Consider the following 144,179-nt stretch of genomic DNA (forward strand, 5'->3'; position numbering starts at 1 on the left):
ATTAAATAGAAAAATAATAAAGACAAAAATTCCATTAGAAAAATAAAACAACTAATAAAATATTGTATTGTTGAATGTTGTCACCAAAAATTAAGAAATATGATCAATTATACTATTTATGTTAACATACCGTGTGTGCGTGTGTATATATATATATATATATATATATATATATATATATATATATATATATATATATATATGTTTTTATTATAATAATAGGTTATTTAAATTGAAAATATGTGAAAAAGTTATAATTCCTGAAAATAGAAATAATAGAAAAAATAAAATAAAAATAAAAGTAACTAATAGAAATGGAAGTTACTAAACAACCCATAATAAGGCCTCAACAATTGTCTTACAAATAAATAAATTTAAATAATAATAATAAAATAACAAAAAATGAATTCCTAATGTTAAACTATCGGTAAGTGCCATAAAGTTTTGGTCAAAGACAAACTAATACTCAGTAAAAGGAAAAATTGAATGTGTTATGTTATACCATGCCTGCAAAACTTATACCATGCGTGTTATACCCATGCATGCAAATAAAACATTATATATTTGATTTGTTGCCATTCATCTATGACCATTTTTGAATAGTCCATTTTCTTAATCATGAGAAATGAGTCAGTTACCACTACTTCTCATGGAAATGGTCATTAATGAATGCCTGAATGACTCACTTAAGGCACTTGAATCTCAAAAAATAATATGTAATTATTTTTTATAGGTTTTAAATTAATTATAATTATAATTTAAAAATATTAAATAAAATAATTAATAAACCTTTTAATGAATCTTTCAACTTTGATAAAATAAAAATGTACAAAATTCTTATTAAAAGAAAGAAAATGCAATGCACAATAAAAAACAAGAACAATTGTTACATTTATTTAAATGAGATAGTAAAAATGTTTGGAGTAAACCTTTTATTAGTAAAACCAAATAAATTAATATCATTAGTTTCAAAATAGTATTTTAAAAATCTTTATGAATCCATAATGCCATGTACACCATTTCAAATGTTCTTATCGAGGATGAAATCTTTTTTCTAGAAGATATAGAGTTTGGGGTTAAGTGGCTCCCAATTGGAAAAGCTAAGGATATGGAAAGCCATCAAGTTGAAATTATAAAATAGTAGGGTCTACCCTCATCTCTCACATACACAAGCTCTTCAATTTGACAGTGACGTAATGCTTCCCTAAGCCTTGGATGATAGCCTCATTGTACCTATCTTTAAAAGTGGGGATAAAAACATTCCCTCTAATTATAGGACCACTATTCCATATGAAATTATTTTGGAAAAGAGGATTAGCCTATGGTTGGAAAGTCATGATAAAAGAGGTAAATGTCAATTTGGGTTTAGGAAATATCATTCAATTGTGGACCACCTCGTTACTCTAAGGATCATTACAAAGAAGTGTCTGATAGCAAAATCAACCTCCTTTGTTGCTTTGTGGACTTCAAAAAAGCTTTTGACATTGTTCCCAAGACAAACCTTTGGAAGAGGTTGGAAGAGATGGAGGTTCTTCTTGAGTTGAAGGTCGTTGTGACAAGGTTGTATGAGAATGCTATTGCCAATTTAGGACCATTAAGGGTTGGTTGGAATATATTAATTGCAATATTCGAGTCAAGAAAGGGTGTTGTTTGTTCCCTGCCCTTTTTGGCATGTACATTGATAATTTAGAATAATGTTTGGAATAAGTGGGTTGTGTTGACCCCACCCCCATTGGTATAATCATCATTCTTCTTCTTAATGCTCGCTATATTGTACTTTTGGCAAGGAATCTTTACAATTTCAAAAAGAAACTAAGAATCTTCCAATATTTTTGTTCCAAGATGGGTATGAATGTTAATACCAAAAAAACAAAATTCATGATAAATAACTCTAAAAAGATCACATGTGCTACTTTTTTATATGACAACAACAACTTGGAGGTAGTTCCTTCATACAAATATCTTGGAATGAATATCTATCATGAGAAAAGGGCAATGGAGGATGAAAAACTTAATATGGACTTGAAAATAATTATAAGTTAGGAGATCTTTAGACGTGATAAATAAATAAACTCCTCTTTAAGACTTTTTTCACCCTTGTTATTTTATATTGATGAGAGGGTTGGAGATGTGGAATCTTCTCAAAGTTATGGAGGAAGATAAAACAAATCCAAAAGTAGTTTATAACCTATAATATTAAGATTAAAGAAACTACACCCCATTCTATCCTCTGCATCAAAACCGTTTTCATTTTCACCATTTAAAATATGACTATAATTATGTATGTCATGTATAAGAAGACGGTAAACAACATGGAAGATAAGATGTAAACCGTGTTCAACTCAAGTGGGGATGGCATAAAGATGCACAAGAAAGAGGAAACTAAGATATTATAAGAAGATGATCAATCCAAATCTAGAGAGTCAAAATATCTCTCTATCTTGACTAGTATAAAGAAGAAGATAAGCATCAAGATGCCCAAGAAAGAGGAAACTAAGATATTATAAGGAGATGATCAATCCAAATCTAGAGAGTCAAAGTATCTCTCTATCTTGACTAGTATACAGAAGAAAATAAGCATCGCCAATAAAAGAATAAATTCTTACAAGCTCCATAGTGAAATTGTGTTGGTTAATTCCCAATGTCAAGAGAATTGAAGATGAAAAATACTTTCTTTTAAATTGTCTAACTGATACCTAAATTAGGTCTAAATTTCAAAATATTAATCATACTATCAATCTAATTCTTTAACTCAACAAAATTATAAAAATCTTAACGCATTTCTCTCAATACTATTTAACTAGTACAACCACATTACAAATATTAATGTGGTTGATATAGTTGAAGACTTCATTTGTATTTACCATTGATAAATATATAACAAAAAAAACTATTGTAACAAAAATAGTAATGATTTTATTACAACTTTTCAATACTTATATAACTGAAGGCTTTCTCTTTATGTTGGTACTCTTCTCATTGAGTTATTTTAGATAGGGTTAATACGTTGATGGTATTTTTTTATTTAGATGGCCTTAATATATTGATGGCAGTTTTTTAGTTAGGTGGATTAATATGTTGATAGTATTTTTTTAAATGGTAATATTATTTATTTTTGTTCATTGTTAGTTGGTTGAATGTGAATATATGAGTCATATTAATTTATTTAGGGCAACAAATGAAATGAAATAATATTTTAACAGAAAGTAAAAATGATTTATGTTAGTTTATTTAGGGCAACAAATGAAATGAAATAATATTTTAACTGACAGTAAAAATAATTTATAAGACTAATAATTAAGTGGAACTATATATATCTGACTAGCCAAAAATCTAACCATAAACATATATAGGCACCTCATTTAATGCCCATTATAAATTGCAGAGTCTAACTAGGCCAAGGAATTGCCTAGAAAATTATGGAAATTCCAGTTTTATTTGGGCGATAGGTGCTAAAAGGGCTTATTAAAATAGTTTCTATTAATAAAAAATCTGTTGTTATTGTTTTTTTTCTTTTTGTGCTTTTCCTAAATCAGTTTATCGAGCGCTGCCGCGCTAGATGCTAAAAGGGCTTATTAAAAGAGTTTCCATTTATAGAAAATCTTAAAATCTGTTGTTTTCATCCTTTTCGCGCTTTTCCCTGAAATACCTCCGGGTTTCCGTACACACAAAAGCAGAAAGAAAAAAGTGGATATCAAATTCTAGTGATTTCAAATTTTGTGAAGAAATGGTTGTTCGAATGGAATGCCCACTTCCTCTGCAACGTCAGAAAAGCAAAAAGCATAACCGTTTGAAAAGAAGAGCATATAAGACATTCTCAGAGCCAACATACTCTGAATTTCATCTTCTTCTCTGCTCTGCTCCGCGTCTTCTGGTTTCTTGTTTTTCGGTTGATATGTGTTTGTTCCATTGCATGGCCATGCATTTTATTTTTTACAGTCCATTTTATTTATTGTTTTTTAAGTTTTGTTGGGATTGCCATGGTTGCTTTTGGATTAGTTTTTTTACCTTTTTCATAATTTTACAGTGTGCTAGCGATGTTTGCCCGATTTCACTTTGTTGCGGGAGGCAGAGCAGAGATAGATAGGTGAAAATGAAGCCAGTGATTTTTGGATTTCTATGAGTCTACCCATTGAAGTGGATGGGCAGGTATTCCTTTGTTTAATCAGTAGTACATATTTAGATTATTTTGGAAGTGGCTTCTTAGCTAATGGCTACGCATAGAGGCTCAATAATTGTTTTATGGTTCATTTGCTTTTATTATCTATCTTCGGCAATTCTTGCTCAATGATTCCTATTTTGTCACTGATATTTAAATCGATGTATTTCATTCTGTGCTAGGTGGTGTTTATTTTCGCAAACTTTCCAAGGCAGGGTTTATATGGTCTGCAGTGAAATTGGGGAAATGAGATGACAAGCCTGAATATGAAAAAATAAATACGCACATTCTTCGGTTGACCCTGGATGTAATTCTGGGATTCTCAAAGTCCTTGCATTTGCAAATTCTGTCATATTCTCTTCTCTGTTTGTCTACATTCTCTCAATCTATGTAGGTACACATTTTGATTATGTCACTCCAATTTAGGTAAATTCTGCTAACCATGCTCTTAATTTACTTATTGAGAGTTTTATATCAAAATTTAACTTTAATATCGGGATGATTATGTAGCTGTGAGCTGTATTAACATTACATTTTATTTGTTCCTTACATCAGGTATGATGTTCATATTTTGCCTCCGTTTTGTCTTTTGCCTAGGTGAGTTTTATTTGTTGCAGGATGTACCACAGAAGATAGATTTGGATTTCTAAGAATCTAACCACTCGAGGGGAGGAGTAGGTATGCTTTAGCCTGCATATAGCCTTAAGAATTATTTCATGGTCCTATTCACAGGAGAGGTTCAACACTCTTTATTTATTGATTTATTTATTTTTAAATTTCAAAACGAAATTGCGTGCAAGGAAATCTCAAGGGTGTAAATCTCATTTGCTTAAGGGTTTTAGTGTTGTCCATGATTTCCAATGTGCTCTGCTCTGCAACAGGTAAAGAGGGTTTGCTAGTGGGAGGAAGATGAGAGCAGAGGTGTCGGTTCTTTAGTTTTCTTTTTAAGATAAGACCCTGAGGTATGGATTATCTATCAATTATCTCTAATTAAAATGGCCGCATTTACATATAATTAGAAAAGTGTTTGCACTTTGCAAGTTTGCAGTATTTTGTGTGAGGTTGGCTTACAAGTACATAGGTTTAGGTTGGATTATCTATATAATTATCTCTTCTCTGTTTATTTCTATCTGTCAATCTATATAAATAGAGAGGTTTAGACTAAAAAAGGATACAAATATATGGAGATGCAAAAGACATTGTTATTTTATTGTTATTTGGGTAAAAGACGACATAAATTTCAATCTTCCTACATTAACTAATTAGATGAAACCTAAGTCACTTGACACGGGGATTCGGGACACATAGGATTCGAGATTCGTGGTGTCGGATTTGGACACGCTGACCCCCGAAACAGGACACGTTAGGACACGTTATATATTATTTTATTATATATATATATATATATATATATATTTAAAAAATATACATATATATTAAAAATTAGATATTATCATATTTCTTACAAAAATTTTAATTAATGATACAAATTTATTGATTTCAAACATAGATCTTCATCTATAGCTATTAGCATGCATAGTACATACAAAATTCAAATAAAGGTCAGTGGTACTGGTCACATAAATGATGAATCTATTAAAAATTTAAATCATGATTCATAATTCATAACTGAAAGACAACTTACAACTACAAGATAGTAAGATAAACACACTGACAACTGTAGTTTTCTCATTAAGTCATCAAATCAAAATGTGTTACATAGGTAGTGTTGGTGCAATGCCAATGGAAAATAGAAATAGAAAATATAAAACAACTATAGGTATACAAGCCTCAAGGCATCAATCAGCATCAGAATCAGCATCACTGTCCCCATCATCCTAGTCCCCACTGCTCTCCTCTACATCCTCCTACTCCACTGTATCCATAGTCGCCTCTGCATCCGCTGGTATGGAGGTTGACCCCTCTAAGTCATCAAATCTAACAGGCTCTAGCACTAGATCATTGAGATCCATGTTGGCCAATGCCAACTCAATAGTGGTGTCCAGACCCATATCATCAGGAACAGTTTTACTTGGGAGCGGGAGCGACATATTCAGAAGCTCTTGGTTTGGTGCTCTTGATTAAATACAAGTTCCATACCCTAATACATGACAAAATTCAATGGAAACATTGCAATCCCCCAATCCTAAAATCCTAAAAAGCTGATAAGTCTGCTGGATTTTGAATGAAATCTAAAATTCTACTTTCTCCATATGAAATCCAATGAGGCTGGAACCACTCTCAAACACCCTGAGTCATTTCATGGTAATGTTAAAAATTTAAGTAAAAGGATGAAAATGACGATTAAGGAGAATGTCACTTTTACTTTAAGAATTTAACATTACCATGAATAGCATATCAATACTAGGGCCTAAACTTGTTCATGAAGCTGCCAAAATGCTTTACTCCTTGCTCCAACAACACAAATCACTTGCCAACAACACAAATCACTTGCCAAATGACAATTTTAATGAGCAAACACGCCCTTTTCATTCCCGCGCTGAGCTTAGCGAGTCCTGGAAACCGGACACGTGTCCTAAAATCGCGACACGCTTTTGAAAATCGTGACACGCCCTCGGACACGAATCTGGACCGAATCGTGTCGGATTCGCCGGATTCAGGATTCGCAAGGGTTTAGGACGAATCCAGTGACTTAGGATGAAACACATCAAAACTTTAGTAATTATTTTTTAACATATCCAATTTCACCATATTATGGGGAACAAAACTAGACTGCTAACCTATTATCCAAACAAGGCATCTCATTTCACCATATTATCGAGCACAAAACTGGACTGAGAACCTAACCTATTATCCAAACAAGGCATCTCACAAAAATTTGATAAGTTATCTTTCATAGCTTTTGAACAAGGAGCAATAGTTAATGCTAGCAGCATTAACTACTTTTAGAAGACAATTTATGCATCGTGTAGAAGATTAAGATTTTGTATTTTGATACATAATGTAAAGATTTTTTTGTAAGATGAACTATAAAGCGAACTGTAAGTGGACACAATTTCTATAAAGTGAACTGTAATGTGACCAGAAGTTTCAAAAGTAGACAAGTCCTGGGATAATATAAATAAAAATGACCAGCATAGTTAAAATCGACCACAAGAATATGTACGATCTTTTTATGTTAATATAAAAAAGCTTAAAAAAAATAAATCTATATAAGTACACATTTTGATTATGTCGTTGCGGTTTAGGAAAATTGCTAACCATGCTCTTAATTTACTCATTGAGAGTTTTATATTAAAATTTAACTTTCATATTTTGATGATTATGTATCTGTGAGCTGGAATAACATTACATTTTATTTATTCCTGATGTTAATATTAATTTTTTTCATTTCTTACCTCAGTGTGTCTTTGCCCAGACGATTTTAATTTGTTGCAGGATGTACATCAGAAGATATTTGGATTTCTACGAAACTAACCACTAGAGGGGAGGAGTAGGTATGCTTTAGTGGTAGATAATAACCTGCATATAGCCTTAAAGAATTATTTCATGGTCCTATTATTTATTTTTAAATTTCAAAACGAAATTGCGTGCAAGGAAATCTCAAGGCTGTAAATCTCATTTGGTTAAGGATTTTGGTGTTGTCCATGATTTCCAATGTGCTCTGCTCTGCAACAGGTAAATAGGTTTGCCTTTGGGAGGAAGATGAGAGCAGAGGCGTCGGTTCTCTTTTTAAGGTAAAAGCCCGAGGTATGGATTATCTATCATTTACATATATTTAGAAAAGTGCAAATGATATAGTTAGAAAAGTGTTTGCACATTTGGTAATACTGTGTAAAGTTAAAGTTGGTCTGTTCTGCCCGCTGTCTGATTGAACCATCCCCTAAATTTTTGTAAAACAAATATCAGTTTGTCATTTCGGCTTGTAGATTTTCATTGAAATACACAACTTGTATCTAGACTGATCCCGTGGGTGTATTGAGGTGCTTGTTTCAGTATTCATATTAAATGCACCAGATACTTGCGTGGTATGAAAGTGGTGGAGCCCTCATACAATAGATTGAAGGTTTCTCTGGAAACTATGTTGATTGGGTATTGAATACCATCATAATCATTGTTAGGATGTCTTTCGAATTATGACGCGGTGATCACGGAAGATGATTATGACGGTGATGGGGATTATTTTGGTGGTATGTTTTTAGGGATGATACGCTGATAAAAAATTTAACAATGAAGTTTAGTGGATTATTAGTCAAAAGTATTTAGCTGGTATGGATTTATTTTAGGGTTTTAAGTTTACACATCGATAATATGTGAATAAAAAATTTAACAATAAAGTTTAATGGATTATTAGTAAAAAGTATGGGTTGAGGTGAGTTAATAATTAAAGTTTATTAGGTATTGAGAGTGTAAATAAATTATCACAAATTTTATAGTAAAATTGAGTATTGATCAATTCCCGAAATATCATATAATAAAAAACAGTCATAGGATAAAAGAATATATAATCTTTATAACATCAAAAGAATTAAAAATAATAATAATAATAATTAATTATTTACTTAAATTAAATCTAAATTTCAAAATATTTATCATATTATTAATCTAATTTTTTAACTCAACAAAATGATAAAAATCTTAACACATTTCACAAAATTTAAATATTTTTTAAACATATAAACAAAATTTAAAAAATAAGAAATCTATTATCTTTTAAAATCCTTATATATATAATTTTAGTGAACATGATCATCATTACTTTATTATTATTTACAAAACATTTATGAAAATATTATTCTTAATTAAAAATAATCAACATTACTTTATTATTATTTCTAAAATATTATTCTTAATTAAAATGTTGATTAACCTTTTAATTAATATATACTCTATTATTATTCTGAATTAAAATGTTGATCAACCTATATTTGCATGTTTATATACTTACGAAAACGATATCCTAACCCAAATAGCATTTTAATTACATGTAATATATTTCTTCCTTCCCACGTACTTAGGTAACACAGAAACTTGAAGCACCAGATGGGATTAAATAAATAATTCGTAGCCTATGAAAATAAGGTTTTACGTCCTTTTCCTAAAATACCTCCGGGTTTTCCGTACAGAGACGAAAGCAGACAGAATCGAAAGCGGATATCAAATTCCGGTGTAACCAGAAATTAAATTCCGGTGATTTCAAATTTTGTGGAGAAATGATTGTTCGAATGGAACGCGCAGGCCTTCTGCAACGTCGGCCTAACCGTTTGTCAGAGCAACATACGCTGAATTTCATCTTTTTCTCTGCTCTACGCCCCGATTTCTGGTTTCTTGTGTTTTTGGGTTGATATGTGTTTTCTCCATCGGATGGCTATGCATCTTATCTTTTACTGTACATTTTCTTTATTGATTATTTTAGTTTTTTTGGATTATAATGGTTGCTTTTGGAATTCTTTTTCATAATTTTACAGTGTGCTTGTAATGTTTGTTTGATTTTATTTTGTTGCGGGATACAGAGTAGAAATGGATAAGTAAAGATGAAACCAGTGATGTTGGATTTTTATTAGGCTACCCATTGAAGTGTATTGGCAAGTATGCTTTTGTTCTTTTGTTTTACTTTTTAATGAGTTATTCAAATGATTTTACTAATAAATATGTCCAAAATTGGAAGTGGCCTGTTAAATAATTGGCATGCATAGGGCCACAGTAATTGTTTGGTAATTCTTGCTCAATGATTCTTAAATCTATCTATCTATTTCAATCTGTGCTAGGTGGTGTTTTCTGGCTCAAGCTTTCCAAGGTAGGGTTGATATGGTCTGCAGTACAATGGGGGGATGAGATGACAAACCTGAAAATGAAAAATAATTAGGTACATTTTTCGATTGGCCTTGGAATCATCAGATAAAGCACTTTCTGTTTTTTCAGGGAAAAAACACAAATTTATATTATATAAGTGAGTTACATCATCCGTGAGACTGTTTTACTAGACTATTTTATTCTGGATATAGAAATTACAAACTCGTTTTTTTTATCCATGTTTCTTTTTTTAAGTATGTATATCCAACAAAATACCTAGAGCACATTCTGTTATAGTCTCCATATATACAAATTATGTCATTCTGGGATTCTCATAGTCTTTGCATTTACAAATTTTGTCATATTCTCTTCTTGTGTCTATCTGTCAATCTATGTAGCAGGTACACATTCTGATTATGTCACTACGGTTCAGGTAAATGGCTAAACATGCTCTTAATTTAATTTTATATCAAAATTTAACTCTAATATTTTGATGATCATGTAGCTGTGAGATGTAATAACATTACTTTTTGTTTATTCCTTACATCAGGGTTAATATTCATTTTTTCATTAGTTTGCTTCAGCGTTGTCTTTGCTTAGACGATTCTAATTTCTCGCAGAATGTACAACAGAAGATAGATTTGGTGATCCGAATTGGATCCACAAAACACTGTCAAGAACCTTGACTGTATCGAGTTGAACAAATCCTTAAAAATTCCAAAATAGCGATCAAAAACGCCTTGAACCAGTGGAAATGGCCGCCAACGTGGAACGACGAGGACCTCGGTCACAGTGCGCTAACCGAGGCCCATGGAGACTACGCGGGAGGTCAAAAACAGCCCCTGGGAGCCTCGGATCGGGAAAAGGAGGCGATTTTGATGCGTGATTAGCGCATCGCTAGGTAAACAGGGCCAAAGTGGAAGGGTCTTAAGCACTCGGTCATGTTGGGAGCCGGAGAACCGCAGGCGGAGAAACAAAAGCGCTAAAGGACAAAGGCGGGACCCGCGCTCTGGAAAACTAGCGGTATTGATCGGGGCGCCCTTGAACGGTAAGAGGTTTTGGAGGAGAGTGGAGCGATCCCACTCAGCGATCGATGCATGGCAGCAGAGGTGAGAGAAAAACCGCCATGATCGCGCGCTATCGGTCGAGCAAGTCAACCGCACTCGATGTGCGTATGACGTTGGATCTGGAGGAGCCCAGATCGGACGGCTGAGATTGCGCCCGATGGAGGAAGCGGAATCGATAGGGGATTAACCCACGATCTAAAGGGATTTGGAGTCCGTTTGACAGCCATGGTGGAGAAAAAACGCATACACAGCGTAACGGAAGAAACGAACCGACGAAGCATGCTGACACTAGTTAGATGGAGACACATGGCCACTTCTCGAGCGTTCATGCTGACGCCGAACAGGGAACTCCAAGCGCAGCTGCAGAAGGTGAGTTGACGCAGGCGGGAGAGGAACTGAACAGTCACAGTGATCGAATGGCTAAAGCCATGAACAGAGACAAACGAAAGAAGGCGGAATGTTAGGATATTCCGACACATAGGAAATAGTTAAGTTCAACTTGGTCTAGTATAGAGTTAGGTATAGAGTTAGGTAAAGTGTGTTTCTTTACCGTTGTACATTTTGTAACTTACAATCCGACGGTCACAATATGTAGTGATCCGACGGTTCACTCTCTCCTCGGTATTACCGACACTTGATCCGTGGCTTGACACCCGATTGGTCCATGAAATCTATTTAAAGCGCATGGAGGGTCATTGTTCGGGTAATCCGTGCATAAGAGAATCTTATGTAAATTTTCATTCTTTGATTAATAAATTTCCTGTAGTAGCCACGTTGGCGCAGGCCGTGGACTGTTTCCCTCTTTGAGGGTTTTAACCACGTCAAAAATACTGGTGTATTGATCTGTGATCTGGTTGTGAGCGGTGCCCTTTTGGTGTTCTTTCTGAGGAAATTACCCTGTAAATTCCTACATGGTATCAGAGCTATTTGAGGGTCGCGTCCGTTGGTGATCCAAATCTGAAGCCGGTAGAACTGCATGCGGCTGTCGTTTCCTATATCTGCTGTTTCTGACTGCTTTCGGGCCGAGAGGACTGCTCTGTTGCGTTCGGAGCATCTGTTCCAGTTAGGAACCCATTTCGTTTCACGCGAAAAGGTTTCCGGTAGCCCTAGCTGCGTCATTTTTCAGATCGGGAGGTATACAGTGTTTTTGCAGTTTACTGTTATTTTCTCTCTGCTTATTTAGGTTTCGGTTTATTTAGCCTTTTTTTTTAACGAGATCTATACCTTTCATTTCTGCGTATACTCTTTGCCCTGCGACTCTGTGCGATCTGGGCAAATCAGAAACAGAAAGGAAAGATTTTTCTCATGCGTATGCTCTTTTCCCTGCACCTTAGTGTGATCTCGGAAAATCAGAAACATTGAGAAAAATATTTAGTTTTTCGGCTAAAGCTAACTTTGAGCCGCAAGGTTCATTTTTTTAAAAATATCTAGTTTTTTGGCTAAAGCTAACTTCGAGCCGCAAGGTTCGTTTTTCTTTGCATATTCGTGTTGGGTTTGTGTTTTGTGTTTTGTAGGGAAAAAGAGCTTTCTCAAGGCAAGCACGCAAACCAAGGCCCCCCCCTCTCTCTCTCTCTCTCTCAAATTTTTTGTATAGATCAATTGGTTCAAAGCTATTTTAAGAGAGTAGAGGTCTTGGGTTCAAGTCTCCATTTTGTGGGGGCGGATTTTTTCATTTCCGCACATTCGCGCACTTTTCCGGCAACTTCAACAATTTTTTTTTCAAAAGCCATAACTTCTTCATCCGGAAGCCTTTTTTAGAGCCGTTTTTTTTTAAACAGCCTAATTTTTCGAGATCTATCCATTGGAACACTTTCAGAATCTTCAGCTTCAGTTTTTAAAAAAAAATGGAAAGTCCATGCCAAGTCATTCTTGACAGCACTAACTACTTCCAATGGATAGCCTACATGGAAGATTTACTTAGAAGTAAAGGTCTCTACAGAATAGCCACAGACCAAGAGAAGAAACCAAAAGATGAAGACAAGGCTGCAAAATGGGAAAATAGACAAGATCAAGCACGTGGTTTGATAGGGATGTCTATTTCTCCTGATCTTAGATTCCATATTGCAGAACTTGAAACTCCTCATGAAGCATTGGAAAAACTCACTAAAGTTTTTGGGATTAAAAATGAAATTAGAGCCCATCAACTTGAAAATGAGTTGCTTACATTGGATCCTAATAATTTTTCTTGCATTGAAGATTTCTTGTCCAAATTCAAGACCCTTAGATATCTTTTGGAAGGTGTTAAGGTTAAGAAAGAAGATAGTAACCTTATTTATTCCATCCTTACTAAGTTGGGACCAGCCTACTCTGTATTTGTTTCCACCTTCCATTCTACAAGGGAAGCTTTCATTTGTCAAGGAAAAGACTACAAGGCCCCTTCCTTTGACTCTTTTTGTGATTCTTTAATAAGAGAACAAGAAAAACTCTTACACCTTGGTCTTCTTAATCTTGGAAACTCTTCCACGAAAGCGTTAGCCGCCCAGCAGCAACCAAATTCAAAGAATCCTAAGAAGTCATATCCTCAAAAGAATGGTCCTAAACCAACTCAGCCTCAAAATGAAAGATCATTTCAGCAAAATGATAAGACCAATAAAAACAAATGGAAGAAGACTGATAGACATTGTAACTTTTGTAATCGAGATGGCACTTAGAATCTAAATGCTTTAAGAAGATGGAAGCCTTGGAAGCCGCAATGAAGAAAAATAACATCCATGTGGAACATACTTCAACTTCATCTTCAGGAATGGCACTTTCTGCATGTCGTTGTCAATCATCTCAGTCTGGTTATGCATTAAATGTATCTTCTTCTTCTCATTCTCATGAGTGGCTCATTGATTCTGGAGCCTCTTATCACATGGCCAAAAACCAAGCCATGTTTTCTTCTTTAAATGATTGTAACACCAAAAATATATATGTTGGTGATGATAGATCTCTTAATGTTGTAGGGACTGGAACTGTTCATCTAGACAATGGTCAGTTTAATGATGTATTATGTGTTCCAACCTTATCCTGCAACCTTCTATCTGTATATCAGATAACTCATTCAGGTGAAGGTAAAATTGTTGAATTTTCACCTCATGATGTTGTAATCAAGGATCTAAAAGATCCTAAACAGATTCTAGCTACTGGTCTTGCTGATGATTCCACAAGGTTGTATAAGTTTCACAACTTTGGGTCATCAAATCTTCCCTCAGTATTTGTTGCTCATAATGATGAAGTGAGCAAACTTTGGCATGAGCGATTTGGTCACTTAAACTATCGCTCCCTTCAGCATCTATGTAAAGAAAATATGGTGACAGGTCTTCCTATGGTATCTTGCAGAGATGGTGTTTGTTCCGGATGTGTACTCGGAAAACATCATCGGGACAGTTTTGAAAAACGTGCCTCTTGGCACGCCTCAGCCCCTTTACAGCTTGTGCACAGTGATTTATGTGGTCCACTTCCTGTTGCTTCATTCTCTGGCTGCAAGTATTTCTTAACTTTCATTGATGATTTCTCCAGACGCACTTGGGTATACTTCTTAAAACTCAAGAGCGAAGTATTTAACACTTTTTTGGCCTTCAAAGCCTTTGTTGAAAAACAATCTGGACATCAAATTCTTAAGCTAAGAACTGATAATGGTGGAGAATATGTTAAAAACACATTCATCAACTTTTGCACCGAAAATGGAATTCAAATGCAACATACTGTTCCATACACTCCACAACAAAATGGTGTAGCTGAAAGAAAAAATCGCACCTTAAAGGAAATGGCTAATTGTATGCTGCAATCTAAAGGACTCAGTCTTAGTTTTTGGGCCGAAGCAATTAATTGTGCAAATTATATAATCAATCGCACTCCTACTAAGGTTCTAGAGAATATCACTCCAGAAGAAGCTTGGAGTTCCATTAAACCAGATGTAAGTCACTTTCGTGTTTTTGGAAGTGAAGCATGGGCCCATATTCCAGATGAAAAGCATAAAGCTTTAGAACCTAAGAGTGAGAAATGTACTTTTGTTGGATATTCTGAAGATGTAAAAGGTTATAGACTTATTCCATTTAAGTCCAAAAATGTTATCATTAGAAGAGATGTAAAATTTGATGAAAATAAATCGGCCTGCGAGCCTAGTCCGGCGGATGTGCCACCTCTTCCTATCTCTTCTACTTTTGAAAACATTTCTTCTTCAGATGATGAAAGTGAGGATGATAATCCTCCCCCACCTTCTCAGGATCCTCAACTTCCAAGATGGGTCCGTGCTACTCGGGATGCAGCAGGTGATCTTGCCGGTGATCCTACAGATCAGCGACGTACACGTTCTCAGTTTGAAAGAGCCTCTTCTTTACTGGCTCAAGCTCCAGTAAATCATGATCCTGACACTTTTGCAGAAGCTTCAGGCCATCCACATTGGGAAGCAGCTATGAATGAAGAATATCATTCATTATTGGCAAATGATACATGGGATCTTGTTCCTCTACCAAAGGGACGCAAACTTGTTAGATGTAAATGGGTTTACAGAACCAAGTATGGACCAGATGGGAAAGTTGATAAACATAAAGCTCGTCTTGTTGCTAAGGGCTTTTCACAGGTTGAAGGCATTGACTACACTGAAACCTTCTCCCCTGTTGCCAAAATGAACTCTATCCGCCTTGTTCTTTCCCTTGCTGCCTCTTTAAAATGGGAAGTCCATCAGATGGATGTTAAATCTGCCTTCTTGCATGGGGACTTGCAGGAAGAAATCTATATGGAACAACCCATTGGCTTCATACAAACAGACTCCAGCCTTGTTTGTCGACTTAAGAAATCCCTTTATGGTCTCAAGCAAGCTCCTCGGGCTTGGTATGCCAAAATGGATAGCTTTCTTTTAGAATCTGGCTTTTCTAGGTGTTATTCTGACAATACTGTCTACACCAAGAAAGTGGGCAACTCTCTTATCATCCTTGTTCTTTATGTTGATGATCTTATTCTTACTGGTAGTGATCCCAACCTTATAAACCATGTGAAGTCCAGCCTTAAAAAGAAATTTGAAATGACAGACTTAGGACACTTACACTATTTTCTCGGTCTTCAAGTCTTGCAATCCAAGGAGGGTATTTTCCTTTCCCAGTCCAAGTATGCTTGTGATATTCTTCGTCATTTTCACATGGAAGACTGTAAGCCAGCCCCTTCTCCCTTTCAGTCTGGAGTCAAACTTTCAGTCTCTTGTACTTCTCCTGAAGTTGATGCTACCTTATACCGTCAACTTGTAGGAAAACTCTTGTATTTAACCCATACTCGTCCTGACCTTTCCTTTGCTGTTGGCCTTGTTGCTCGTTTTATGCAAAACCCCCGTGAAAGTCATTGGAAAGCAGCTAAAAGAATACTTCGTTATGTTCGAGGTACAGTACAGTTTGGGATTCATTACAGTGCCAAAGCAGCTCCTCTATTAGTTGGTTTCACTGATTCTGATTGGGCTGGTGACCCTGATGATCGGAAGTCTACTGCCGGTTATGTCTTCACTCTTGGTTCAGGACCTATTACATGGGCTTGTAAGAAACAGGCTGCCATTTCTCTTTCGTCAGCAGAAGCAGAGTATCGTGGTGCCGTGGAAGCTAGTAAGGAAGCCTTGTGGCTTCGTCAGATCCTATCAGAGTTTGGCTTTGAGCAGCAGCATCCAACCACACTTTGGTGTGATAATCAAAGTGCCATTCAGCTATGCAAAGATCCAGTCCAGCATCAGCGCAACAAACACATTGAAATACACATGCACTTCATCAGAAAGCTCATTCATGACCATGTTCTTGAAGTGCAATATTGTTCAACAGATGATCAGGTTGCAGACATCTTCACAAAGGCTCTCACAGAGGCGAAGTTCACTAAACTTCGATATATGCTTGGAGTTCAGGAAGTTGTCACTAAGGGGGGATAGGCTCTAGTGCCTCCTTCCTTCTCCTATTGTGTCATATTTGTAAATCCTTCAATCCTATCCCAAGTTGTTCTTAAGGGGGGATGTTAGGATATTCCGACACATAGGAAATAGTTAAGTTCAACTTGGTCTAGTATAGAGTTAGGTATAGAGTTAGGTAAAGTGTGTTTCTTTATCGCTATACATTTTGTAATTTACAATCTGACGGTCACGATATGTAGTGATCCGACGGTTCACTCTCTCCTCGGTATTACCGACACTTGATCCGTGGCTTGACACCCGATTGGTCCATGAGTTCTATTTAAAGCGCATGGAGGGTCATTGTTCGGGTAATCCGTGCATGAGAGAAGCTTATGTAAATTTTCATTCTTTGATTAATAAATTGCTTGTAGTAGCCACGTTGGCGCAGGCCGTGGACTGTTTCCCTCTTTGAGGGTTTTAACCACGTCAAAAATACTGGTGTATTGATCTGTGATCTGGTTGTGAGCGGTGTCTTTTTGGTGTTCTTTCTGAGGAACTTACCCTGTAAATTCCTACACGGAAGAGGATTGAGAGAGTCCGAACGACCAAGAGAGACAGTGAATAGTGAACCCTGAGAGGAGGACTGAACACAGAGAACAGTAAAGCCAAGTAGAGGAGATAGAGGGCCGAGCTGACCACAGGCAGCATCGAGCACCAGAGAGCTTGAAGATTCAAGCCTTCCCATAGAGGAATCTGTCTGGATTGAGCATCACAGTTGGCTCTTTCCACTGTAGACCGAGGGTCACAGAGTTGGTAGGAGGAACAAGAGTCTTTGTACTCCGAGTGGCTTTGGGAATCCAAGAACCACCCTGCCAAGCAAAATCTGTTGTCAGGAGAACTCATATTGAGTCCCTGTATTGTAATATCTCTGTTGTAAGACACAATAAAACAAGGCCACCACTGAAAGCTGGACCAGAGACGTAGCCCTGGAGAATAGGGTGAACTCCTTATTAAAAATTCTTGTGTCTTTGTGTTGCTTACTGTATTTCTCTACTGTCTTTCCACTTATTTTCTGTGTATTGGCAATCTGATTGATCCGTTTTTTCAATAACACAGAACACACACACCAGCACATGAGTCTGTAATACCTTTTGTTTAATAAATCTTTAACTGAGGTCACTCATAGGGTGATTATCAGATCAAGTGGTATCATAGGTCTAGGTTGTAAGGTTAGATAAGCTTGTGTTGGTTTAGCTGTGAATGCTCACTAGATCAAAGCTCAAATTAGGAGGAGAGTTGGTGGAAATTAATCCTGAAATTGGGAGAGTCTATTCTCGGAAGATAATGTCAGAAGAAGGTTCTATAGGGCCAGACCCTTAATTCATAGAAAGTTTCCTAGCTATAAATTCTATGGTAGAAGAAATGTATAGGGACTTTAGAAAGCATAAGGATGAAGATTCATCAGGCTCTAAACAAGATAAAAAAGAAGATGAGTCTCATTCCTATGACCACTCCAAAGGAAAGGGGAAAGAGGAAAGCTTTCTCACACTTCCTAATAGCCTTGTGCATAATAAGAAAACATCTTTGATTAAGTTAGATGTTAAATTTGATTTGCCTATATATGATGGAGAGCTAAATGCTGAAAAGTTGGACAACTGGAGTAGACAAATTGATGTGTATTGCAGGGTACAAAACATAGACTCAGACAAGAGTAAGATTTGGCTAGCAAGCTTATGCCTAGGAGGCACTGCCTTGGTTTGGTGGGAAGGCAGAACCTAAGCTGATATGAAAAGACATGGAAAGACCATCTCTGTCTGGAGTGAATTTGTTGCTGCAATCAAAAAACAGTTCTATCCATTGGCCTACATGCAACAAGCCATGATGAGTTGGCAAACTCTTCGGTAGTTGAAAGGGCAAAGTGTACAAGGGTATGCTCAAGAGTTCAGAAAGAGAGCATTGATGTCAGATATCTCATTAGATTCACCAGAGACTCTTTTGAAGTACATTGGTGGTCTACACAGCTACATGAGGCAGACCATCCTCATGTTTAATCCTATTAGTATAGATGAAGTATCTGTACAAGCTACTCATTTAGAAGCTAGAGGAAAGAATGGAAATCCAGAAGTTGGGGAACCATCCCAACCCACTGTAAGCAAAAGCAAGGAGAAAAGAAAGCAGAAGTGGAAAGCAAGGAAGGCTAACACTGCACAAAAAGGCAAAGCTTCATGCACTCACTGTAAAAAGGAGGGGCATGATGATGAGCACTATTGGATTCTGCATCCAGAGCTGAGACCTAAGAAGTTCGAGGGCAAGAAGAAGAAGACTTCTGTAGCTATTCAAAAAGATTTGGGGTTAGACTCGGGAGATGAAACAATCATTGCAGCCACAGGTATAAAAGGTAAGAATTTTGAAGCATCTACTAGTAATTATGCTCAATCTGTTATTGATGAAGAACATGAGAGAAAAAGGCATGAGCTTTTCCATATTCGGATTATTTCCAAAAATCAAAAGATTGATACTTTGTTTGATAGTGGCTCACAAGTAAATCTGATTTCTGAAGCAATTGTAAAGAAATTGGGATTAGCAACTACACCTCATAAGAAGCCATACCCATTAGGATGGTTGAATGATAAAACACAACTACAAGTGACTAGACAGTGCAAACTCAAGTTTCCTTTTGGGTCAGCATTTGTAGATGAGGTTGAGTTAGATGTAATTCCTTTAGATATATGTGGAATTGTTTTAGGAAGTCCCTACTTGTATGATAGAAAAGCTATTTTCTATAGAGCTGAGAACAAGTATCTACTTGTTAAAGATGGAATCGAATACTTTGTAAGGGTTCATAAGCTCAAGAATAATTATACTCTCATCAACTCAGGACAGATGAAAAGAATGATAAATTCATGCAAACAGTTCTGTTGTAAAGGAAAAGAAATCTGATAAAACCAATGTATTTGAGGGTTGTAATGCTGATCAGCAAGCTGATATAGAAAAGATTGTTTCAGAGTATGATGTCTTATTTCAAGAACCTAAAGGTCTGCCACCCAAAAAGGGAATAGTACATGATATTATTTTGCAACAAGATGTTCCTTTGCCTAACATTGGGATGTACAGGTTGTCTGCTTTAGAGAATGCTGAAATCAAGAAGCAGGTGTAGGAGTTGCTCGAGAAAGGGTTCATCAGGCCTAGCACATCGCCATGTGGGTCACCAATCGTTTTGGTGAGAAATAAAGATGGCTCGTGGAGAATGTGCATTGACTACCGAGCACTGAATAAGATAACAATCAAAAATCATTATCCCCTTCCTCGCATAGATGATCTTTTAGATCAATTGAAGGAAGTTGTTTATTTCACCAAGCTGGATTTGCACAGTGGATACCATCAGGTCAGAGTTGCAGAGCAATATGCATGGAAGACTGCTTTCAAAACAAAGCAGGGATTGTATGAATGGCTGGTTATGCTTTTTGGCTTAACTAATGCTCCTGCTACTTTCATGAGATTAATGAATGATGTACTCAGACCTTTTCTTGATGATTTTGTTATTGTGTATCTGGATGACATTCTGATTTTTAGTAAAACGTGGGAATAACATTTAAAGCATGTTAAGCAGATATTAGATGTTTTGAGAAGAGAAAAAATTTATGTTAAACTCTCCAAATGTGAATTTGGCAAAACCTCTCTAAATTATTTGGGTCATATAGTAGGGGGAGGTGAATTGAAAATAGATCCCTCTAAAGTGGCGGTTATTGTAAACTGGCCTAAACCCCAGTCCGCTATAGAAGTGAGAAGCTTCTTAGGAGAAGCACAATATTGGAGGAATTTCATTTCAAATTTCTCCTCAATTGCAGCTCCCTTACATGCTTTAACAGGATTGAACAAGGTGTTTCAGTGGGGAGGCAAACAACAGAAAGCCTTCGACAACTTGAAAGAAAAGATTAGTACAACACCTGTATTAGCACTGCCAGATCTACAAAGACCATTTGAGATCCAAACTGATGCCAGTGACTATGCCATGGGAGCAGTGTTGACACAACAAAGTAAAACCATATGTTATCATTCTGAGACTTTTAATCCTGCAGTAGTTAACTATCCGACCTATGATAAAGAATTGTATGCATTAGTTCAGAGTGTGAAAAAGTGGAAACATTACTTAATGGGCAAAGAGACAATAATACATACTGATCATCAGCCACTTCAATATCTACACTCCCAAACTAAGTTGCAACAATCAAGACATTGCAGATGGATGGATTTTCTACAACAGTTTCATTTAGTTATCAGATATAAAAAGGGCATACATAACAAGGTTGCAGATATGTTATCTAGACCTATTATAAATGCATCTACCATACTTAAGCATAATTATGTGTTGCATGAAAGCTACATAGAATAGTATGCTCAGGACATGGACTTTCAAGATGTATATGCAACTTTGAGTCAAGGAAAAAGAGTAGAAGAATTGGACTATTATGTGAAGAACCGAATCTTATATCATTGTGGGAAACTCTACATTCCACAAACTGAGAGAGTAAAGATAATTATGGAAGCACACACTTCTCTGATATCAGGTCACTTTGGGGTAAGTAAAACAGTTACACAGCTGCAAAGGTTCTGCTATTGGCCGAAGATGAATGAGACAGTTTCTAAATATGTGAAGGGATGTGCTATGTGTGCTAAAAGCAAGCCCAGTAACATAAAACTAGGCTTATACACTCCATTACCAGTTCCTTCTCACCCTTGGGAAAGCATTTCCATGGATTTTGTTGGAGGACTGCCTAAATCTAGGAAAGGTCATGATTATCTATATGTTGTTGTGGATAGGTTCAACAAAATGTGTATTTTGATACCCTGTAGTAAACAGATTACAGCTGAACAAACTGCAAAATTATTCTTTGAACATGTATGGGTTCATTTTGGATTACCCACTTCTATTGTATCTGATCAAGACAACCGATTTGTGGGGAAGTTTTGGTCAAGTATGTGGGAACTAATGGACACCAAGTTAAAGAAAAGCACGGTTTTTCATCCACAAACAGATGGCCAGACAAAAGTAGTTAACAGGATGGTGATCCAGTTACTGAGAGGATATTGCAGCAAACACCCTAAGCTTTGGGATGAACACTTGTGTTATGTGCAGCATGCTTACAATAGAGCCAAACACTCTTCTACACAAAGATCTCCTTTTGAGACTTGTTTTGGTTTCATACCAAGGTCTCCTTTGGATTTTGTCTTCGGTAAGGATACCATGGTTGATAGACACAGTGATGTGGACAAGGCAACTAGGTTCATTGAACAGATCCAGGAGATCCACCAGGCAGTACAGGAACAGCTGGAAAAGAGCCAGGCCAAGTACAAGGCTAGGCATGACAAGCATTGGATGGAGCATAGTTTTCAAGTTGGAGACCAAGTCTGGCTGTATATCAGCAAGGAAAGGATGCAAGGTGAAGGTAAAAAGCTAAAACCTATTAGGTATGGACCCTTCAGGATACTTGAGAAAATTGGTGAAAATGCCTTCCGCCTTGAGCTACCAGCTTACATGCACATCTACTCAGTCCTAAATGCAGACTTTTGAGGTTGTTTGAACCTTCAATGATTGAGGACCCTGAAGAGCAGAGTTAATTGCCTTTTGTTGACGACCTGCTACCTGAATATCTTAATGAGTTGTAGGAAGACACTGTGTTGGACAGGAAGGTAAGGACGATGCGCAGTGGACAAGTGGAATACCTCAGGATTGGACTTAAGGGTTCGAAGCTGAGCAGTGCAAAGTGGATTGAGATTGGACAAGTGAGACAATAGTTTCCTCACTTAGTCGATGCTTGAAGAAAACCAACTTTTGGTGGTCCAAAAGCTTTTTCAGTAGGGAGGCCGTGATCCGAATCGGATCCACAAAACACTGTCAATAACCTTTACTATATCGAGTTGAACAAATCCTTAAAAATTCCAAGACAACGATCAAAAACGCCTTGAACCAGTGGCAATGGCCGCCAACGTGGAACGACGAGGACCTCGGTCAAAGTGCGCTAACCGAGGCCCATCGAGACTGCGCGGGAGGTCAAAAACAGCCCCTGGGAGCCCCGGATCGGGAAAAGGAGGCAATTTTGATGCGCGATTAGCGCTAATTGCGCATCGCTAAGCAAATAGGGCCAAAGTGGAAGGGCCTTAAGCACTCGGTCACGTTGGGAGCCGGAGAACCGTGGGCGGAGAAACAAAAGCACTAAAGGACAAAGGTGGGACCTGCGCTCTAGAAAACCGACGGTATTGATCAAGGCGCCCTTGAACGGTAAGAGGTTTTGGAGGAGAGCGGAGCGATCCCACTCAGCGATTGATGCATGGCAGCGGAGGTGAGAGAAAAACCGTTGTGATCGCACGCTATCGATCGAGCAAGTCAACTGCGCTCGATGTGCGTATGACGTTGGATCTGGAGGAGCCCAGATCGGACGGCTGAGATTGCGCCCGATGGAGGAAGTGGAATCGATAGGGGATTTGGAGTCCGTTTGACTGCCACGGTGGAGAAAGAACGCATACACGACGTAACAGAAGAAACGAACCGATGAAGCATGCTAGCACCAGTTAGGTGGAGACACATGGCCACTTCCCGAGCGTTCATGTTGATGCCGAAAAGGGAACTCCAAGCGCAGCTGTAGAAGGTGAGTCGACGCAGGCGGGAGAGGAACCGAACAGGCACAGGGATCGAATGGCTAAAGCCATGAACAAAGATAGTCGAAAGAAGGGGGAAGAGGATTGAGAGAGTCCGAATGACCAAGAGAGACAGTGAACACTGAACCCTGAGAGGAGGACTGAACACAAAGAACAGTAAAGCCAAACAGAGGAGACAGAGGGCCGAGCTGACCACAGGCAGCATCGAGCACCAGAAAGCTTGAAGATTCAAACCTTCCCATAGAGGAATATATCTGGATGGAGCATCACAGTTGGCTCTTTCCATTGTAGACCGAGGGTCACAGAGCTGGTAGGAGGAACAAGAGTCTGTGTACTCCAAGTGGCTTGGGGAATCAAAGAACCACCCTGCCAAGCAAAATCTGCTGTCAGGAGAACTCATATTGAGTCCCTGTATTGTAATATCTATGCTGTAAGACACAATAAAACAACGCCACCACTGAAAGCTGGACCGGAGACGTAGCCTTGGAGAATAGGGTGAAATCCTTATTAAAAATTCTTGTGTCTTTGTGTTGCTTGTTGTATTTCTCTGCTGTCTTTCCACTTATTTTCCGTGTATTGGCAATCTGATCGATCCTTTGTTTCAATTATACACACACCAGCACATGAGTCTGTAATACCTTTTGTTTAATAAATCTTTAACTGAGGTCACTCATAGGGTGATTATCAGATCATCTGGATTTCTAAGAAGCTAACCACTAGAGTGGAGGAGTAGAAATGCTTTAGCCTGGTAGATAATAGCCTGCATATAGCCTTAACAACTATTTCATGGTCCTATTCACAGGAGAGGTTCAACCTTCTTTCTTTATTGATTTATTTATATTTAAATTTCAAAATGAAATTGCATGCAAGGAAATCACAAGGGTGTAAATTTCATTTGCCTTTAATTCTTTTGATGGTTGCTTGCTTATTGGTTTTGGCCTGGTCCATGATTTGCAACGTGCTCTACTTTGCAACAGGTAAAGAGGGTTTGGGAAGAAGATGAGACCATACGCGTCATTTCTTTAGTTTTCTTTTTGAGGTAAGAGCCCGAGGTATGGGTTATCTATCATTTATCACAATTAGAATGGCCACATTTACATATAATTAGAAAATGCCAGCCAAGAGAAACTCAAAGAGGACAACTAATGAGGAATACGAATTTCTCTTTTCCCTTTTTGCGTACGTTCAGTAAATGGTGGTTCGTACCAAATTTTGCGTGAAAGGTACACATTCTGTCATCCTCTGTGTAGGTAGGAACAATCTAGTAGGTACACATTCTTTCATACTCTGTGTAGGTAGGTACGATCCTCTTTTGAGGTAAACTGTTCATGTACTTAGTACAAACTTGATACTAAAAGCTTGTCCATAAAATCTGTTCTGTCAAAACTAGAATCAGAATTGTCTCCTACTAATGTTTTCTTTTATATTTCATTGATGGTAAAAAACTAGATGATTCGAGTAATTAAGCCATTATAACTCAAATAAATAGATGAATCTAGGATTAGAGTAACCCATAAGTCGTTTGGGGTTTGGCCTTTTTTTCCCATGTAACTCGAATTCGAGATTCTGAGAGTTTAAATAGATGAATCTAGGATTAGTGTAACCCATAAGTCGTTTGGGGTTTGCCCTTTTTTTCCCATGTAACTCGAATTCGAGATTCTGAGAGTTTTTTTTGCTGTTCTAATACATTATTTAGCTGATCTAAATAAAAAGGCCATAGAAGATGAGAGGAGACATTTTGTGTTGGGCATTGGATAATCTAGCCTTCCCGTGTGTTTCTTCACATGTGTTTAAACATTTCTCGAGGATCTGATGCGTCAGTTTACTAACACTTGCTAGTTTCGGTGTAACGACAATCATGATTCAAAAAAATGGTATCAGAGTCAAAGGTCTTGAGTTCAAATCATACCTGGCTTGTGTTGGGGGAAATTGTCAGGCATTGAATAATCCGGTGCTCCCTGTGTGTTTCGTGACATGTGCTTAACAACCTCTCCGTTAACTCTGGTAATACGTCCATTTACTAACACTTACAAGTTTTAATGTAACCGCAATAGTAATTCCAACACGCAATCGTAATTCTAACACATTGCAATCAATTGTTCTTTGTTATATTTTTGTTATATATACCTATGGATCACTTAATAACTCTATGATATTATGCATCGAGATCATGGACTGCACTTCCTTTAGGAGGATCCAAACTGAAGGACCAAAATGCGGGCAAGCTAGGCGTCGTGTAAAGTTAATGTCAGTCTGCTTTGTCCGCCTGCCCCCTGCCTAATTGAACCATCCCCTAAATTTTTGTAAAATAATAATATCAGTTTGCCATTTTTTCTCGTGGATTTTGATTGAAATAGATAACTTGTCTGTGGATTGATCCCGTGGGTTTATTAAATTCCTTGTTTCCATTTCATATTATATGCACCAGATTTTTGTGTAGTATGATAGAGTCCTCATAGGGTGGCTTGTCGGTTTTATTTCGAAACATGTTGGTTGGGTATTAGATATTATTTTTAAAATTGAGATTAAGAATGGTGATTTTAATAACGAAGAAAGAGGAAGATGTTGGGGTTTAATTTTGGTGATACATTTAAGTTGAGAATCAAAATTAGGTATGGATGATAGGTGGCTGGAAAATTTAGTAATAATGTTTAGCGTAAAAGATATGAGGTGGGATTTTACAATTAAGTCAAGGTTATTAAACAATGAAAGTGTGAATAAAGATATGGGTAAACAAATTATTGAGTTTTTGATACGATAATATAAAAGAAAAAACCTACGGGCGAAGATACTAGTAAAATATTTGACAAAGTGTTATAATTATGTATAAGTACTTTGTTTTAATTGTTATTTTAATATGATTTAAATTTAATGTTGTAGTATGTTATTGCACTTGGCATATTTTTTAAAAAGTGAATTATTCTTGTTTAATTGTTGTTTTTTTATTTCTTTTTTATCACTCTTTTTAGTTAGGCCGATAGGCCTTCCTATGCATCAACAATCTTCAACACTTTTAACCTGCTTTGTTGGATCAGGTGAGACACTTTCAATGGTTGATTTGAAGTATGATTGCTTTTTCCAAATATCGTTCGGTTGCCTTACTGCTTTTTCCCATTCTTTTATGTCACTATTGAAGATATTTTTACTGCTTTTTCTCTGTCCGTTGTTGTTGCTATTCTTATTTCGTGGCTTTTGGCCAGCACTGTTCTTCTTCCCTGGATTTACTTGTAATGTTTATTGTAGTTACACATCCAACGATAACAAGAACATGTGAGTTGTAATGGATGCCCTTACAATACATTTAAAGAACGCTAAAAGTTAGCCGTAATTTTTAGATCGACATAAAAATACTTTTCAAGCAGCCAATAGTTCACAGAAGGTTCACACAAGGGCTCTAGTAGATTTCATCAAATGGCATCTCCGCCTGCCATGACCGCCCTCAGTCCTGATAAGATAAACATGAATTCCAATATGCAGAATGCCTGGACTGTACCATCTTATATCAGTGTTAAGAAGATGAAGATGAGAAGAAATCCCCAAAAAAGCAGCAGCATTGTGAGAGCTCAATTGGTATAGTTTCAAGCAAAGAGAAGGATGGATGTTCGGTTCAGACAAGGAGCTAGGAAAGGAGAAGATTATATAAAAGAAACAGAGAGGATAGTGAAGATTACATTTCCAGATTCTTCGAGGGTTAACTATTTGGGTGACAATCTCTGGCGAGCTCATTTGAGGCCTATCACATTCTTCACCTGTTAAGTTATGGTATGTTCTATGCTTATAACAGTTTACTTCTTTTTCTTATTATATTCCACCGATTAGAAATCACATGTACATAAATTAAAGTGCAGATAGAACATTAAATGATCGACAGAAAACAAGCCAAGACAAGAGACACAAGATGTGGCGGCTAGCCAGGGACAAACCCCACAATGTGTGGGGAAACCCTTTGATCAAATATTTTTTTATCTTCAATAATTCAGCAAAGAGAAATAGTACAATAAATCTGATTCATATCAGCAGTAGCAAACCCTAGATCAGTAGCATCAGCATTAGCGGCTTCATTATCAAACTAGGGCAGACCATATCTCACAAACCGACCATCGGATTGACTTCATTCCACCACCAAACGTTTCGGCTTCCAGAGGAGGTTCAGATGAACCTACAAAGCAGTTCCAAAGAGGAGATCTTCTAGGCTACGCAAGTCAATCTTTAATTCTGCAGTTGCAGCTTCAGTTTCAGCAGTTTCCGGCTTCAAACTAGGGCAGTCGATATCTTGCAAACCGTTCGTCGGATTGACTTCATTCCACCACCAAAATTTGCGGCTTTCAGAGGAGGTTCAGATGAACCTACAACGCAGTTCCAAAGAGGAGATCTTCTAGGCCACGCAAGTCAATATTTACTTCTGCAGTTGCAGCTTCAATTCAACAGCTTCCAGCTTCACATGTGTGAGAGAGAGAGAGACCCATTTCAGCGCAGTAGAGAAGAGACTCATATCTGCGCAGTAGAGAGAGAGAGAGAGATGTGATGAGATGAGTGAGTCCAAATGAGGAAAAGTCCTCTTATATTTATACACAACATTGGTGGGTGAATAGATGCGACTGTTGGGCTTCTGAGCCTACATGAGTTGTAGGTCGGCTTGATAATAATTCCATAATCAAAATAAATTCATATCTCCATGAATACTTATCGGAATCGGATGATATTTATATCAATCCTACACCTCTCGACGAGAGGAATCTAATAAAAATATTATCAGCCATGAATAAGATGACCCACATGAAGTTTTGCCTTGGTTTCCAATTTTAACACTCCCTCTCAACCATGGAGAACTTCATCTGCAATCTGTCTATCGGTCGTTACTATTCATCCATCAAATGCACTGCCCTGTACAGCCTAACCCTTGCCCTGCTCTGCTCTATTCTGCCTATTTTGCTTTGCCTTGATCTACCCTGCACTGATCTGTACTGTTTTGCTCTGTCCTGCTTTGCTCTTGCATTGTTCTGTTCTACTCTGTTTTTTTCCGAATTATGAAGAAGAATAAATGATCGAGGATGTATCATACTGACTCAAAGTCAGTCTCAGAGTATGTACCACTGGTCCCAGACCAGTCTCAACCAACTCAAAGTCAGCGTCATAGTGAGTACAACTCCAATGGTCCCAGACCAATATCATCCTCCACTGACTCAAAGTCAGTCTCAGAGTATGTACCACTGATCCCATACCAGTCTCAACTGACCCGAAGTCAGCGTCATAGTATGGTACAACTCCTACCACTAGTCCCTGACTAGTATCATTGATCCCAGATCAATGGAGGTCATCCTAGCGTAGGGAGTACGATAGTTACAACGATGCGTCCATCGATACTACTATGGTCCCTAACTTCATTTCCCTGCTCATTGATCAGATGAGAGGTGCTTCCCATGAGTCTCAGACTGCATGGGTAGGATGCCTCGACAGGAGAACTAATCAATCATGTCCTCACAAGAGAACACATCAATCCTGCTACAATTGCCATGGAGAACACATCAATCCAGGCCTCACAGGAGAACACATCAATCCTGCTACAATTGCCATGGAGAACACATCAATCCAGGCCTCACAGGAGAACACATCAATCCTGCTACAATTGCCATGGAGAACACATCAATCCAGGCCTCACAGGAGAACACATCAATCCTGCTACACAGGAGAGCGAATCATCCTGTTCCACAAGAGAGCGAATCATTTTGTCCCACAAGAGAGCGAATCATCTTGTTCCAGTGTGCACCACCAGGGGAGGGTGAGTCACCCTTGGTCATATGTTGCTCCAGTAGGAACCGCAAGCCCTCAAAGCTCCCAGAGCTCAATGTATGCAACATGCAGGACCCTTGTACAAAGGTTTCTTGCTGACTCCAAGTCATTTGGGAAAATCATAGATTAGATCTTTCCTCAGGGCTTTGACAAGGTGTATCAACATGTACATCATCGTAATGTGATGGAGCTTCCTTGCTCATCGACTTACCATATCCTAGATGATGTCTATCTGCTGGAGCAATTGACGAATACGAGATTCCTCAATAATCGAATCCCACCTCTGGTTGTTACAAAGAATCACAGTGGTATCCAATGTAAATCCAAACAGCTCACTGAAGAGCTTTCGCAACCAGACTACCTCACATGAGGTTATGCTAACAACAATATATCTCGCTTCGGTGGTGCTCAAAGCCACCGACTTCTGCTTCCTGCTCATCCAGGATATCGAAGCATATCCCAAGGTGAAATAGTGCCCGGAAGTGCTCTTACGATCCACCACACTTCCTGCCCAATCAACATCAGTATATCCAAGTAGTCTCACATCTCTGGCAGTGTATCTTAATCCATGAGAGATTGTGTCCTGAAGACATCTCAGAAGATTCTTGGCATCAATCCAGTGAGGCTCAACCAAATATGAGCTCACAATGCTAACTGCAAAACATATGTTCGGATGGAGGTTCACCAAGAACATCAATGCGAATGAGTTTTTGAAACTCAGATGCATTTCCCAAGTCTGGTCCGACATCACTACCATATAACTTCTAAAAGTTAAGATCCTCAAGGTAGTCATAGGCTTGCAGTCCATCATACCGAATCTTTCCAATATATTTACCACATATTTTCCTTGAGATAAGAAAATTTCCCTTTGCTTCTGCCACACTTCAAGTCCTTGGTCCTTCATTTCAAATTCAGAAGCCATCTCCCTCTTACATTTGTGAATGAGAGGGTTTGCACCTGTTAGAAAGAGGTCGTTCACATACAACACCAATATGAGAGGCTTGTCATCTTCAACCTTAAAGTAAAGGTTAGGATTAGCTTCACTCCTAATGAATCCCACCTTCATCAAGTAGCTATCGATCCTTTCATACCATGCTCGGGGTGCTTGCTTCAGCCCATAGAGAGCCTTCTTCAACCTGCATACATGATATTTTCAATCATAAATCTCAAATCCTTCAGGTTGCTCCACATAGACCTCTTCTTTGATAGAACCATGCAAGAATGCGATCTTAACATCCATCTGATGTAGGTTCCATCCTTGTGAAGCCACAAGGGCTATGATCAAGCGGATGGTCGTATATCAGGCAATAGGTGCAAATATCATAGTCTATACCTCCCTTCTGGGATAAACCACGAGCAACAAAATGAACCTTATACTTTTCCATACTTCCATTTGTTGCATGCTTTATCTTGTAAAGCCATTTTGAAGTAACAATTGTCTTGTCCAGGGTCTGGGAACTACTTCCCAGACATCATTCTCCATAATAGACTCATATTCTATGGTCATAGCATCCTTCCATAGTTAATGCTTGATGACATCTAAGAATTATGAGGGTTCATTTTGTATGATCGTGCTCAAGATGGTCAGGTATCCCTGATACCTGTTAAGTTTCTTACTTTGATGGAAGGTTCCTCAGGGTGCAGCATATCCTTCAGCATCATCAAGTATCCCCCTAAGCCATGAAGGCCTCTTCCTAGAAGAGGAAGGCTCATGTGGATGTGGATCAATCGGATCCATGGGTTCTTCTACATCAGGCATTGATTCATCATCCTTTTCTTTCGGTTCCCTGGTGTCGGCTTCTTGAGAGCTCCTCAAAATCGGAAGATTGATCACCTTGCTGAGAGCCATATCTTCGTCAAAGGTGACATCATGACTAATCACGACTTCGCTTTGACCGGTGGTGAACATTTCTTCAGGAGTTTAGGAACCCAATGCTTGATGAGGGCATCGATTTTGTACATATAGGGCGGTGATTGTAGTTTCAGCCCATAGAAACTTTGGAAGTCTTTGATCATGTAGCATGGCTCGGACAGCTTCCATAATCGTATGGTTCTTCCTTCCTGCCACCCCATTTTTCTCAGGAGTATGTGGTGTAGTAGTCTCCCTCTTAATGCCAGCCTCAGATATGCCTGAGTGAACCAACTGTAATATATCGAAGGTCTTGCTTTGGCTTGAGGGGAATGGTCCCCTTTTGAGCTTTCCTTCGGCACATCCCGGACATACACCTTCTTTCTCTACTTGGAATTCGGGCATCCCTGTCACCATTTGTTTTACACCAAGTAGAGCTTTGTAATGAAGGTTGGAAAACCTCTGATGTCAAAGTTCGGACTGAAGAGTTGTGTCACAAGACATGACACCTAGCGAACTTCCATCGACCTGATATAATGAATCAACACTAAACCCAAGAGTAAAGGCATATTTAACATTATTTTTCCATATACATACCTTGCCATTGCTGAAGGTTACCTTGTAGCCTTTGTCTTCCATTGCCAAGATGGACACTAGGTTCCTTTTGAGGTCAGGTGCATTTAATACATCCTAGAATTTCTAGCCTTCTTGAATGCTTGTCCTCTTCCTTGATTCCCAGCTCTCCTCTTACCTTTGCTGTTGAATTTGTCATTCCTTTGATTGCCATCAGAGGGATTTCGAGTTGCACCACTGCATATTGTACCATGCTTCTCTAATCATGATTATCATCATGCTGCCCATGTCCATGATTTTATCCATCATAATGCTGCTCAAACTAGTGTGCATCATCATCATGCTATCCTATATGTCCATGATCTCATGTTTCCCTTTATGTCCATGATCTCATTAATCATGATGCTCATGATTTCATACATAGTGACTTGCTTTATCGCAAATGTAACATCGTCGTTTTCTTCTAGCCTTAGGTCCAACCTTTCCTTTTGATTTAGTCACGGAAGTATTTCTTTTCTTTGCATGAGAAGAAAAGGCAGTAGGAGGACCTTTAGGCAAGGGCATTTCTTGCACTTCTTCCCTTGTTTCTTCTTGAATGCATCTAGCCATTAATTCCTCAAAACCAGGAATTACATTATAGTTCAAAAGAGTAGTCCTGAACACATACCATTCAGATGGTAATCCTCCAAGAGTTGTGAGTGCCATTTCTCTGTCAGTAATAGTTTCCCCAATAGATAGGAGATCGTTCTTAATCTCGGTGATTCTTAAGAAGTATGCTTGCATACTTTCATCTTTACCCTTAATGCTTACCCTCAACTTATTTCTAAGAAACAAAACTTGATTTGCATTATGAACCTTAAATAAACTCACCAGTCTATCGTAGATTTCCTTGGAGGTGTCCAGTTCAGAGATGTAGGCCACCAAGTGCTTGTCAATAGAGCCTCGGATGATCTTCTATTGTTTTGACTTCTCCATTTTTCCATTTGTTCTGGGCAGCAACAGATGCATTTGATGAAGGCTCAACAATATTGCCTCTTACATGGTCCAGCACTCCTTGATCTTCAAGGGTTAGATCGATAGACATCTTCCATCCGTGATAGTCAGCTTTCTCACGGAGCTTGTCTTCGGCAAGAAAGAGTGTTGAGGACCCCATAGTTCTTTTAGGATAGCCTTGCCAATCTTCTCTTCAATGATTGCTCGTGCTCTTGCTTGGGCTTTGTCTTCACCTCAGCTCTGATACCATGTTAAGTTATGGTATGTTATATGCTTATAACAATTTACTTCTTTTTCTTATTATATTCCACCGATTAGCAATCACATGTACATAAAGTAAAGTGCAGATAGAACATTAAATGATCGACAGAAAACAAGCCAAGACAAGAGACACAAGATGTGGTGGCTAGCCAGGGACAAACCCCACAATGTGTGGGGAAACCCTTTGATCAAATCTTCTTTTATATTCAATAATTTAGCAGAGAGAAATAGTACAATAAATCTGATTCATATCAGCAGTAGCAAACCCTAGATCAGTAGCATCAGCATTAGCGGCTTCATTATCAAACTAGGGCAGACCATATCTCACAAACCGACCGTCGGATTGACTTCATTCCACCACCAAAAGTTTCAGCTTCCAGAGGAGGTTCAGATGAACCTACAGTGCAGTTCCAAAGAGGATATCTTCTAGGCCACGCAAGTCAATCTTTAATTCTGCAGTTGCAGCTTCAGTTTCAGCAGTTTCCGGCTTCAAACTAGGGCAGTCGATATCTTGCAAACCGTTCGTCGGATTGACTTCATTCCACCACCAAAAGTTGCGGCTTTCAGAGGAGGTTCAGATGAACCTATAGTGCAGTTCCAAAGAGGAGATCTTCTAGGCCACGCAAGTCAATATTTACTTCTGCAGTTGCAGCTTCAATTCAACAGCTTTCGGCTTCACATGTGTGAGAGAGAGAGACCCATTTCAGCGCAGTAGAGAAGAGACTCATATCTGCGCAGTAAAGAGAGAGAGATGTGATGAGATGAGTGAGTCCAAATGAGGAAAATTCCTCTTATATTTATACACAATGTTGGTGGGTGAATAGATGTGACTGTTGGGCTTCTGAGCCTACATGAGTTGTAGGTCGGCTTGATAATAATTCCATAATCAAAATAAATTCATATCTCCATGAATACTTATCGGAATCGGATGATCTTTATATCAATCCTACACCTCTCGACGAGAGGAATCTAATAAAAATATTATCAACCATGAATAAGATGACCCACATGAATTTTTGCCTTGGTTGCCAATTTTAACATCATTGTTACGGCCATCCCCTTCTGTGATGTCAAGTGAGTTCATTCATGTTTAAAAGCTTCTTAAACATCACCCAGTTTCAATTTCTTTGTTTTTTCATCTTTTGAAAGCGACCAAATGTAATATCTACATGGGGTTCTTTTCAAATTTGGAATTATTGTAAGCTATTTCTGTGAAAAATCTGCGTTGCAGGGTTTTACACACAAACAACTCCCTCCAATTAGCATCCAATAGATTGATTTTAGATATAAAAGTTCTTCCAGGTCAGAATAATGGATTCGATTTCCAATTTAATTTGCAAGGAGAGCTTCTTGTACACAGGGAGTCATCTTTGGTTTTAGAAAGTGAGCAGACTCCCAGCTTCAGAGGGTGGGTTACAATGGGGTTAGATGCGAATCTTCCATTACCCTTCTCTTTGATGCCAGATTATATTGTTCTCCCGGTTGGGAATGGTATCTTGGATCAAATTTTAGGGGCCATGGAGAGAGAATTGTCTTCCAGAATTATAAGGGATTACAACATTTGGTGCCATGTTTCGACTCAGCTAACTGGTACAGTTCCACAACTGTCCGCTCCATGAGTTTTTTACTTTTCTAAATTCTGAGTTTGAGCATATCACTATTTGTTATTTTAGTGAATATAATGTATGTAAATCGAATGTTAATAGAGGTTAAATATTTTTTGTACTTTTGAATCAGAGAAAAAAGTCGGTCGAAAAACATTGAAGTTAAAATATTAGTTAGTCCCATGAATAACACAGATACATCTCAGGTTAACGTATTTGATATCAAGAAATTGAATGACATGGCCTTGGAGTGTTGGTGATGTTCTTCTGTTTTCCATTTAATGCTACAATAGTTTTAGCTTTTTTATATCTATAAAAACATTAGATCTCTTCTGATGCAAATTTGATGCACCGAGATTTCGTTTTGAACATTTTAAAAAGTTTCAGACAGCATTCAGTACATTTCTAAGTTTTGCATTACATTCTAAAATGATTAAAAAAGATAGAACATTTTAAAAAGTTTCAGACAACATTCCGTCGGTATATTTTTAAGTTTTGCATTACATTTTAAAATGATTAAAAAAATAGCTAGATGTTAGGGTGGTTTAGATAAATTTGATTCGGTCGAGTTGACTTGTGGTTTTCATGTTTTATGTTTATTTTTTTTCATCCAAAGGTGGCAAAACCTATCAAACTCAGGGGTCAAACCAACAGTGAGGACAGTCATCTCTGGCTGCTATCCACGAATGTAGGTTTGACTCATCACTGTTATCAAGGAAAACCACACCACCTGTAATAACTCGATGGTGGTCTGTAAGGGAGCAGGCTTCCACTCATGCCAGATGCCTCTGGGTCTTCGGCCATTAACCTGTTTCCTTACGTCGGAGGAAGACGAGCTCTTAGCCAAGCAGAAGCAGTTTTATGGCATACTCCAGGCTGACATGTTTTATGTTTATAACAATTCATAGTTTTATTTATGGTATTATTCTCTAATATAATTTATTTCAAAACTCAACAAAATCAATGATGATTATTCCCAACGGGTATTAAAATCAAACAATAGTGTCTTTAAACACATCTAGTTCTCTCCATGTTTTATAAAATCAAACAATAGTGTCTTTAAACACATCTAGTTCTCTCCATGTTTTATAATCCTAACACTAACGCCAAGATAAGATAAGTTTGCAATATCTTACTACTCATAATTCAGTTGCTATATCTTACTACTCATAATTTCATTATTTTGGCACTGTGTAATCGATATTTTCGAAACCAGTTTGTGTGTTATCTATCTCTCCTTAAATTCAGAGTTTAAGGTCAAACTAAATGCAGATATATTATGATCTCATTGACATAAAACATATCAATATATTTTTATTTTACTTCACGTTTGGTGAAAGTCCATGGAAGCCAATATATCCCTTCAAGGATTTATTTTATTTTGGGCAATTTATTGACTAGGTTTAGTTTGAATGATTGAATTATTATAATATTTATTATTTTGAATCAAAATACAATTCTTTCAATTTAACATTTCTATTGGCCTCTCTTTGCACCTTTTGGGGCAATTGCTAGTTTAATTTAGTTATCTAGTCTCCATTCTTTTCGATAAGTCTTGGCCACTTCCATCCTTTGCTCTGTGACCTTGCTTTTTACCTTTTTGGGTATTCCTTCCATTTGTTTCTTTGAATTTTATGTATTTGTGGAACATTGCACATAATTTTTTCATTAGCGAGTTTTGTTTCATTCTTCTCCAAGAGTTTGCTAGTTTCCTATGGAACTAAATGCTATTTCTTTTGCTTTTCAGTCCATCATGATGCATTTTCCTTGTCCATTTTCTCTAGATTGAATGCAATTCTCTTAGTTTACGGTTTTATTTTCTCACCTTGATTCTTCAACTCCTCTCAAAATCCTTGGTTCCCCCTGGAACTTGATTTTGTTCACATTTCCCTTATATTTTCACTTTTGTTCATGGAGATTTTGCTTACCTCTTGGAGGCCTTGCTCCTCTCTTTTGTTTTCTAGGATCTTTGGGTCTCTCATGTTTGCACCTTTGCTTTATTTTGTAGGTCTAGGAGTGAAGTGACTTGGTGACGCCCATGGCTTCTATTACAACATCTAGCACCCCAAGCTAAGAGTATTTTTGCATGAGAATTCATGTTCTTCGCCATTTTCGTAGAGTCCTCCCCATGTTTTCTTGAGATAATAGTGAGAAGTTCCCATTCAAGGAGGTTAAATTTGAATTCTCACCATTAACCTTTTGTTCATGGTTTGAAACCTAGTGTTCTTGCACAATGTCATTGTTCTCCTTTAATTCCCATTTTACTTTGGCTACCTTTATCTCTTGTTTGCAACCCTTGTTCCACCACCATCTTTTATTTCAATCTCCTTCTTTGTTTCATTTTCCTTGGCTTGGAACATGGAACGATGCAGAAGGAGGAGATTGCCCTTGCATCCCACAATTTGAAAAGGAGGATTGGCATGTTAGAAGTTCGAGGTTCCACATGCTTGACTCTAAGGGCACTTTGGGGATTCCCCTTCTTTTTTTTGCTTGGTCTTGGATCTAGAATTTTATTTTATAATTATATCTTCTTGGTCATAAATTATCATTTCATTTTCTTTGCATGGAGTTTGGAGAGACTTACCCTTATATTATGGATGTTTATGACAAACATAGGTGCATAACAAGTCCTTACATATTTGTATATTTTGTTTTGTGTATTTTCTATTTGGATTATTTACCACTTGCTATAAATTGGATTATCATCCAAGTTCTACCAATCTACCTATCCCTAACTCATTTTCCTAGTTTAATTATTTGTATTTTACAAAAGCAAATCAATGACCTTGAAAGAAACATTATTGCCACTAATCTCACTAGAGAAAATGACTCAATGAATGGATTTTGTTTTGGGATTTTTCAGTGAATATGGAGGAATTAGATAAATGACACACTTGTTTTTCTTTCAAGTAGCATATGCAAAGCATGTGAAATCCATTGAAACATTCAAATTCTAGTATCATAGCTTAGTAAGCCTTCTCTTTTTGCCCCCTCTTTTATTTGTTCTAAGCTTAGCATCATATATTATGTAGTTCAAGCTAGCTCTCAAGCCATCCACCTTCTTTCAGGGGAGATACATAGTTTGTCAACTAACATAGTTTGTCAACTAACATTGTTTGTCAACTAAACTATTTGTTAATTTTTTTGTTACTTTGTCCTGATCCCACATCGAGTGCCAAGTTGGTTCATTGTTTCAGTGGTTCTTTGTAGGTCAAATCACCAATTTATGAGCTATATTTAGTCTTCCTTACAGAAGATCATCCACTCTTGCCTCCTTTTTCTTTTCCTTTCATGGGATAATATTCTTCTCGTCACAATTCTTTTACCCCACCTTTTCAATGATGATTCTTCCTTGATTCCTAACTAGGCCTTTGTCCATTGTTGAATCTTTAGTATCTCTTTAAGTGTCTATAGAGTCTCTCTTGAACCTATGTTGGATCTCTCTTTTTTATTTTTTCTCCAAACCCATATTCTCACTTGGCCTTACCCCTATGAATGTCACTTCTTGGCTCTTGACTTCCTCTCTCTGTAGAATTTTCCATGAATTTCCACTTTTGCTACAAAATCCCAAGTTTCAATCTTATCTTCCATTTTTAATTTTTCTATGTTACTAGTGGTTTGTGTAATGAAGCGGCCTAGAAACCTCTTTTTTATAGGCAACATTACATTCTCCAATCAATAGTAATATCCTAGAACCTTATAAAACCTTAGTTTGCAATATTGCCTACATCAAGCCTCTTGTTTTCTCCTCTTGACTCTTTTATTTTTTCATTGTTTTCTTTAGTGGGTTCATTGGGGGATGGAGAAACTTATCATTTTCATGGGACTCCTCTCATGTGAGAGGCCCTTAGATATAAATAACTAAACATTTCTAAGTTGGAAAATGAAAAAAGAATTAAGGGATCCTCCTAAGTAATGGTGTAAATAGTTATGTCTCCTTGTGATCTCATAGTATATTTGAAACCTAAAGCTGAAATGCTCTTATGTCTCAATTCTTTTAAATAATTGGCATAACCTACCCATTAACATAATTTGATGATTGGAATTTACACATAATTGGTGAGAAATTACCTCAATTGTTCTAATAGGTTTTTAAGGGCATATTATTACTGATGGTGAATGTAGTTAGGAATTCTCATCCTTTCCTGTTGTTCAAGGTCCCCTATCAATTTCTTTCTATATAGTCATGCACCCTTTATTCATGAATGTTATATAGTTGGACTTTCATCATTCTCACATGGTTAATATCTTGGGATATTATGCAACTTTGGTTTCCCATGCTACCTCCATTAACTCTTTCTCCCCTCTTTTTTATTTTCCTTTTTGGTTTTCCTTTTCTTGCAATAGGTTTCTCACTTGCATTGTGGTGTACCCCACCCTAGTGATCTTTTTACTAAAAGCCTTTCTATATTCTATTTCTTTGTCCTTTTTTCATCCCAGTCCCTTCAAACAACTCTACCTTACTCTTCCCTTACAATCATTTTTTTCTTTTCAATGTCCCCCTATTTTGGTGTAGTTAGTGTAAACTATTTCATTTCTAGCATTTTCCATTGAAGTTTCTTGCCTTTTCCTTTTATATTTTCTTTTCCATGATTCATTCTTATTTGTAGGCTACAATGGGTTTGTGGTTTATGTGTGCCAAACTATACTTTAGTTCTTTGCTCTTTTGTTTTGTTTTTCTCTCATCACTTCTTTCTCTCCATGCCTCAACCATAAGCCTCCCTACTTTAGCTTCATTTCTTGGATTTATCTTGATGCTTCTTGTCACCACCTCTAGTGCCTTGGGGGCAAGTTTTCTTCTCCCTTTCACTTTTATTTTTTCCAATGGCAAAACTTTGGTTCTTTTCTTAAGTGTTTATGTGGAAACTTGGGGGCTTGGTGTTTTCTCCTGTTTAATTTGACCTCTTTAACTCCATTTCCATGTCTCAATTCTCATTTTTGCCACATCTCTTCCTCTCTTTGGCGTCACTATGATTGTTTTTGGCTTTCCATCTTCCCATTTTGGTCTCCCAATGCCATTTTTTTCACCTCTCAACCTCCCTTTAGACTCTTATCCGTTCTTTTTGGCCTTTGCATATCCTTCTTGGAATTTTGGCCTCCTTTTGAATTTTGTTAGTTTGAACCCTCTTCTACTCTTAATATAATGCTTGTTTAGATACTTGTGGTGTTGTACTATAGGCCTAGTGGTGGGCCGGTTGCAGGTGTTAAGGATAATCGTTCAAAACTAGAAACTACTTCTTCAAGTTCGGGTGGAACTTCTTCTCGGTTTTCCTTTGAAATATCAGTCATCAACCTCCAAATTTAGCTCTTCTGCTAAAATAACAGACTTATTTAATTTACCCGGTATATGGCAAAACTTCAAATTTTCCACGGAACCAAAAGTAATTAATACCCCAGTTCATAACCTTATCGCGTCCGAAATTTAAATCAACTCACATGCATCTTCTAACGTGATAACCGTCAACTTTGACCCCTTCAAGCAAACGATCATGATTAACTGAGCTATTAACTCAGTTTTATAAATTATCGAGTCCGATTTTGGAATTAACGTCTACGCTTGTTGGCACATGATGACCATTAGATTTGTTGGATTTGTCCGATCGGACGATTCTGATTTTCATCTGGGTTTCTTGCGAATTTGTCAGGTTTCCTCGTTCCTCTAGACTTAGCACTTCTGCCAAGTTTATTTTTCATCTGTCAGATTCAGGATATTGCTGACTAATTCTTCGGGATTCGACCATTCATGCACAACATTCATGAAGATACAAAGAGATTCCAAATTTTACATTCCAATCCTCCTTAGCCAAAATCCCATTCTACTAATTCAAAATTTACATAAATACCTGTACATACAACAATCAGATCCTAAATCAATGGATCGAATCTGCCTAATCCTAGATAATATCTAATTTACATAATATTCTCCTCAAGAATCTCAACTAAGCCTAAATACTTGGATTAATAAAAGATAATTCAAATCCCTGAATTCTACCTCAAATCCTATCTAGAAAGCTTTGTAAAGTGACAGCGAAAGGATCCCACTCCTTTGCTTGTAAACTTTTTTTGTATTTTTGGAGTAAAATTTGAAGTCTTTTGTCTTCAAGCATCATGCTCCTGCATCAGACTCCTGAGGACAAAATTCTTCAAGGGCTCCTGTCCATGAGCTCTTCTACAGAAGTTCCCAACTTCTGTAGCATGCAATCTGTCATCCAAATAGCATCGGCAATGGTTTGATCCTTCCACTTGATCAAATACTCAAAATACTCATGTCCTCTTGTCTTTTTAAACAATCTCTTATCTAAAATCTTTTCTGGCTGCAATGCCTTTGCATTCAGTTTTTCATTGAAATAAGCTACATGTCTGTCCTCCTGACTTAAAACAACGCCAATAGCTTCTCCACTAGCATCACATTTGACTTGAAAAGGTTTATTAAAATCAAACAAAATTAAAATAGGTTTTTTAGTGATCTATCTTTTCAACAGCTGGAAGTTCTTTTTTGCGTCAACAGTCCATTTAAATGGTTGTTTAGCCTTCTTTATAGTGTCAATAATAAAAGCATTGATCTTACTAAAATTCCTTATGAATTTTCTATAAAAACTAGCAAGACTATGAAAACTTCTTACCTCAAAAACACTTTTCAATGAAGGCCACTCTATGATTGTCTTTATCTTCTCTGGATCCATCTTTAATCCATCAGCAGAAACAACAAAGCCCAAATATACCAACTCTTCCTTCATGAATGAACATTTTTTTAAATTTAGCAGTAACTTTTCTTGTTGCAGCTTTTGTAAGACATTATTTAGATGTCTCATATGTTCCTCTTTAGATCCGCTGTAAACTAATATATCATCCAAATATACTATTACAAATTTACTAATAAATTCTTCTAACACTTCATTCATAAGCCTCATAAATGTAGTAGGAGCATTTGATAACCCAAAAGGAATTACCATCCATTCATACAGTCTTGCATTTTTTTTAAAAGCAATTTTCCATTCATCTCCTTCTCTAATCCTTATTTGATGATAACCACTTTTTAAATCCAACTTTATAAAATATCTTGCTCCACTTAAACAATCCATCAAATCTTCAATTCTAGGTAAAGGAAATCTGTACCTGATTGTTATTTTGTTGATTGCTCTTGAATCAGTGCACATTCTCCAACCTCCATCTTTCTTTGGACTCGACACTGTTGGCACTGCACAAGGACTCAAACTCTCTATAATCAATCCATTATCTAACAATTCTTGAACCTATTTTTTGATTCCTTCATTTTCTGTGGGAGTCATCCTGTAAGCTGCTTTATTTGGCAGATTTGTCCCTGGACTAAAATCTATATGATGACTGATTTTTTTAATGGGTGGTAACTCATTAGGAAAATCATCTACAATGATGTCACAATAATTTTCCAGCATCTCTTGAATTTCAATTGGCAAATCATAAATTTTAGTAGAAGTAGTTATTACCTTTGGTTTGCAAATCAATGCAAAATTTACCTCATTCTCTTCAATTTGCTCCAAGTATTCTTTTCCACTCAGCAATAGTCTTTGGATTAGATTTTCTTGATGCATCCTCTTCTTCCATAGGCAGCAATGTATGAATAACACCATCTTTACCAAATTTTTATGTGTTCTTTTTCCCATCATGCATAGCTCCTTTGTCATACTGCCAAAGTCTTCACAGCAATATGTGACACACATCCATAGGCATCACATCACACAGAATTTTGTCTTTGTAGCTACCCAATTGCAACTCCACTTCACACTATTCTTTCACTAACAACTGATGTCCTTTTTGAAGCCATGACACCTTGTAAGGTGATGGATGTTTCTTTGTCTTCAATTTCAACTTTTCCACCACTTATGTGGAGACCAAATTATCGGTGCTACCACTATCAATTACATTTGACAACATTTTCCTTGAACCTTGCACACAGTCTTGAACAAAGTCTTTCTCTGCGCTGGTTCAACAACTTCCTTTGTTGGCTTTAACAAAACTTTGTTAACTACCAAAGATTCCCCTTTCTCTGGTACATTTTCTTCTTCTGGCACCTTTGCTGCTTCCTCTTCAGTCTGAGCAACAATTATATTTCTCTGATTTGTCCCTGCGTTTTCTGGGCACTCATAGGCTCTGTGTAGATCAGTGCAAAACAAGTGCGGAATATCAACATGCAAAAGGAAAAACAAACAAGCATGGAGATTCGCCAAAACGATGACCACTAATGGGCAAAAATAAGAAAACGAATACAACATTTGTAAAAGGTGAACAACAGACCGAGCCAACACTTGTACAAGCTAATATACATTAAAAATCCAACAACCATGAAAAGAAACAAACAAAAAAACACTCACAGAAGCCAAATGACAAAAATGACAAAAGACGACAAAAGCAAAACTCACCCAGAAAAGCGCTGCAAACTTCATTGAAGGCTCCTTGATCTCCTTGGGAATGCTAGAGCTCTAAGATCGAATGTACAAATGAGCCATAGGGGTGTCCATTATATAGATCTATATCGATTAGGGTTTATGACCCACATGCTTAAAATCAAGGAAAAAGTGACACTTGGTGGAAAGTTCCAAAAATATTAAGTGTGCCACCTTCAGGAAACTAATTAGTGAATCCCTTTTTTCTAGGGATGTTTTTTGTTTTTTTGCTTTTTCAGGAAACTTGCATGCACACTGCCAAGAAGGGTTGCACAATTCCTGAGGACTGGGATGCATTGCGTAGTTTCTGAGCTCAAGGGATGCTTTGTGCAATTTCCATCATCAAGGCTAAGTTGCCATCCAAAATTGCATAGTTTTCATGCTCAAAGATGGCCTACCCAAAATAATTGTGCAGTTTCTGGAGGCAAGCCCAGCAATGCTGCAAGGTCAAGTCAAGAGTTAGCTTGTGTTTAAAAGATATCAAACCGGGATCATTACATTACAAGCGAAGCATGTAAAGATAAGTCTCGATCATAACTAGAATACTTGACGACAGTAAAAGATAAGCTCTTGTGGATGGAAGGAAGGCTCCAAAATCGAAGCATGGAAAAAAATTTGGAGGGTGGTTGTAGTAGCTACAACATGCTCGAACCTGTACAAGGGTCATAAATTTAATAAATTATAGATAATAAATTAATAATTATAAAAAATTTAAAATGATAAATTATATTGTTTATTATTTAATGAATTCAAAAATTAATTGGATTTTTATTATTATTTAACTTGTTGCACTTCTTGGTATGTTTTTTTCAAATACACTCTAGTTGCACTTGCATCGAGAGGAGCTACATGTTTGGCTGAACATTCCAATGGAAAGCCTTTGGAAATTAGGTACTCTGCCACCATAGCTTCTCCACCATGCATCTACAACAAATAAGATAAACATAAGAAAAAAATTGAAATTTGAAAGTTCAAGCAAAGTATGAAGAAACAATGAAATTTGAAAATTAAATAAACTAAAGCTTACCTGGCATTTTGGTTTTCCTATCATGGATAGCCATGTCAAAGCCAAATGTGCCACATGCCATCTTGTATATCTCCATTTCTTTGGATATTTTTGCACGTTCTGCTGGAGATGGTACCATCTTCTAAACACAAGTGAAGAATCCATCCATGACCTCAACATCAAATAAGAAACCACGGGAGTAAGAAAATGTGGGGTTCAAGTAGATCCCTACAGCATAAATGGGACAATGGAGTGTGTCGTTCTATCGCTCATCAATCACTACCCATATGAGTTGTTGTTTCTCAAACCCCTCATCCCCCTTATCATCATAGTAGTTGCGAATGGAATCTTTGGTCCTATCCATGGCCTCATACAAGTAGCCCATTGAGGGCTTGTCTCCATCAACTAATTGAAGAAGCTTTACCAAATGTTCAGTAATGCTACACGCCTTCTGTATTCCCGCCCAGAAGCTTTCCTGGTATGAAATCAGTCTGCATATGGCCTCTCCCTCTGGTTTGTGGATATATGACAAAGCACGCCACTCCTCTGAAAGAAACGTTCTCTTCACATCCCACATAGAATTCAAGAGGGATTGAAGAGATATGAAGCTAGTGGCAAACTATGTAATGGCAAGGTGCACCAACTCCTTATTGTTGGTGAATGTTCTCATAAAATGAAGCACATATGCATGCTTATATATAAATTTTGTAATGTTTTATGATGATTCAACAATATCTTTGACAAAAGGAATTTTTCCTATGTCCTCCAAGATCAAGTCAATGTAGTGTGCAGCACAGGGTGTCTAAAATAAGTTAGGATGTCTCTTCATAAGCATCTTACCAACAACAATATAATTTGCAGCATTGTCCGTTATGACTTGGACACCATGTTTTGGACCCACCTCCTAAATGAATGTGTCCAACAAATCACATAATAATTGTGCATCTTTGATATGTGCAGATGCATCAACATATTTCATTAACATTATCCCCTTAGGACAATAACTAAGAAGTTAATAAGGCTTCTACTCTTTTGATCAGTCCAATCATCTAACATCACAATGCATATTGTGTGTGCCCGTGAGCCCCTAAACTCCTCTAATCTCTTAGTGAATTCAACCTTTTCATCCTAAATAATACGCCCTCTAAATTCATCATAGGAAGGGGCTTTGTACCCCGAGCCAACAAGAACAATAACATCAATCGCGGGCTAGAAAAATAGATTGTTCCTGAAAATGTTGAAAGGAACATCACTCCAAAGAAGACACCTACCCAACAGCTTGTTAGCTTCTTCCTTCTCCCTTTTTTTAAGAGCTGACGTGATAAACGGTTGTGCACGAGGTGTGGTTCTAGGAACAAAAAAGGATGAGACAGCTATGGATTTGACTGTAGATGCTGATGTTGAAGAAGAATCAATACCACTCTCACAGTCACCTCCCAATCCCACCACTCCACCCCCTGCCATTTGACTCTTCAAAGTTGCCTTGGTCACTTTGGTTGTCTCTATTTCTTCCAATGATTTGAGGGCTCTGCGGATTATTTGTATTTGTATTTGTGCAAGGCCCTACTTCATGTCCAGGAATTTGTGCAAGGTGGAACTTCAATATGCATATTGCGGCCCGCCCTTGTCATATGATGGCCACATAACTTGCAAGTCAAATTTGATTTGTCAAACCAAATTAGGTTCACCACATTCCCAGAGAGGGTCCAATTTCCTTGGCATGTTTTTAAATTTGTTGAACTCTTGAGTTTTAATGTAAGATTGAAGTTTGAACCTAGGGCACAAGAAGAATTGCAAGTTAAACAAATGAAATTAAAATTTACATATAACATTTTGAATTTTTGACCCAAAAATAACCCTAAACTCAATGCAATAATAATGGAAAAAAAAAATACATCCAAACCCAAAAAAAATCATGGAAAAAACTGGGGCACAAGAAGAATTTAAACAAAGAAAACTAATAATCAAGATTTTGCATTTTTGACCAAAAAAAACCTTTCCACTAAATGCAACAAAAATGACAAAAAAAACACACTCAAATCGAAGAAAAAATCATGGAAAATATATGGGTGACAAAAACCCATGGAAAAACAAGGAAAAAACAAAAAAAATAGGGCCAAATTTGATGCCCATACATGAAAACCATGCCCTACTAAAGAAACTTGGTCCAAACTAGAATTTGTTTTGCTTGGGATGCTAAATTCCTTCACTTTTCTCTTCTCTTGCAGTTGTAGATGAGTTCTCCTCCTCAGTAGCTCTCACCCTTGCCCTTTGTCTGCAAAATGAATGGAAAAAAACCAACAAAAAGACTTTAAAAACTCACTGTCGTGCGGCCTGGGGATTTTTTTTTGCATCATATCGCGATTTTTTCAAAACAAAAATATTGTTGATTTAATAGCCATCACAGAAAAATCGCGATTTTTTTAAAAATCGAGATTTTATCACGATGTTCGCAACACTGATTTTTACCACACAGGAGGAGCACTATACATGGAGATTACTATTCTTATTGTGCTTCCATTTTCTATCACTCTTCTATCTCATTCTCTTTCTTTTATAAATTGTGCAAGCAATGTGAGCGCAAGGGTATTATCACTATGGAGTTGTTTTGGGGGCAAAGAGTTGTTGATTATTACCTTGCACCTTTAAATTCTTCCACCATTTTCTTCAAAAATTGTAATTGAGATCAAGCATCAAGTACTTGTGATAGTTGGATTCTGCCTTTCATCATTGTGATTGTTCCAATCTTGTCTTGTGGAGGAGGAATTGTACATCTTAGCTTTCTCAAGATCTTGGAGAGTTATTGGAATGATTAGACTTGTCAATGACATTGTCCATCCTACAACCCTTTGTAATAAAGACATTCAAGCACTTTCTTTGCAATTTATCCCTTGTTTTTTGTTTAAGAACTTCCATCTCCTTGGGCTCTTATGTGCTTTTAATTTACACTTTTGATGAAATTTTAGCAGTAGGATTTGGATACTAATATTCACCATCTACACTTTTTTCTTCCTTCATAATGTGACTCCATAAAGGTATTTATCAATTCTCTTTAAGCTATTAATTTACTCAAAAAGCGAAAAACTATCAAATTATCTCGATTTTAATGTATCTTACTCATTCTACACATATACAATTAGGCATATTTAGTTTGTCTTTATCACTTTTCTGTCATAAAACAACGAAATTAGCTTGTTGTTTTCTTGTTTTTCATGAAGAGATATAAGATAAGATAAGATAATTATATTAATGTGTGACAAATGACCACAACAGTAGGTCAATGGGACTGGAGTACAACCAGTATGAATACAATGTGGGAGTGCCAATGCAACTCCTAGAAAATGCCAAAAATAATATGAAGAAAGAAACCTACATAAGTATTACATCAGGACATATGTATAAAACTGTGACAAAGGTATGGTGAACCGTGATACAAAAAAATGAGTGAGTTTGTCCAAGACTAGAATTGTGGAGAGAAAACTTTACATTTTTCTCATTTTTTCTGCACCAGGAGGCATTGAAAACATAAAAAAAATATATAAAAACAACACTTTAAATAGCATTGACAGCAAAAACCAGTCAAAACAGTTTGTTGTTCCAGCTATTTTTTAATGCACTTAATTAAGAAATTACTTTATATTTACATTGGGTTGTGTGCCCAATGCTAATGCAAAATTTCTGGATTATTTTTGAAGCATTTACAGCACTGTAACAGTTAATTACATCTCTAAGTAAATTTTTGTTTTGCACTTTAAATTAGCACATTTCAATGTATAGTTGCATTTGAAAGTTTTCCCATAATTAATATAAAATTCTACATTTTTGTGCACAATCCCATCATTTATGACAGATTCTACTTGCTGTAAGTTGGATTTAATTGCATATTTTAGACAGGCTAAGAAGCTTTATTTCAATTTTAGGTGTCTGGTCATTCTTTGACCCACAGTTGACTCTTGAAACCATTTAGGGATACATCCCTAGAGTTAGCAAGTGATAACTTCAAGTCAAAGGAGGTAAGCAAGGTGGAAATGCTTATTTCTGTTGGACATTGGATAAACCAACACTCCCCATGTGTTTCGCAGCATGTGCTTAACCGCCTCTCATGGATCCATTAACTTTGGCGATGCGTCCATTTACTAACACGTGCGGGTTTTGGTGTAATGGCAATCGTGATTCCAAGAAGTGGTATCAAAGCCAAAGGTCTCAGGTTCAAATCACACTTGGCTAGCGCTAGGGGGGAGATTGTTAGACATTGGATAAACCAACACTCATATGTTTTGCGACATGCGCTTAACTGCCTCTCATGGATCTGTTAACTCTGATGATGCGTCTGTTTACTAACACCTGCGGGTTTTGGTGTAACGACAATCGTGATTCCAACAATTTCCTATAGTTATTTGGATTCCCTTCACTTTTTACAGGGTGGGAATTTTTGGGTGATAATAGTCTCCTTTCAACATGTTCTTCAAGATTGACCTATAAGTTGACCTTATGCTATGCAAGTCCCAACAATAAATCATGTACTTTATTGTTATGGAGCTTTGTTTTTTGGGATGTAAACCAGAGCAAGATCATGGAGAGATAAGCTTGATGAGTCTTGAGCTTGGTATGATGCCTCGCTTGGAAGAAGACTTGGTAACTGTATCCTTGATGTTCCATGGTGGCTTTGGTGCTTTTGTTGATGCAAGAGTTGAAGGATGGACTTGTCGATATGGATACTAGCACTAGAGTTGTCTAGCCATGTACGTGTGGGATGCAAAATGGTCATGTTTTGCAAACCATAAGGAAGATAACAATGCTAGCATGGAGAGCTTTTAGCTTGTGCTATACAGGTTTGATATAGGATTTTCGCATGTTGATGCCTGCTTGTTGTGGATATCTGGTGGTGGCTAGGGTTTTCATAGTTTCCCTATCTAGGGTTTTGGAGAGCTTGAAGATTTTACTAGCTTGTGATAAGCCATGAGTATGTACATGTATTTCATTTATATATGTGTGTGTCTGTGCATAGTTTCCAACTATCCAAAATTATGTAAGGTGTAGATTTGACTTTAATTTCTATTGTCTTCTTGATTGGGTAATTTCCAACACTTGTTGTTCGTGGTGATTTGATATAACATAGGATTGAAATTTTGTAATATCCCAAACTAGGAAATACAACCATGCAAGCACAATTTTTACACAAGCAGAAATAGATCAGTAAACCATAGAATAACAAAAACAAATCTGAGCCATTTTATTAAAAATTTCTTGGAGATGAGTACAATAGAGTAGAATGATGGAACCTGGGCTTGCCACTGCAAGCATGCAATACCCAGGTGAATATCTAAGCAAAATCCAACTGGAAAAAGGCCCAATCAGTCCAAACGCACTTTGCCCAGAAATTTACTGTTGCTGCTGGAGGAAAACTCTGAAATGATCCCTCAATAATGCTCCAAAAATTCTGAAAAATTAGGAGAAGGCTCCTCACACCCAATCCAACGAAACCCAAAAAAATCTCAAGCTAAATCCACTAGTCACTGAAGCCCCAAAAACTGCGTGTAGCTCTCAGTCTGCCAATGAGCTATAGGAATCGAACCGCTGGCAAAAATGCACATTTTCCCCCAGGGAAACTCCTCAAAAAGCCAACGGAATTCCTTCCTCAAACTCCCCACCAAAATCAGCTCCAATATCCAACACAACACTACTGCTCAATCCCTGCACAGAGAACAGCTAGTAAACCCTAGTGTAGGCCCAAAGAAGAGAATTTTCGGCCCACAAATCTACAACAATTTTGACCTGGAAATTTCTCACAAAAAACTCGTCTTTCTCAACGGAAAATTTCCCCAAAATAGCTAACTTGGAAGACAACAAATGCTAGCTCCTCAAACACCAACAAAATCCTCCACTGCGTCCTCCAGAAACTCGCACAGGCTGAAGAAACACTGCAAAATCCCACACAAGATACCAAAATTTGCCCACAACCTCTCTCTTAGAGTGGCACTCGAAGTCCCCTGAAGAAGAGTTGGAATTTCCGCTTGGAAATTCCTTGTGCTAAACAACACTGGTTACTTGGCTAAGCAACTCAAGCAAACTCTCCAATTCTGAAATGAAATGCCAAGAAGATGCAAAAATGAGGCTCTTCCCTTCCTTTTATAATTTTTGCTCAACCTTCCTTGTGGGCTCCACCAATTCGACCCCCTTGCTCATTCCCTCTTCCATGTGGTTCGATTTCTCCTAGGGAGTTTGATTTCCCTTCTTAAGTGACCCGCACAACTTATCATCACTTTAATTTTCCCCTTTTCTCCTAAGTTTAACCTTTATTTCTTATCAAAATTTAATTTGAGCCTCCACAACTTATTTCTCCTAAGTTTTATTTATCAAATAGTATATTAATCCCCAAAATTGCAAAATTGAGAATTTCCTTAGCAAAAATATTAATTGGGGACATGAAAGTCCTCCCCTCCCAAATGTTGCTTGTCCTCAAGCAACTGCAATGCTAGATGTTGTAAAATCTATTCTCCCTCCCAAGTAGCATCCTCCTCTGGTAAGTCTTGTGAAAATTTGCTGCAGTAATTGATTTATTTCTCCTACTTATTTACAATAAGTTATTCGCCAATGCTTCAGTAAATATCAAAATAAATTCAGCGGCAAACTTCGCAAATTAAGAACTGAAAATTAAACGACAAGAGAAACATCAGCATATGAACAATCACATTGGCACACTTGTTTTTGGGCAATTGTCCCCGGAAAAACCCAATGTGGGAAAGCTAGTGCAACAAATATGAGGGTTTTTATTATTGGCAGTAAATATCTGAATACAATCTGGATGCCCTAGAGAAAATGGAAATCCACTCAGAGAAGATGACTAAGAATTCTCTCACACTGATTCTGGAGATTTTATCATGTCCCCAGCTCCTATATGACCCACTACACAGTGTTTGCGTGAGCCTACGCAGCTACTGCGTGACTTCTGCGTGGAGACTCCCTTTGACAGCGTCAACTTGGGTTGTTGCCGAGAAATCGATATTTCTCCTACCAATCACTTACAGTGATTCTCGACATTGATCTTTTCTTGTCCCCTAGCACTTCTGCGCCAACCTCCTCCAGATTTTGCTTTGTCCCCTATGTCAATCTCCTCGAGCTGTTGCGCTGTCCCTCCTTGGCGCAGCGCTGGCTCTATCATCCTTCCCTGTCTTCTCTGACGTATATTCACTGAAACTGGAAATCACTTCCTTCTAGTACTACCTTTGATCCTCACTACTTAATCACTAGTTTGAATTCCTTAGCAAACCCTGCCCTAGGAAAATCGAATTGACTGATCAACTCTGTGTGTGTTTCTAAATGAACCCTAAGCCTCCTTCTTATACTTTTCTCGTTGAGACTTCAACGACCGAGATTAAGTCTCTAATCAATTCCTAAAATTAAAACTTGAATTGATCTGCCTTCTAGATCATTCTCACTCATATTTTGATTAATACCCATTAATATTTTAATTTTCCTAAGTTTAGACTTAGGAACCCCATTAAAAATATTAATTATTTTAATAAAATACAATCCGGGTGGAATTTCACCAAATGGTTTCTGGGTTCTTTAGAACTCATGTGCCTTATCCTCTCCACCAATTTTCAAGGCTTGATCACTTCTGATGCTACAAAAAACTAACACTCTTTCTTATCAAGGAAAGTGCTCTAGCAATAATGTCCAACTGCATGCTGCTCTGTCTCTAAAGCACCTCCTTTCTGCACTGTTGCTACCACCAACACTGTGTTTCTGCTGCTACTGTACTACTACCCATGACATTACCACTGCCACTGCTGCATCTGTACTAGAGCTCCCTCTCGAGTGCTACATATCACTATTGAAAGGGATTTTCGAACATACCCATATGTTCCCGAAATTGATCAAACTTTGTTCTTCCTAGAGCCTTGGTGAGTACATCTTCTACGTGGTTTCCTGTGGGAGTATACTCCAAATATACTGCCCCATGCTGAACACAGTCTCTGATGAAGTGATACCAAATATTGATGTATTTGGAGCGACCATGAAACACTGGATTTTCAGAGAGCTTAATACAACTCTGATTGCCACATAAGATATTTGTCGCTTCCATCCTTTTCTTGAATGGATTTACAAGCAGTTTCCTAAGCCATATAGCTTCACATGTTGCTTTTATAGCTACCTATACTTAGCTTCAGCAGAGCTCAGTGCTACAAACTTCTGCTTCTTACTGCATCAGGAGGTCATCCCAGATCCAATATCGAAGTAATACCCAGTGGTACTTTTCCTGTCTACTGAACTTCTTGCCCAATCTGCATCAATGAATCCACTCAATTCGATATCATCGCCCTTGGTGTATCTTAATCCAAAATTCACTGTTCCCCGCACATACCTAAGAATGTGCTTGGCTGCTACCTAGTGCGCCCTTTTTGGTTCCACCATGAACTGACTAAGGGTGTTGAGAGCATAACATATGTCTGGCCTGGTGTTGACCAGATACATAAGCGATCCAATGAGTTGTTTGTATAAGGTGGGGTCTACTTCCTTGTCTCCAAAAGCATCTATTTTCTTCCAATCAGTAATCATAGGCGTAGCCATAGGTTGACAATCTTGCATTTTGAGTCTTTTCAAAAATTTTGATGCATATCTACCTTGTCCAAGGAAGACCTCACCATCTTGCTGCCAAACTTCCAATCCCAGAAAATGGTGCATTAGCCCCAAATCCTTCATATCAAACTCTCTTTCCAGGTTCTTCTTGCAATCCTCTATGAGTCTAGATGATCCCATCAAAAATATATCATCCACATATAATACCAGAATTAACGGCTCACCTTCTACCAACAGATAATAAAGATTGGGATCAACATCATTCTTGATGAGTCCCAACTGCTATAGGTAGCTGTCAATTCAATCAAACCAAGCTCTGCGTGCTTGTTTCAGCCCATACAAGGATTTCTTCAACCTACACACATGAGTTCTCGTTTCATGTGTTTTGAAACCTTCTGGTTGTTCGATATATACCTCTTCTTCTATCACCCCATTCAAGAACGTTGTCTTGACATCCATTTGGTGAATCTCCCATCCCATCTGTGCTGCAAGGGATATAATGGATCTAATAGAGGTATATCGAGCTATTGGGGCAAAGGTTTCCTCATAGTCTATGCCTTCCTTTTGAGCATATCCTTTTGCGACGAACCTAGCCTTGTACTTGTCTATGCTGCCATTTACAGCATACTAGATCTTGTAGATCCATCTCGAACCCACAACTGATCTGTTCTCTGGTCTTGGTACAATTTCCCAGACATCATTTGTCATGATGGAATTGTACTCTTCTACCATGGCATCCACCCATACCTGGTGTTGTACAGCTTCTTGAAAACTAGAAGGTTCTTCAACCTGAGCTACCAATGCTTAGTACCTGTCAGGTTGTCTACGATGCCTTCTCGGCTCTAGGAGCTCCAATGAATTCCTCTATGTCCCTCAAAGTTTTTCGTACTTCTCGGCTAGTTCTTCCACTAGTGGTGGGAGATTTCATATGTTCCTCTTCCTATTATTGTTCTTGTTGTGACACTCCTGGCTCCTCTTCCCTTGAGGAGATACTAGTATTGATTATAATGCTTGAACTAGATACCTGTCATCCTGCTAGATCTGATCCCTGTTGTTGGACCAGAGGAGCATCCTCAGCCTGTTCTTCAAACGACATCTCTCGAGATTTCCTGAAAGCTCTATCTTCCATGAACTTTGCATCCCGCCTTACTACAATCTTCCTACTGCTCGGAATGTAGATTCGATACGCCTTTGAAGTCTCGTTGTAACCCACGAGATACCCAACTTCGATAGTTTGCTCTAACTTGGTCCGCTTCTCTTCTGGAATATGGCAATAAGCCATACTTTTGAATATCTTGAGGTGACTTACTTTTGGCTTATTTTCCGTGAAAACACCCTCTGACGCCTTCTTTCCTAAAGCCCTTTGAGGAGTCCCATTTTGAATGTATACAGTTGTGCTGCATGCTTCTGCCCATAAAAACTTGGGTAGATTTTGATCATATAACATCACCTTTGCTGCTCCAACAATAGTTTTGTTCTTCCTTCCTGCGCCTCCATTCTACTCTGGATTATAAGGTGTTGTCCATTCTCTTCAGATCCCTTCTCTTGTGCAGAAATCTGTGAAGTCTTTATTCGTGTACTCTCCACCATTGTTTGAGCGCAATATCTTGATCTTCCTTCATGTCAGGTTTTCCGCTAGAGCCTTGAACTCTTTAAACCGATCAAAGACCTCATCCTTGGTTCTAAAAAAAAAATCCAAGTTTTCCTAAAATGGTCATATATGAAGGTGATAAAATACTCAACACCACTGATGGTTCTTGTAGGCATTAGACTGTAGATGTCTGAGTGTATTAAGCTTAATACACTCTTAGCTCTATTGTTGCTTTTGTAATAAGTTGCTTTGGCGTACTTGCCTATCACATAGCCTCTGTATGCATCATCATGCTTGGTGGTAAGCACTAGAACCCCCGTAATAGTTTCCTTGAGCACCCTTAATGCCCCATTATGTAGGTGTCCCATCCTTCTATGCCACAACTCATTTAATTATTTTTCTCCACTGACATTACTACTTATGAGTGCCATAGGAGACTCAAGTTGCAACTTGTATAATCTGTTGCTTTGAGTTCCAATCTAGGCCCTCTTTTTTCACTCAGGATGCTTGACATATACTCTATTACCGATGAAGTATACATCATATCCCTTATCTTGTAATTGAGTTACAAAAATGAAATTCATTCCCATACCTGGCACATGCAGTACGTTCGTGGCCCCGAAGACTATCTCTTGCTGCTATCTGGAATGTAACAGTTCCCTTTCCTACTAGGGTGCATTTCGTCCTGTTACCCATTGTGATTTGGAAGTTCATCTGTCCCTCCTAATAGCTCGAGAAAAATTCTCATTCTATAGTCATATGAGCTAAAGCCCCGCTATCAATGTACCAATCCTAGGCTGATGTAGAACTCGATTAGCAAGCAAATTCCTCTTCCAACCTAGAAGCTGATTCGGAAATATTTTGATCCCTTATGTTCTCCATGCTCTTTTTCTTTGCTTCCTTCTTGCTTGGATCTGGCTCCAATACCATGTGAAAATTTGCTGCAGTAATTGATTTATTTCTTCTACTTATTTACAATAAGTTATTCACCAATGCTTCAGTAAATATCAAAATAAATTCAGCTGCAGACTTCACAAATCAAGAACAGAAAATTAAACGGCAAGAGAAACATCAGCATGTGAACAATCACATTGACACACTTGTTTTTGGACAATTTTCCCTGGAAAAACCCAATGTGGAAAAACCGGTGCAACAAATATGAGGTTTTCTATTATTGGTAATAAATATCTGAATACAATTTGGATGCATCAGAGAAAATGGCAGTCCACTCAAAGAAGATGACTGAGAATTCTCTCAGACTGATTTTGGGGATTTTATCCTGTCCCCAGCCCCTGGATGACCCATTGCGCAGTCTATGCATGAGCCTACACAACTACTGCATGACTTCTGCGTGGATATTCCCTCTGACTGCGTCACCCTGGGCTACTGCTACTGAGAAATCGATATTTCTCCCTCCAATCACTCACAATGATTCCCGACACTGATCTCTGCTTGTCCTCAAACACTTTTGCGTCAACCTCCTCCAGTTTCTGCGTTGTCCCTCTACGTCAATCTCCTCCAGCTGTTGCGTTGTCCCTCCTTGGTGCAGCACTGACTCTATTATCCTTCCCTGTCTTCTTTGACATATATTCATTGGAACTGGAAATCACTTCCTTCCTGTACTGCCTCTGATCCTCATTGCTTGATCATTGGTTCAAATTCCTTAGCAAACTCTGCCCTAGGAAAATCAAACTGATTGATCAACTCTTTGTGTGTTTCTAGATGAAACCCAAGCCTCTTTCTTATACTTTTCTTGTTGAGACTTCAACAACCGAGATTAAGTCTCTAATAAATGGCTAAGATTAAAACTTGACTTGATCTTCCTTTTAGATCATTCTCACCCATATTTTGATTAATACCTATTAATATTTTAATTTTCCTAAGTTTAGACTTAGGAACCCCATTAAAAGTATTATTTATATTAATAAAATACAATCCGGGTGGAATTTCACCAAACGGTTTCTAGGTTTTTTAGAACTCATGTGCCTTAGCCTCTCCACCAATTTTCAATGCTAGAGCACTTACGATGCTACCAAAAACTAACAATTCTTTCCACCTAACAATATATTCTCTGATAATCTTGTCTTGAGCCTTCTCTCCCTCTCCCACAATATGGCCTCAGGTATCAAAATCAAATGACCCTCATCATCTAAGGGTGGCAACCTTGCTGCAGCTATAACCTTTTTCCCAAGGCCTTTTCCAAGCAAGACACATGGAACACATTATGCACCTTGCTCCCTGGTGGAAGCTATAACTCATAAGCCACCTCCCCAACTCGCCTGATCACCTTATACGGTCCATAAAAACAGGGTTTGATCTTCTTAGCTCCATTATGCTTAAATGTGGATTGTTTTAGCACTCAATATTTTTCTTAGGCGGAGGAGGAAAATTACAAAGGTAACCACAAATTGCTTGTAGGATTAGAAACTACCCTTTCCAATCCTAGAGAGGGCTCTCTCTCAATGGATTTTCAATCAATCACAGTTTAGGGTTTTAGGCTAGGTATGAAGATCAAGAAATTGGTTTTAAAATTGTGCTTGCAAAATGAAGGAAGAGCCCATTGGGCATGGAGTCATAAGGGTTTTCAGTAATTAATCATAGATAGACAGAGGAAAGCTTCAATCAGGCCGAGGTAGGCAAACTCCTAGATCTTCTAGAGCTATTGGGGGTGGATGAAACAAATATGATTTAAGATCAATTTAAATATAGAGCATACACAAATGAATTCTACACTTAAATCTCAGAAAGAAAGCATTAAGATTGGTTAACAAGCCAGAGAAGAGTATTGCAAGTAAATTCTACTCATCATCTTCTTGTAACAATCAGGAAGGAAAATCCATGTGAAACTTGAAAGAAAAACAGATTTACAAAAAGGAAAACATCACCATTTGTTTGACACAAGAATCCTGAAACCAAACTGCCTCTGTATCACTGAATTAATTACTTCTGTTTGAGCTCCACAGCTTACAGTAAAAAAGAAAGTCTTCTTTTTCCTCACTATCAACCCCTCCTTACACTTTCAAACTTGAATATATACAAATTCAAATTTTAAACTGTTTGTATATATTCATAAAACTCAACCACTATTGAGTTTCGATGCCTAAAAATTATGGAACTGATTACTTCATTTTTGCTGGAGGAAACAAACTTGACACCTTTTAATTCACTGCCTGGAGATGCTTATTGGCTGATTTGAATATTTAAAGATGTCAGAGTTTGTTTTTATTCTACTAGGTTATTTTCCGCCTGTGTATTTGAGTGCTCATTTTATGCCTTTAAAATATGGAGATAATCCCCCTTAGATTGATTAAGTTCCATTTGTCTTTGATTGCTCAAAACTGTCATCACAGTTTGTTATTTATTGACTAAATGCTTGCATGAAATTTGGAATTTGATCTAATTGTGACTTGTCTTTCAAGAAATTGTTGATTTGTGGTAGCATCGGATGTGATATAGCCATGAAAATTGGCGGAGAGGCTGAAGCACATGAGATTTCCAAAACCCAAAAATCGTTTGGAGAAATTCTAAGTGGATGAGGAGATATTAAAATAATTAATATTTTTAATGGGGTCCTAAGTATAAGCTTAAGAAAATTAAAATATTAATGTGTATTAATATAATTTTGGGTTATAATGTTCCAAGAGACAAGGATCAAGCCAAATCTAATCTTAGTTGTTGATTAGGCACTTAATCTCGGCCATTGAATCGTCAAAAGAAAAAGCATAAGAGGAGGCTTGAGGGTCAGTGGGAGATACACCAAATTGATCAATTAGTTCGATTTTCTCGAGCGGAGTTTTGCTAAGGAAATCAAACAAGTGATATTTTGTATCGAGGGTCATTTCGGCACGAGGCCGATAATACATAGCAGAGAGGTAGAGATAGTGCCCGAGAGACAACGCAAGGCCTGGGAACGCTGACGAAGAGGCAGTTGGGACTTATGCGGAGGCTAAGGAGGCTAGTGTGGGTGACGCAGAGGGTTAAAGGGCTGACACAGAGGGTTAGAGGGCTGACGCAGAGGCATCAGTAACTGCGCAAAGGCTAGCAGAGCTGATGTAGGGCCAAGATGCAGCGCTATGTGATTTTTCGTGGGGCAGACTGAGTGTTGGCGAGCTAAGAAGGTGATGCAGTCCCTATCTGAGTGACACATAGCAGTGGAGAAGCTTGGAGTAGCTTTCACTGTCCAGCTAAGGAGATGTCGTAGTTGCCGTGGGATCATTCATCCGTTGACTGATCAGCCGGAATATCTGTCTCTGAGGAGAGGTATTACTGCCAAGGACATTCTCTGTTGGGTGAGCCATTTCTGGCACCCTAGTTGTATTCAAAAACTGCATAATAATAAAACCATCATATCTGCTGCACCAGTTTTCCTGCATTGGGTTTTTCCAGGGATGCTTATCCAAAACAATGGTGTCCCTTGTGTGTTTGTCTTAGTTATTTCAGTTGTTGATCTGTATATGTGTTAAGGCTGCATTTGTGTTTATTTTCGGTATTTATATTTATAAATAGCTTGTTAATGAAAGAACAAGTAAGAGAAAATAAACGAGATAATTAAATAGGGATTTCTGACGTGTTAGACTTAGAAATATCAACATGGTATTAGAGCATTGCAGATCATAGGAGGAATGACAGCACCAACAGAAATCTGAAGAATTTGCAGCTGTCCCAAGAGAGAACGTTGTTCAAGAGCAGAAGCAGCAGAAAAGAAGTGACGCAGAGGACCTGCGTTATCATTTCAAGCCAGGAAGAGGGTCAGCACAAAGGTAGAGAGGGGCAGATCAGACCTACGCAGTGCCCGATCATCTTTCTTAGCTAGGAAGGATTGATGTTGTGGCTATGAGGAGCAGATTTTGTCGTTCCCAAAATTGCGCAGAGCCTGGAAGGCTCAATTTCTTTAGTTGTCGAAGCTTGGGGAGCTGTGGGCAGATTGTGATTGAGAAGCTGGTGGGGTGTTGATCTGTCAGTGCAAAACAATACTTAAGGAGACAGAACCAAGGTAGAGCGAGTCGCTACCTTAACGGATTTCTAGCGAAGAAATCCAGATCCGAGTTGCAGTTGCAAGGAGGATTGCAGAGGAGCGGTTCGACAGTTGGCCAGAGGATTTCCAGGAGGGAAATCAGGACTTTGAGGGAGATTTCCAGGAGGGAAGTCGAAACTCAGAGGGATTCCAGAATAGGAGCTGAAATGGTAGTGAACAAACTGAGGGATCGGGACAGGTTGGACGGTGCTTCCAACTTTGTCATCTGGAAGGCTAGGATCCTGGCAGTCCTGGATCGACATCGCATCAAGGACTTTTCCTTGAGAACCATGGCTATCCCTATCAACCCAACTAAGAATGAGAAGTATGAGGATGCAATGGTGAGGGCGAAATGCACGATCCTAGACAAGGTCAAAGATCATGTCATACCACATATTGCTAAAAAGAACACAGCAAAGGAGATGTGGGATAACTTGAAGACCTTGAATCAGGGCACTTCCGTGCAGTGGAAGATGCTATTGGGAAACCAACTACGGTCGTATCATATGCAGAAGGGAGAGCAGATAGATCCATTCCTTCTTAGGTTGTGTTGAAGCCTCAAAAATCGGGTCTACAACAAGGGGTATACCCACCCGGTCCAGACCTTGGTTAGTAGCTCCTTTTCTGTTTGGTATAGTGGGTCCGACTGGGGATATGGGACCAGTTTCCCAATTTATGTGTGTGTGTTGAGATTTGATATTTCCTTTCTAAAAGTTCCTAAGTGAAATGCTTTTATTCTAACTCTAATATAATAACATGCAATTGTATTCTAATAAACAGAAATATCTAATTCTACACTAACCCGGGATGAAATCTTTTCGTTATGCGATCTAAAATGATTTCAAATAACAATTGGTAATAAAGATCATTCAACTGTTATGAGAAAAGAATTCAATAGAGATAAACCACTTCGTATAAAAAGTTAGACGAAACAATTGTGAAAAACATATCGCATAATAAGCTACTCATATATTAAGCATAAATAAATAGCTATCACCATACAGAAGTGCCAAATGATAACTCAAGCATTCACGCATCAATATATAAACAACTGAACATAAATATCACTTTAACACAAAGGCATAAATAGTTAAGAGATAAAAGTACCATTTATAACTAGTTCTACTCATGAGCTTCAAGCGATAATGATTTATCTCTTCTTAATCCAACATCCACTAAGAGTACAACAGTGCAACATTAGTAGTAGATATTAAATGCAGATATCAATAAATCCTGTTCCATTCATTCATCAAAACCTTCTCGGAGGGTGAAAAAGTGCATGTTCTGAGGACAAGTTTTTGACAAATTTCAGGACCCTTCTCTAAATGCATGAGAAGAGTTTAAATACTACTAACTAAATCTAAAAATAACTTATTACAAAAATGTAGGATACGGTTTAAATGACTGTCCTCATTTCACGCAAAAATAAAGCAAACCTAATACTAACATTGAATCTAAAACTAAAACTAATGACTAACTATTCCTGCATTTGTTCCTTGAAATCGCAAGCGTTCAGCATTTGCTTGAGAAGAGTCGGCCGGCCGACTTCCGACTTTAACTGTCTGTTAAACACACATGGGCAACAAGAACAATATGAAAGATAAAACATGAGAGTACATCTTTTATTAACAACTGATATACATTTATAGTACATTGTTGTGATCGTTGGGTTTCACATCCCAAGGTCTCTTGGACTTCTTGTTGTCTATTCAGCTTCCACACTAACCCATTGAGGATTAGGTGTCCAACATTCCTCCCCTTAATCCGAAGGGTTATGTATGAGTCCAAGAAGAGAGCTGTAATACAAAATGTGCAAAAATGCATGGCAGCACTAGGCTGAATGTGCTCTCTGAAATGTTGGTATAAAGGGTGGTGGTTTAAGGATGACCACCAACACTGGAATGCTTAGTGCAGTTCTCGGAACTCTTCCAAAACTGGCAAGAAACTGAAGTCTTCTGCTAGAGGAAGTGCTCCTATTTTTTTGAAGAGGGAAACCTTCAACCATGAAAGGGAGGTCTCACCCCGCATAAAAGGGAGAAATTCAACCTGAAAAAGGGAAGTCTCAACCTGTGATGGTTTAAGAATGACCAACAACTCTGGAATGCTTAATGCAATTCCTGGAACTCTTCCAAAACTGGCAAGAATTTGGAATCTTCTACTAGAGGAAGTGTTCTCAATTTTGTTCCTGGAATTCTTCCGAAACTAGCAAGAAGCTAAAGTCTTCTGCTAGAGGAAGTGTCCCAGATTACCAACTGAAGGCATGTTCACGGGCATCTTTGTCTATGGATACAACTCTGAAACTGGTGTGGCAGGTTGTGGCTCAGGCTCGCTTGATGTGGCTTTGAAGCTTGTATATGACCATCATTTCCCCCCCTGTCTGATACAAGGTGAGATGATGGAGAAAACTCAACTGCAAGATTGTTCAATACTCTGGAACAAGTTCTGACATGTGTTTGGAATATCTTATTGGCTGTTGATGCCCATTGCCAAGAAGTGATCCATCCAAGATGAATTTTTGTTCTTGCAGGACGTTTGTTTTTGAAGCATCTGTGTGAAAAATGACTGGTTTTATGATAGTGCTTACATGGATGAAGATCAAAACAATGATCTTTCAGATGGCCAACTCAGTCACAGTGTTGGCATTTCACATTTTGTTGCTGTGGAAGAGGGGCAGAATTTGGAATAGCTGGATGTGAGCTGTCATGAGGAGCAGGTGAACTGTCATGAATGAATCCAACACTTTGAAACTGAATGGGCGTTGAGTAGTCTGGAATATGAAAGGACAAGTCCTTGTCATATCCAAGACTAGTTTTGTGCTTGTTGTGGACAAGTTGTTCCCAAGGTCTGATGATGGGCTTGGGAAGTGCAGACTGAGTTTCTACATCTGCATGTACAAAATATAAACCAACTATAACATTATTGACTTGCTTCTGATGGCTTGCAGTCTCAATGTTCTAAACAGAAACATGTTCAGAATGACTTTTCTATTTTAATTCTTCTTGCTGTAGCTGAGTTTCGAGTTGCAAAAATTCAATTTTCTCCTGTGCATTTTGTAGACAGACCTCAATTTCTTCGAGAGAAACTTTGCTTACCTTTAATGTATCATGAGTAGTAGACAATATCAGAGTTTTGAGGAACTCTAATACTTCATTGATTCTGGCCATTTTCTCCAATGTTAAACTTACACTTTAAACCAACTATGAACCAATGTCACTACAAGGTATTCTCAAAGTTTGTTCTCCCAGAAAACTACAACAATCAAATGAGATTATTCCTTGAGGAATGAATCAAAAGCAAGATTTTAACTCTACACTTATTCTCCAAACCCACACACAACGATGGTTGGTTGCATTCATATACAAGGAAAGTATATTGTGCATTCCCAAACAATGAGACTCAAATGCTACAACAAATAAAATACTTGTTTTTCCACTCAGAAATATATATCAGCAAGGATGCAAGCTTTACACAGTCATCTATTCAAGAAATACAGTGTATTTTATCAATTTTACACCGGAGCTCCAACAACTGTACAATAACGACCAAAAAAAATCTGCTAAATTCATCCACTGAACATTTGCTTTCTTATTTGCTATTCAACTGTAACTCAAAAAATTGGACTGTAAAGAACATTCATCAAGGCAATAAACCTTTCAGTTCCTTTCTATCTGCACCGAATGCCTCAGTCCCAAACCCCTTTACGTATACATGAGCAAAAAGTTCTGAAGGATCTGGCACTGGACTTTCCTTTGCCAGGGCAATTGCATCATCAACTTCTTTGTTTTTTTTTTCTTCCTTTTCAATATCCTTCAATTCAACTGTTGTGGCTATGTTATTGGCTAGCACAAGTTTACGGACCCTTTCAATTGGATCACGCTCCTGTCTGAAATCTGTTAAGTCGAACACCTTCTACTACCTGCATATACAATTTCAAGTCTAGGAAACGCATAGCATACATACTCAAACACACCATTTATGCCATGATATCCTCGGTTCATATAACATTCAGTGCCTCCTCACAGTGTTCCCACACATCGCACTCTTCAATTAAAGGTTGAGAGGCACTCCACTCTCTTAAAGCATTAAAGAATTTTGACCATTAAAGAACCAACAAATCGGTCACGCGCAGACTAGTAATAACTCAAATCAACTACCAGCTGTTATAGATCTCACCGTTCAGTATCTTCTCCTAACAGGACTCCTTGAGCGATGACCCCCACGTGGTGACCTCCGACGAACAGTTTTGCGTCTAAATAGAATGCCTTTTTGCAGCTGCCATTTTAGTTTCTTGCACACCAAAAACTATACTTCTCTTCTCTACCAGAGACTAAATTTCTATTTAGGGAAGGGCTTCCCTGCCCTCTTCAAACTGTACAATTTTCGGCGCTTGAGATGCCAACGTACAGATATGCCTGGAACTGAGAGTTTGCAGCGATTTTTTTTAATTAAATGGAAATTAAAAGGCGGCCAGACAGTGCATAGAAACGGGTGAAAATGTGAATGAATGGCCGGATAACTCTGTACCACAAGGGATGTCCCGCTTTGCAAAAATTCCAACCCGACCTTCTCCAAGGACTGTCCACTTTCGAGTTTCACGATTTGGTTCACAAGAATGGTTAATGAATCGAGCAATGCTACCTTTTCTGGTGGCATCAATTAATTCAGACTTATTAAGAGATATGATAAATGCATCTTTCAACCCTGCATCTGATAACTGAGAACTACCTGGTCTGACATTTTAATAGCCTCTGTAAATAAACGAAGGTTTAAACACACTTGGAGCACGCTCAGTTCCTGAACTCGAAACTGGGCGAGAGCTAGACCACAATGGCTAGACCACAAATCCAACTCAACAGCTCTCATGCAACGGAAACTTTAACAACCCAGAAGTTACCGAGGACCGCGCTTCCCATTTCAGTTGTTCGATCAATACCCAAGACTGTACAGGAGCAGTGTAAATATATATGGCAGCGTAAACGAATAGGGGCAGCGTTCAAAACAGTTCAAGATACCATGTACATTCAATGCATGGCTCATACACATCATAAGACAGCTACCACAAACCAATTTTCACATGGTTCAAACTCAGAGCCTTGAATTAACAATAAAGACGAGTTGCCATTCAAGATTATTGAAACCTTACGGGGTTTTTAACACAGGCGTCGACAACATGGTTTTTTTTAATATTACTTCACCTGAATCTCATCAAAATAATTTTTTCAAATCCGTTAAAATAAAACATTTTAGATAATGCAATTGCCAACCATGAATCACCTCACCTCGTCAATGTGATGTAACATTGGTACTGGTGCCCACAGAATCTCTAGGATCTAAACCATCAGAGAATCAACTGGAATCCGTCAACACTCTCTCGTGCAGATAGAGGCTTTGATTCACGCACCATTCATGCAGTGAACTCAGTAAACTCTCGCAGCAGCACTCCCTCAAGGCATTCAACACAGCAGCACGGCCTCAAGGCATTCAACGGAGATTCAGAATGTTTTCAGAGCTGAGGCATCACAGAAATGGCGCAGAAATAATTATGGTAGACAGAGCGCAGAATGGCACAGAATCAATTATGGCAGACATAGAGCAGATTTAGAATCGCAGAGACATAATTAGATGAAACGGCTTGATGCATGTAATTAATAGAACTGATAGACAGAGATGGCAGCTAATGGCAGACAACGGTTATCGCAGAGAGCCCACAAAGAGCGCAGGAAAGAATATGGCACAGAATGAGGAATAAAACGCTCAATTTTGACAAGCAGATAGGGTATTAATTAATGTTGTCAAGAATGTTGTTGGACGAGCAAAATCTGACGATATATAAGGTGGCAATTTTAATCAATTCTGATTAGGAGAAAGGTAGAACTGACATGTATATAGAGACCACAAAACAAGTGGCTCAAATTGGAGCAGGACCAGTAATCACCCGCTCTGATACCATGTTAAACACACATGGGTAGCAAGAACAATATGAAAGATAAAACATGAGAGTACATCTTTTATTAACAACTGATATACATTTATAGTACATTGTTGTGACCGTTGGGTTTCACATCCCAAGGTCTCTTGGACTTCTTTTTGTCTATTCGGCTTCCACACTAACCCATTGAGGATTAGGTGTCCAACATTGTCTAACGAAACGAAATCGGCAAAAGCTAGCGCCATCTTCTCGGTAGAATTAATGACAAATTTGAGAGTCATGCACTGGCTGTGTGGTTTTACCAAATATGCCTAGTAAGAATCCCAATTCAACTTAGTTAATCTTTTGATTGATTCTGCCTTTTCTTGAGCCTTCTGTCTCCAGCCTGTATGCAATTGTTGTGCTTTCGGTAGATACCCTGGAGTGGTTTCTGAGATAAAATTTGCCCTGTGCAAATTTTCATTTATGCAGTCAATAACACTGTTTGCTGCTGTGGCTGCTTCTTCTACCACTTGCTCTACGTTCCTGATTTGTGCATCCCACTTGTTAAAGAGAATTTCTTTGTGATTGTAGTTAATTATTGATGCACCTGCTCTTTTCCCCTCCTTTGTTTCTTGCCAAGCCAAATATTCAGTAACTCTTTTATCAATTAAATCATAATCATGTCGTAAGTCCACGACTTGATTAGTGATTTTATCGTTTATTTCGCAATAAGAGTTCCATTGTGTTATTCTTTGGCACAATGCTTCTTGTTGCTGCAGTAGTTGATCATTTAAGGAAATGGATTCTGTGATGAATTCTGTAAGCTTAGGATCATCCTTGTGCATCTCTTGCATATCCTCTAACTGTTTTTCTCTTTCATCCAAACTGTTCTGGTAGCCTATCTGCATTTGTTGGAAGTCTTGTTGTAATCTTTCAAGCTATTATGTGCTTCATTGTTGGTGTTCGCTTGTTGCAGTTGTTGTTGCAAAACCTGTATTTGATCTTCCTTTTCTTTTAGTAGTTGTTGTACCTCAGGAGCTTTATCAATGGTCATAGAGGCATATGCTCCTGCGATCTGAGATAATTTGGTGAGATTTTCAGTGGGATCGGTGGTAGGATCTTGCCATAGGATGTCTAATTTCTCTGCATCATGAGAGAGCACATTTTCCAATTTTCTTTTCTTTCTTTGTCTTCTCACTACTGCCTTGTGTTGTGGACTGTAAAATACATCAAGAGGAGGAATCTCCTCTATTTTGAGCATAAGTTCAAAGAATGGGGTAATGGGAATATGTTCCATTTCTGAGTCATTGCTAATTGTTCCTGTAGTTATATCTTTTGTTTCTTGTACATTACTCACAGGTGTTTTTGTGCTTTGTCCTTCAATATTGATTAAATCATTGAATGTCTCCCATTCTTTATCTAGCTCGGTTCTGACTGATGGTGGCTGGACGATGAGAGGGGGAGGATCTAGCTGTGGAGAGGTCAAAACCTGTTGCTGTGGGAGCTCTTTTGACTGGGCAGTATCCCTTACTGACCCTTCGCTTTTATCATGGTCACTTTCGGATCTCTTAGAATGTTCTGATGTTTCTTTCCCGGACTTAGATTTAGATCTGTCTGTGCCTGAACTTCCACTGAGACTGATACTCGGAGTTGGTTCCCTTATGGGTTCCAAGCGTAGTTTTTCCAAAGGGATATTAGCTAACCTCCTTTCCCTGTATATCTTGAACTCTTGAAATTTTGCTGGAGGGAATCGCATTTGGGCCGAATGCAGAACTTCTTTAAGCGTACTTTTCTGTTGGAACATGTCATCAAAAAGATCATCTTCTTTAGAAAACACCTTTATTTTGACTGCAGTAGTGAAATTCTTAGCAATATCATAAGGGTCAAATGGTCTTCCTGGAAATTTGAACAATCGTAGACATGTTATGTTGTTTAATTCTTTGAATGCATGGCCTATATCAAATAGTGAAAAGGCCCCACAGGCCACAAGAAATTGTGGCCAAAGAGCCTTATTTTTGTCTTTCAAATCTTTAGTCAAACCTCCTTCTCCGTAGATTTGATAAGCAATTTCTCGTGCCATGAGTTTATCAGGAACATACAAAGGTAAGACATGAGGGAAGCGAGACTTTCGAATACCCTGACATATGTAAACAGTTCCTCTCCGAACCATCTCACAACAGGTAGTATATCTACCTTTGCTTCGGGAGAAAATCTTGGAGCATCTTTATCATACAACATTTTGTACAGGGGAAACATGATTCCATGACAAATCTTTTAGAAATACGGAGTGAACTTAGATTCCCACAATTCTTTATGATGAATATGAATGGGTAAGGGGTCTTCAGTCGTCCATTTCCAATCCATTAAAGGAAACTTGGAAACATAACAGATTGCATCCATCACATATGCCGATAAGTAGAAAGGGGGATAAATTCTCTGAGAAACAGTTCTTTTAGATCGGTAATTTACAATGGTTGTGGCTAAGTTGTCAGACAATATTTTAGCCCAATCCATAACAGTAGCATTAATGGCGGCATCCAATAATGGTAGCCATTCAGATGAAAATTTGTTAATGTCTGGCTTCCCAAAAAGTCTACAGAGCATAGCAGCAGCAAAGCAATACGGGGAAGTGAGAGAACCAGTACTATACATACCATGTTTATCCCTTTTTAGTGGTTCATCTCTCCTTGACCAATCTTTGGTGCATTCTGCCAGGTCTTCATTTTCTTTAGCAAACTTCTCTATGAACTGTTTGTTGTAAGTCGCCTGTGGCTCTGGTAAATGGTACATGAGCTTCAAATCTTGTGGAGTGAATGAGCCAATAAGTCCTTGACCCTGAGTCTTAAATTGTCTGTTTTTGATGTCAGCGTTGTCCAGTACCCATTTAACCATGTCCGTGTAGGGAAGAATTTTGGGCCTCTTCGTTATTCGGTGTAAGAACGAACAAGCTAGCTTTGTAATGCATACCTCAGAAGACCCATGTGAGCCTGCAGTAGCTGTAACCTCCATCACTTTGGGATTCTCTTCCTCAAGTAAACTGTACATGCCTTCCCAAGTAGTAATACCAGTGTCTCTATTACAGGTGGTGTCTGTATACAAGGGCATCATTTCTTTGTCTTCAGAACTCGGAGCTTTGCCTTTCTTTCCCATAATATCCTGAATACTGCTTTGTATAGTTCTCTGTTCTTTGTTCCTGCAGTTTACAAGTGAGGTGAGAATAATGATAAGGAAAGGTGACGGGAAAGATTTTAAATGCTGAAGACATATAAAATATACCACCTTACGTGAAATGGCTCTTCGATAAGCACAAAACCATATTTCATTAATAATTGGCAACTAACTCATTAATTAGCATTTAAAGCGCATAACCAGGTCTCGGTTTATGGAAAATACTTTTTTGAACAACGAGCCCGAAAGATCTACAATGAAGCGATTTTGCGATTTGCTTCGCAATATCGCAGATCCCTCTGTCGCAGATCGCAACATCGCAATATCGCTATATCGCAACATCGCAACATCGCAATATCGCTCTATAGCAACATCGCAATATCACTGGAGCGTAACATATGACAATCATCCATTAATGTGTTTTTCGCGAAATGCGATTTGCGATATGCGCCATCGCATATCGGGAGTTTGAGGTTTTTTAGCGTAAATGATATTTGATGCATGCGATGCGATGAAGTTTCATATCGTGATCTCGCAATCTTAGAATTTCGCTTGTAAGGAGATATCCATTATCCTTTTTGCGATGCGATATTTCTTAAGGAGTGATTTTATCTTACCTTATCATAAAACTTAAGTTTTTTTAGATTTTTCAAGGGTATTTTCCTAAGTTTATAATGGTAAGTTTTATTGAAAAAGGAAATACAAGCACGAATTGATTTTTAAATTTCTTGACTAACGGCCCCCACTTATTTAGTGTTATTAGTAATAACACTAAATAAGAAGGGGGGTTGTTGCTGGCCACAACAATTGGCGATTCACTTGGAAGAACAAGTTATCTCTGCTTTTCTTTTGAATTTTCTAAACTTTCAAAATAGAAAATTTTTCAGAAAATCAAACTTTATTATAGAGAGACAAAGTGCAGCATGCTTTTACCTATCAATGATATTTCGTTTCTTCTATTTTTTAACTTTGATTATTTACTCCCTCAAGCTAGTCTTTGTATCTACATCAGTCACTTGGTTTATAAAGATAAAAAAAAAAGCCTTCTCTGTAAATCAGTTTTAAATATGCTGATTTGTCGTAGGTAGAGCCTCTGCTGCCAGCAGGTGTTTATAGCCTCGACAGGGTTACTTGTTACCCAGCGATGATCCTGTATCCTACTTAGAGAAATATACAACTTTCAAAGAGAAATCCATATCCACACGTATTGCTTTCATTTTATTTTTACTCTTAAAGAACAATGTCTTGGTTTGGTAGCCAATTTATGACAGTGTCATTCACTTGATTTATAACTTTGATGAACAAGCTGGCTCGTGATGAGACCCCTTGTCTTTGATTGCAACAATCTTGAGTCATTGCCCTGTTGTGGTATGCAGTATTGGCAAATTCAGCAAGCTATAATATCTATGATCATGATAAGTCGGCTTGTGATGAGACCTCTTACTCTTTAAGTTAAAGTGTATCATTGGATTATTCCCTGAACGTTGTATTTTCCTAGGTGGGGAGGAAGTCATTGTTTCCTTAAGATAGTTCTGGACGACAATGGTAGAGTTTTTGGAAAGAGATTTTCTACAGAGAATCTTCGTTTTGCTATTGATACCTTTCATTGGACTGATATAAAACAATTTCCCACTAAAGGTTGGTTTTCATCAAAATTTACAAGGTTGAAACTAGTATCATTTCTAGGCCTAGAGCCTTTAACTGTATCTCTCAATAATAATGATCAATTTTCTAGAAAGAATTCTATTTATACAAGTGAAAAAACAAAATCTAAAAGAGAAAATTTTTCTTTTTCGTGAATTCCAAATGTAACCATTTACAACTGGTTTTATTATGAAAATAAAAATAAAAAACTAATCTACAAGATAGAAGAATGATCTCCTATGGAAAATATTTTTTTGAGGACCTGTCCGTTAACAGGTAAAGATTCTCTTTTTCCTGTTAAATCCTGTAACATAAAAGTAGACAGACCTATGACTTCTGCGATTTGGAAAGGGCCAAGCCACATTCGTTGAAATTTCGTATGTTTCCCTTTTTCCTCATGAGCCTTGTCCCATTTTAGAACTAGATCTCCCATCTGAAAATCCTTTCTGGATATCATGTTTGAATCAAAAGAAGCTTTTACTAATGCTTGGTGATGAGCATGAGTTATTTTGGCCTGTTCTCGTTGCTCTTCTAACTTAATTATTTCCAGTTGCCTTAGTTGTAAGGAAGAAGTTGGTGCTTCATCAATATATTGAACTAAGGCCAAAGAGGGAATTGCTAAATGAGTTGGAAGAACCACTTCTTTCCCCTAAACTAAATTAAAGGGAGAAGTGCCAATAGAGGCTTTATGCGTTTTTCGATCTACCCATAAAGCATATATTAAAGACTTATGCCAATTCTTGTGATTTTGATCAATGGTTCGCTTAATAATTCTGATTAAGTTTTTATTTGTAGATTCAGCTAACCCATTCCCCTGTGGGTAATAATTGGCAGAGTATTTAAGCTTGAAACCCCTTTTGAGTGCAAATTCAGTCATAGCATTACCAGAAAAATATAAATCATTATCAAACATTAAAGCAGAAGACAACCCAAACCTGGTGATTATGAACTAATCTATGAATTCAATGATGTGTTCAGCATTAGCCGTCTTGAGTGGAACTGCTTCTACCCATTTAGTAAATTAATCTGTTGCTGTAAGGATATATCTATGCTGTTTAGAGGAGTGAGGAACGATCTTACCTATTATGTTCAATCCCCATTGATCAAAAGGCTGCTCAATGTTGATTGGTTGTAGCGGCAATGATGGTTTCTTTTGTATCCCACCAGCGGTTTGAAAAACTTGGAATTTCTTTACGTAGTTATGTGAGTCTTTGAATAATGTGGGCCAGTAATAGCCTGCGCATAGGATTTTATGTGTAGTAACGTCTCTAGCATTGTGTCCGCCTGTTGGCCCATTGTGGAGTTCCTGCAAGACTTTTTCAGCTTCAAATTTCTCAAGACATCTAAGGAGAACAGAAACATAATTTATTCTAAAAAGAACATCGTTCATGAGCTAATATTGTTTAGCCTTCAACCTTAGAGCTCTTTTCTTGGTATGATCGAGGTTTGAAGGAGCATATCCATTCTTTAGACAAAATATGATATCAGCGTATAATGATTGAACATCATTTAGGCTTACCTCGTACATTTGTATCTCTGCAGGTGGTATTTCGGAAATAAGCGATGCTCCAGCCAACATTTTGCAAAAGCCTTGATCTTTTACAATACTTGCTGGTTTGATTTCTACGTCATATTCCTGTAAGCCAGTAACCCAATTGGCTCTTTTGTCACCCACATCTTTCTGTACTAAGATTTCTTACCGCTGGAAACGGTACTATGATTTTTGTATGGGTTTGGAGTAGAAAGGGTCTAAAATATTTAATTGCTTTGAAAACAGCGTAAGCTTGTTTCTCTATTTCTGAATAGTTTAACTCAGCCCCTTGTAGATTTGAACTGAAAAAAAGCAATTGAAGCTTCTGCCTTGTCTTGATTTGCTTGAGTGAGTATCGCAGCATATGATCTATCAGAGGCAAATGTATATAAAATAAAAGGATCAGAAAATTTTGGAGTTGCTAAAGATTGAGCGTTAACAATTGCTTGTTTGATCAAATTGAATGCCTCGTATTCGTCTTGGCCCTATTTGAAGTTTGAGTTTTTTTTAATCATTGCTTGTAAAGGAGACACGATCCTTGAAAAAATTGGAACAAATCTCTTTACAAAATTAATCTGGCCAAGGAAAGATTGCATAGCTTTCTTGTTGTGAGGTAGGGGTATTTCATAAATCTCCTTGATTCTGTCAGGATCAATATGAATTCCAGATTTTGACACTATGAATCCAAGAAGTTTTCCTTCACTTAATGCAAAAAAGGATTTTTTCGGGTTAAGTGAAATTCCATACCTTTGACAACGTTGGAAGATTTGTTTTAAATCTCTAAGATGATTGCCTCGTTTCTTGGAATATACAGTTATATCATCCAAGTAGATTACCACTGATTTGTTAACTAATCCCTTGAATACGATGTCCATGGCTTGGTGAAATGTGGCACCAGCATTGATTAGACCAAAGGGTATCTTTTGATATGCGTAAGTGCCCCATTTGGTTCTGAATGTGGTTTTTAATTGATCATCGGGATGGACCAACACTTGGTTGTAGCTTGAGAATCCATCCAAAAAGGACATTAATTCTGATCCTGCGACTGCCTGCAGTATTTGCTCCATGGGAGGCAAAGGAAAATTATCCTTTTGGTAGGCTTTGTTAAGGTTTCGAAAGTCAATGCAGATTCTGATGTCTCCATTTTTCTTTCTAACGGGAACCATATTGGAAACCCATTTGGAATGTCGAATGGGAAAAATGATTTTGGCTTTCAATAACTTATTGAGTTCAAATTTGATCTGGTTTTCTAGATTGGGATGGATCTTTCTCAGCTTTTGCTGGACAGGTTTTTCATCGTCTATCATTGGGATAGTATGTTGGATGATGGAAGTATCATAAGTTTTGAGTTCATCGTAGTTCCAAGCAAAGACACTTTTGTATTGTCTTAAGAGACGAATATATGCTAATTTTTCTTCAGGAGCTAGGCCAAGGCCTAGGTTGATATTATGTGGTTTGGTATCAGTTCCAAGATTTACTAATTCATAGTTCAAAGCTGAACTTTGCATTTTTGAATTGGTAGATCTTTTGAATCGATCTTTCAAATCATAAAGGTCTTCTAACTTGACTACTGACTTTGGCATAACATTATTAGTGCTATCTCGTTGTAATTGTCTGTCATGTTGGTCCTCATCAATTATCTGATTGGTGTAAGATCTTTCAGATGTGAGGAAACTCACAATATCACGATCATCGTTGAAAATCCTCCAATTGGTAATGTTATCAGGAATCGAGGGTCTAAAGATTAATTCGATTGAAAATCGATCAGGGCTATAGTCTTTTGAAGGAATGAGCTTGAAAGCTACGTTAGCTAGGAGGTCTGCATTAGCATTCTGGAGTCTGGGAATTGATGAAATGTTAAATGCTATAAAGTGTTCAGTCAGATCTTGAACTAAAGATTGGTAATGTTTTAAATGACCTGATAAACAATGTATAGTATTGCGTACTTGTCTGATTACAATTTCAGAATCTCTGAAAACATGAAGATATTTGATGTCTAATCTGATTGCTTTGTATAATCCTTGGACTAAAGCCTCGTATTCTGCAGTATTATTGGTGCAATCGAATTCGAGTCTACAAGTTAGTATAGTTTTATTTCCCTCTGCACTGATTAACATGCATCCTGCTCCTGCTCCTTCGTTAGACTTAGAACTGTCAAAAAACAACTTCCAAAATAAAGATTTATTTACAGGACTATCTATAAAATTAATACATTCAGAAATATTTGTTTGAGAGAAATTTTCTACTTGAGATAAAACATAATGTTCTAAGTAAGGTGAAATATGAGCATTAAAATTTCCTATGAAAGAATCTACTCAGTCAGCTAAAGGATAGTAATGCTAACCTCGGCTATTGCTGAACACATCATCGAATTCATAGATCTGTTCATAATCACCAGGTTTGGGTTGCCTTCTGCTTTAATGTTTGATAATGCTTCATATTTTTTTGGTAATGCTATGATTGAATTTGCACTCAAAAGGGGTTTCAAGCTTAAATACTCTGCCAATTATTACCCACAGGGGAATGGGTTAACTGAATCTACAAATAAACTTAATCAGAATTATTAAGCGAACCATTGATCAAAATCACAAGAATTGGCATATGTCTCTAATATATGCTTTATGGGCAGATCGAATAACGCAAAAAGCTTCTATTGGCACTTCTCCCTTTAATTTAGTTTATGGGAAAGAAGTGGTTCTTCCAACTCATTTAACAATTCCCTCTTTGGCTTTAGTTCAATATATTGATGAAGCACCATCTTCTTCCTTACAACTAAGGCAACTGGAAATAATTAAGTTAGAAGAGCAATGAGAACAGGCCAAAATAATTCATGCTCATCACCAAGCATTACTAAAAGCTTCTTTTGATTCAAACATGATATCCAAAAAGGATTTTCAGATGGGAGATCTAGTTCTATAATGGGACAAGGCTTATGAGGAAAAAGGGAAACATATGAAATTTCAACGAATGTGACTTGGCCCTTTCCAAATCGCAGAAGTCATAGGTCCGTCTACTTTTATGTTACAGGATTTAACAGGAAAAAGAGAATCTTTGATCCATAAACTTCAGCGATTTTCTATATCACCTCAAAGATCTGATAAGTCTCAAGGCAGCGTGACTTCGCAATATAACCTTGCTCATCCTCTTACCAGATTAAGGAGCGAAAAGTTTGGCGTTCAGCCAACCGAGTTACCTCTACCTACAAGGAAAAAAGCAAGGAAATCACCTAAAGGGTCCGATAGCGAGACTCTTTCATCATCATCATCCATCTCAACCTCTCCACCGCGAAGTCAACCATCCACTCCTCCACTTCAGATTATTGTCCACCAGTCCACTGGAACTTCCACATCTCCTTCTCAATCATCTGGAGTCGTAATATCCTCATCTTCCCAACTGCAGGGATCATCTTCTGCGTTTTCCCCTGTTAGTAGTTCAGCGATGGCCCAATCTCCATGGAATAACCCAGGGGTAGTCTTAATGCCTGCACCCTTGAGTCAGATACCGAATCATCCTGAAAAATGGCTGCCTAATTTTAATGCTGAAGCAGGCATGCTAGCGGAAGAACATATAAATAACTTTATGTTATCCGTAAATCTCAATGGAGTTACCAACGAAGACGCTGTCGTCCAACTTTTTCCTTATACTCTGCAAGGAGCAACTGGATCATGGTATTTCTCATTACCATCTGGATCCATCACTAGTAGGGATATCTTCCAAGAACAATTCCGGACTAAGTTCGGTGATAACAAGTCTACGGCGACATTGATCAACGACCTGTCTAACCTTAGGGCCGAGTCAAAGGAACCTATCAAAGATTTTAATTCATGTTTCAATAAACTGTTAAATAAAATTCCTACTGCTTCCAAGCCTAGCGAAGAAGTGCGAAGTGAGTGGTACATCACTGCTTTACCGTCAAACATAGCAATCTTTGTCGATAGGGCTAATAAAACAACTTTAGCTAACAATATGAAGCAATAGCAGTAGAGAACGTATCATAGCCCTAGAAAAGAAAAATACGATAGAAGAATGAAAATCCAAGAATGTTACTTTCAAGGAAGATCCCAAGAAAAAACAATTGAAAGATCCATTCGATTTAGAAGGATTGCAAAAAGTTTTGAAAACCATGTCTAACGAGATGGTCGACATTAAGAAACAAGTGGCAGAAACTTCTTCTAAAAAGCCTTACAAGCCTTATAGAAGAAACCCTTCGACTGATTCAAAGCCGCCAAATGCTATCACAAATGCTAAATCAGAAGAAGAAGAAGAAGACATTGCTACTGAAGAACATACTGACGAAGAAGAAGTTGTAGAGGTACAAGGTATGTGGGATTTCATCCTCCTAGATGAAGAGGATCAAGAGGCATCCCTGGTTAGTACTCGAAGTAGAAATCAACTTGATCCTCCTCAACCTACTCCTAAGCCAAAGAGCGCAAGCTCAATGACTAAGGACAAAGTCACAGCTAATGAAACAACACCTAAAGCGACTCAAACCAGCCCAGTTCAAACAAATTCATCAACTCCATCAAAAACGTTGATCGTTTCGGATGAAATGGAGTATAATATCATAGAATACATGAAAAGGACTAGGGCTAACATCACTTTTTACGAATTGAGCAAGTTAAAACACCAGCAAAAGGTACTTTTGAAAGAATTACATGTTGTACTAGTTGCACCTTTGCCCGCCGCTGTAATCTCTCAAGCTTCCCATGAAATGGGAATACCTCCAACTAATGTGATTAATAAAGTTGATCCAAACGATATCGCTTTAATTGGAGGAAGGTCGAGATCTCATACTCCCCCATTTCTTCTTACTTATGAAGTTTTCAATAAAAATTTGAATAATTTCTTAGTGGATTCTGGAGCTTCATCTAATATTTTACCAAAACCAATATGTGCAAAGTTGAACGTTCAACCGCAAAAAATTGTTGTGCGCATAGTTCAGCTAGATCGATCGCAAGTCGAAGTGATCAGCGAATTAAATTAGGTTACCATAAGGCTGTCATCTAATCCAAAGGTATGTCAAGTTATCAACATTTTAGTTGTTGATATTCTGGAATTTTATGGCTTAATTCTTAGCAGAGATTGGTCAGAAAAACTTCATGGATACTTTGCAACTAATTGGTCCCACGTGTGGCTCCCTTACAATGGTAAACCAAATCAGATAAAAGTTGAGCAAGAAAAACATCAGAAATACATAGTAACAGAACTGGAAGGAAAGAATGAACCGGTAGCATACAACAATAATATCATTGGCAACTACTCAGTAGATTCTTTCCTAGGAAATTTTAATGCTCATATTTCACCTTACTTAGAACATTTTATTTTATCTCAAGTAGAAAATTTCTCTCAAACAGATATTTCTAAATGTATTAATTTTATAGATAGTCCTGTAAATAAATCTTTATTTTTGAAGTTGTTTTTTGACGGTTCTAAGTCTAACGAAGGAGCAGGAGTAGGATGTGTGTTAATCAGTCCAGTGGGAAATAAAACTATGCTAACTTGTAGACTTGAATTCGATTGCACCAATAATACCGCAAAATGCGAGGCTTTAGTCCAAGGATTATACGCAATACTCTACATTGTTTATCAGGTCATTTAAAACATTACCAATCTTTAGTTCAAGATCTGACTGAACACTTTATAACATTTAATATTTCATCAATTCCCAGACTCCAGAATGTTAGTGCAGACCTCCTAGCTAACGTAGCTTCCAAGCTCATTCCTTCAAAAGACTATAGCCCTGATCGATTTTCAATCGAATTAATCTTTAGACCCTCGATTCCTGATAACATTACCAATTGGAGGATTTTCAATGATGATCCTGATATTGTGAGTTTCCTCACATCTGAAGGATCTTACACCAATCAGATAATTGATGAGGACCAACATGACAAACAATTACAACGAGATAGCACTAATAATGCTATGCCAAAGTCAGTAGTCAAGTTAGAAGACCTTTATAATTTGAAAGATCGATTCAAAAGATATACCAATTCAAAACTGCAAAGTTCAACTTTGAACTATGAATTAGTAAATCTTGGAACTGATACCAAACCACAGAATATCAACCTAGGCCTAGGCCTAGCTCCTGAAGAAAAAATAGCATATATTTGTCACTTAAGACAATACAAAAGTGTCTTTGCTTGGAACTACGATGAACTCAAAACTTATGACACTTCCATCATCCAACATACTATCCCAATGATAGACGATGAAAAACCTATCCAGCAAACGCTGAGAAAGATCCATCCCAATATAGAAAATCAAATCAAATCTGAACTCAATAAGTTATTGAAAGCCAAAATCCTTTTTCCCGTTTGACATTCCAAATGGGTTTCCAATATAGTTCCCGTTAGAAAGGAAAATGGAGACATCAGAATCTGCATTGACTTTCGAAACCTTAACAAAGCCTGCCAAAAGGATAATTTTCCTTTGCCTCCCATGGAGAAAATATTGCAGGCAGTCGCAGGATCAGAATTAATGTCCTTTTTGGATGGATTTTCCAAGCTACAACCAAGTGTTGGTCCATTCCGATGATCAATTAAAAACCACATTCAGAACCAAATGGGGCACTTACGCATATCAAAAGATGCCCTTTGGTCTAATCAACGCTGATGCCACATTTCAGCGAGCCATGGATATCGCATTCAAAGGATTAGTTAACAAATCAGTGGTAATCTACTTGGATGATATAACTGTATATTCCAAGAAATGAGGCAATCATATTAGAGATTTAAAACAAATCTTCCAACGTTGTCAAAGGTATGGAATTTCACTTAACCTGAAAAAATCTTTTTTTCATTAAGTGAAGGAAAACTTCATGGATTCATAGTGTCAAAATCTGGAATTCATATTGATCCTGACAGAATCAAGGAGATTTCTGAAATACCCATACCTCACAACAAGAAATCTATGCAATCTTTCCTTGGCCAGATTAATTTTGTAAAGAGATTTGTTCCAATTTTTTCAATAATCATGTCTCCTTTACAAGCAATGATTAAAAAGAACTCAAACTTCAAATGGGGCCAAGACGAATACGAGGCATTCAATTTGATCAAACAAGCAATTATTAACACTCCATCTTTAGAAACTCCAATTTTTTCCGATCCTTTTATTTTATATACATTTGCCTCTGATAGATCATATGCTGCGATACTCACTCAAGCAAATCAAGACAAGGCAGAAGCTCCAATTGCTTTTTTTAGTTCAAATCTACAAGGGGCTGAGTTAAATTATTTAGATGTAGAGAAACAAGCTTACGCCGTTTTCAAAGAAATTAAATATTTCGGACCCTTTCTACTCAAAACCCATACAAAAATCATAGTACCGTTTCCAGCGGTAAGAAATCTCTTAGTACAGAAAGATGTGGGTGACAAAAGAGCCAATAGGGTAATTTTCTTATAGGAATATGACGTAGAAATCAAACCAGCAAGTATTGTAAAAGGTCAAGGCTTTTTCAAACTGTTGACTGGAGCATCGCTTATTTCCGAAATACCATCTGCAGAGATACAAATGTACGAGGTAAGCCTAAACGATGTTCAATCATTATACGTTGATATCATATTTCGTCTAAAGAATGGATATGCTTCTTCAAACCTCGATCATACCAAGAAAAGAGCTCTAAGGTTGAAGGCTAAACAATATCAGCTCGTGAACAATGTTCTTTTTAGAATAAATTATGATTCTGTTCTCCTTAGATGTCTTGAGAAACCTGAAGCTGAAAAAGTCTTGTAGGAACTCCACGATGGGCCACCAGGCGGACACTATACTGGAGACGCTGCTGCACATAAAATTCTACGTGCAGGCTATTACTGGCCCACATTATTCAAAGACTCGCATAACTATGTAAGGAAATGCCAAGTTTGTCAAACCACTGCTGGGAGACAAAAGAAACCATCATTGTCGTTGCAACCAGTCAACATTGAGTAGCCTTTTGATCAATGGGGATTGAACATAATAGGGGAGATCGTTCCTCACTCCTATAAACATCATAGATATATCCTTACAACAACAGATTACTTTACTAAATGGGTAGAAGCAGTTCCACTCAAGACGGATAATGCTAAACACATCATCGAATTCATAGATCAGTTCATAATTACCAAGTTTGGGTTGCCTTCTGCTTTAATGTTTGATAATGCTTCATTTTTTTCTGGTAATGCTATGATTGAATTTGCACTCAAAAGGGGTTTCAAGCTTAAATACTCTGCCAATTATTACCCACAGGGGAATGGGTTAGCTGAATCTACAAATAAAAACTTAATCAGAATTATTTAGCAATTCCTTCTTTGGCCTTAGTTCAATATATTGATGAAGCACCAACTTCTTCCTTACAACTAAGGCAACTGGAAATAATTAAGTTAGAAGAGCAACAAGAATAGGCCAAAATAACTCATGCTCATCACCAAGCATTAGTAAAAGCTTCTTTTGATTCAAACATGATATCCAAAAAGGATTTTCAGATGGGAGATCTAGTTCTAAAATGGAACAAGGCTCATGAGGAAAAAGGGAAACATACAAAATTTCAACGAATGTGGCTTGGCCCTTTCCAAGTCACAGAAGTCTTAGGTCCGTCTACTTTTATGTTACAGGAATTAACAAGAAAAAGAGAATCTTTACCTGTTAACGAACAGGTCCTCAAAAAAATATTTTCCATAGGAGATCATTCTTCTATCTTGTAGATTAGTTTTTTATTTTTGTTTTCATAATAAAACCAGTTGTAAATAGTTACATTTGGTGTTGAAAAGTGTGCAACAAGAAATGCTTGTTGAGAGTGCAACAAGATGATGGAGCTTAGTGAAAAGAGTCGCCTTCACTAAGTGGGCCCGCAAGCTATTTTTGGCGCAAGTCTATTTTTAGACTATGTCTATTTTTAGACATATGGATCATGTCTATGGATGATTGATCAAGTTGGGAAAAATAGATGGACTTCTATTTTTGATGAAAGTGTGAGTGATCACAGTGTGAGTGATTACAGTGTGAGTGATCACAGTGTGAGTGATCAAAGTCAAAAATAGAAAAGTCAAATATTATTATCTCACAATAATATTTGGACTATAAACTTAATCTTATTCTCTTGGAGCACTTCAGTTTGAGCTACGGAAGTGGCACATGCAGCTGTCAGAAGGAAATTCGTTTTTCTTATGAGTCAGTTGAGTTTTTGCATGCATGACTTCAGTTAGAACTCAAGTGAGTTGAGTTTAGTGGACTGGAGGTACAGTTGATGGAGTTGTGTTCAGTTTAGCTTTGTTAAACTGGTTGTATTTAGTCTAACTGATCAATAGACTAAAGATGAGTTGGGTGAATTAGTTATTAATTAATTCACAAGTTATTAACTCATAATGCAACTATAGAATACATCAGTTAACTCAGTTGCATGTCAGTGCATGTTCAGTTCAGCAGGGACAGGTGTTAGAGGATCAGATTGCTATCAGTTGTGACTATAGCTGTGCATGATGATTTGCACAATCAAAGGATTGAGTATGCCAATGAGTTTGCTCACGTATCTTCATGATATTATAGCTGTTGCTCACGTCCAACATAGTGTGGGTGACTATTTTGCAGTGTAAAATCGAGTTTGGGAAGCAATTCTCATTAGTTCTCGAGCAGGTTTGAGCAGTGGAGGCAGGCAAGCAGCGGGAGAGATTTGGAGATCAAATCTGAGCTGTATTGTGTGTAACAGGTGGAGATACTTGTGAGAAGTATTATGCTTTGTATTGTTACATGATTCAATCAATATAATATACAGATAGTGTGGGGTTTTTAGCGAGATGCTTTCCCCGGGATACATACTGTGTTTATGAGTTTGATTGATGCTTCTATGTGTGCCTGTGGATGTTTATGCTTCTGTAATTTGATGATCAACGTAGAGGAGATTATGTATTATACATGTTCCGCTTAAATTGTATGATCAGGATAATCTCTGTTGAATATGTGTCATATTATTCAAAATTTCTACATGGTATCGGAGCTAGATAATTGTAGAAAAAGTTTCTACATGGTATCGGAGCAGCTTGATTTGTAGAAGAGATTTTTACAGGATATCAAGCGAGGATTGATCATCGGATCTATTATTCAGAAAGAGTTTACATTTTATTTCTTTAGGAAGAGTCTGTAATCGGGCCAGGTAGCCTCTGGATTCATCCTTCTTTTGGAAGGTGAGATATCCGGTGAATGCCCATACAGTCAATCTCTGTACAAGAAATAATTTGTTCTCACGAATTCTAGATCGGAAGCAGTTGAGTTTTTTGTGCTAGTGGAATTCGAATTTAATTCCAAAGCAAGAAATAAAACTCAGAAACATTCAGTTCGAGAATGGAGATAGTATGCCCCAGTATCTCACGAGGTTCACTCAGTGTCGAGATGAGTTGGGAAGTGTGGGGGTTACTGTTGATGATGAGGATGGTGAGTCTAGGACTCCTTGACCTTCCTAAGAGTTGGCATAGCTACCAGGACTCGGTGAATGGAAGGGAGAAACTGCCAAATTGGGAACGACCATGGTCGGATTTGATGCAGGAGGAGATTAGACGGAGCACCAGAGACGGTTCTTCATCCATGCAGGATGAGGAGAACTGTGCCTTAGCGAGTAAGGCGAGGAAGGGGAAGGGGAAGGTTTCTCTTTCCGAATCCAGTTCTTCCAATGATGGGAAGAAGGTTGACAAGGCGAAGGTGAGATGCTTTCGTTGTCATGAGTTGGGTCATTATGCTACTAATTGCCCAAAGAAGAAGTCCAAGAAGGGATCCGGGGAAGGATCTGAAGGTGAGGCAGCCTCACTTGCTTCACAGTTTGAGTTGGACTTCACACTCTTCGCATGCATGGTTTCATCCATGATGGGAAGTGGTTGGTTTCTTGACAGTGGAGCTTCTTTCCACATGACCGGTGACAAAAGTTTGTTCAGTACTTTGGAGGAGAAAGATCTCCAGATACTCATAGGGATGGGTAATGATGAGAAGTATAGTGTCTCAGGTGTAGGCACGGTTATTTTTCAGAGGGAGCATGGAGCTCGCCTTACCTTGACCGATGTCAAGTATGTACCAGGACTGAAGAGAAACTTGGTGTCGATCGCGATGTTGGAAGACAGAGGATATGATGTGGTCTTTACTAAGGGAAAGGTTTTCCTTAGACACATCATCACTAGACAGGTGAAGCAGATTGGTTCACGGGTCAAGAACCTGTATGCTCTTGAGGTTCAAGATGCATGCAAAGCCTTGAGCAGCAAGGCAACTGATGGAGACTTGGTGGTTGAGAGGGAGCGTATATTACCTCTCAACATGCAGAGCCAGAAGAAGTCTCAGACGATTGTGGAGGAGCCACGATTGGTGTAGCAGCTTCAGGAGGTTGTGGAGCAGCCACAACAAGGGAAGCTGAGAGGAGATCGAGTAGAGACATCTACTCATCCAGAGACCTCTAGTAGGGGGAAACTTCAAGCCAGGTGGGCTGAGGGATCGCATGCATCCATACCTCCAGGTAGGAGGTGGGGTGATGTGGATTGATTGTCCCAAGGAGGAGGGGCAAGATCCTTGAGGTACCCAACCTCTTGGATGAGACCTTGCTACGGGAGCCCCGATGTGTAGTAGCAGGAACTGACTGATTGGGTAGAGACAGATGCGGATGGAGCGGCAGAGAGAGCGACAGTGCAGGGAATCCCAGGACAGCGCATAGCTAGCAGGTTGTAGCAATGCGAGAGGCACAAGTGTTTTGCACAGTGTTAGGTGGCACAGAGAGGTGTGCAATGGTGCGAGATGCATGGAGATGTTGCAGTAGCGCAGATGTCAGAGAGGGAGCACTTGTCAGCAGCAGGTAGAGCTTCAGCATCAGAGGATGTTTCTATCCCAACAGGGAGGTCAGTTGGGAGGTGCAGTGCGGATGCAATGCTGGGAGATAGAACCAGCAGCAGCACGGATGCAGTCAGAGATCAAAGTGACAGAGGCTAGAGCAGTCAGATACTGAAGAGCACAGAGATGCAGAGTTTCAGTTGACAGAGGCAATAGCAGTCAGAGACTTTGATGACAGAGCAAGTGGACCGGCCAAATGTGTTGCATGGAGAACATTCCAGAGTTACAGGATCGGGTTTGAGAGGAAGCCTTTCTTGTTGAGAGGGAGTGTTGAAAAGTGTGCAACAAGAAATGCTTGTTGAAAGTGCAACAAGATGATGGAGCTTAGTGAAAAGAGTCGCCTTCACTAAGTGGGCCCGCAAGCTATTTTTGGCGCAAGTCTATTTTTAGACTATGTCTATTTTTAGACATATGGATCATGTCTATGGATGATTGATCAAGTTGGGAAAAATAGATGGACTTCTATTTTTGATGAAAGTGTGAGTGATCACAGTGTGAGTGATTACAGTGTGAGTGATCACAGTGTGAGTGATCAAAGTCAAAAATAGAAAAGTCAAATATTATTATCTCACAATAATATTTGGACTATAAACTTAATCTTATTCTCTTGGAGCACTTCAGTTTGAGCTACAGAAGTGGCACATGCAGCTGTCAGAAGGAAATTCGTTTTTCTTATGAGTCAGTTGAGTTTTTGCATGCATGACTTCAGTTAGAACTCAAGTGAGTTGAGTTTAGTGGACTGGAGGTACAGTTGATGGAGTTGTGTTCAGTTTAGCTTTGTTAAACTGGTTGTATTTAGTCTAACTGATCAATAGACTAAAGATGAGTTGGGTGAATTAGTTATTAATTAATTCACAAGTTATTAACTCATAATGCAACTATAGAATACATCAGTTAACTCAGTTGCATGTCAGTGCATGTTCCGTTCAGCAGGGACAGGTGTTAGAGGATCAGATTGCTATCAGTTGTGACTATAGCTGTGCATGATGATTTGCACAATCAAAGGATTGAGTATGCCAATGAGTTTGCTCACGTATCTTCATGATATTATAGCTGTTGCTCACGTCCAACATAGTGTGGGTGACTATTTTGCAGTGTAAAATCGAGTTTGGGAAGCAATTCTCATTAGTTCTCGAGCAGGTTTGAGCAGTGGAGGCAGGCAAGCAGCGGGAGAGATTTGGAGATCAAATCTGAGCTGTATTGTGTGTAACAGGTGGAGATACTTGTGAGAAGTATTATGCTTTGTATTGTTACATGATTCAATCAATATAATATACAGATAGTGTGGGGTTTTTAGCGAGATGCTTTCCCCGGGATACATACTGTGTTTATGAGTTTGATTGATGCTTCTATGTGTGCCTGTGGATGTTTCTGCTTCTGTAATTTGATGATCAACGTAGAGGAGATTATGTATTATACATGTTCCGCTTAAATTGTATGATCAGGATAATCTCTGTTGAATATGTGTCATATTATTCAAAATTTCTACATTTGGAATTCACGAAAAAAAAAATTTCTCTTTTAGATTTTGTTTTATCACTTGTATAAATAGAATTCTTTCTAGAAAATTGATCGTTAGTATTGAGAGATACAGTTAAAGGCTCTAGGCCTAGAAATGATACTAGTTTCAACCTTGTAAATTTTGATGAAAAGCGACCTTTAGTGGGAAATTGTTTTATATCAGTCCAATGAAAGGTATCAATATCAAAATGAAGATTCTCTGTAGAAAACACTTTCCAAAAACTCTACCATTATCGTCCAGAACTATCTTAAGGAAACAATGACTTCCTCCCCACCTAGGAAAATACAACGTTCAGGGAATAATCCAATGATACACTTTAACTTAAAGAGTAAGACATCTCATCACAAGCTGACTTATCATGATCATAGATATCATAGCTTGCTGACTTTGCCAATATTGCATACCACAACAGGGCAATGACTCAAAATTGTTGCAATCAGAGACAAGGGGCTTCATCACGAGCCAACGTGTTCAACAAAGTTATAAATCAAGTGAATGACACTGTCATAAATTGGCTACCAAACCAAGACATTGTTCTTTAAGGGTAAAAAGAAAATGAAAGCAATAAGTGTGGATATGGATTTCTCTTTGAAAGTTGTATATTTCTCTAAGTAGGATACAGGATCATTTCTGGGTAACAGGTAACCCTGTCGAGGTTATAAACGCCTGCTGGCAGCAGAGGCTCCAACTACAACAAATGAGCATATTTAAAACTGATTTACAGAGAAGGTTTTGTTTTTATCTTTATAAACAAAGTAGTGACTGATGTAGATACAAAGACTAGCTTGAGGGAGTAAATAATCAAAGTTAAAAAATAGAAGAAACGAAATATCATTGATAGGTAAAAGCATGATGTACTTTGTCTTTCTATAATAAAGTTTAATTTTCTGGAAAATTTTCTGTTTTGAAAGTTTAGAAAATTAAAAAGAAAAGCAAAGATAACTGGTTCTTCCAAGTGAATCGCCAATTGTTGTGGCCAGCAACAACCCCCCTTCTTATTTAGTGTTATTACTAATAACACTAAATAAGTGGGGGCCGTTAGTCAAAAATTTTAAAAATCAATTCGTGCTTGTATTTCCTTTTTCAATAAAACTTACAATCATAAACTTAGGAAAATACCCTTGAAAAATCTAAAAAACTTAAGTTTTATGATAAGGTAAGATAAAATCACTCCTTAAGAAATATCGCATCGCAAAAAGGATAATGGATACCTCCTTACAAGCAGAATTCTAAGATTGCGAGATCACGATATGAAACTTCATCGCATCACATGCATCAAATATCACTTACACTGAAAAACCTCAAACTGCCGATATACGATGGCGCATATTGAAAATCACATTTCGCGGAAAACACATTAACGGATGATTGTCATATGTTACGCTCCATTGATATTGCGATGTTGCGATGTTGTGATAGAGCGATATTGCGATGTTGCGATAGAGTGATATAGTGATATTGCGAAGCAAATCGCAAAATCGCTTCATCGCAGATATTTCGGGCTCGTTGTTCAAAAAAGTATTTTCCATAAACCGAGACTTGGTTATGCACTTTAAATGCTAATTAATGAGTTAGTTTCCAATCATTAATAGAATATGGTTTTGTGCTTATCGAAGAGCCATTTCACGTAAGGTGGTATATTTTATATGTCTTCGGCATTTAAAAGCTTTCCCGTCACCTTTCCTTATCATTATTCTCACTTCACTTTTAAAATGCAGGAACAAAGAACAAAGAACTATACAGAGTAGTATTCAGGATATTATGGGAAAGAAAGGCAAAGCTCCGAGTTCTGAAGACAAAGAAATGACGCCCTTGTATACAGACACCGCCTGTAACAGAGACGTTGGTATTACTACTTGGGAAGGCATGTACAATTTACTTGAGGAAGAGAATCCCAAAGTGATGGAGGTTACAGCTACTGCAGGCTCACATGGGTCTTCTAAGGCATCCATTACAGAGCTAGCTTGTTCGTTCTTACACCGGATAGCGGCGAGGCCCAAAATTCTTCCCTACACAGACATGGTTAAATGGGTACTGGACAACGCTAACATCAAAAACAGACAATTTAAGACTCAGGGTCAAGGACTTATTGGCTCATTCACTCCACAAGATTTGAAGCTCATGTACTATTTACTAGAGCCACAGGCGACTTACAACAAACAGTTCATAGAAAAGTTTGCTTAAGAAAATGAAGACCTAGCAGAATGCACCAAAGACTGGTCAAAGAGAGATGAACCACTGAAAAGGGATAAACATGGTATGTATAGTACTGGTTCTCTCACTTCCCCGTATTACTTTGCTGCTGCTATGCTCTGTAGACTTTTTGGGAAGCCAGACATTAACAAATTTTCATCTGAATGGCTACCATTATTGGATGCCGCCATTAATGCTACTGTTATGGATTGGGCTAAAATATTGTCTGACAACCTAGCCACAACCATTGTAAATGTAGTGCCCCGCTCTAGTTGAGTAAACAGTGATATGACTCTAACATTTATATAGCCCTAAGGCCCACTCATTATTCTTTGAGGACCTCAGGTTGAGGATCTAGGCACATGACTCTATTATTAGTGGTTGAGACGTTTATGTATGTTCTCCATTGATGTTATGATAAAGATAACATTAATGGTTATGTAGGTTATCTATTGGTATTATGATGATTGTACAATTAATGGTTATGCATGTTCTCTATTGATATTATGGTGATTGTAGCATAAATAGTTATGTTTGGTCTCTATTGAACTTATGATAATGATGGAAATAAAGGATATGTATGCTCTCTATTGATATGATGAGGAAGATAAATTTGATGGATAGGTATATTTCTATTGATGTTACGATGTCGATAATTTGATGGATATGTAGGTTTCCGTTGATGTTTTGATGATGAAAGCCATGATGGATGTATCCCTTATATTAGCTACTTACATTAGTTCTGGGTCACAATGAACAATGATGTGAATGACCAGGTGATGGTAATAATGTTATTATGACAATGACTAACACTGAAAAACTTGGTTACTGATTATTATTGAGTATGGCAGGAAACCACCAGAGGCACTCGCACATTACGAGTTGACGACACCTGGTTTGATGAAAATTTATATTATTTTATCTTTGAAATTCTAATCGATTTTGAAACCTGCTATATATGTTTATCTATATTCTGATGATATGGTAATGGTTGCAGGCACATATGACTTGCTTGGTCGAATGACTCACATATGGGTGATGGGGTTGTACAAGTGGATGGAACTACATGGGACGGGTGGGACAGTGTCCCTGATCTCACCCACTAGCACTCCCACCGTGACTTGGGCTAGAAGGGTTGAAACACCTTCGTCTTGAAGATCACGATGCCATGAGGGCAGGTCCCAAAGTTGGGTCGCTCATGAGGATCTTACCGGGGGGTGCGCATCAAGGCGGATTCCTTGATCCCCGACACCATTAGTCTCACTATAGCAGGCAACATAAGAGATGATAGTGGTATATGAAGTTGCACTATACTTTCCCCTCGTAGTCACTGGATGCTTGAAGGGCATGTGGTGTGGCACCCTTGGAACTTCAGGGGAATTTCTTGAAGGGCACGACCAACTTGGCACCCTTGGCATCACAAATAAAATTTTAGGTGTGGCACCCTTGGAACTTCAAGGGAATTTCTTGAAGGGCACGACCAACTTTGCACCCTTTGCATCACAAATAAATTGTTAGGCGTGGCACCCTTGGAATCAGTAAAAATAAATAATAATAAATAAATATAAGTAAGGAATGAAAACTAGATAAAGTTACATCAAGGGTAAATGATGATTAGAAACCAAGGTAATTAAATCAAAAATAAAACTTGGAATAAGGAGGATCATAGGAAGAAATAAAATAGAGTACCTTAAAAACTCTACCCTTTCCATGTTGGAAAATACTAAGAAGATTATGTGGTTTAATTAGGTAAAAAGGGGAAAGAGGGACATAATTGTAAGGATAAAGATTAATCCTAAACTAATTAAACCTAATTAAGAAAAGAGGAAGGTGAATTAAAATAAGAATAATAAATTAAATTTAGAGAAATGTAAAGAACCTCCATGTGGCAACAAACAACATAAGAATATCCATCTAAGAGATAACCTGAGTTAAATTAGGGAGTAAATAGGGGATCAAATCTTGACTCATTAATTGACTTTAAGTAATGAACACAAATTAAGGAATAAAAAGGGGGAATAAAGAGACAACTAGGAGAAGAAATAGGAATCTTGTTGAGGTGAGGAAAATATTGGTTTTAAATAAAAATTTAAGTAAATAATTTTGGGAGACCCTTGATGTGAGAATGACACATGGGTGGGTGAATAATCAAGCTATTGAATTATAAAAAAAATAATTAATTATGCATGACATGACAAGTGTCACCCATGAGGACTCCTATAAAAGAAGAGGCAAGCCATGAGAGAAGAGGACTTTTGGAGGATCCCTATTGTTGGATGGATGAGATGATGTCAAGAGTAGTGATTACGAAGCTATAGTGAGTTTGGTGAGGTAGAGGATTTTAGAGAGGGGACTCTTGAGCCAAGGTGTGCTCTCCTCTACCAGCCAGTGCTTTCCTCCATTGTACAACCCCATTGCAGCTCGGGGGTCCGCGGGGAGGAAGAGTACCTAAGGAGTAGGCTGGGAGGTTAACCGGTGGGTCTTCGCATTCGGATCAAGTGCGTCATCATTCACTCGCGAAGGTGACCAGCTACAAGGGAATACCAGCAACAGCAGAGCAAGTGGAGTCTCGCCTTCTGGTGAACGGTACATATGTATTTCATTACTATTGATCTTAGTTAAAAGTATGAAAATGTTATGATATGTTTCCTGAAATGAGTGGCAGGAATGTGTGTGTTAAATAAATTTGAATTTCAATGTGTTTCTTTTCTGGTTGTATTTGTTGTTAACAAAAAAAAAAAAAATGTATACAGTCTGGATTTGGTCCTTACATTTGGTATCAGAGCACAAGTTGAACCCTTGAAGCCTATGGGCCCATGCATGCTTGACTAGTTTTGTTTGTTATATATGGGTATTTCTCTAAAATCAAGAGATTGATTTACCCTCCCAACTTGTGTTTGGAGATCTGATTTTCAGTGTTTTAGTTGTAGATTTATTATAATGATGTGATGAACAATCATTTTAGTTCCAGTCGTTGTGAGGAAAAGTGGTTAACCTCGGCTCAAGTCCCATTTTATGAAAGGTTTATATGTTTGAATTTAGTTAGTCGGATTGTACATGAGTGAGTGAGTATATATATATATATCAAGTTGTTACCTGAAATTGTGCCTCAAAGAATATAAAATTAGCCTGGTATCATACCATACCGGAATGAGGGAGGGAAGCGGGCAGGCAGTTTGCCCGGAATATTTATATAAGGAGAGAGAGAAAATAAACCAGTTTCCACTTGGTTTCTTTCTGAGACAATTGTGCTTATTAGAACTAGGTTTCATGTAGATATATTCTTGTTATAGAATCGAGCCAAGGACAACTTCAACGGAATTTTCAATGAAACCCTAAATGTGGAAAACGCTTGCAGTGTAAGTGACAAGTATAAAGCTGTATTTTTCCCCGATATGTTCAACCCTTCATAATTTTCACTTCTTTCGCAGATAACCTCCAGAACTAACATTTCAACATTGATATTTGTAAAACCATATAACTCCTCTCTGTAAAATGAAGATTGTGCACAAAACAGGAATCTTCGAGTTTATTAGTTGTGATGCAACATCGTTCGGCTTGATACTGATATTGAACAAGTTAACCTTTGCAATCATACATTGAAGGTCAAGAGAGGTAAACTCCCAAAATCATCAAAGGCAATCTGTATTAAATTGAACCATTTCGAAGAATAATAGAATTTAGCCTTCTTGATATAATTATTGTCACTCACCCCATGGAATTGGGAATGGACAAAGAAATGGAAAGTCAGGAAGTGTCCTTTGCATTGACGAAGAAAGACCATATCCAGATAGTTCCTCTGTGCGAATTTTGCCCTGTATTTTACTCACTCCAGCGAATATTTACTGAGAAAGGACTTCACGGTTTTGCCTTGTACGCATCGCAAGAGGAAACAAACTCATATGCTCAGCCCAAAATAAAATATGCCCCATTTTAGGGTATGCTGTCCAGAACTCGTTTTATCAAGAGTTGATGATGTTTCTCGTGGACAGAGAGAAAACGTATTTCTTCTAATTTACAAATTTAGCTGCCGACATCTCAATAATGAACCAGTCCATTTCTACACAACTCGAACTCCACAATTCAATTGATAAGCATATCCTGAACAGAACTCGGCCAAAAAGAATAAGAGAACTAGTCCTCTTCCATCCGCGATTGTGAGATTACTTCTTGTGAAATGGCTCCAAGAAGTACTGATTTTTAGTTAATGCATCTTTTCCAGTTAAGCATTTAATCAAACAGTTTGAGAACAATGTGCTATGGAAGTACTTAATTTAATTTGACTCCAGATGAGATTAACACATTTACAAAATTGGCGGTGGTTAATCCATTGACAAAGCAACATCGACTGGCTTCCAAGGTGAGTCTGAAGTGCTGAAGCTACATGTACACAGGCGAATGTTTGTTATCTATGCAATTCGAGTCACCACACGATTCACAGTCAACAAAATTCGATCTTGAAGTTTGCAATATACTAGAATTGTTTTTAGAGGTGACAATCCACCACACTGTTGTAATCCGAGTTCTCAACTGCAATTAAACCGAACCTTTCAATGACCTGTAGGTAGATTTTATTCAAGGGATTTGAACATGCTTTCTTGTCAGTTGTCCAAGAATATGGCAGCTTGCTGTCACAGGTCCAAAGTAGCTGCAATTATTTACCACAGGTTTAATACATATGCTATAGATCCACACAGTTCTGGGTGTAATCACTTTCCACAGGTATGCCGAGCAGTTTCCTTCCACAAAGTCGAGAACCAAACCAGACAAAAAAAACATCAACGCTCTTCTGCTTTGTGTCCCTCTCTTTTTATCTCCTTTGCGAGGCTATTTCCTTCTCGCAACTATCTTTGAATATCCCACCGAAAAGGATGATCTGGAATGGAAAGAATTCGAGTCATATATTTATAATGGCTGCTATTGAAGAGTCACAACTTATGGTGAACGGTGAATTGATCCATCAGGTGAGATGCAAGCTGAGCCGATCAGTCCGAGGGACTTTGACTCAAACCCCGAAATCAAATGCAAGATTTTAATAGACAACATGAAGTCCGTTACAAGCTCTTGACTCGCAAGGATTCGCAAATGATAAAAATGGATGATTAATCAACATTTCCAATGTCAGAATCAACAAAAACTGGCGAGACAAAGGCGGGAAGAGATTGAATTTGATTGGGAACAAAGCGAGAATAAATTGTGTGGAAAGTCGCAAAATAACTGGCCGCGAGAGTTGCACGGCGGGAAGATAGAATAAACGAGGCAAAGCCGTTTGCGTCCAGCGCAATGTAAGGTAAGCAAGAAAAGGTGTCTCGGGGGTGTTTTTATTTCCGGCTTTCTAATTTGATTTGCCCCTTTAAGATGCGCCGAAGCTGAGGATTCGTATTCAATAAATATTAAAGGGTAGGAAGTAGACCGATCCTTCAGATTTAATACCGTGCGTGATGTGTGACGTGGCAGTGCAGAGCACACCATATCTGTTCCTACCCTTGATTCCTTCATCCCTTTTGCTGGAAGAAACTCATGTAATCTGTTTTAACTTTGTTTCCTTCCATGCGGTCAAAGGATTGGAAGTTATGGACGGCATAAATGTTCTCACAGAATCTTAAGTTGTTAGCAACGCATTCTTTCTTTAAAATAAAAATTGTTTTGTCTACTTTTTAAAAACCCAAATTCATCGAGTCTGAGTGGATCCAAGTCCGAGTCAAAACTAAGTTGAACAATATGTATTACATTGCAATGAATTTATATTGTATGGTCAACATGGAATTAAGTATGATATAGTAAATTGATCGTTGATATATTATCGTCTTTTTCATTTTATATAAAATATCATATTAAGAATATATTCTATGTACGCTATTTGATATTTTTCATCCTTAATTATCCAATATCAATTCTAAAAAAAATAAAAAATACAAAATACAAAATAGCTGAAAATATCAATTATTATAATATTTTAGGATCTATAAATTGATTGATTGTTTTTTATCAGATTAATTTGGGAAAAAGGTATTTCAAAATAGAAGTCCAAGTAGGAGTTTTAAAGCATATCTTTCTAAGATATGCCCTCAAAGCAGGATCAGAATGCTGAGATCTAAAATATTTTCCAAAAGTATCCCTGATGATGTAATTGGTAATAACTAGATTTTCAGGACATTGACCTTACAAATGGAGAAATGTGTCAAATTTCTTATAATACCATGATTTCTGTCCATTTAAAATGCAGATATTTTTGTAGCCACTCTCTCATCTCATCAAAATCTGCCGAGCTTGCCCAACATTTCCATTCTTGCACAACCCATCAATCAAAATACCATAAGTAACAGCGTCAGGCTCACACCCACGAAATAGCATGCTATTAACTAGCTTGGTGGCCTCATAGATATGCCCAGATTTGCAAATTAGTGTATCCAAAACTCATGTTCTGAATCTTTTGTGTTGATCTGAAACGCAAATCAATTCAAGTAACCAAGGTGACTGCAATAGCTGTGTATTTCACCTATAACTGTCTTGAAGTTCTGGCCATTGACTGAGCTATGTATCTGCAATAAAAAAAAATGAAACCAGATGACTAAAGTCTAAAACCCAAAATATTGTGAATGAATGCCCTGTTTAAGCATTTCAGAGCACTTTAAGAACGATATAGTTACAATGCAACTGTAATGGCAGGGGTTTGAGTAGTGGCATTCTCTGTGTAGATTGCTACCATCTAATGCCATAGCGTTCTCTCCCAAAAGTAGCATCTTTTAGCACATATATTCAAATGTGTAGCAATGTTTCATTTTCAATACTCATCAAGAAGTTTTGCTGCTTCAGTTTGTCTTTTGTCCCATTCCAAGAGCATAGCGAGCAAAATTTTTGTTTTGTTGCAGTCTATGATGTAACACGTTGAGAGACATTTACAAATCTATCAGACGTGTGGTTAAAAGAATTGGACCTCTATTCTACATATCAAGATTGTATCAAGATGGTTGTTGGGAATAAAGTAGACAAGGTAATCTTGGTAATCTCCTTTTAGAATAAAAAATTAATCAAATCAATGCATAATTCAATCAAATCAATGCATATGGAATATTAGTCATGATTATTACCAATGTTGGAATAGAGCTAGAGGTGTCTAGTGAATAAATATTTTTCTTGTTTCTAAATGAATATAGTTATTGAATATATGTATTTTATATATATCTGTGTATATACGGTCCCTTTTTGACTTGGAATTTAGGGAAGTATTCTTTAGACTTGAAACACAGACAAAAAGAAGAAACACTGATTATTATAGTATTAACATGGGTGCATGCTTATTATATAGTGTGGCGGATGGCCTCCACACTTGAGGATAAGCTATATGGCTAGCCAAACCAATGGTTTATGAGTATCCTTTTCTTGGTTTAAATGGTTTGGTTCATATTACAAATGGAGTATTGATGTCCTTTGAGATAGAATAAGGGGCAAGTCATCCTTGTCTCATTCCCATCTTCCTTTCTTTGGCGAAATTTTGCTAGAGCACTGAAATCAAAATTTCTTCGCTAAAATACAATATAAGGAAGAAATAAAATAACCTTAGAGTGAATAAAAGATACAATATAAGGAAGAAATAAAATAACATTTGGTTGGTTGAGACCAAACCTGGTTTGCAAATGGCTAGATAATGTTGCAGGCACATTACAAGGTTTTGAGCAATGCGTAAAAAAATAAAATAGAGTATTCATTAGCAAGAGAAAATTCTTGGTAAGAGGTCACATTTGAGTATTTCTTGTCTAAGAAACACTAATATTGACTTGGTGGAAGACTAGTAAGTTACAAGTGAAAATGTAATTCCTTACTATGAATATCTTTGGTTTACACAAAGGCGCTGCATTGATAGCCAAATATGAGGGGTGGGGGATTTTTCTTTTTAAAAGAGAATCACTAGTATGGATAATGAAGGAAGAATCATTTCAAACTAATTGTTAGTGATTCATAATTGATCAACTATGGCTAGCATGATTCACCAACATGAATCCTAAAACTATTTTTAAGATATAACCTGTTTTTTTTGTGCTTATTACTATTATGTGATTACCAATCATTGTAAATTCAAATTCAAACAAGCTTGGTGCTGCAAATGACCGAAGTCAATAACATGCGAAGGATCTGAAATATAATGACGTAAAACAGAAACATGAAACGCATCATGCATACGTGCTAAAGATGGAGGTAAGGCAAGCCTATATGCCACTGACCCTTTCCTTTCTAAGATTTCAAAAGGTCCCTCAAACCATCCCATTAATACTCGATCCTCTAGTCGGTCCCAACTGAGAGGTGTTCTGCAGAATCTTCCATATAAGAACCCAAATGGTGCCCTCTTGATGGAATTCTGATAACTACTTTGGAGGACACCAAAGAGATGCGTCATTGTTTTCCTTACCTATTCCAAGGACTTCGAGACGAAGTCTATTATTAAGAGGGGGTGTATGTAGTGCCCCGCTCTAGTTGACTAAACAGTGATATGACTCTAACATTTATTTAGCCCTAAGGCCCACTCATTATTCTTTGAGGACCTCAGGTTGAGGATCTAGGCACATGACTCTATTATTAGTGGTTGAGACGTTTATGTATGTTCTCCATTGATGTTATGATAAAGATAACATTAATGGTTATGTAGGTTATCTATTGGTATTATGATGATTGTAGCATTAATGGTTATGCATGTTCTCTATTGATATTATGGTGATTGTAGCATAAATAGTTATGTTTGGTCTCTATTGAACTTATGATAATGATGGCAATAAAGGATATGTATGCTCTCTATTGATATGATGAGGACGATAAATTTGATGGATAGGTATATTTCTATTGATGTTACGATGTTGATAATTTGATGGATATGTAGGTTTCCATTGATGTTTTGATGATGAAAGCCATGATGGATGTATCCCTTATATTAGCTACTTACATTAGTTCTGGTTCACAATGAACAATGATGTGAATGACCAGGTGATGGTAATAATGCTATTATGACAATGACTAACACTGAAAAACCTGGTTACTGATTATTATTGAGTATGGCAGGAAACCACCAGAGGCACTCGCACATGACGAGTTGATGACACCTGGTTTGATGAAAATTTATATTATTTTATCTTTGAAATTCTAATCGATTTTGAAACCTGCTATATATGTTTATCTATATTCTGATGATATGGTAATGGTTGCAGGCACATATGAGTTGCTTGGCCGAATGACTCACATATGGGTGATGGGGTTGTACAAGTGGATGGAACTACATGGGAGGGGTGGGACAGTGTCCCTGATCTCACCCACTAGCACTCCCACCGTGACTTGGGTTGGAAGGGTTGAAACACCTTCGCCTTGAAGATCACGATGCCATGAGGGCAGGTCCCAAAGTTGGGTCGCTCATGAGGATCTTATCGGGGGGCACGCATCAAGGTGGATTCCTTGATCCCCGACACCATTAGTATCACTATAGCAGGCAACATAAGAGATGATAGTGGTCTATGACGTTGCACTATACTTTCCCCTCGTAGTCACTGGATGCTTGAAGGGCAAGTGGTGTGGCACCCTTGGAACTTCAGGGGAATTTCTTGAAGGACACGACCAACTTGGCACCCTTGGCATCACAAATAAAATGTTAGGCGTGGCACCCTTGGAACTTCAAGGGAATTTCTTGAAGGGCACGACCAACTTTGCACCCTTTGCATCACAAATAAATTGTTAGGCGTGGCACCCTTGGAACTTCTAGGGAAGTTCTTGAAGGGCACAACCAAGCTTGGCACCCTTGGAATCAGTAAAAATAAATAATAATAAATAAATATAAGTAAGGAATGAAAACTAGGTAAAGTTACATCAAGGGTAAATGATGATTAGAAACCAAGGTAATTAAATCAAAAATAAAACTTGGAATAAGGAGGATCATAGGAAGAAATAAAATAGAGTACCTTAAAAACTCTACCCTTTCCATGTTGGAAAATACTAAGAAGATTATGTGGTTTAATTAGGTAAAAAGGGGAAAGAGGGACATAATTGTAAGGATAAAGATTAATCCTAAACTAATTAAACCTAATTAAGAAAAGAGGAAGGTGAATTAAAATAAGAATAATAAATTAAATTTAGAGAAATGTAAAGAACCTCCATGTGGCAACAAACAACATAAGAATATCCATCTAAGAGATAACCTGAGTTAAATTAGGGAGTAAATAGGGAATCAAATCTTGACTCATTGATTGACTTTAAGTAATGAACACAAATTAAGGAATAAAAAGGGGGAATAAAGAGACAATTAGGAGAAGAAATAGGAATCTTATTGAGGTGAGGAAAATATTGGTGTTAAATAAAAATTTAAGTAAATAATTTTGGGAGACCCTTGATGTGAGAATGACAAATGGGTGGGTGAATAATCAAGCTATTGAATTACAAAAAAAATAATTAATTATGCATGACATGACAAGTGTCACCCATGAGGACTCCTATAAAAGAAGGGGCAAGCCATGAGAGAAGGGGACTTTTGGAGGATCCCTATTGTTAGATGGATGAGATGATGTCAAGAGCAGTGATTACGAAGCTATAGTGAGTTTGGTGAGGTAGAGGATTTTAGAGAGGGGACTCTTGAGCCAAGGTGTGCTCTCCTCTACCAGCTAGTGCTTTCCTCCATTGTACAACCCCATTGCAGCTCGGGGGTCCACGGGGAAGAAGAGTACCCAAGGAGTAGGCTGGGAGGTTAACCGGTGGGTCTTCGCATTCGGATCAAGTGCGTCATCATTCATTCACGGAGGTGACCATCTACAAGGGAATACCAGCAACAACAGAGCAAGTGGAGTCTCGCCTTCTGGTGAACAGTACATATGTATTTCATTACTATTGATCTTAGTTAAAAGTATGAAAATGTTATGATATGTTTCCTGAAATGAGTGGCAGGAATGTGTGTGTTAAATAAATTTGAATTTCAATACTTTTCTTTTCTGGTTGAATTTGCTGTTAACAAAAGGAAAAAAAATGTATAGAGTCTGGATTTGGTCCTTACAGTAAATTACCGATCTAAAAGAACTGTTTCTGAGAGAATTTATCCCCCTTTCTACTTATCGGCATATGTGATGGATGCAATCTGTTTTGTTTCCATGTTTCCTTTAATGGATTGGAAATGGACGACTCAAGACCCCTTACCCATTCATATTTATCATAAAGAATTGTGGGAATCTAAGTTCACTCCGTATTTCTACAAGATTTGTCATGGAATCATGTTGTCCTTGTACAAAATGTTGTATGATAACGATGCTCCAAGATTTTCTCCCGAAGCAGGGGTAGATATACTCCCTGTCGCGAGATGGTTCGCAGAGGAACTGTTTACATATGTCAGGGTATTCGGAAGTCTCGCTTCCCCTCATGTCTTACCTTTGTATATTCCTGATAAACTCATGGCACGAGAAATTGCTTATCAAATCTGCGGAGAAGGAGGTTTGACTAAAGATTTGAAAGACAAAAAGAAGGCTATTTGGCCACAATTTCCTGTGGCCTGTGGGGCCTTTTCACTATTTGATGTAGGCCATGCATTCAAAGAAGTAAACAACATAACATGTCTACGATTGTTCAAATTTCCAGGAAGACCATTTGACCCTTATGATATTGCTAAGAATTTCACTATTGCAGTCAAAATAAAGGTGTTTTCTAAAGAAGATGATCTTTTTGATGACATGTTCCAACAGAAAAGTACGCTTAAAGAAGTTCTGCATTCGGCCCAAATGTGATTCCCTCCAGCAGAATTTCAAGAGTTCAAGATATATAGGGAAAGGAGGTTAGCTAATATCCCTTTGGAAAAACTACGCTTGGAACCTGTAAGGGAACCAACTCCGAGTATCAGTCTCAGTGGAAGTTCAGGCATAGACAGATCTAAATCTAAGTCCAGGAAAGAAACATCAAAACATTCTAAGAGATCCGAAAGTGACCATGATAAAAGCGAAGGGCTAGTAAGGGATACTGCCCAGTCAAAAGAGCTCCCACAGCAATAGGTTTTGACCTCTCCACAGCTAGATCCTCCCCCTCTCATCGTCCAGCCACCATCAGTCAGAACCGAGCTAGATAAAGAATGGGAGACATTCAATGATTTAATCATTATTGAAGGACAAAACACAAAAACACGTGAGTAATGTACAGACAACAAAAGATATAACTACAGGAACAATTAGTAATGACTCAGAAATGGAACATATTCCCATTATCCCATCCTTTGAACTTATGCTCAAAATAGAGGATATTCCTTCTCTTGATGTATTTTATAGTCCACAACACAAGGCAGTAGTGAGAAGACAAAGAAAGAAAAGAAAATTGGAAAATGTGTTCTCTCATGATGCAGAGTAATTAGACATCCTATGGCAAGATCCTACCACCTATCCCACTAAAAATCTCACCAAATTATTTCAGATCGTAGGAGCATATGCCTCTGCGACCATTGATAAAGCATCTGAGGTACAACAACTACTAAAAGAGAAGGAAGATCAAATACAGGTTTTGCAGCAACAGCTGCAACAAGCCAACACCAACAACGAAGCACAGAAATAGCTTGAAATATTACAACAGGACTTCCAACAAATGCAGATAGGCTACTAGAACAGTTTGGCTGAAAGATAAAAACAATTACTGGATATGCAAGAGATGCACAAGGATGATCCTAAGCTTACAGAATTCATCACAAAATCCATTTCCTTAAATTATCAACTACTGCAGCAACAGGAAGCATTGTGCCAAAGAATAACACAATGGAACTCTTATTGCAAAATAAGCGATAAAATCACTAATCAAGTTGTGGACTTACGGCATGATTATGATTTAATTGATAAAAGAGTTACTGAATATTTGGCTTGGCAAGAAACAGAGGAGGGGAAAAGAGCAGGTGCACCAATAATTAATGACAATCACAAAGAAATGTTCTTTAACAAGTGGGATGCACAAATCAGGAAAGCAGAGCAAGCGGCAGAAGAAGCAGCCACAGCAGCAAACAGTGTTATTGACTGCATAAATGAAAATTTTCACATGGAAAATTTGATCTCAGAAACCACTCCAGGGTATCTACCGAAAGCACAACAATTGCATACAGGCTGGAGACAGAAGGCTCAAGAAAAGGCAGAATCAATCAAAATATTAACTAAGTTGAATTGGGATTCTTACTGGGCATATTTGGTAAAACCACACAGCCAGTGCATGACTCTCAAATGTGTCATTAGTTCTGTCGAGAAGATGGTGCCAGCTCTTTCTGATTCCATTTTCGCTGGACAGTTAAAGTCGGAAGTCGGCCAGCCGACTCTTCTCAATTAAAAGCTTGCGATTTCAAAGAACAGATGCAGAAATAGTTAGTTTTAGTTTTAGATTCAATGTTAGTATTAATTTTGCTTTATTTTTGCCTGAAATGAGGACGGTCATTTAAACCGTATCCTACATTTTTGTAATAAGTTATTTTTGGATTTAGTTAGTAGTATTTAAACTCTTCTTATGCATTTAGAGAAGGGTTCTGAAATTTGTCAAAAACTTGTCCTCAGAACATGCACTTTTGCACCCTCCGAGGAGGTTTTGATGAATGAATGGAACAAGATTTATTGATATCTGCATTTAATATCTACTACTGATGTTGCATTTCTGTACTCTTAGTGGATGTTGGATTAAGAAGAGATAAATCATTATCGCTTGAAGCTCATGAATAGAACTAGTTATAAATGGTACTTTTATCTCTTAACTATTTCTGCCTCTGTGTTAAAGTGATATTTATGTTCAGTTGTTTATATATTGATGCGTGAATGCTTGAGTTATCATTTGGCACTTTTGTACAGTGATAGCTATTTATTTATGCTTAATATATGAGTAGCTTATTATGCAATATGTTTTTCACAATTGTTTCATCTCTATTGAATTCTTTTCTCATAACAGTGGAATGATCTTTATTACCAATTATTATTTTAAATAATTTTAGATCGCATAACAGAAAGATTTCATCCCGGGTTAGTGTAGAATTAGATATTTCTGTTTATTAGAATACAATTGCATGTTATTAGATTAGAGTTAGAATAAAAGCATTTCACTTAGGACCTTTTAGAAAAGAAATATCAAATCTCAACAGACACACAAATAAATTGGGAAACTGGTCCCATATCCCCAGTCGGACCCACTATACCAAATGGAAAAGGAGCCGCTAACCAAGGTCCGGACTGGGTGGGTATCCCCCTTGTTGTAGACCCGATTTTCGGGGCTTCAACAGGTTGTAGGAGATTCACTACCAGCTTACTTTCGTGGGATCTACATCGGATCCATAATTTATGGTTAGGACTGCCCTGAATGCAGTCTCTGAAGAGTGGGAGACATTTTTCCGAAGTATTTTTGGCAGGGCTACTCTTCGCAGTTGGGAGGAGATGTGGGCAACTCTTCGCCGAGAAGAGATCATGAGGATGACTAAGGCGTGCAATAGTAGCAAGGGAGGTCGAATCAAGAAAGAGGAGGAGGAGGATGCGGCTCTAACATCTGTGGGACAACAAGTGAAAAGGAAGAAGAAGGGCATCTCCGAGGTGAAGTGCTTCCATTGTGGGGAGCTGGGACATTAGGCATCCCAGTGTCCCAGGAAGAAAAACAATGGAGAAGCTTCCAATTCAAAGGCAACTCCAGCTAAGTCAGAGAAAGAGATCGATACTGATGACGATTGTGCCATGAGTGCTCATGAACCTATAGAGAAGAGGTGGGGAGACATCGAGTTGTAGTAAGGAGGACTACATACTAGGGGCAAGATCCTTGAGGTGCCCAAACTCTTGGATCATATCTGGCCATAGGAGCCCTTAACGACAGTAGTAGGATGACAGGGGTCGGATGGAGTGAAGTATAGTGGAGTAGCAAGGCAATGCTTGAGTGCAGAAATTTGAGGCAGCACAGTGGAGGTTACAGCAGTGCGAGAGGCACAGAGATGTATGCAGCAGCGCAGTGGCAACAGAGGGAGCACATGATAGCAGCAGAGGCAACTTCAGCATCACGAGGCTTCCAAACTGACTGGGATGTAAATATTTGGGGGAAGTCAGTTACCTACTTCTCGGTAACTGGGTCGCAGTGCAGCAGTTAGCAGTAGCAGTGTTAGGGGCAGCATGGGCAACATGTTAAGAGGGAGTTGCAGTATAGATGTAGTAGTGGTAGTGGCAGTGCCATGGGTATCAGTATAGAAAGTAGCAGTGCAGGGGATGTGAGGCAACAGGCCAAGCGTCAGCACAGGTACCGGTGCGGAGGATTAGTGTGATGTTTACATGGTGAAGCATTACTAGAGCACATTCCTCGCTAAGAGGGAGTGTTGATTTGTGGTGGCATCGAATGTGCTCTAGCCATGAAAATTGGTGGAGAGGCTGAAGCACGTGAGATCTCCAAAACCCAGAAATCGTTTGCAGAAATTCTACTTGGATGAGGAGATATTAAAATAATTAATATTTTTAATTGGGTCCTAAGTATAAACTTAGGAAAATTAAAATATTAATGTGGATTAATATAATTTTGTGTTAGAAGGTTCCAAGAGACGAGGATCAAGCCAAATCTAATCTTAGCCGTTGATTAGGGACTTAATCTCGGTCGTTGAATCGTCAATAGGAAAAGTATAAGAGGAGGCTTGAGGGTTAGTTGGAGATACACCAAATTGATTAGTCAATTAGATTTTCTGGAGCGGGGTTTTGCTAAGAAAATCGAACTAGTGATCTGTTGCAACAAGGGGCAGTTTGGCACGAGGCCGAGAATACATAGCAGAGAGGCAGAGATAGTTCCAGAGAGACAACACAGATCCTAGGAAGGCTGACGAAGAGGTAGTTGGGACTTACACAGAGTTTGAGGAGGCCAGTGTGGGTGATGCAGAGGGTCAAAGGGTTGACGCAGAGAGCCAAGAGGCTGGTGCAAAGGCACAAGTAGTTGTGCAGAGGCTAGCAGTGCTGATGCAGGGCCAAGAGGTAGCGTTCGGTGATTCTAAGTGGGGCAGACTGAGTGTTGGTGCGCTGAGAAGGTGATGCAATCCCTATCAGAGTGACGCAGAGCAGTGGAGAAGCTTGGAGCAAATTTAGTTGTCCAGCTAAGAAGTTGTCGTAGTTGTTGTGGGATCATTCAACCAATGACTGATCAACCGGAATATCTGTCTCCGATGAGAGGTATTATTGCCGAGGACATTCTCTGTTGGGTGAGCCGTTTCTAGCATCCTAGTTGTATTCAGAAACTGCATAATAATAAAACCCTCATATTTGCTGCATCAATTTTCCCGCATTGGGTTATTCCGGGGACGATTGTCCAAAAATAACGGTGTCCCTTTTGTGTTTGTCTCAGTTATTTCAGTGGTTGATCTGTATATGTGCTAAAGTTGCATTTGTGTTTATTTTTGGTATTTATATCTATAAATAACTTGTTAATGAAAAAAACAAGAGAAAATAAACCAGATAATTTAGTAGGGATTTCTGATGTGTCAAACTTAGAAATTTCAACAGGAACCACCTTTATCCTTTGAATCTGAGATTGGTATATCCATAATTGCTGCAAAATCTGGAAAGAAAATTGAGCCCAAAACCTTGACGCAGATAGAAGATTATTATTTCTTTGAGATAAGGCTTCATTGTGATTTGAGCAATCGTGATAGGCTGAGATAGTTGATTTAGAATAAACTTTGTGTGCTGACCAATAACTTAGCCTTTACAACATCTCTGTTTCAAAAAAGAATTTATGGGCATTTCCAGATTTTTGCGCAACAACTCCATATCCTTTAGGCTGTCACAATTCAAAGTATTCACTATTATTTAGGGCTTTAACTCTTCTTTTGAATGAACAAAGTGACATTTAATTCCCCACTCAAACTTCCTGTTAGTCTCAATAATGTGACACAGAATAGGTTGGGTATAGAGGCAGAGTAACCATCTTAGTAATAGGTTGCTCCTTGGCATTGTAAATGCCATCATCTTCTCTTGAATCTGCCATCAATTTTCTGTAGGGTTCAATATGACATCTCTCATTTTGTTGCACAAATTTGGGCTACAATTTCCTGCTCTGTTGATGATACAACCATCCTCTTGGAATATTAACAAGAAATAAGATATTAATTTGATCACCATTGCTTTGTAAAATGACACATCGGCTCTCTAAAATCAAAAACTCCCATTCTGTCCTTGCCAACTTCGAAAACAGATATTAGTGTCACCTTCTCCTCCATAAGAAAAATCAACTGAAACGTATGGTCTCCTGTTACCTGGGTGATCTGCCTGAAGCATACGCTTAATGCATTCACTATTTATAAATCGATCTGCAAGGTCCATAGACCGGGCTTCATTTACCAATGTTGCAGCTGCCACTAGATCTCCTGCATGTTTAAGTATTTTACCCTTCACCAAGTAAATATCAATGACAGTTGGGGTATGTGCTATAGCCTCATCAATCTTGGCAAGAGCTAAATCATGCTGCCCTCTGATGTCATAATGTTGGGCAAGCAAAAAGAGAGTCCATAGAAGTGTTGATGGTGGCTTTTTCTGAGACCTTGCAGAAAAACTTCCATTATTCTGAAGAGAAGCTTCAATTTCAAGAATTAATCCCCCCAATATGTCGGTCTTGCTTGGGTGATCATATAAAGGACGTAGGTCTGAGAACAGAGAAGGAACCCCCTTAGTTAGAAAGGGTATAATATAGTTGTTCGTTGCCTTCCGAAACTCTTCATTCTCGAGAAAGTCAAGAGGTATGCGCTTAGCAGCTGCAGACCACAGATATTCCTTTTGAAGAGATTTGTACAAGGAAGTCAACTTATTAACATGCTCTGGTGAATGCTTCTCGCTCCTCTAGTGATAGACCTAGACACTTCTGAAGTGCTTCATGATATCTATAATTTTCAGAGTTTTCCGCAAGGAGGGACTGATATGTTGCTCCTTAAAAGCCAACTTGTCAACTATTTTGGTCGCCTTCTTATTAAGTTCCTCTAGTGCTCTTTCTGGAGTCCCCACATTCCTCAAGAAGAGAGATCTTGTATAGAAGCATTTCAGAATGTTCATAGCGTTCATTATAGGGAGGATAGTCCTCTTCCAGTGTCCCCTCATATGCTTCCAAAATTTTAGCAGCTTTTCTTGGATCCAAGTTCAAGTGATGTGCAATAGCGAATCCAATCCAGTTCATACGGTGATTGGGCTTCACAGTTGATAGTTGTTGTCTTGTTTCCACAAATCCCGACAAGTCTCGCATTTGTGCCTGTAGAAGAGAAAGGTCCCGTAGAATTTCAATATTTTCTGGATCAATCTTAAGAGCATTTCTATAGCTTTTGATTGCATCACTATACTCCCTATCTGAACGGTAGAGAAGGTAATAAACATGCCAATAAACATGACTTTTCACATCATTCTTTAAGCCATGCCGAACAAGCTCATAAGCTTTTGTCTTACTGTCCATGCAATTATAAATCAAACCCTTCATTGACAATATATCAGGAGGTTGGAGCATCGGACTCTATTTTTCTAATGATAGATTTGTGACAAATCTCTACATTTGAGCTTAGCCCGTCGATGCTTTCCCATTTCGTAGCTCATTAATAGCGAAATACTTCCTTACAAGAGTTTCAACTGTGTGCTTGCTAGGAAGCTTTGGCGATTTATTGGTAAACACATTTTCTGAGGTAGCGTGTTTGCCATATTGTCTGTAGATGAACCTCCCAAATCAGATCCAGTAGACAGAGTAGTCAACATGGAAAAGGGTTTGGAAATCTCCGATCTAAATCCTGTCTTGACAAACTCATCTACCTGGCGTTTCTTTCGACACTTGCAGGCATCAACCATAACATTTTAGCGCACATGGCGATCCTGAGTGGTATATGTTGGTGGACGCGTGCCTTGGCATTTTATGCCCTGCATGAGATCTCCTTTGGCCATTGATTTTCCATCATAGTTGGATGAGTGAAGATTGTCACTTACCTGCTGCATTGTCTTGGTTTGACAATCTTTTGGTGGCACATTTTATTTCGCTTGTGGGATTTATCCCACATGCAAGAGGGAAACCAAAATGCGGGCTTTTACATACACCAACGCTTCCAATGCATATTGGCGTGTTGTGCACTATACTCTCCTCCTCCTCGACTTGGCTTGGCGCTTAACTTTGTGCTAGCCCCTCGATAGAGCCTGAGATTCTGCATAACAATCCTAGCAAGCCCAGGGCATGGTTTTTTGCCAAATTTATCATTTAATAACATTTACGTTAGTTATTCCAACCTGGGAATGAGTTCGAAATTAACCTTCTCAGAAAAGAAAACCTGAGCACTCCTCTTTCTGCGCAGACAATGCTTTCCTTATTGCATTGAGAAGACACAACTCGACTCTTTCACCATTGTTGTGGTTTGATACATGAGTGCCATATACATTGGGGAATCCAACTTAGTTGCTTGTGATTCATGGAGTTAAGTGCAGTTTAAATGAAACGGTGAGGAAAGGTTCATAAGGTGACAGATTATGAAGACATTATGAAGTGAGAGTTTTAAAATATAATCAACGTGGAATGGTGGAAAGACTGAAATCAAACCATTTTGCCCACATATGATCTTTGCGATGCTCCAACATGTGTTGCTCTTGCACGACACCTGTTTCTGGGTTCACATTAATCATTCTTCTTGCACTATGATATGCCCACACATTCACAAACAACTTCAGAACCCTACAGTAACAGTGATGACCCTCCAAATATGAGAAAGCCTCAAGTAACATGGTTCATTTTCATGATGCTCTTCATAATGTTGTGCGTCCTAGGAATCAACAAACATTCTTGCAAACATAACTAATTCCAGAAATGATGATGTTGGCATTGCCCAACTATGCAAAACAGACCAGATACGCTTGAAAAATCAAGTAATAGAAAAATGCCAAAACAGCCAATCAAGTAGCTACATACTTGATGTGATTCCCTGACTGCATTTCAGTGAAACAAAAACTGGAAAATGTAAGTGCAATGACAGCTGCTTGCAGACTTGGCCTTCACAATAAAAACATAATCGGAACTTTAGACTGAACAATTACTCCATATAAATAGCTATGGGATAAAAAAAAAAAAACATGATTTGTTTGTTGATCCTCAAAGCTTTCAATGACTATATTATTATTGTTGGACAGTTCAATTTTTCTCTCTTTGCCATCGTACAGTTTCAGCTGTGAGTCATCAGACCCATTCTCAAAACACTCCTCAATCTTAATATCAAAGGTTCTCAAAAGATTGATTTTGTCATCGAAAATTGTGGGACTGAATTTGAACTTTTAAAGCTTGAAGATCTTTCTCAATTTTGTCAGCAAACTCCTCTAAAAAGTGAATTTTATCTTCATATATACATTTGCATGACTTTAAATAAATAGGCAATAAATTAGAGAAATCTTTATCAATTTGATCATCATCACAAATATCCCAGTATTCTTTGAAACCTTCAATAGAAATAGGGTCTGCCACATACCCTGTCATTTCGTTTGACAAGCAACCAGATGAGCAGTTTAAGCTCTGAATGCTTCGGCCAGTGGAGTCGCCATGAGTATTTTGCAATCTGGATTCTTTGATCATGGAGTCGCCCGGTGAATGATTCAGCCTTCATATGTCTGACTGTTGTCCACCATCAGCAACCAGATCTAGGTCGTCGTTCTTTCCCCGGGAAGATAGAGCTTTCACGTTCCCCAGTATGGTCGCTAGAATGTTAGCACTTTGTATTTTTCCTAGGCTGAGGAGGAAAATTACAAAGGTAACCACAAACTGCTTGTAGGATTAGAAACTAGCCTTTCCAATCCCAGAGAGGGCTCTCTCTCAATGGATTTTCAATCAATCACAATTTAGGGTTTTAGGCTAGGTATGAAGATCAAGAAATTGGTTTTAAAATTGTGGTTGCAAAATGAAGGAAGAGCCCATTGGGCATGGAGTCATAAGGGTTTTCAGTAATTAATCACAGATAGACAGAGGAAAGCTTCAATCAGGGCGAGGTAGGAAAACTCTTGGATCTTATAGAGCTATTGGGGGTGGATGAGACGAATCAGATTTAAGATCAATTTAAATATAGAGCATACACAGATGAATTCTACACTTAAATCTCAGAAAGAAAACATTAAGATTGCTTAACAAGCTAGAGCAGAGTACTGCAAGTAAATTCTACTCATCATCTTCTTGTAACAATCAGGAAGGAAAATCCATGTGAAACTTGAAAGAAAAACAGATTTACAAAAAGGAAAACATCACCATTTGTTTGACACAAGAATCCTGAAACCAAACTGCCTCTGTATCACTGAATTAATTACTTCTGTTTGAGCTCCACAACTTACAGTAAAAAAGAAAGTCTTCTTTTTCCTCACTATCAACCAGTGTTTTTAAAACCGGAACCGGTGATCGGACCGGTCCACCTAATGAACCGGTTTACCGACCGGAACCGGTCTAACCGGGACTGGTTTGGTCTAAACGAACCGGTTTTAGAAAAATACATTAAATAATTATTTTTTAATGAAAAAAACTATTTTTAAGATTTAAAAGCATGATTCCAAGCCAATAGAGACAAAATATGCAAAGATTGCTCATTTATATACCATGTAAAGGTGAATATATCAAAATGGCACCGAGTGCAATACATATCATCGACAAAATACATAAGCAATGAGGCTCTAAACCACTAAGAAGATATTAATATCACAAGTAAATTTCATCTAAGGAAAATGTTAGGTTTAATATGTTGCCCTAACCATTTTCCAACATGGTATCAAAGCTATGGTTTGTATCCTTGGTAGCTGGAAATATCACTATTTCATCTGTAGCTTGATCATTTGGAGATCAAGTATAACAAGACTAGCAAGAAGCTTATACAAAAGAAGAGAACCAAATGACAGACAAAAAGTCTGCCCCTAAATTAAAATAGGTCTGCATAGAGGTCCAAAGTCTGAGGTGTTTCAGAGACACGAGAATCATAGAGGTTCAAAGTCTGGTGTATTTCAGAGACCCAAGAATCACAAAGATCCAAAGTCCGGAGTATTACAGAAACCCAAGAATCACAGTAACTTCGTATAGAAGTCCGAAGATTGTAGGCCTAATAACATTGCAGAGGTACAAAATCTTCCTTGGTTAATAGAGGTCCGAAACTATAATGATACTAAAGAAGGTCTGAAGATTTCAGTGGATTACAAAGGTCTGAATTACAATGGTATTTCAATTTTCCCGAATTGCAGTGATATTTTAAGAACTTAGAAAATTGTAGTAAGGTTTGAGAGATGAAGTATCTAGAACATGTATCATTCCTATTGATAAAGTCATGAAAATCATAACCCCTAAACCACTAAACCACTAAACAACTGCGTTTTTTGTCATGTTTCAGTGGGCTGTCCATAAACCGGCCGGTTTAGGACAAAACCGGCCGGTTAGCAATAAACCGGCCGGTTTTGACCTAAACCGGCCGGTTTTTACCGGTTAGGTCAATTTTCCGGGCACATGGGGCTTCTAACCGGGTTTTTTCACCGGTTCTGACCGGTGAGCCTCCCAACCGGCCGGTTAGGCCGGTAACCGGTTGGACCGGAACGGTTTTTAAAACTATGCTATCAACCCCTCCTTACACTTTCAAACTTGAATATATACAAATACAAATTTTAAACTGTTTTCTAATTTGCTGGAAATAAAATCAATTAAAATCATAAAAGATAAAACCTAAACTAAATTGGTTGCAATGTATCTTGAGTTTCTTGAAGACTGCTGGAAATCTGTTGGATTGCTGCCAGGTGGTCTTTGATTATTTATTTTCTGCCTTGAAAAACTCAACCACTATTGAGTTTCGATGCCTAAAAATTATGGAACTGATTACTTCATTTTTGCTGGAGGAAACAAACTTGACACCTTTTAATTGACTCCCTGGAGATGCTTATTGGCTGATTTGAATGTTTGAAGATGGCGGAGTTTGTTTTTATTCTACCAGGTTATTTTCCACCTGTGTATTTGAGTGCTCATTTTATGCCTTTAAAATATGGAGATAATCCCCCTCAGACTGATTAAGTGCCATTTGTCTTTGACTACTCAAAACTGTCATCACAGTTTGTTATTTATTGACTAAATGCTTGCATGAAATCTGGAATTTGATCTAATTGCGACTTGTCTTTCAAGAAACCACCTTTATCCTTTGAATATGAGATTGATATATCCATAATTGCCGCAAAATCTGGAATGCAAATCGAGCCCAAAACCTTGAGGCAGACTGAAGATTATTATTTCTTTGAGATAAGGCTTCATTGTGATTTGAGGAATCGTGATAGGCTGAGATAGTTGATTTAGAATAAACTCTGTGTGCTGACCAATAACTTAGCCTTTACAACATCTTTGTTTCAAACAAGAATATAAGGGCATTTCTAGCTTTTTGCGCAACAACTCCATAACCTTTAGGCTGTCATAATTCAAAGTATTCAATATTCTTTAGGGCTTTAACTCTTCTTTTGAATGAACAAAGTGACAATTAATTCCCCACTCATACTTCCTTTTAGTCTCAATAAAGTGACACAGAATAGGTTGGGTATAGAGGCAGAGTAACCATCTTAGTAATAGGTTGCTACTTGGCATTGTAGATGCCATCATCTTCTCTTGCATCTGCCATCTCTCATTTTGTTGCACAAATTTGGGCTGCAATTTCCTGCTCTGTTGATGATACAACCATCTTCTTTGAATGCAGAAAGTGTGGCAAGACATCGAATATTTCCAGTAGGAATATTAACAAGAAATAAGATTTTAATTTGATCATGAATAAACAAAATCCCAATAGCCCAAATCGCCATTGCTTTATAAAATCACACATCTGCTCCTGAAGAATCCAGCGATGAAGCATTTTATTTGGACACTGGAAATTTGGCATAAGAATTGGAGTTCGACTCTCTAAAATAAAAAACTCCCATTCTGTCCTTGCCAACTTCGAAAACAGATATTAGTGTCACCTTCTCCACCATAAGAAAAAATCAACTGACACATATGGTCTCCTGTTACCTAGGCGATCTGCCTGAAGCATATGCTTAACGCATTCACTATTTATAAATCGATCTGCAAGGTCCATAGACTGGGCTTCATCTACCAATGCTGCAACTGCCACTAGATCTCCTGCATATTTAAGTATTTTCCCCTTCACCAAGTAAATATCAATGACAGTTGGGGTATGTGCTATAGCCTCATCAATCTTGCCAAGAGCTAAATCATGTTTCCCTCTGATGTCATAATGCTGGGCAAGAAAAAAGAGAGTCCACAGAAGTGTTGATGGTGGTTATTTCTGAGACCTTCCAGAAAAACTTCCATTATTCTGAAGAGAAGCTTCAGTTTCAAGAATTAATGCCCCCAATATGTCGGCCTTGCCTGGGTGATCATATAAAGGAAGTAGGTCCGAGAACAGAGAAGGAACCCCCTTAGTTAGAAATGGTATAATATAGTTGTCTGTTGCCTTCCAAAACTCTTCATTCTCGAGAAAGTCAAGAATATTTCTCTTGAAGAGATTTGTACAAGGAAGTCAACTTATTAGCATGCTCTGGTGAATGCTTCCCGCTCTCTAGTGATAGACCTAGACACTTCTGAAGTGCTTCATGATATCTATAATTTTCAGTTTGTCGCAAGGAGGGACGAATATGTTACTCCTTGAAAGCCAACTTGCCAACTATTTTGGTGCCTTCTTATTAGGTTTCTCTAGCGCTCTTTCTGGAGCCCCCACATTTCTCAAGAAGAGAGATCTTGTACATAAGCATTTCAGAATGTTCATAGCATTCATTATAGGGAGGATAGTCCTCTTTCAGTGTCCCCTCATATGCTTCCAAAATTTCTGCAGCTTTTCTTGGATCCGAGTTCAAGTGATGTGCAACAGCGAATCCAATCCAGTTCATACGGTGATTGGGCTTCAAAGTTGACAGTTGCTGTCTTGTTTCCACAAATCCTGACAAGTCTCGCATTTGTGCCTGTAGAAGAGAAAGGTCCCGTAAAATTTCAATATTTTATGGATCAATCTTAAGAGCATTTATATAGCTTTTGATTGCATCACTATACTCCCTATTTGAACGGTAGAGAAGACCATAAACATGCCAACATACATGACTTTTCACATCATTCTTTAAGCCATGCCGAACAAGCTCATAAGCTTCTGTCTTACGGTCCATGCAATTATAAATCAAACTAGAGCATCGAACTCTATTTTTCTAATGATAGATTTGTGACAAATCTCTGCATTTGAGTTTAACCTGTCGATGCTTTCCCATACTCCGTAGCTCATTCATAGCAAAATTCTTCCTTACAAAAGTTTCAACCGTGTGCTTGTTAGGAAGCTTTGGCGATTTATTGGTAAACGCATTTCCTGAGGTAGCGTGTTTTCCATATTGTCTGTAGATGAACCTCCCAAATCAGATCCAATAGAAAGAGTAGTCAACATGGAAAAGGGTTTGGAAATCTCTGATCTAAATCCTGTCTTGACAATCTCATCTACCTGGCATTTCTTTAGACACTTGCAGGCATCACCCATAACATTTGAGCGCACCTGGCAATCCTGAGTGGTATATGTTGGTGGACGCGTGCCTTGGCATCTTATGCCCTTCATGAGATCTCCTTTTGCCATTGATTTGCCATTATAGTTGGATGGGTGACGACTGTCACTTACCTGCTGCATTGTCTTGGTTTGACAATCTTTTGGTGGCACATTTTATTTCGCTTGTGGGATTTATCCCACATGTAAGAGGAAAACTAAAATATGGGCTTTTACATACACTAACGCTTCCAATCAATATCGACGTATTGTGCACTAGACATTGCTTTGGGCCCCTTGATACTTGGTCTTGTGTGCTGGCACTTTGTCATGTGAGCTTGTGGCTCCCTTGATACTTGGACTTGTGTGCTGGCTCTTTGTCATGTGAGCTTGTGGCTCCCTTGATACTTGGTCTTGTGTGCTGGCTCTTTGTCATGTGAGCTTGTGGCTCTGATATGGAGATTGGCCCAATGCCAATATTTTTATTTGTCAAACCCTTCCAAACGAGCCCGAGATTCTGCATAACAATCCTAGCAGACCCAGGGCATAAATTTTTGCCAAAATTTATCATGTAATAACATTTCCGTTAGTGATTCCAACTTGGTGATGAGATTGTAATTAACCTTCTCACAAAAGAAAACTCGAGCACTCCTTGATACCTGTGATTACTTCTTGTCAGCATAGATTTAACCCCTCCAATGTTTTTATTTGTCAAACCCCTCCAAACGAGCCCGAGATTCTGCATAACAATACTAGCAGACCCAGGGCATAAATTTTTGCCAAAATTTATCATGTAATAACATTTCCGTTAGTGATTCCAACTTGGTGATGAGATTGTAATTAACCTTCTCACAAAAGAAAACTCGAGCACTCCTTGATACCTGTGATTACTTCTTGTCAGCATAGATTTATCCCCTTTTCTGTGTATTTAAATTACTTAATCCTCAGATCTTTCTGCGCAGACAATGCTTTCCTTATTGCGTTGAGAAGACAAAACGCCTCGACTCTTTCACCATCATTGTGGTTTGATACATGAGTGCCATATACATTGTGGAATCCAACTTAGTTGCTTGTGATTCATGGTATTAAGTGGAAAGATTTATAATGTGACAGACTATGAAGACATTATGAAGTGAGAGATTTAAAATATAATCAACGTGGAATGGTGGAAAGACTGAAATCAAATCATTTTTCCCACATATGACCTCTACGGTGCTCCAACATGTGTTTCTCTTGCATGACACCTGTTTATGGGTTCACATTAATCATTCTTCTTGCACTATAATAGCCCACACATTCACAAACAACTCCAGAACCCTGCAGTAACAGTGCTGACCCTCCAAATATGAGAAAGTCTCAAGCAACATGTTCCATTATCATGATGATCTTCATAATGTTGTGCATCCAGGGAATCAACAAACATTCTTGCAAACATAACTAATTCCAGAAATGATGATGTTGGCATTGCCAAGCAATGCAAAACAAACCAGGAGTCCCCATCATTTTCTTATTTTTGTCATTGATTAAACTGTCATTGACAAGTAACTGCGCAGTGCTATGAAATCATTAAATCCACGAGCATTACAAAAATTTGGCACAAAGTTGTAGGTTGCCAACAGACTGTCTATAAGGTTGGAGACGCAAGAAAACTAAGTCTCCAACCTCAAAATTTCTCTCCACGCGATGCCTGTCTGCATACATCTTGTATTTTGCTTCTGCACTATCTGCAGGTTGTCTTTGAGAGCCCTTAAGATCTCCTAACTCTCTTGTATCCAATCCTTTGCCCCAGGGGCTCAACTGTCTCCAAAAATCATGTCAGCAAATGATAATGCATCATAACCATAAAGGGCACGGAAAGGTGACATACCAATGGACATATGGTGAGTGGTGTTGTAGCAATACTCTCCCATGTGAAGCCACTTCACCCATGCACGTTGCTTCCCTGTCACATAATTCTGCAAATATCCCTCCAACCATTTGTTCACAATCTCTGTCTGCCCATCTGTCTAGGGGTGGTAGCTAGTACTAGGAGTGAGCTCAGTGCCCACCAGTCTGAATAAATCTTGCCAAAATGCCCCCATAAATCTATTGTCTCAATCATTGAGTATGGTCTTGGGAAGACCATGAAACCTGAACACCTCTCTGAAAAAGAGCTTAGCTATCTTTGATGCTAAGGATATGGAAGGAATGGCAAAGAAGTGAGCAAACTTGGTCAGTGTGTCCACAACCACATATATGCAATCACGCCCTTGTACAACTGGAAGTCCAGTGATAAAATCCATGGATACACTCTCCACTTCCTCTCCAGAATCGAAAGTGGCTGAAGTAAACCAACTGGATATGTCTGCTCCCCCTTATTCCTCTAGCACACATCACACTCCTGTACATGCCTTAGAACATCCTCCTTGAGGCCTCTCCAAGTAAAACGCTCCCTGATGGTCCGATAGGTTTTGAAAAACCCATGATGGCCTGCTATAGGTGATTCGTGTGCCACATGCAAAATATTCTCCCTCAACTGTGAGCCTGGAACCAAATATATCTTGTCCTTATAATATATGACCTCATCCATCACCTGATACGTGTCATCCCCAAAAGTGCCATCCAAGATCTCGCATGTCTTTCGATCCTTGGAGTACTTTACCAGCAAATGCGCCCTCCAATCCTGGGTGATGTCCATAAGTGAGAGTGTTGCGGGCCTCCTAGATAGTGCATTTGCTACCACATTATGCTTGCTCTTGATGTACTCAATCTCAAAATCAAAGGCCTGTATCTTACTCACCCACTTTTGCTGCCTCTCATGAAGCTCCTTCTGCTCCAAAAAGAATCGAAGATTGTTGTGATCAATCTTCACCTTGAACCTATTGCCCACCAAATATTGTCGAAACTTGGCCAACACATGCATAATGGCCAACATCTCCTTATCATAGATAGGATACAATCTCTCATGTTGCTGTAGCTTCTGACTCTCAAATGCAATCGAGTGGCCTCCTTACGTCAGCACTGCTCCAATACCCTCTCCAGATGCATCACACTTCAATACAAAGGGCCGTGAAAAATATGGTAAAGCCAAAACTGGACAACTGCTCATCACTCTCTTGAGGCGCTCAAAGGCCTCCTGTGCCACGTCTGTCCACTCAAATGCCCATTTCTTCGTCAAGTCTATGAGGGGTGCTGCCAACTGTGAAAATCCCTTCACAAACCGCCTATAGTAAGTGCATATGCCCAGGAAACCCCACAACTCCATCACATTCCTGGGTGTAGGCCAATCCAAAATAGCTTTGATCTTCTCCTGATGGAACCTGACTCCATCCTCTCCATCACATGTCCCAGATATAACATCTCTATCAAACCAAACTCACACTTGGACATCTTGGCATAGAATTGTTGCTCCTCCAAGATGTGCAAGACCTTCTCCAAGTGCTGCAAATGCTCCTCCCATGTCCTGCTGTAAATCAAAATATCATCGAAAAATACCAGCACAAATCTACGCAACTGCTTGCGGAACACATGGTTCATACAAGACTGAAAAGTAGTCGGTGCATTGGTTAGCCCAAAGGGCATCACCAAGAACTCAAAATTCCCATAATGACATCAGAATGCAATCTTCGGGATGTCTTGCTCCCTCACCTGAATCTGATGATATCCCGGGCACAAATCTATCTTAGAGAAGTATTTAGCTCCTCTAAGCTCATCCATCAACTCATCAATGTGTGGAACCGGGTATTAGTTCTTCGGAGTCGTTTTATTCAGGGCCCTGTAATCAATGTACATGCGAAGCATCCCATCCTTCTTCTTCACCAGCACAACTGAAGAAGCAAAGGGACTAGAATTGGGTCTGATGTGTCCCAAAGCCAACAACTCCTGTATGGCTCTATCTCATCCCGATAGGCCTTGGGATGTCTGTAGGGTGTAGTGATGACTGCGTGCACACCCTCCTCCAGCTCTATAGTATGCTCAAACCCTCTATCTTGTGGACATCTTGGGGGAATGTCACTGAACACTGCCTGATGCTTCTCTAGTAGTGCCAAAATGTCTAGATGTGGTTGTTGCTGCTTCCCTGTCTCAGAAATGCACAACTCTACTGCCCATGCTATGTCCCCACATCTCAAGTCGGCCTCCATCCTGTGTGTTGATACTGCCTGTGGTGGATATGAGTGCATGCCCCTCAATAATACTTGCCTCCCATCTGGTCCCATGAACTCCATCTTTAACTTCTTCCAATCAGTGGTGACACATCCCAGAGAATATAGCCACTGAACACCCAACACCACATTGGTGTCCGACACATCAACCACAAAGAAATGATTTGTCATCGAGTAATTTCCCATGGTCAGGTTCAAGCTGGGAACATATCTAGTGCACCGCATGGTTCGATCCCCTGGTACAAGCACCGAAAATCCCTCAAAAGTCTTCATGTGTATGCCTCTCCACTCCACCATCTGAGCATCAATAAAATTGTGGGTAGCCCCACTGTCCACTAGCACCGAAGCACATTGTCCCTACACTGTGCCCCTGATATGTAGGGTCAAATGCTTTGGGATTCCTCGAAGTGAAGCAATAACTCCTCCAGTAGGCAAAAGTGGTCCTCTTCCCTGTGGTGGTGGTGGTGGTGGTCCACCTCCCATGGACTGGGGTCCTCTATCTCCTGGGTCAATCTCCTGCTCCATCTCATCATCGGGCTCACTATCTGAATATACCTCAATGTAATGTGCCTTGCCCTTGGCACACTTGTGCCTTGGTGCTCATGACTCCTGATATGTAAAGCATGACTTCCTCCTCCGGAGGTCCCTCCTAGTCTCATCATCTAGCTTCCCTCGCCCAACATCTCTATGCACCTGTCTAGTGTCTCATTCCCCTTGGGGTGCACTGTGCTTGGCAGGTATAGGGGCAAGGCATCAATCATGTCTCTGGCCCTCGAAATGGCATCCTGCAGTGTCATAGGCCTATAAGCCCTCACCCAACCACGTAAGGGATCAACTAGCCCCTCAATGAACATCATGATCAGCCGGGTCTACGAAATATCTGTAACCATCACAACCAATCGCTAAAACTCCACTATATACATCTCAGGACTACCAGTCTATCTCAAATGTTCCAACTCCCTGAAGTGCAACTCTGGATCCTTCCTATCAAACCTCTCAACCAACCTCCTGGTAAAATCAGTATAGGAAGTGATGTGTATGTGTTCAAGAGTGATCAAGCCATGGTACCACCACTCCTGTGCATCTCCCTCATGTGTATGTGTCCAAGAGTGATCAAACCATGGTACCACCACTCATGTGCATCTCCCTCCAAATGCAAGGTGGTAAATCGAATAGCATCAGTCTCTCGCATGGGGTTTAGAAGGAGATAAGTGTCCAACTTCTAGACCCACGCTCTAGCTGAGCTCTTGGTTGACCCATCAAAGTATGGAAGTGTGACCTTCCTTGCAACCTTTTGCACCTCATGGTTCGACTGTCCTCCTCTATAAGATGTCCCAACTCCAGTTTTGCGTCCCTCCTTGAGGTGAATAAACTCCCCAAGAGACATGGCACACTGAATCCTAGGGTTGTGAAAATTCGGAGATATTGAATCCTACTGCAGCAACTAATAAAGTTTCTTCTATTTGTTAAATTAATCAAACAAATTACTTGAAGTTTCCTACGACAAATATCAATTGCACAAAATACAATAGTATGGAAGAAATAAAAACATTGGAAGAATAGATGCACACACAAAATAGACATTGTTATTTTTGGACCAATGTCCCTGGGAAAACCTAACTTGGGAAAACTAGTGCAGCAGCTGAGGGTCTTATTATTAAGTAATAGTTTTTCGAGTACAAATCATTGGATGCCCAAACTGGCTATCCGATACAGAGAATAAATTGGCAAAGAGGTAGTGAGAAAATATCTCACACTGTCACTGGAGATTCGACATTGATCTGGGCTCTGGATGAGTTGCCCTACGCTATCTCTGCGCAGTCTCTGCGTGGGCTCACACAGTCACTGCGTCACATCTTAAGGGATTGCGTCGCATACTCCTTCTGACTGGAAACTCGACCCTCTGGCCCTCCAGACTCACACCCCGGCTTCTAGCACTGGATCTCGATTGCTCCTCAACAAAATTGCGGACTCCCTCTAAAGCATTGCACTGCTTCTCTGGACCTCTCGATGCCTTATATGCCTTGTGTTGAAAATAGCAACAATAAATGCTAAAAATAGCATTGCTATAGATAGCATTTCGAAATACATTCCAATTTTAATTAGTCCCTAAATTAAAATTGAGAATTAAAATTCGAATTTGATCTCAACAGTTGTTTGTGAAATAATTAATTAATTCATCTTGAGTTAATTAGTTAGAGAAAATCAAACATGAAGTCTATGTGAAGACATGCAACACTTTTCCCTTTGATTGAGGAAGCTATCTCTTAATTAAGGAAATCAGGATGAGTTGTGCTTTGAGTTGTAATTAGTTAGCTCAGTTAACTGAGTTAAGTCCAGTTAGATTAGTTCCAACAGTTTGTGGAACTGATTGTGAGTTCAGTTAGTCAATGCATGCATGCATGCAACTAGTGTACTTAAGATAACTGAATATTCTCTCATAAATAAATCATGCATGTCATGTCAGACAGAGACCGAGTTGAGATCAAATAATGGGACAGTGTACTATCAGTTTTCCCATGAGGATATCTCTTGCATGCAGAAGGAATTCTTTCCTTGAGGATTGCGCAGTTATTACAGAGGTTAGTGAGCAGTGTGTGAGGTAATTACATATAGGTGGCAGCTTGAGGACCCAGGAGAAACTGCACAAGGAAATAGGAGGCTTGGAGGATTGAAGGAAGGCATATGTGTTGTCTATTCTGTCTATGAGCAGCAGCGAGGGATTGTACTGAGAGCTGGATAGCTTGTGAGCTAAAGCTTTGTGTAATCCTGAGATATTTCCACTTGTATGATAATACAGAGATCGAGGTTTTTAGCTGAGGCTTTCCTAGAGTATTCTTCTGTGTTCATGTGTGATTGATTTCTTCTTCATCTGTTATATGTGTTCTATTTGATCTTGCTCAAAATCGATTAAGCTTCCGAAAGTTTGTTTGTAGAAGTAGATCAAGTATTTTGCTTTAGTTACATTGCATTATCAGGTGATCTACAGTGAGAATTTCTACATGGTATTGGAGCAAAGGTCATCAAAGCGGATAACAGCATACAAAGAAGGGAGAAGTTCGAAGTTTTGAGGTTCTTGATTGTAGGTACAGAATCGATTTCTTATCACATCTCAAAGTTCACCAATGGCGTTCAATGGCTTGAGACTCGAGTATGCCCTGGATGGTAGCTTGAATTACATAGCCTAGAAGGATCGCATGGAAGCGGTATTAGAGGACAACAATTTGAAGGACTTCATTGATCAAGAAGTCCCCAAGCCAGCAGTAGCTAATGCCCAAGAATTGGCAGAATGGAAGAAATGTGTGGCGAGAGCGAGGAGGATTCTTCTGGAGGGAGTTCGAGACCATATTGTCTTGAGTATCCATGGGAAGGAGACACCATTTTCAATGTGGAAGACATTGAAGGATCTATATCAGAACAACAACGATCAGAGGAAGTTGGCGCTGAAAGACAAGCTTCGGAAAATCAAGTGTGAAAAGGGTGACATGATCTCTACATATCTGAACAAGCTCACCACTTGCAGAGATGAGCTTGGAAGTGTAGGAATCACGACAGCCGATGATGACATGGTGAGTCTTGCTCTCCTCGGTCTTCCTAAGAGCTGGCATAGCTACCAAGACTCAGTGAATGGAAGAGAGAAACTGCCAAATTGGAACGACTGTGGTCGGATTTGATGCAGGAGGAGTTCAGGAGAAGCACCAGATATGGTTCTTCATCAAAGCATGATGATGAAGAAAATCTAGCCTTAGCAAGTAAAGCGAGGAAAGGGAAAGGGAAGTCTTTTCATTCCAAATTGAGTTCTTCCCATGGTGGGAAGAAGATTGACAAATCTAAAGTGTGATGCTTTAATTGTCATGAGGTGGGCCATTATGCAACAAATTGTCCACAGAAGAAATCCAAGAAGGGATCCTCGAAAGGATCAGATGGTGAGGCACTGCCTCACAGTTTGAATTGGATTTTACCCTCATCGCATGTATGGTTTCATCGATGGTGGGTTGTATTTGGTACCTGGACAATGGAGCCTCATTCCACATGACCGACGACAAGAGTTTATTCGGTACCTTGGAGGAGAAGGACCTCCAGATGTGCATAGAGATGGGTGATGATGAAGGTACCGTGTTTCAGGTGAAGGCAAGGTTGTGTTTCAAAGGGAGCATGGAGCTCCTCTCACCCTGACTGATGTAAAGTATGTGCCTGGACTGAAGAAAAACTTGGTATCCGTCGCAATGTTGGAAGACAAAGGCTATGATGTAGTCTTCAGTAAGGGAAATGTGTTCCTGAGACACATCACCACGGGTCAGACCAAGAGGATTGTAATTCGAGTGAAGAATCTCTACAAGCTGGAGGTAGATGACTGTGCTGCATTGAGTTCCAAAGCAGAGTTGGTGCAAAGCCAAGATATTGGCGAGTTATGGCATAGAAGGTTGGGCCACTTGCATCATGGGGCCTTGAAGATCATGCAGCAGATCTCTACTGGATTTCCCAAATATAAACTTGAGCAAGTAGATACATGCAAAGGTTGTACCTTGGGTAAGTATGCAAAATCTTCCTTTTAGGATTGAGACAGTCGAGCTGAAGCAATCTTGGAGCGAGTTCATACAGATGTGTGTGGACCATTCTCGACAGCCTCCACCGCTAAACAAAGGTACTATGTTATTTTCATTGATGATTTTTCTCGTAGATGTTGGATCTATTTCATGCAAAAGAAGGATCAAACCTTCTTAAGGTTTTGTGAGTTCAAAGCCTTGGTTGAGAAAGAATCAGGAAAGAAGATCAGGGCCTTGCGAAGTGACAATGGTGGAGAGTATGTCTCTCAAGAGTTTAAGGACTTCTATGCAGTAGAAGGAATTAAATGAGAGTTGACGACACCCCATAACCCACAGCAGAATGGGGTGGTCGAGAGAAAGAACAGAACGATTGTGGGAGCAGTTCGAGTGATGCTGCATGACCAAGGCCTACCACTTCATTTGTGGGCTAAGGCATGCAATACAACGGTATACTTGCATAATAGAAGCCCGCATCGCATACTTGGGATGAAGACACCAGAGGAAGCTTTCTCCGGGAAGAGACCAGATGTGAGTCACTTTAGGATCTTTGGCTCATCGGTATTTTGCCATGTGACCAAAGATGCCCGGAAGAAACTTGAGCCAACAGTTGAGTTGGGGATACTTGTGGGGTACACTGATACACCCCACAACTATCGGGTGTTCTTGCCTACCAGTCAGAGGACAGTGGTATGCAGAGATCTAAAGTTTGATGAGCAGAAGGCCATGCGAGTTTCCCTTGAGAGGGAGCTCAAGTTGCATGCAGAGGAGGAACTTTTGGTTCCTAAGGAGGAGGAGCCTCAGACTGATGCGGAGCAGCCACATGCAGAGGTTCCAAGAGTGGAGACATCCACTTATGCAGAGTTTTCCAGAGAGGGGTGGAAGTGCACAAGGGAAGCTGACAGATTGTTGTTGGATGCTAGAGAGAATGTGGGAGAGCCATCTTCTCAGCGCAGATAGAGGTCACTTGAGCGGTACACTGGTTACATGGCCCTTGTTGGGGAGTGTGTAGAGACCAAACATTCTTCCTTTGAGGAAGCAATGCAACAACCAGTTTGGGTTGATGCTATGGTGGAGGAGTATGACTCCATAGTTCGTAACAGTGTTTGGGATGTGGTTCCAAAACCAGAGAACAAGTCAGTTGTGAGTTTTCGTTGGCTTTACAAGGTAAAGCAAGCTGCTGATGGTAGTGTGGAGAAACATAAGGAAATATTTGTTTCCCGTTGTTTCTCACAGGTCGAAGGGATCGACTATGATGACAGTTTTGCTCCAGTAGCAAGATACTCATCTATCATATCGATGTTGGCACTATCAGCTGTCTAGTCAATTTAATGTCTTAAATTGCTCTACATAAATTATCAATCCGGGTATCGTAAACTGATGAAGTGTGGTGCACTATATGTGCTTAGTTAACCTTTCTCTTACTTCGTTGTTTTATAGTTTATGTTGTTTTTGGGGTTTTGTTCTTACATGCAATAATCAAATAATGAGAGAATGACTATGAGACCCGGTATCCTTGTTGCTGCAGCAAAAGGACAAGATGATTCTATCACGTCATTAGTTCATTAGAAGGCTATGTGCATCATTAATCTACAATCAACTTGAAAGCATGCAGTAATTCAAACTATACATTAAACTTGCAAAGAAAGAGCTTGAAAGAAATAACTTGAAATGAAACTGAAAGCAAAGCATAAAAACCACTTTCTAATGGCACTAGTCACTACTCATGCTGCTGCAAAAAAAATAAAAAAAACTACTTTAAAGACCAGTTATAATGTTCAACTCTTCTTAACTCTCTGCTTCCAACATATGGGATTATGTGAAACACGATTAAGAAGTAGTTAGAAATAAGTCTAAAAAGTAATCAAAATAAGAAAAATCCACTTTAAAGACCAGTTATAATGTTCAACTCTTCCTAACTCTCTGCTTCCAACATATGGGATTATGTGAAACACGATTAAGAAGTAGTTAGATATTAGTCTAAAAAGTACTCAAAGCAAGCTGTAATTTATTAATATTCTGATCTCTTAAAGATGAACAACTTATGATAAAGAGACCATCAATATGCTAGCATACAACTTGAGAAACTAAACTAGAAATCAAGCTAGAAAAATAAAATAAAGGCAGCAACTTATGAATATGACAACTGAAAATACCATTAGAGATAAAGCAAATACAACAAAGACACACAATCCCGGGAGAAAATAAAATGCAGTAATTCAAACTGTACAAGGCAGGGGCCCCCTACTACCTATGAAATCAAAGCAAAATTAAACACACTTGCATAAATTAAAATTGCATGAATGAAAATCTAATCTACCTTACATTCTACAAAGCAATATTTACAAAATGAAATCTAATCTACTTACATCCTAATATGCTCCATGACATCTACTTCACATCTCCTTCCATGTTGAGAACATCAAAGCTTTATTCAATTTCTTCAAAAGTGCAAAGTACAACAAAGCTCTCCAAAGCTTTCAAAAGCCATGGGACTAACAAACTAAAAGGACTAAGAAAAGACTAAAGGAAAAGACTAGCAAATGAAGGAGAGAGATCTCCTATTTATACAAAAAGATGAGAGCCATCTCATTAATGATAGTCCATGAATCTCTCCCTCTACCTCTAGAGTCCTAATCAAAATAGGAACTGATAAGACACATGTCTTTTTAGAGTTACAATACAATTAGGAGATGTGACACATATCCTCATGATCCCATGATTCTTTCCAACCAAATTCGAATTTGGCCTTAGAGTGCCACATAAGGGTCTTCTAGAAGCCTCCTTTCAACCTACACATGTCAACAATCTCAACCCATTTGTTAGGTATAAGCATATGCACATTATTTTCTAATGTTTAACCACAAATTCACTTAAAAGGCTTAGAAATAATAAATATTGGAAAAACATAAAGGTGGCCCAATAATAATGAAAGTGGGATGAATGTGGTGACATAGTAGTGAAATGGAGGTGAATTGGAGGTGATATAATGGACATAATAGTGAAAGTATAATGCAAATGAATGACATTTTTAAGACTCAACATACCCCCCAACTGAAGCTATTGCATGTCCTCATGTAATATATATTACATTAACTCTTTTGATCCTTGAGCTTTGGCTTAACTTTGCATGATATCATTTGATAACTTCATATTTCTGCAAAGTGTTTCACTTGAATTGCAACATGGTTGGTTCTTGTGTTACAACCATTTTTTTTTTTTTTTTTGTAGTTGTTGCCTTCTATTTTGATCTTTGAACTTTGCATAATGATATTTTGATTATTGTTGCAAAGTATATCTTTATTGGATTGCATGATGGTTGGTTCTTGTGTGACAACCATGATTTTGTTTGTATCCAATTTATCCTTTAAGCACTTTTTTCAAAAGCCATTGTATGCTCATAATAGCAATGTAATAATTAATATATGTTGGAAGTATGTGAGCTCCTGAATATGATATGGACATGGAAAGATATGAATATGAATGTATTTCCCCCCCCCAACTGATGGTATTAGCAATTTTATGAAATGAGGAAGATAAATGTTTTTCCAACAATTATCATTCTAGCTTTTTATGGAATTCTATGGTTAAAAGTTAGAAAATGCCGTACCTTCACTTACCCTTTGGAATGGATGAGTTGTATGTGTGGTGGCTGAAAACTTCTGATCATATTCTTCTTCAAGTGGCTGAACAAGAGGGGTCATGGATAGAGAGATAAGATGGCTTTTTATTGCTTCTACTAAAACTTGTTGAATCTGCTCCAAAACGCTGAAAATAATAGTCTTCATGTCTTCAAAACTCATTGGCATAATTCCTACTATGTGAAAAGATGTTCTGATGTCGAACATAGTAGGAAATTGTTGGCTTAGTGGCCATTAATGAATGCCACTAGTCAACACGAGAACTCTCACCATTGATGACAATGAGAGTCAAGATGCCCAAACACATCTTGCTAGGTACGAATGAATTTGCTGATGTCGAGTCACCTAGAAGATCTAACGAACAAGGGACATTAATGTATTCCCATTGTTTGTCAGCATGAGGACTTGCCATTAAGGCATGCAAGCCTCAAGGTGTTTTTACAAAGAACTTAGACTCAAAGGAATATGGACTCAATAATTTGCATTGAAGCAGGGCTTATTTGCAGAATGAAAATGACAAGGAATGGAAAATGGAAATGGAAAATGGCAATGGAGAACAGAAATGGCAATGACAATAAGCGTGTGAATGAGCCTCTTTCTTTTATTTGTGGGTTATGAATGGACAAAAAGAGATGGAAAGTGTATGTGAATGAAAATGGAAAATATGGAGTGGAATGAGGTGAATGGTTTATTATGAAGTATGGATGTGATGGATGGATGTGATGGAGACAATAGTATCTGAAAGTTTTTCAAGTGTTTGGATCTGATTTTGCATCAGCATATTTCCTCTTTGTTGCTGATCATCCTCTTATGAAACAAATTGGTCTCTTAGAGAGACACCATTCTCTTGTAGTTATTTGTCCTTCCTCCTGGAACCTGCAAAAAAACTAATACTTCTTCTGCAATGGAATGTAAGATTATCAAAGGAGAGAGGTGATCAATCTCTCTAGTTATGATATTTACACACAAAACTAAGAATTTGTATTAATGAAACAAGTTCTCAAAGGAAAAATCAAAAGAATTTATACCTGCTTTGGAATTAGTGCCTCAAGTTGATGTTGCTTCTTTTCAGCAATTTATTTCATTATTTGCCATTTCAAACTCTAATGATATATTTCTCATTGTATAGATCTTGTTGAGATCTTTCCAATGGTACTTAAATCATCAAAATCTGATTTTGTATGAAAAGGATAAGCTGATTTGAACAATGAGGTTTTTCTGGTTGCGGAATCAGAGAATAGCTGCGGAATTGGACTTTAGCTGCGGAATGTGCACAGTTCTGTAGCTAAAAATCTTGGATACAAAGTTAGCCATTCATCTTTCATTATCAGTCCAAAATTAATCAATACCTTCAGAAAAGTGAGAAAATAACTTGTTCATTTCATTGATTCAAAATTATTATTATTATTATTTTTATTTTTTTTTACATGCAGCGACTTAGTGTGGCGACTTTGTGATAACACACAATTTGACTTCCCTTTGACCGGGGTCTTTTTCATCAAATTTGACCGAATGAATAGGACACCATCCATGTACTGACATTTCCCTAGCTACCCATGTGACTTGTTTTGCTTGATGACACCTGCAACCTAGAGTTTAACAAAACAGCTGCGGAATTGTCAGCTAGCTGCGGAAACGCTGTATTGGCTGCGGAAAGTGCAGAGAGTGCTGTGAAATGGAGTGGCTGAAACAGAGTGTAGTAATTACAACAAAAACCTCAGATCATATCAGGGGATCATATGACAAAAAGTCCATAACAAAATTATTTTGATCCTTTGGAGTCCAAATCTTAATGTTTTGTTGTTTTTTTTTTCTTTGTGACATGAATTTCCTATATGGGAAGATGACCGCATCATTCTCTGCTCTCTCAAGGGCAGCAACAGCAGAGTATATCTCTCAAGGGCAGCAACAGCAGATTTTGTAACAGCAAAAAGCAGCAGCACCTGGTGAAGAGGCAGGCATTATGGACATGGGCTTTTTCGTCAATAATATTGATGCAAGATTAATTTAGTAGGATAGCCATAACAGGTTGCCCATATGTAGCAGAGCCATAACCAAAAAAATTCATGTAAAGTGGCTATAAGATGGTTACAAATGACGGCATGTACAAGTTCAACCTGTTCTCGAACTTCATTTGACAATTCAAGTTCTACATAAGCCAATTCACTTAAAGCCTGCTCCAACTGAGTAGTTACATTGTGAAATTTGCCTGCGGCTTGCTATGAACAGCTTGCTGCTCTCGTGGCCAAACTTGAGGGTCTCCACAACATGTTTAAGAGCCAAGCGCAGAGATGACAAGGGTATTATCCTTAAGCAGGGAATCCGTCAAACATGATTTTCTCCCAACATCTAACCGACAACGATTTCATGGAATTTAATGGCAGAGAGTCGTGTTCAATTGGAACACGTCTCCAAACAGGTTGAGTTTAATGAGAGGGAAGGTGTGTAATCGGATTTCAGATGCCAGCAATATACAATGATTCCTAATTAGAATTCCCTTCCTCAGGCACGCAGAACACATTCAATCTATCAGTTAATCAATTCAAATCCAGTTTTTTTTTCACGCGGCGGCAAAAAAGAGGCTCCGAAGAACTGAATATTTCTCCCAGACCACCACGAATTTCCCCAAACGGTTTCTGGGTTATCTAATTAACCCAACTGGCAAAAAAACCCATGTTTTAGTTTTTTTAAATTCGTCTCCATTTGGGCAAATCGAACGTTTGAAGTTTGACATTTTTTCTTGTGTTTACGTTTTTCTGAGTTAACAGTTCTGCATTCGGCCTTTTATGAATTTGCATTCGTTTTTCTTGTGGTTTTATTTGTTGTTTTGCAGGTATGTTATACAAGTTCAATTCAATGCAGTCAACCATTTAGAACCTTCCGACTCTGCTCTTAATAACTTGCCCATTTCGGTTATCATCTCACTCTGCAGCTCTGACAGTGGTGTTTGCACGCTGGAGGAGAAAACTATGCGGAAAAACAATGCTCAACAGTGGGTATTACGGCTATAACAGAGTGGCTGTGATGAAATTGCAGGACTGGTGATCGGGGTTTTAAGTGGATAGGTGAGGAAAATGGAACAGAGAGGTTTACGATGAAACATAGTGGTGAATGAAACCGAGAGTGAAAAAACGGTGGAGTGAGGGAGTAATCATCAATACGAAATTGTTTCCTTCAAGTCTGTCTTTAAAAGAACCAAAGGCACATATCATTTCTTTGCTTTATTATGCACAATATTCTAGTAGAGGTTTTACCCAAGGAATACCACTTTTATTTTGAAAAGAGTGGTTCACTGTTAAACGCTTACTTCTCTAGATTTCTCCTGCTGAACATCAGGAAGAAAACCTTGATGACATTGAGGGATGGTATGCAGGGGCAAATGGATACACAGAGGGACTTATATGAGCCTATACTGAGGTAAGCACAAGCTGGTCAAGGTCCTAGTACATTTTTCTTTTTGAAAACAGAGTTTGTTTCAGGCCAAAGCTTGAACAAGGAGGCAGATTTTTATTGAAGCCACAGTGAAAACTAGAAATGGAGATAGCCATAGATTGTTTTTCTCTTTTTTTTCTTCTCTGAAATTGTAAAATTTTATAAAAAGGATTAATGATTTTCAATTTCAGGCAGCAAATACTTCAAGAAAAACATGTTAAAAACAAGACTTTGACTGAGGTTTTAGGCTGGTTTTTCATCGATCTGAGCTGGGTGACTAGGATAGGATCCATGTCGGGACAATTCTGGAGATGCCCATGTGGTCGGTTTTTTCATTAGATGCCTGTAACCTGCTAAACCTTGAAACAGTTATGGAATCAGGGCAGTTTCCGCAGCTAAGTTGCAAAACCTTATTAAAACAGGATACCGTGTTTTGAAGACCACTACAAACCATAACCAGACAAGTTTGGACAATTTGAACCTATCAAAGCAGTTGAGTTTCATTTTTTTCATCATTTTTTTTTTTTTTTATTGAATCAATTGAAATGTTGAAGTTTATTTTGTCTCCTATATTTTTTTTAACAATTCTTTTTCTGATCCTCCAGATCACACAAAGTGCAGGAGGAGAGCATACTCAAGAATTATTATATTTTTATTTTTTTTACTTAACAATCCTTTTTCTGATCCTCTAGATCACACAAAGTGCAAGAGGAGAGCATACTCAAGAATTGTTAATTTTTTTTTCAGATGTAAGAAATAAGGTCTCCTAATTACACTTCCCCGGCAACGGCGCCAAAATGTCTAGTCAATTTAATGTCTTAAATTGCTCTACATAAATTATCAATCCGGGTATCGTAAACTGATGAAGTGTGGTGCACTATATGTGCTTAGTTAACCTTTCTCTTACTTCGTTGTTTTATAGTTTATGTTGTTTTTGGGGTTTTGTTCTTACATGCAATAATCAAATAATGAGAGAATGACTATGAGACCCAGTATCCTTGTTGCTGCAGCAAAAGGACAAGATGATTCTATCACGTCATTAGTTCATTAGAAGGCTATGTGCATCATTAATCTACAATCAACTTGAAGGCATGCAGTAATTCAAACTGTACATTAAACTTGCAAAGAAAGAGCTTGAAAGAAATAACTTGAAATGAAACTGAAAGCAAAGCATAAAAACCACTTTCTAATGGCACTAGTCACTACTCATGCTGCTGCAAAAAAAATAAAAAAAACTACTTTAAAGACCAGTTATAATGTTCAACTCTTCTTATCTCTCTGCTTCCAACATATGGGATTATGTGAAACACAATTATGAAGTAGTTAGAAATAAGTCTAAAAAGTAATCAAAATAAGAAAAATCCACTTTAAAGACCAGTTATAATGTTCAACTCTTCCTAACTCTCTGCTTCCAACATATGGGATTATGTGAAACACGATTAAGAAGTAGTTAGAGATTAGTCTAAAAAGTACTCAAAGCAAGCTGTAATTTATTAATATTCTGATCTCTTAAAGATGAACAACTTATGATAAAGAGACCATCAATATGTTAGCATACAACTTGAGAAACTAAACTAGAAATCAAGCTAGAAAAATAAAATAAAGGCAGCAACTTATGAATATGACAACTGAAAATACCATTAGAGATAAAGCAAATACAACAAAGACACACAATCCCGGGAGAAAATAAAATGCAGTAATTCAAACTGTACAAGGCAGGGGCCCCCTACTACCTATGAAATCAAAGCAAAATTAAACACACTTGCATAAATTAAAATTGCATGAATGAAAATCTAATCTACCTTACATTCTACAAAGCAATATTTACAAAATGAAATCTAATCTACTTACATCCTAATATGCTCCATGACATCTACTTCACATCTCCTTCCATGTTGAGAACATCAAAGCTTTATTCAATTTCTTCAAAAGTGCAAAGTACAACAAAGCTCTCCAAAGCTTTCAAAAGCCATGGGACTAACAAACTAAAAGGACTAAGAAAAGACTAAAGGAAAAGACTAGCAAATGAAGGAGAGAGATCTCCTATTTATACAAAAAGATGAGAGCCATCTCATTAATGATAGTCCATGAATCTCTCCCTCTACCTCTAGAGTCCTAATCAAAATAGGAACTGATAAGACACATGTCTTTTTAGAGTTACAATACAATTAGGAGATGTGACACATATCCTCATGATCCCATGATTCTTTCCAACCAAATTCGAATTTGGCCTTAGAGTGCCACATAAGGGTCTTCTAGAAGCCTCCTTTCAACCTACACATGTCAACAATCTCAACCCATTTGTTAGGTATAAGCATATGCACATTATTTTCTAATGTTTAACCACAAATTCACTTAAAAGGCTTAGAAATAATAAATATTGGAAAAACATAAAAGTGGCCCAATAATAATGAAAGTGGGATGAATGTGGTGACATAGTAGTGAAATGGAGGTGAAATGGAGGTGATATAATGGACATAATAGTGAAAGTATAATGCAAATGAATGACATTTTCAAGACTCAACATCAGCACAGATGGGTTGGAAGATCCATTAGATGGATGTGAAGACTGCATTCCTCAATAGCAAGATTGAGGAAGAGGTGTACGTAGAACAACCGAAAGGATTTGAGACCTTCGATTATGAGTCGCATGTGTTCCGACTCAAGAGAGCTTTGTACGGGCTGAAGCAAGCACCTCGTGCTTGGTACACCATGATTGATAGCTACTTCATTGGGTTGGGCTTCACAAAGAGTGAAGCAGATGCGAACCTGTACCACATCATGGTAGAAGGTAAGCCATTGATCATTGTTCTTTATGTTGATGATCTAATATTAACAGGTGATGATTAGTTGATCAAGTCTTGCATGGAGGATCTTTCAAGAGAGTTTGAGATGAAAGACATGGGTCTCATGCACTACTTTCTAGGCATGGAAGTGTGGCAGAAGGATGGGGAAGTGTTTGTGTCTTAAGGCAAGTATGCCAATGAGATGCTTAGGAGATTCAACATGGAGAAGTGCAAGCCCATGCAGACTCCTCTAGCAGGTAACTAGAGGAAGGAGGATGCTACTTAAGGTGAAGTAGTAGCTGCTACTGTGTATCGGCAGCTTGTGGGTTCATTGATGTATTTAGTGAACACACGACCAGATTTGTGCTTTGCGGTGAACCAGTTGAGTCAAGTTATGGTTCAGCCTACCTAGTTGTTTTGCAAGGCAACTAAGCATGTGTTGAGATACCTCAGAGGCACATCTTAGTATGGATTATGGTACAGACAGATAGAGGGAGTGAAGCTTGAGGGCTTCACATATGCAGATTGGGCAGTGAGTCCATTAGATCGGAAAAGCACTTCAGGAGGAATTTTCAACCTTGGTTCAGTTGCAGTTTCTTGGTATAGTAGGAAACAGAGGTTAGTTTCACTTAGCTCAGCAGAGGCTGAATACATGGTTGCAAGCCAGGCAACATGTGAGGCCATTTGGATGCGGAAAATTCTAGTTGGGTTGTTTGATCAGAGGATGGATCCAACTGTGATCTATTGCAATAATCAGAGTTGTATCAAACTCTCTGAGAATCCAGTATTTCATGATAGGTCCAAGCACATCGATATCTAGTATCATCATCTTCGAGACTGTGTGGTGAAGAGGATCATGTTGTTGCAATATGTTTCGACCGAGGAGCAGGATGCAGACATTTTGACTAAGGCATTGTCAAAATGCAAATTTGAGTTCCACAGAGACAAGATCGGGGTCATAGATAATCCCTTTCTTGTTGAGAGGGAGTGTTGAAAATAGCAACAAGAAATGCTAAAAATAGAAATTCTAAAAATAGCATTGCTATAGGCAGTATTTTGGGATACATTCCAATTTTAATCAGTCCCTAAATTAAAATTGAGAATTAAAATTCGAATTTGATCTCAGTCGCTGTTTGTAAAATAATTAATTAATTCATCTTGGATTAATTAGTTAGAGAAAATCAAACATGAAGTCTATGTGAAGACATGCAACATTTATCCCTTTGATTGAGGAAGTTATCCCTTAATTAAGGAGATTAGGATGAGTTGTACTTTGAGTTGTAATTAGTTAGTTTAGTTAACTGAGTTAAGTCTAGTTAGATTAGTTCCAACAGTTTGTGGAACTAATTGTGAATTCAGTTAGTCAATGCATGCATGCATGCAACTAGTGTACTTCAGATCAATGTTTTAAAGCTTTGACTCCGACTCTGACTCGGTCGAGGGTCGACTCCGACTCGGTCGAGGGTTGACTCCGACTCCGACTTCAACTCGTTATTGACTCGGCCAACTCTATTTCAATGACTCGGTCGTTGTAAAAAATACATTAAATATTTATTTTTATAAAAACATATAATTTTAAAGATTTTCATTCATGTTTCCAAACACACAGCATTAGAATATAGATAGAAGACAACATATGATCAAAGTAAGCTCATGAATATATCCATTATATCAAAATGGCACCCAGTGCATTGTCCAATACATACACGATGATGATATAGAGATAAAAACAAAAACACATAACCAAGGACGCTGGAAATGGCCTCTACAATAAAAGTCTATGACTAGTACTACTGGCTACTGCTAGAGTTTCCAACATCATCTGGCTTAATGTTACTGGGGAGTGGGAGCGAAATCGGGGAGTGGAAGCAAAAATGGGAGCGGGAGCGACATTTTCAGAAGCTCCCAGTTTGGGAGTGAATCCTGGAGAAGTTTGACAACCAATGTCACTAACATCAAGGTACATAGAGGGATTGGTGTTCTTGATTAAATACGAGTTCCACACCCTAATACATGACAAAATTCAATGGAAACATTGCAATCCCCCAATCCTGAAATCCTGAAAAACTGATAAGTCTGCTGGATTTTGAATGAAATCTAAAATTCTACTTTCTCCATATGAAATCCAATGGGGCTATAACCACTCTCAAACATCCTGAGTCAGACAGAGAAGTTCGGGGAGTCCCCCACACTTAGAAAAAACATAAAAAATAAAAAAAATTGCATTTTTGGGGGTTCACTGGCCGTTGTCCGTGACCCGGCCGGGTTGATACGGACTTGGCTGAGCCGGTTGAGTCATGTAATGACTCGGCCGGCTCGGTATTAACCCAGCTGGTCAAACCGGTCTAGAGGCCGAGTTGAATTTTTTTTTACTGGCTCGGACCAACTCGGCCGAGTCGGTTCCAAGCCGGCCAGGTTTTAAAACTATGCTTCACATAACTGAATATTCTCTCATAAATAATTCATGCATGTCAGTTTAGACAGAGACCCAGTTGAGATCAAAGGATGGGACAATGTACTATCAGTTGAAGGAATATTCCCATGGGGATATCTCTTGCATGCAGAAGGAATTCTTTCCTTGAGGATTGCGCAGTTATTTTAGGGGTTAGTGAGCAGTGTGTGAGGTAATTACACACAGGTGGCAACTTGAGGACCCAGGAGAAACTGCACAAGGAAATAGGAGGCTTGGAGGACTGAAGGAAGGCATATGTGTTCTGTATTCTGTCTATGAGCAGCAGTGAGGGATTGTACTGAGAGTTGGATAGCTTGTGAGCTAAATCTTTGTGTAATCCTAAGATATTTCCACCTGTATGATGATACAGAGATCAGGGTTTTTAGCTGAGGCTTTCCCCAGAGTATCATTCTGTGTTCATGTGTCATTGATTTCTTCTTCATTTGTTATATGTGTTCTATTTTATCTTGCTCAAAATCAATTAAGCTTCCGCAAGTTTTTTTGTAGAAGTAGATCAAGTATTTTGATTTAGTTACATTGCATTATCAGGTGATCTACAATGAGAATTTCTACACCTTGCACTCACCGAGACTAGAAAAATGCCCTCTGGTCTACTACCCTTGCCCCTCACTGCAAGAAGATCACTCAATCTCTCTCGGGTAACTCAGCGCTGCTACTCTTGAGAATTCGATCTCTAAATCTCAATATCTCGGTATGTTCTCCAAGTGCCCATCAAGCTCTTTCTTATAATCTCTCGTTGGAGCACCAATGACCAAGTTTAAAACATAATCAAAGGCTAAGATTATTTGGGAGTTGATCCTCGTCTTTATCTAGAAAATTCGCACTAGATTTAATTAATGCCCTTTAATTAATCACACTTCCTAAGTTTTAGACTTAGGAATATATTAAAAATGATTAATTATTTTAATTAAACCATCTCTAGGTGGAATTTTCCCAAATGATTTCTGGGTTTTGGAGAATACATGTATTCTAGCCTATCCACAAAGTTTCGTGGCTATAACACATCCAATGCTACAAAAATAAACACTCCCTCTTAGCAAGGAATGTGTTCTAGCGCTGCAACCCGCTAAAGCAACACCTTGTCTCTGTAACACCTCCTATTACGTTGTTGATGTCTAGCTCTACTGCCCACCAATTACTATGCAACTCTGATTTCTGCATCCATGCTGCTACTAAATTGTTGCCAACACTACATCTGCACTACAACCTTCTCCAACTATTGTTGCTGCAATGGAAACAGCTGCAACGAAAAGCATCGAAAATACTGAACCAACAATGGTCAGTATGATGCATCTGTGACTTGAGTCTTGACTGCTGCTAGACTCTGCACTGTCACTGAAGCCTCTGCGCTGCTGCTGACTCTGCTCTATGCCAACTGCATTATTTCCAACTCTGCATTGTGCTGCCTAGCATCTGACCTGCTGCTAGCTACTGCGTCTGTCACTCCGACACCTAATTACACCAACTGCCATTGATCCATCTTGCTACTACATGTTTTGGGCTCCCGTAGCAAGGTATTGATTCGTGAGGTGGACCTCCTCAAGAATTCTGCCCATTCTGTAGCTCTCTGGGGCTACAAAACCAAATCACCCCACCTCACCCCTGGAGGTAACTCGGTGATCATGGCAAACACTTCCTCCAATTTGGAGGACAGCCTGACGATCTCAGTGGATGCAGCTTGCTGATCCTGCTCCACCTCCTTGTCCTTCTTTCTGAGAGGACATTGAGAGTTGTAGTGGCCAAGCTCAAAGCACTTGATCTTGGAAATATACTTCTTCTTCCTGTGTTGCTCCTATTGCCCCTGTGATGCAAGGGTTGCATTCTCCTCTTCCTTTACTTGCTTCGTCCCACTGCTGCTGTTGCTACCACTAATAGTGCTCTTCACCAGATCTCGCCTCATCTCCTCCTACTGTAGATCAACCCACATATGATCCCAATCTGGCAATTTTTCTCTGCCCAAGATACTCTGGATGAAAACTTGCCATTCTTCGGAAACACTATTTAGAGCTAATCACACCAACTCTGTAGGCTGGGGTGTTGGCCCTACTAAAGACAGTCGTTCCCAAACATCCTGAAGCGTAGTAAGGAGGGGTCTATACACTCTGTTGACCACTACTGGTCAACTTCCCATGCGGTACACCCTCTTTTTTTGGCAGAAAGAGATAGCACCTGAACGACGTGTCCGTGCCAGCCTACAGTCATCAGCAGCTTGATCATTTCAATTGTAAACCCAGTCTGCATGTATGAATTGTAAATAATCTAAGCAGATCAGAGTCATGTATGTAAAATTGCCTAGGTGGACCTAACTTTCTATGATAATCTATGTCCCGGAAGGTTTTTCGTCTCACCGATCCATGGATCGGCAGAGTTTTCCTTCAAACCTGACCCCAAAGCCGGGATGGATTTTGTCATTAGAACTTTAGGAGAATCCTAGTGTGTTAATCTGCTAGATTATAGTTGTGTCGCAGAACTGGGTGATTTATGAGGGTCTGTATTAAGTGGGTTTGTCCCCTTGAGATGTAAATTGTAAAAAGTCATCATGAAATGTGTCTTGAGGGTTGAAAATGTTTTAAATCCCCCCGTGAGTCCTAAGTCCTAGGTCCTAGGTGATGTTTCCAAAGGCTTAGTTCGATGATCCATTTAAAAAATGAAATAAAATAATAAAATGAATAAAAATTAAGAAATTTAAAAAAATAATAAAATAATAAAAAATTTTAAAATTTTAAAAAATAAAATAAATAATAAAAAATTTAAAAATTTAATAATAAGTAATAAAAAATTTAAAATTTAAAAATTTTAAAAAATGAAATAAATAAAAAATAATAAAAAATTTAAAAAAATTTAAAAATTTAAAAAAAATATATAATAATAAAAAATTAATTGAATAAATCGACGGATGAGATCAAGAGATGTCTTGATCCTCATCAACGGTCGAGATCATTTCTACATGGATCATTCGAACTAGCCGTTGGGATCATTTCCTTTATATAAAGTCTTAGATGGTCATTTCAGATTCATTCGATCTGTGAGTCAGTACTGAAAAAGCTCTCTTGTAATCTGATTTCTGGTTAATAAAGGAAGACTTTGGGGTCCAAAATCTTGCTGGTGTTACTCTCTGGAATTGCTGTGAGATGTTTATTTTTCTGCATATTTCAGTTTTCAGTCATTAATAATAGCTTGTTTTCAGAGTATTGTGAGCACAGGTATCTTGTTCACCTACTAGGGTTTGAGTGTTGTTAGGGTTTCTGAAATAATGGCAGGTATCTCCATTATTTCCTGAAATCTAGCAGCATTCTTGCTCTCTTTATTGATGGTTGCTTGAGATGTGCAGGAGATCTTTAGGTGAAGGATATTGGTGGGCGTTTGGGGAAGTTCTAGGCTGAACCAGCCGACTCCCACAGGCTTTTCTTTGCAGAGCCCAGCTGATCTTGCCCTGGGTTTATCATTTAAAATTTCTTTTCTGGTTCACATGAGAGATTTTCTGAAATATTCGAAAATACTATTGCTGTTATTGCTAAATCTGGCTGACGAGGGGCCAAAATTTGTAGATTAATTAGCTGTTTTGGGGTTTTGCTCATATAGGTTTAATTAGGGTTTTTTTTTTTTAGTGATCCTTTACTTCTCAGGTTGCCATGAAAATGTGAGAACTTGCAGTCCAGCTGTGTGACTTTTTGCCAGCAAAGGGAGGTGCTGAAGCACTAGTATCGTGGTTTGTTGATTTTATGACTGAAGGATTAAATCATTATCTACACGAAAAATAGGATTTTCATTTGTTCACAGCGTTTGTGAAGAAGGTAGCATCTGCGTATCTTCGTTCAGCACGTGAGCTTCAAGATTTCCGGGTATCGAAGACCATTCGACGCATTCCATCAGGCCAGACATCGGAATTTCCATCACGCACAGAGAATCAACTTTCTAAGAAACCGAACAAATAAGCCGACAAATGTTATTGCTGATGTTTGCTGCATAAATTTTTAAGAAACGGCTGTGGATGACGTCGAGGATTTCTCCGCGCAGGTAGCCTGTCTCCACACTGCTCCTTGTGACTGCGGAAGGTTTCAAATTCCTGTCGATTAAGTGTCGTAGCTCCATCAAACCAGGCAGCATATCACATAAAACAATACCCTTAATGCATTTGCGTGTCAGGCATGCGGCTATGGTGAAATCGATTGACTGTGCTCTGCGTGTACTCAAGCCCGCCGGATCAGGTAAATAGATTCACGTTCTTCATAGCCGCTATAATTTTCAAGAAATCGATCCACAAAGGCCTGCGTACTCACGCGTTCTCAGTCAGCTTGAGAAATTATCGTGTAGCAGCGTTTTGATTTCGTTTGGTAATTTTTGGGTTTATATAGTTCATAGTCATAGCGTTTCAGATTCGTTCCTTAGTTTAGTTTCATGTAATTTGATTTTTTAATGATTTATTTTTAAGTTTAGTTTAGAGTAGTTTTCATTTAACGTAAATTTTAATTTATGTTTAGTTTAAGTTTGGTTTTTTTTTTAGATTTTAATATTTAGTTCCTTTCATATCTTATGTTTTAGATTTTAGTTTTTTTTAAATAGAGTTTCAATTTCTTCTTTTTTTAAATTTAATTTAGTTTAGCTTTTGCATAGTTACGATTTTAGATAAATTTTAAATTTTAGTTTAATTTGTAATTTAAATCTTTTGTTTTAGTTGAGGACTTTTTTTTTTAGGATTTTAAATTGACATAAAAAATAAAAAAATATAATTTTTAGATTTTAGATTTTTTTTAATTTTGTTTAGATCATTTTATTTAAAAAAAAAAAAAAAAATATATATATATATATATATATATATATATATATATATAAATTTGTGGAAAATTAGTTTTGCCAGTTTCAGTGGTTTCTCATGTTATATCTTTCATGCTGAATTTTCAAGTCGAGATATGAATACGATATCTGGTTACTGATTCTTGTGGTGGTTTTAAAGAAATCATCTTTTAAGGCACTGGTCTTCTAAAATAAATCAAGTCTTTTAGGTGCTTATCTTAGTCGTATCTCGTGTCTCCCAACCAACTGGTTGACAGTTGGCCTCGTCATCTCACAGGGACTACCCCCCTTAGCCGCGGGAGACAGGCTTAAACGGAGGGATCGGGGATCAGAGTGACAGCCCCCGGTCTGAGGGTTGTCGTGTCAATCCGCGCGACAACATTTTTTGGCGCCGTTGCCGGGGATAGAGTTTTTCTGTCCTTGGTTCTTACATTTCAAGCTTTTCTGTGTCTAACTTCTTGTTCAAGTGGCGACTCCACTTCCTATATTATCTGCAAGAGTGTACACTAGAAGACATCCAAGCAGTCTGTGCAACCCCACTCCTGATCCTGAAAAGGTTTACAGGGTGCGATCACACAAACTTGCTTCTCGTACACTCCTTGCAAATCTTGGACAAGAAGCCCTTTCCGATATTCATTTGCTCTTTAAAGGTCAAGTTAGGCGCAGCACCATGAGTCTGTGTGCCCCATGTGATTTTTCGAACATTCCTGGATCCCCCAATGCTATTCCATCTGTTGGGTTAGACAAATTGCCTAATTTTCAAGGAGATAATGCCATTACTGTTAATTCCCACTTGCGAGATTTCAATATATGGATGGCTAAGTATGCTAGATCTCCTGATTTTGATCATGAAGATGTCAGGATGTCTCTTTTTATCTTGACTCTAGCAGGTGATGCTTATGACTGGTTTACAGAAAAACCTCCAAATTCATTTAACTCTTTACAATCAATCATTAATGCATTTAGAGAAAAATATGGAGATAAGAGAGAGGGAAGACATCTTGTAAGAGCTCTTACTCTGATAAAAAAGAGAGAGGATGAAACTGTTGAAGAATTTAATAGAAGGTTTAATGGTATTATCAGAGAATTACCTCAAGACTATAAACCTACAGATAAAACTCTCCAAGATTTTTACATTGATGCCTTTGGTCCTGAACCATCTTATGAGTTAAGTCGTGCTAAACTTACTGATTATCGAGATTGCCAAGCCTTAGCTGTAGAACTTGAAAAGGACAAGGCAGCTTCTGGGAAGTCTGAAATCCCAGGTTTTGATAGGGCTGCTACTAAACTAAAGGAACCTAAGGGAAAAGCGGTCCAAGAGCCTGAAAATGAACTTGTTCTCAAGTTGCTTCAAAAAATTGAAACCATGGAAATTAATCATAATAAGGAGATAAACACTTTGCAGAATAGATTGATTCAGATGGAAAGAACGCAATCGCAAAATTTTCAGCCTCGAAGTAATAATAACAAAAATAATAATTGGCAAAGAAGGGGTCAATCTAGTGAGCAGAGACCCCCTAACCCACTTACTAATCTGGTAGATGATGCTCCTCCTTACTGTCGTGCTTGCGATGCTTTTCACGAAGAGTCCTCTTGTCTCATTATCAGAAGACTCTTGGATAATGGAATGCTTGGGACAGGTGAGCAAATAAACGTAGTAGGGAGCAAGTTTCCTGTGCCCATGAATGATTGGATAGAGATTACGGAAAGGAGCTATGATGTTATGGATCCTTCATCTGCTTTTAGTATTAATAACCTTGAAAATGAAGATGACATTTTGGCTAGGTTATATGGTGAGAAACCCTCTCCTGAGAAAATTTTAGAAATTGCTAGAGATAGGGGTTTGACATACCAAAGAAGGGATAAAGATCAGAGCGGGAATCAAATTCCCCCTCGAACTTTAAACCCTGGCATAAACTCTGGAATAGATGTTGATTTGGGAAGTTGGTTTAACAATGCGAAAATCTGGGTTCCTGTATCTGAGATCGCTAAGATCCCTTCCCAAAAAGACAAGTTACTAAAGGCAATTCAGGGTCCTCAAGTCAACACTTCTCAGCAGAAGATTCGCGAGGTTGACTATCATGATGCTCCTATTTATCTGCAAAGCGTAGATGCTGATAACAAAGATCATCAACCCTTCTTTATCACCTTATTAGTCAACGGGTATAAATTGAATAACTGCATGTTGGATTCAGGCGCATCTGCTTGCGTTATGACTAAAAGGGTCATGGAGCAGATTAACTTAAGAGTTTCTAGACCCTACTATAATATATGTGCTATGGATTCTAAGAAAATCGAAGTACATGGTTTAATCAAGGATTTACAAGTTCACCTTTCAGTTTACCCGGACATCATGGTTGTTATGGATATCGTTGTCGTTGATGTACCTGATGCTTGCGGTATGCTGTTATCTAGAAAGTGGGCCTCTGATCTAGGAGGAAGCATTCAAATGAATTGGTCATATGCTATGATTCCTTCCCCTAGCGGTGATGGTTTTGTTAGGCTAAATAGAGAGCCCGAGAGGAAATTTCATGTTGAAAATCCTAAGAAGCCTCATAACGAAATAATTAGAGAACAATCTGACATCGGGAACTACTCTATCATGTCCAATTTCATAATTCCTCCCGATGATGAGATTAAGGATCTTAAGGATAACGTCTGGTATATGTACTTCGATGGTGCGTCCTCTAGTCATGGTAAAGGTGCGGGAGTAGTGCTTAAATCTCCCCTTGGTCATATATTCAAGTTTGCCTATCGTTTAGAATTTGAAGCAACCAACAATGTCGCTGAATACGAAGCTATATTGTTGGGTCTTGAATTGGCCAAAGCTTTGAGGATTAAATTGCTTAGCATCAAGGGGGATTCCGATCTGGTTATCATGCAACTTAAAAACAAATTCACATGTAGAAATCAGAGATTAAGAAACTATCGAAATGCTGTGTGGGATACTATGGAGCACTTCGATGCCCTTAACCTTGAAGCAGTCCCTTGTGAACAAAATAGTTTGGCGGACGAACTTGCTGTAGCTGCCACAACTTTCCAGTTATCTGATGAATTAATTAACGATAAAATCAAAATGGAAGTAATATTTAGACCATCTGTCCCAGATAACTCGGAGCATTGGCAAGTTTTTAACGACGAAAAGCAAGTCGTTCGTTTTCTCAACAGTTTGGATGAGTTTGAGGATTTTCGGATAATTTCTCAGGAGAATGGATCTTTAAATCATAAACCTATCATAAATCCTACTCCTAGAAATGTGGTTGCCTTAGAGCAACATTTTGATCGGCATGATGCCACGAAGCTTAGAGAAGAAAACAAGATGGACCCAGGCGAGTACCTCGAAATCAACATTGGTACTTCCGAAAATCCGAAAATAGTTAAAATTGGTAAAGGTACTAGTTTGGAGGAAAGGAAAAAGTTAACTAATTTACTTCGTGAATATAGAGATGTTTTAGCTTTTTCCTATGATGAATTAAAAGGCTATAGGGAAGATGTTATGGAGCATACTATTCCCTTAAAGGACGAAAATGCTAAACCCTTTCGGCAGAAACTTAGGCAAATTAATCCGAAATTAGCCCCCTTGGTCCAGAAAGAGCTTGCAAAGATGCTTTCAGCAGGGATCATCGCTCAAACTAGGCATTCGACATGGTGTTCGAATCTGGTGATTGTTAGGAAAAAGAACGGTACAATAAGACTTTGTGTCGATTTTAGAAACCTTAATCTAGCATGCAAAAAGGATAATTACCCTTTGCCAAACATGGAAACTTTGTTGCAAAGAGTAACTGGGTCTGGAATGATGTCATTGCTAGATGGCTTTTCTGGGTATAATCAAGTTTGGGTTAAAAAGGAAGATCGACACAAGACCACATTTACAACACCATGGGGTACATTTGAATACATCAGAATGCCATTTGGGTTAACAAATGCTGGGGCTACTTTCCAGAGGGCCATGGATTATGCCTTCAAAGGGTTAATCGGGAAAATTATCGAAATCTATCAAGACGATCTTACTGTTTTCTCTAAAGATGGTATCAGTCATATAGATCATCTTAGGAAAGTTTTCGATAGATGTAGAGAATATGGAATTTCTTTGAATCCGGCTAAATCTATTTTTGGGGTAACAGAAGGGAAATTACTCGGTCATATCATTTCTAAGGAAGGAATCAAAATCGATCCCGAACGAGTTGAAGCAATTCAAAAGATTCCTCTCCCGCATAATCTTAAATCCCTTCAGTCTTTCCTTGGAAAGATAAATTTTATTAGAAGATTCATCCCGAACTATGCAGAAATAGCTAAGCCCATTCAAAATCTTCTGAAGAAAGATGCAAAATTTGTCTGGCAAGAAGAGGGCAAAAAGGCTTTCCAAGAAATCAAGTCCGCTATTACAAAAGCTCCTGTCTTGGTTAGTCCTGACTATTCCAAGGATTTCATGATTTTTTCTTTCGCTTCTGAAGATACCATCGCCGGTGTTTTGCTTCAAAAGAATAAAGAGGGTCACGAGCAGCCTATTGCTTTCATGAGTAGAGCACTTCAAAACTCCGAATTGAAGTACAATACCATGGAAAAGCAGGCTTATGCCTTGGTCAAGTCTCTTAAGCATTTCAAAACTTATGTGGGTTATTCTAAGATCATTGCTTTCGTCCCACATTCTGCTGTTAAAGACATATTAACTCAAACTGATTGCTTAGGGACTCGTGCTAGGTGGGTTACTAAGATACAGGAGTATGATTTAGAAATTAGACCCACCAAGCTGATCAAAGGCCAAGGTTTAGCTCAAATGTTAACAGAAAGTAATGAAAAGACTCTTGGTTTGTTCTGCCTTGACGATCTATCTTCGCCAGAGTTGAGAAGATTAGCTGAGCATGAATGGTATAAAGACATAGTATACTACTTAACCAATCTTGCATGTCCTAACCATTTAGTCGCTCATAAGAGAAGGGCTCTTAGACTAAAAGCCACTAAGTACTGCCTTATGAAGGATGGCCTTGGATGGAGAAATCCTGAGGGCATAGTGCTTAGGTGTGTTGACGATGTTGAGTCCAAAAGATTAATCTATGAATTTCATTCAGGATTTTGTGGTGGTCATTATGCCGCTAGAACTACCGCCCACAAAATCCTGAGAGCTGGCTATTATTGGCCTTCAATTTTTTCTGATGTGCACAAGTATGTTAGAACGTGTCAAGCCTGTCAGCTGTTCACTGGGAAGCAGAAGCTTGCTGCCCTTCCTCTACAACCTGTTATTGTGGAGGCACCTTTTAAGCATTGGGGTCTGGACTTCATAGGGAAGTTCCATGAAAATTCTAGCAATGGCTACTCATGGATTTTAACTGCTACCGATTATTTCACTAAATGGGTCGAAGCCATTCTTGCTAAGAATGCCACTGAAAAGGTGATTATGGATTTCATTGAGAATAACATCATTACTAGATTTGGTGTCCCCGCTAAGATCACTACGGACAATGCCAAAGCTTTTAGTTCTTCAGAGTTTACATCTTTTTGCTTCAAATATGGCATTGTCTTATCTCATTCGTCGAATTACTATCCTAAGGGTAATGGTTTAGCTGAATCAAGTAATAAAAATCTCATAACCATTATCAAGAAGATAGTAGGAGATAACAAGAAGTCTTGGGACAGTAAAATCAAGTATGCTTTATGGGCAGACAGAATTACTAAGAAGAAGTCTACTGGTAAATCTCCCTTTGAATTAGTTTATGGCTTGGATGTTACCTTACCTGTGCACCTATAATTGCCAGCCTATCAGCTTCTCCAAAATTTTTCCACTAATAAAGATGTTGTTCAGAATAGAATAGATCAGATTGTGGAATTAGATGAGGCTCGTCGGACAGCTTTTGAGGCTGTATGTAAAAATCAATCTAATATTAAGAAAAGCTTTGATAAATGCTCTCGATCTAGATCTTTG

General features: G+C 38.3%; 3 pseudogenes; 1 reads left to right on the plus strand and 2 right to left on the minus strand.

Annotated features, from left to right (window-relative positions):
• The first annotated feature begins 26,890 nt into the window (after positions 1 to 26,890).
• On the plus strand, positions 26,891 to 34,590 carry LOC149201596 (uncharacterized; annotated as a pseudogene).
• Positions 34,591 to 62,802: 28,212 nt separating this feature from the next.
• Positions 62,803 to 105,426, minus strand: LOC149201597 (N-terminal acetyltransferase A complex auxiliary subunit NAA15 pseudogene; annotated as a pseudogene).
• A 5,461-nt stretch (positions 105,427 to 110,887) lies between these two features.
• LOC149201598 (N-terminal acetyltransferase A complex auxiliary subunit NAA15 pseudogene) lies at positions 110,888 to 112,540 on the minus strand (annotated as a pseudogene).
• Between the last annotated feature and the right edge of the window lie 31,639 nt (positions 112,541 to 144,179).

Source organism: Pinus tabuliformis, chromosome 2_1 (genome assembly GCF_031772625.1).
Source record: "Pinus tabuliformis cultivar Carrire ecotype Pingquan chromosome 2_1, CPIR1, whole genome shotgun sequence".
NCBI lineage: Eukaryota > Viridiplantae > Streptophyta > Pinopsida > Pinales > Pinaceae > Pinus > Pinus tabuliformis.